The 144,179-nt window shown below is 41.4% G+C and overlaps 3 protein-coding genes and 1 non-coding gene across 7 annotated transcripts in view; 3 read left to right on the forward strand and 1 right to left on the reverse strand.

Moving 5' to 3' along the window:
* The window catches only part of TRAK2 (trafficking kinesin protein 2), a 65,795-nt gene extending 26,745 nt beyond the window's left edge, over window positions 1-39,050 (forward strand). Inside the window, exons 2-16 of one of the 3 annotated variants that reach the window (XM_043444815.1) lie at window positions 1,202-1,489; window positions 7,539-7,733; window positions 17,482-17,558; window positions 19,152-19,268; window positions 20,473-20,682; window positions 21,327-21,405; window positions 22,337-22,467; window positions 22,886-22,960; window positions 24,189-24,326; window positions 26,150-26,229; window positions 26,533-26,730; window positions 28,074-28,372; window positions 29,921-30,187; window positions 33,413-33,518; window positions 35,143-39,050. In XM_043444815.1, coding sequence (XP_043300750.1) covers window positions 1,399-1,489; window positions 7,539-7,733; window positions 17,482-17,558; window positions 19,152-19,268; window positions 20,473-20,682; window positions 21,327-21,405; window positions 22,337-22,467; window positions 22,886-22,960; window positions 24,189-24,326; window positions 26,150-26,229; window positions 26,533-26,730; window positions 28,074-28,372; window positions 29,921-30,187; window positions 33,413-33,518; window positions 35,143-35,821 — 2,742 coding nt within the window. In that variant the 5' untranslated portion in view covers window positions 1,202-1,398 and the 3' untranslated portion in view covers window positions 35,822-39,050. Of the gene's footprint in view, window positions 1-1,201; window positions 1,490-5,463; window positions 5,520-7,538; window positions 7,734-17,481; window positions 17,559-19,151; window positions 19,269-20,472; window positions 20,683-21,326; window positions 21,406-22,336; window positions 22,468-22,885; window positions 22,961-24,188; window positions 24,327-26,149; window positions 26,230-26,532; window positions 26,731-28,073; window positions 28,373-29,920; window positions 30,188-33,412; window positions 33,519-35,142 lie in introns of those variants that run through there. The other 2 variants (XM_043444816.1, XM_043444817.1) reach the window with 2 other exon arrangements.
* Window positions 39,051-58,113: 19,063 nt separating this feature from the next.
* On the forward strand, window positions 58,114-87,758 carry FLACC1 (flagellum associated containing coiled-coil domains 1). 2 transcript variants are annotated; one of them, XM_043445583.1, is made up of 15 exons: window positions 58,114-58,226; window positions 58,730-58,804; window positions 61,263-61,311; window positions 63,016-63,149; window positions 64,653-64,746; window positions 67,082-67,143; window positions 68,887-68,984; window positions 70,040-70,092; window positions 71,176-71,275; window positions 73,494-73,597; window positions 77,425-77,487; window positions 77,706-77,727; window positions 80,814-80,950; window positions 81,068-81,177; window positions 87,399-87,758. In XM_043445583.1, the coding sequence occupies exons 1-15, from the start codon at window positions 58,114-58,116 to the stop codon at window positions 87,520-87,522; spliced, it is 1,338 nt and encodes a 445-aa protein (XP_043301518.1). In that variant the 3' UTR covers window positions 87,523-87,758. The 2 variants fall into 2 exon arrangements, with proteins under 2 accessions (XP_043301518.1, XP_043301519.1); XM_043445584.1 differs by lacking the exon at window positions 77,706-77,727 and having other exon boundaries at window positions 80,861-80,950.
* Window positions 67,755-67,827, forward strand: TRNAG-GCC. Its single transcript has one exon. It is a non-coding gene; the product is annotated as a tRNA-Gly (tRNA).
* A 743-nt stretch (window positions 87,759-88,501) lies between the features above and the next one.
* On the reverse strand, window positions 88,502-110,954 carry CASP8 (caspase 8). Its single transcript, XM_043445582.1, has 12 exons — window positions 110,936-110,954; window positions 110,604-110,726; window positions 108,715-108,757; window positions 108,067-108,129; window positions 99,780-100,117; window positions 97,174-97,279; window positions 96,101-96,239; window positions 95,944-95,988; window positions 95,294-95,379; window positions 93,601-93,742; window positions 90,950-91,451; window positions 88,502-89,569 (listed from the first exon to the last, which is right to left on the reverse strand). Exons 5-12 carry the CDS (start codon window positions 100,082-100,084, stop codon window positions 89,434-89,436), a joined length of 1,461 nt encoding a protein of 486 aa, XP_043301517.1. The 5' UTR covers window positions 100,085-100,117; window positions 108,067-108,129; window positions 108,715-108,757; window positions 110,604-110,726; window positions 110,936-110,954; the 3' UTR covers window positions 88,502-89,433.
* Window positions 110,955-144,179: the final 33,225 nt, after the last annotated feature.

Here is a 144,179-nt window from a genome sequence, read left to right on the forward strand (position 1 = left end):
TTACATTTTAATTTATTTTAATTATAAGTAAGGTTGAGCATCTTTTATATCAGTAATTTTCAACTGGGAGCAATTTACCCCTGTGCCCAGGGGATATTTGATACTGTCTGGAATTGGGGGGGCTGTTAAAACTGGGAACAGGTCTGGGAAGAGGATTCTCCTGGCATGCAGCTAAACATCCTACAATGCACACTGCTAAACATCCTACAGTGCACGCAGTGAAGTATTATCCAGCCCTAAATAGCAGTAGCACCAAGGTTGAGAAACTCTGCTTAATATTATTCCATTTCTTCTTCTTTTTTGATTTGTTATCTGTAATTCTTGAGTTATTGTTTGCTTTAGAGTTTATAGTATACATTTTTGGAGTTAAACTTTGAGTAGTATTTTACTATTTCCTATATGGTATAAACACCTTGCTATAGTAAATTTCCATTTTTCTCTTCCTGGCCTTTGTGCTATTGTTTTAATACATTTTACTTCTATATATGTTATAGACCCCACCGTATATTATTATTATTTTACTTTAAATAGTAGATTACATTTTTTAAACAGCTTTCATGAATTTTGTATACATTCTATGTGTATGCGTGCTCAGTCAGGTCTGACTTTTGTGACCCCGTGGACTGTAACCCACCAGGCTCCTCTGTCCATGGCATTCTCCAGGCAAGAATACTGGAGTGGGTTGCCATTTCCTTTTCCAGGGGATCTTCCCAACCCAGGGATTGAACCCATGTCTCTGGTGTCTCCTGCATAGGCAGGCAGATTCTTTACCACTGGCGCCACCTGGGAAGCCCTATAATTTGCATTAGATTGCACATATTTCAAATATACAATTTGATAAGTTTTGACATGTATATACTTGTGAAACCATCACCATCAAAATATGAACGTATTTATCGTCCTCTAAACTTTTCTCCAGTCCCCTGGTAATCCCTCCCCCGCCCCAGGCAACCGGTGATCTGCTTTCTGTCACTGTAGGTAAGTTTACATTTTTTTTGATTTTATATAAATGGAATCACAAATTATGTACCTTTTTTGTCTGGTGCCTTTCATCCAGCATAATTATTTTGAGATTTATCCACGTGGTGTGTGTATCATTAGGAAAACATTCTTAAAGACATATATTCCAGGTAATTGGATTGCTGTTATTAACAAGCATGCTGAATTCTAAAGTCACTTGTTGATGTGTTCTTTGTTTTAGGTCATGACCATCCGAGGTGTGATAATCACATGAGAGCACTCTGCTCCTGATGTCATTTGTCTCATCAAACAAAAATTTATTTAAAAGTAAATATCCCTTTGACCAGAACCTTTCTTTATTCAATGGCTTGATGGATTTCCTTTACTCTGATTCAAACCAAAGCTATCCTTCTCAACCAAAACAAAAAAGGATTTTGCATGAGTCAATCCCAGGATGCCACTTTTACAGCACCGATGGGTGAAGAAAACCTCATGAATATCAATCACAGAGACTCAGAGAGCATCACTGGTGAGTCCAGTTTAATAAATGAAGTGCTCTTGCCTACAGGACAAAATGCATTTAAGACCCACCATGATGAAACTCAGCCTCTCTCTCCAGCCTCGTCTTCTGAGAGACCTCTGAATTAATCTCTCCGTCCTCAGGTCTCGTATCACAATGGTCCCCAGCCTTTTTGGTCCACAACTGGTTTCACGGAAGACAGTTTTTCCACGGATTGGGGCAGGTGTAGGGGGGTGGTTTCTGGATGATTCAAGCATGTTACATTTATTGTGCGCTTTATTTCTATGAATATTATATCAGCTCCTCCTCAGACCTTCAGGCATTAGATCCCAGAGGTTGGGGATCCCTCTTACTGCATTATCAAAATCTGCCTTGGGTGCTGATCCTTGTCTATGTCTGACTCCCTATATCTGTAAGCCCTGATCAGTAGAAACTGCGTCATACTCGTCTTCCTTGTCTTATCTTCCTATTCCCATCTTCCTATCTCCGAAAAGACAGAGTTGCTACCTATACCCTGCAGTCACTTAACAACAGTATCTGGCACATAAGGCTCTCAGGACATATAAGTTTGCAAAACAGGTACAACCCTGTAAGTCCTCATCTGCAAGACTAAATTTTAAAAATTCTGTATACCCAATTTTTTTCCTAAACTTTGTTTCTAAAACTCACTGGTCCACAAAACCTGACCTGTCCAGTTATTTCTAGATTTATCCCACTTTGTTTGAATGTTTGTTTGCTGAAAAATGTATTAATGTGTTTAAATATGGGATACTGCTACAAAACCAGTTGGAGGTGTTATATAACATACAGTAAATGCACAGGACAGCTTTTCTAAAACTCCATAAAATTCTGAAACGCATCTAAATCTGTAGGGTTTTTTTTTTCCTGTTATTTATTCACCAGTACTGAGATATGTGTATTAAGATGCACCCATTTTAAGTGTAGAGTTTGGTTTTGACAAATATGTACACTCATGTAACCACCAGTATAATCAAGTTGTAAGATATTTTTATTATCCCCCCAAAGTTCCCTCATATCCAGATCTCTCCAGCCCTCAACTGCTAACTCCAGTCAATGTGCTTTTTGTTACTATGGTAACAGAAAAAATTTGCTTGTTCTGGAAGGTCATATAAATTAATCTGTCTTTTGTGTCTGGATTTTTTATGCAGCAAAGTGCTTTTGAGATTTATCAACATTGTGGTATGTGTCAGCAGTTCATTTGTTTTTATTGCCAAGTTACAACTACTCAACTCTGCTGTTACAGCAGTAAAGATGTCATAGACGATCCATAAAGGAACATATATAATTGTTTCAATAAAACTTAATTTGTAAAGCCAAGCAGAGGCAGCAGGCTAGATAGAGTTGGCCTCTGGGCCATAGTTTCCTGACCTCTTCACAACAACATAACACTTGGTAACATCAGTGTTTTTGTTTTAGCCAGATACACGCCCACTAGAATGGTATCTCTGTGTGATTTCAGTTTCTTTTTCCCTGAAGACTAAAGATTTTCAGTCTCTTCTTGTGCTTATCGGCTCTTTCTAGATACTTGGAGTTTTCTATTTAAATCATTTGCTCATTTTTATATTTGTCCTACTATTGAATTATAAATGTTCTTTATATATTCTATGTAAATTCTTTGTTAGGTAAAGGGGTACAAATATTTTCTTCCAGACTGTGATTTGCCTTTTCATCTACTTAATGGTGTCCTTTGAAGAGCAAAAGTTTAAAATTTTGGTGGAGCCCAGTTTATCAAGTTTTGCTTTTATAGTTCATATTTTTTGTGTCATTTCTAAGAAATCTTTGCATAGTTCAGAATCACAAAGATATCTCTTCAGTTTACCTTTAAGAGTTTTACAGCTTTTGCTTTTACATTTAGGTCAACTGTCCATTTTATAATTAATTTTAAAGATATAATCAAGTTAGGGTCCAGATTTTTTCCCCAGTTAAATATTTAATTGTTCCTGCACCATTTGTTGAAAGCATTATCTTTTATGCTGTTGAATTACTTTGGTAATTTCATTGAAAAATCATTTATTTTTATATGTGTGGGTCTATTTGTGAACTCTCCATTCTGTTTCTTTAATCCCTAAGTCTATCTTTACATAAATACTACAATGTTTTGATTACTATAACTCTATAGTAAACCATTTTATTATTATTTTTAATTTGTTTCTTTTCTTTCTTTTTACTTAAACTTTTATACAAATGATCCAATGCTAATTGTTATTTTTTGGAATTTAAGAAGTTATTAACAACTGAAAAGACAACACAGTGTTAGTACAATCTGTATTTTAAAAGCATTAATTTGGATTGGTCCTGTACAGAAATCTATAGTAAATTTGGAAATCAGGTAGTATACATTCTCTAACTTTGCTCTTCTTTTTAAAAACTTATTTTGGCCATTCTTGACCTGTCACATTTCTATATAAATTTTAAAACCAGTTTGTCAGTTTCAGCCAAAAAAGAGTGATGGAATTTTGAATGGAATGATACACACTTGATAAAGAATTGACATCTTAAGACTGTTAAGTCATCTAATCCTCCATTTATTTAGGTCTTCTTTAATTTCTCTAAATAGTACTTGCAATTTTTGTTACACAGGTCTTGCACATACTTTATTAAATTTAATCCTACATTGTTGGTTTTTTCCTGCTACTATAAATAACATCATTTATTCAATTTTATTTTCCAGGTGTTATTACTAGTATGTAGAAATGAAATTTATATATTGACTTTGTATTCTGCAACTTTGCTTAACTTAGTTTTATTAACTTTGTCTACATAAGTCACTGGTGCTCTGGGTTTTTTCCCTAGTCTTTTTTCATTTGAGATAGTTACCATTGCTGTGCCTTCAAGTCTACTTTTCTTTGCTTCTGGAGCGTGTCTAATATGTTAATGTTATCCAGTGAATTTTTAATTTAGATATTGTACTCTAGTTCTGGGGGGCTTCCCTGGTGGCTCAGACTGTAAAGCATATGCCTACAATGCAGGACACCTGGGTTCAATCCCTGGGCTGGGAAAATCTCCTGGAGGAGGAAATGGCAACCTACTCCAGTATTCTTGCCTGGAAAATCCCATGGACGGAGGAACCTGGTAGGCTACATGGGGTGGCAGAGTCGGACACGACTGAGTGACTTCACTTTCTTTCACTCTAGTTCTATTTGAATTTTAGAAGTATAAGTATACCTTTTGTTTCTCTTTTCATCAAATTTAAGTTTTCCTCTTAAATCTTTGAGCATATTTATAATGGCTTTTTAAAAATTTCTCTTTACTAATTTTATCATTTTTGTCATTATTGGGCTTGTTTCTGTTGATTTATTTTCCAACTGGTAATGGGCTACAAATTGCTTATTCTTTGCATTTCTAGTAACTTGTTATCAAATATTTTGAATGTTACATTGATGTTTGAATTTTGTTGTCTTATTTGGAAAACTGTTATTTTGGCAGGTCCTTAAATTACTTGCTGATAAGGTCAGTTCTTTTGAGTCTTGTTTTTAATCTTTGCTATCTGAGTTTGTAGATCACAAGACCATATTCCATTATGCTTTATTCTAGCATTAATTTAATTCTACTAGTAGCAAGCACAACCCTTCTAGGATCTTTTGATTGTCTCAACTTTTCATTTTCTTGGGCTCCAGAATCACTGTGGACAGTGACTGCAGCCATGAAATTAAAAGATGCTTGCTCCTTGGAAGAAAAGCTATAGCAAACATAGGCAGCATATTTAAAAAGCAGAGAAATTACTTTGCTGACAAAGGTCTATCTAGTCAAAGCTATGGTTTTTCCAGTAGTCATGTATGGATGTGAGAGCTGGACCATAAAGAAGTCTGAGCACTGAAGAATTGATGCTTTTGGACTGTGGTGTTGGAGAAGACTCTGAAGAGTTCCTTGGACTGCAAGGAGATCAGACCAGTCCATCCTAAAGGAAATCATTCCTGAATATTCATTGGAAGACTGATGCTGAAGTGCCAATACTTTGGCCACCTGACGTGAAGAGCTGACTCATTGGAAAAGACGCTGATGCTTGGAAAGACTGAAGGTAGGGGGAGAAGGGGACGACAGAGGATGAGATGGTTGGATGGCATCATCAACTCAAAGGACATGACTTTGAGCAAACTCCGGGAGATGGTGAAGGACAAGGAAGCCTGGCATGCTGCAGTCCATGGGGTTGCAAAGAGTTGAACATGATTGAACGACTGAACAACAACACTGTTCATTAGGTTTTTACACTCTGGCTAGATGAAATTCAAGCCTTTCTTAGCTTTGCATAGGAGAGTAACATAAGAAAGATATGAAGATGTGGAGGAAAATATGAATGTAATGAGAACAGATCACTTTGAGGCCATATTCAAGAGAAACAAGAGGAGACCTTCCTTGAATCTAAATGAGGCAGTGTGGCTAGAGAGAAGTGAACACAAGAAAAGAACATTTGAAGGATAAAAATGTTAGGACTGGACAATTAGAAAATCACTAAATAGTACATTATCAGAAATACGGAAGCAAATAGGAGGTGCTAGTCTGAAGGATATTATTCGAATCTACTAAACCTTGAGTGTATACTCATTTTGGAAGTAGGTAACTGGTAATCGTGAATTTTCACAGAATTTCATTAATGCTTATTAAAAGAAAATTTGTAGGGAATAGTAGTTATTTTAATGGATATTAATTTTGCCCATCATTTGCATTATACCCTTGAGTGTCTCAGAGTTTGTTTTCAGCTCTGCATGTATTGATAGTCAACTTCTCTTCCTGCACATATTGTAACAATAATAATATGTATGTCATATATTCATGGCAGGAAAAATTTGAATAGTCACACAGAATTCATAGTAATATTATTTGGATGTATTTTTGGAGTTCTTACTTAAGCAATCTGCTAAGGGTTGACAGGAGCTTCTTCAGACCCACATTTAAGGTTTTAAATGTACCTCATATCTGTGATTATGTACCTCATGTTTTGGTTATGAAGCCACTGCTTGTCTTTCTATATGGAGAGGATTTTCTAATATGGTCAGCCCCCTCATATTTGATTAATGTCAGCCTCCTCATTTTTGAATTAAAGTTAAGTAGTTGAAATTTACTTTTTTAAGGTACATTTGCTTAAAATAAACCTTGTTGTTCTTTGCCAGAGTCAGAACATGTTTCTCGTGCCACCCACAAAGGAAATACCCGATGTCTTTAAAAAATGAGAGGGTTGAGATGACATCCTGTATTTTCTGTATTTTAAGCCCTAGTATTTTAAGCATATTAAAAAGGGTAACCTTTTTTTGTAAACTGCTAAATGTGGAAGGTGTTAAATGATGAGCAGCATTTGGAATGAGAAGCCAGGAGCAAACACATGAAGATAGAGAAGCCCAAGAGAAGTGTATGCAGGGACAGTTAGAGGTGTGCAGGTGAGAGTAGTGATGTAAAAGATATTCAAGACTTTAAATGTATCACATCTTTAAAGTAGAAGTGATTACGTACTTATTCTAGTACCAGTGTAGGACACTGTGCTGGAATGTTAACATTACTGCTTAACATTTAACCAGTAAACATTGATTTTTTTATATCTAGCTTCTGGGAGAATATAGTAAAATGTAACTTTTCCATATTTTGAAGAATCCTCCACAGAGGTCAAATTCTATTATTGAAGAACATATTGTTTTATTCCTTTTGAACTCACTATTTTCTGCTGGTTGTCTTGTTGCCTTTTTTCCCTCAAGCGTATGAGTTATTTGAGATCACATGTCTTTTGAGCGGCACTAAATAGATTGATAAGGAGGAAATAATAAAATCTAAACTTAAAGACGTAGTTATATTCCCTAAGCAATATACTTTAAATAGAGTATAATTAAAAGTCATGGTAATGTTTCTATTGTGGAAGTTCTTATATTAAAGAAACCTAGAGAAAGACCACCTGGAATTCTAGGATACAGCGATAAAAATCATTGGCGACATGATCTTGACTAATGTTTCTTGATTGTCTTACTTTCACAGAACTAATTTCACTGATTTTTCTCTGTAGCCTAGTAAATTGGAATATATTGGATTCATTTACATGGAATCTTCTCCTCAGATGTCTGCTCCAATGAAGATGTCCCTGAAGTTGAGCTTGTGAGCCTGCTAGAAGAACAACTACCCCAGTATAAGCTCAGGGTGGACTCTCTCTTTCTTTATGAAAATCAAGATTGGACTCAGTCCCCACACCAGCAGCAACATGCATCTGACACCCTCTCTCCAGTACTTGCTGAAGAGACTTTCCGTTATATGAGTGAGTATTTGAATTTATCCGCTGAACTAAAGATCATGAGTGTCTTGTTGACTTTTACAATTTTTGGCATCCCTAAATGTTGTTTAGTTTGTACCTACTTTTAACTCAAACTGCTTTAACAACGTGAAGAGATGACTCTAATTGTGTTGTGTCTGAACGCAGAAAGTTTAACGTTTTTAAGAATCTGAGTGTCCAGGGTTGTGAGCATACCCAGAGGTTTCCAATTCTCTCCTCTTTTCCTTCATACTTTCCTCAAACTGAGTAGAAAGGGAAACATTTTTTTAAAAAGTAGTGAACGTGTTTAAATTTTTAATATCCCTTTATATTTGTTATCTTAATATAATATTTAGTCCGTTAAACTGACATAGCCACAGGAACGTGTCAAGTCATTAAGAACCATAGTTCTTGGATACGTAAGTAGTTTTAATAATGCCAAGGAGAAATACATGCACACTATATAGTCATCTTCATTATTTACATAAGGATTCAGAGAGAATATTTCAGTGAGAAACTAAGTCAGACATGTCCTAAATATAGATATGTTTTATCCCACACCCTTAAAAAATGACAAAATTAAATAGAACTCTATATTTTAAAGTTTAAAGAGTGATCTTTTTTGTTGTTGTTTTTTACCTTATTCCAAAAATCTGCATTCAGGCTGAGCTTTCCTTTTTTTAGTGTGTTCACTATAAAGATGTTGTATGCATAATAGCTATTAGAATACATAGTAAGTCTCTGAGTTCAATATTGATATATTTATAAAACTATTTTCATTTGAATTAGATATGAGATTGCATCAGCTCTTAGATATTTGCCCAGTGAGTGTTTCCATGTTTTAAAGATTCTAGCTGGAGAATGATTGTTGTGAAATCTTCATTTTCATAGTAATCATTAACTTTTAATGGTACTTTCCTACAACCAGGTTACTTACTGCTCAGAAAAAGAATTGTAAAATTTGTTTAAACTTGAATTAGGAACTCAAAACAGAACTGTTTCTGTACAGTTTATTCTATTAAGTAGCTGAATATTAAATTAGGGCTCTTAAGGTTTTCTTAAGTTTTTAGTTTGAGAAATTACTTACTTGAGATTTCTGGAAAATGCTTTTTAAAAGGCACGTTTTTAGATTCCATTTTCCTTTGTTCCATGAGTTTTTAGATTTGTGAGAAAATTTCAAACTGAAATTTTGTCAGGATAAATTTAGTTTGTCATTATTTTCATAAAGTGGTACAGAAAGTGCACTTAGTTTACATGTTCTTTGTTCTGTACATCACTAGAGGGGGCAGGGAGGGGAGACTAGCTAGAAAGATGTTTTAGGTTATGATTTAATGGAGTTGCTGTTAGGATGAATTTTACATAAAAAGACTAGAAAATGTAAACAGATTCTAAAATACTTTGTTTATAGGTAAACAAGAGTGTAATTAAAACTAGAGGTTAATAGGATGTTACAAGATCCATACTTCCAGGATGTAGAAAACTGTCCTATTCCTTTCATCTAATGGTACTATTTTCACTTCAACAATTTGAACATTAAACTACATATGATTTACTAAGATCATGAAGAAAACAATTAGGATTATCATTGGTTCACTAATACTTTTTCTGTGTAACTACATGCTTAGTTGCTAAGTCATATCCGACTCTCTGCAATCCCGTGGGCTGTAGCCCACCAGGCTTCTCTGTCTGTGGGATTTACCAGAGTAGGTTGCCATTTTCTCCTTCAGGCGGTCTTCCCAACCCAGGAATTGAACCTGTGTTTCCTGCATCTCCTGCATTGGCAGGGAGATTCTTTTTAATCACTGATCCACCTGGAAAGCCCACTTTTTCTCTATATTGTACTTTAATTTCACTGTTATTTTAAAGTTATCAATTCTTTGGGTTAACAGTTCACACAAATATAAATAGACTTCATTATGAATTTGTATCTTATGAATGTAAAAGATAAGTAATTTACTTTATTTAGCACATTGACCAGGGTCTTAAAAAGCATGATACAAACCATTCTCTCACCTTTTTCCACTGTTTTCTGTCCCCCTGAAATGTCAAGATTTTTTGGTTTTGCATATTTACTATGGACACTGGCAAGCGATCCTAGGATTCAGCTCGCTGGTTCTATTTCAGTCCCTTCTTGTCCCTAGTTCCCTCACATGGCAGTAGACACGTGCTCACTAAAATGAATTATGACAACTAATAAAAGAGGTGCCAAGCAGAGGCACTTTCTTTCTTAGTTCACACAAAGAAGTTCAAAGTACCGTAAGAAGAAAATGATGAAATTTGGAAGGAAACGGGCAAAAGTTTTGGGATAGGAACCTGTCTCACATGAATAAAAGGATACTGGTTGTTCTCCAAAGCCCCTTCCAAACCAGAAAGAGATTGCTTTCATGTGTTTTAAAAGTAAACAATGGGTGGGTCCAGAAAAATAATTCCCTCCTAGTCCCTGCCATGGGCTTCCCTGGTGGCTGAGTGGTAAAGAATCCATGTGCAATGCAGGAAAAACAGGAGATGCAGGTTGGATCCTTTGGTTGGGAAGATCCCCTGGAGAAGGACATGGCAACTCACTCCAGTATTCATGCCTGAAGAACCCATGGACAGAGAAGCCTGGTGGGACATGATTGAAGCGATGGAGCACACAGGCAGTCCCTGCCATACACACACAGTTTAAGATACTCAAAGAGTGTTTTGCTTGCAGGGGTTTCTAATTTTATTAAGAGAGTCCCACAGTGACATGTGGGACAAGCAGTGCAATCAGTCACACCGTGACAGAAAGTACCATTTGTTCATGTGAAGGCTCAAAGTAGAAACCTGATCTGCTTTTCAGGGTATTTTTTATTTGGGAATAAAAGATCACCTTACCACTGCCTAATGCATAAGGAAAGAGGGGGTGGTTATATAAGTTTATTTAAGGCATCAACATCACTTGGTACTTGTTAAAAACACAGATCCTGTGTCCCCATCCCAGATCTACTGATTCAGAAATTCTGGGGGCGGGGCCTACTCTGTTTAAATTAAATAAGACCTCCTGCTGGTACTGATGCACTCAGATTTGAGAACCAGAGATCTGAAGCAGTGTCACCAAAACCGGCCACTTCACAGAGACGTTAATTGGAGAAGTTGAGAAACTAGGGAGGGTGCAGAATTTTGCAGAGAAGTACAGTTTTAGAGATTATTACTTCTGGTTGGTAGTTATACTTTTCCTCAAGCTCTGCCTTTGAAACCTTTACCTGCAGGAAGGAAATACAACAGGTAATTCTCAGGAAGCAATAACCATAAGTCTAGTTGTAGAGGTTAGTGGATTTATAATTCCTTTTGAGCAGTTCCATGGAAGAATTAAGTCATATGCTCTAAGACATCTATTGTAGAATGAGTTACCTTATCACTTATACATCATGTCCTATCTAGGTATTATTAGTGAGAAAATTCTCTCAAATCATTATCTATGGGGTTTAATTCTCTCCTGGAACCCCGTTGAGAAAGTCTGTCCTAGGTGATACGTATGATCAGCCTCCTTTTTTTTCCATCTCAGTTCTTTTGAAGGCAGTTTTTTGTATTGCAGAAATGTTCTCTGTATTATAGTAGCAAAAAAACACTGCTCTGGAGTTAAAACCTCAAAACCGGTCTGTAGTTATCAGAAGCTATTCCTGCTTTTACCCTGTCACGGAGGAAGTGTTTGTGTTTCGTTTTGTTTTTTGTTTTTGTTTTTTCATGTGGAAGAATTGGAGAGTGATGAAAGATCAGATATCTTTTAAAAATTAAATAACTGCGGTAAAAGCTCTACACCTTAAAAAAGGACATTTGAGAGAACTATTCAGGCACCATCTCATGTAAATAACAGGGATATCAAAATGGGTCAACATTGGCATTTTCCATCCTGAAAATGATTGGGGGGAGTTGATGTAAAATTATGTGTTATAAAGTAAGAATCAGTGAAGAAAAAGAATTAGTGAAGAAAAAGCATCTCCCCCGTGTTTGTTCAGGAACATTAGATTCTCCAAATATTAAACAAAAATACTGGACATTAATTAACAACCTTCATAAACCAAAGCTGTTCTGTAAAAATGTTTATTGTCTCTCTAATGAATAATTCTTTCTTAGAGTTAGAAGGTTCATGTCTGGAAACAAGCACAGAGCATTGGTAATTTCCGCACCATTTCGCATTTTTATTTTAACCTCTGAGAACTGAAGGGAAAGTAGAATTTGATAGGATTAATTATAATAAAGTCAGTCTGTTTGGCCCTGCATTCCTGGTTACAGAATTAAAGTGAGGAATTAGTCTATTGCTTTGAAAGCATTTAATCACCATGCCTAAATGCCAAGAGAACACTTAAGAGCCTTGCCCTGAGTGCTTTTGGAATCATTCCAAACAGCCTATCTTTATCAGGAGGATTGTGTTAAGGAAGAGAAGACAGAACTGATTAGGCTGCAAAGAAGAATCCTTTGTGTTCCTTTATCAATTGAGCAACTCTGTGCAGTTGAGGTAGCCCAGCCTTTGGGCTTGGTGGTCTACAGACTAAACAAACTGGAGAATTCTGGTTGCATTATCTAACTTCTTTCTCATAATAAATACTTAAGCATTTGAAAATTCATTTTTCCTTTTCGGAGCCTTTGAAGAAGAGCTGCTATTTTTTTATTGCAAAGATAACATTTGTTCTTCATTGAAAATTAGCAAAAAACTGACAAGAGAACAACAAATCAACTATAATCCATACTCAGAGATAATCACTATTAACATTTTGATGTACATTCTTTCAGCCTCTCTTGTGTATAGATATGCATAGATATGCTAAGTGAAGTTGCTCAGTCGTGTCCGACTCTTTGAGGCCCCATGGACTGTAGCCTATCAGGCTTCTCCGTCCATGGGATTTTCCAGGCAAGAATACTGGAGTGGGTTGCCATTTCCTTCTCCAGGAGATCTTCCCGACCCAGGGATTGAACCCGGGTCTCCCACATTGTAGGCAGGCGCTTTACCGTCTGAGCCACCAGGGAAGTGTATAGATATGAGTGCATGCTAAATCATTTCAATCATGTCCGACTCTGTGACCCCATGGACTGTAGCCCGCCAGGCTCCTCTGTCCATGGGATTCTCCAGGCAAGAATACTGGAGTGAGTTGTCATGCCTTCCTCCGAGAAATCTTCCCAGTCCAGGGATCGAACCCATCTCTCTTAGGTCTCCTGGATTGGCAGGCAAATTCTTTCCCACTAGCACCACCTGGGAAGTCCATGTATAGATATACTCACACCTTAAAAATAAAAGCAGGACCTATGTTGTTTTATAACTTGTGTTCACAGATGAGTACTCTAATATTTCATCAGATGAGAGCCTTTTGACCTTGGTGGTACTAAGGTAGAAATAGCAACATGGTGCAAAGACCCATCACTGAGAGTGAGCAGACCCAAGTTTTTTCTTAGGACCTTGTGAGGTGGAAGGTGTTATCACCTCCTTATTATATCTTGGCTTTGCCACTAATAGTTTGCTTTGCCATCTTGGACATGTCACATAATTCCTCTCAGTAAGGTTCCTCATGTAAGAAAATGAGATTAAACTAAATATCTTCTTAAGGTTCAGCTTGAAATTATTAGACTATGACAGATGGTTAGCATTTATAGCAAATATATTTTAGTTTCTCCTCACTAAAACATATTTTATTCCAGACATTTCTGTAATTACTGGGTCCTTCATTTTCAATTCCCGTTTTATCATGTGTGACTTGTATCTCACAGTGTTTTATTACAGCCTTAATTTACTGGTTTTACTTCAAATTAAATTTTCCACTTCATCTTCAACTCTTGTTAGTCAAATAATATAAGCCATGTCCTGCAGTTTTTAAATTAGTTGTATGAAAACTGTCTTTAACTGAGTTTCCAGGATTCCTGGTTCTTTCTTTGAGTGTTAATCCTGGCTCAGTGGTTTTCATCCCTAGCTTCACATCAGAATATCTGGTGTGTTTTCCTTGCTACTTGTGCCCTGGGGTCCCTCTAAATGAACTAAGTTAGAATCTGGAGTTGAGACTCACTGCACTGTGTTACATTTGTCTTTGCAAACATTGGCTAGTTTTTTGCAGTGTAGAGTGTGGTTATATTGACTTGATTTTCCCCCGTCTATTATTGACACAGGAGGTAGAAGAGACCACACACTGCATGTATCTGCCTCAGTTTTTCATCTTTGTTCCTGAGCTATGCCACCAAGTTAAACTGTGAAGATTCCTTAGGCCCAAAAGCCTATTTCTCTTATCCCTGTGTGGGCCATTTTAACTACTTGTAAATAAAAATTCTTTTGGAATAAAAATGTTTCTAGTTTTGTTTTTCTTGCTGCTGTTGTTAGTTTTCTTCTTTTCAGTTTAAAACTTTTCCAGCAATCTCTTAATACTGAAAACCCAGCATATTGTTTTACTTTTAACTAGAAGTAAGACTGTCATTAATAATTTGCTCTGGGTAATCCCTAGTTTCATTTTGAGCAGTGAAGCTGGGAAGAAAAATTAAAGGCTTAGATTAAAGTAAAACCTGTCTCTGGTATCTTTTGAGCAATCTTAAGTGCTAAGATGGGTCCAGGGAACTAAAGATAACTTAACTCATTGTTTCTGCTGCCAACTCAGTGCATTGTTTACAGAGAATTTTAAATCGGGGCTGTTTCATACATACCAGTTGTGTTTAAAGAGTATAGCTATGAATAGTTATGTAATACTTAGTTTATTAAATACTACTTAGTAAATTATCATATTTGAACCTCCTAATGACCTTGTGAGACTCTATCACCTCCATATTATAAATATGAATCTGAATCTCAGAAGGGGTAAGTGACTTGTTCAAGCTCACTCAAATACATGAATTCAGCTTCTCTGCTTCAAACCTCTGCTTTTTCACATTTCACGGCAAGCAAATTATAAAATCAGTCTAAATCAAACACAAGTTGGTTTCATTAATGCTCTCCAAAGTCAAAAGTTCCTCTCTTATTATGCATCATTGGCTTTAAAAGTGCTTGTGGAATCATTTGGGTCCTATCTGTTCTTCTCTTTGGAGCTAAATTCAGTTCAGCTCAGTCGCTTAGTCGTGTACGACTCTTTGCGACCCCATGAACCGCAGCACGCCAGGCCTCCCTGTCCATCACCAACTCCCAGAGTCCACCCAAACCCATGTCCATTGAATCGGTGATGCCATCCAACCATCTCATCTTCTGTCGTCCCCTTCTCTTCTTGCCCTCAATCTTTCCCAGCATCAGGGTCTTTTCCAGTGAGTCAACTCTTCACATCAGGTGGCCAAAGTATTGGAGTTTCAGCTTCAACATCAGTCCTACCAATGAACACCCAGGACGGATCTCCTTTAGGATGGACTGGTTGGATCTCCTTGCAGTCCAAGGGACTCTCAAGAGTCTTCTCCAACACCACAGTTCAAAAACATCAATTCTTCGGCACTCAGCTTTCTTTATAGTCCAACTCTCACATCCATACATGACCACTGGAAAAACCATAGCCTTGACTAGACGGACCTTTGTTGGCAAAGTAATGTCTCTGCTTTTTAATATGCTGTCTAGGTTGGTCATAACTTTCCTTCCAAAGAAAGGAGCAAGCGTCTTTTAATTTCATGGCTGCAATCACCATCTGCAGTGATTTTGGAGCTCAGAAAAATAAAGTCAGCCACTGTTTCCACTGTTTCGCCATCTATCTGCCATGAAGTGATGGGACCAGATGTCATGATCTTAGTTTTCTGAATGTTGAGCTTTAAGCCAACTTTTTCACTCTCCTCTTTCACTTTCATCAAGAGGCTCTTTAGTTCTTCTTCACTCTCTGCCATAAGGGTGGTGTCATCTGCATATCTGAGGTTATTGATATTTCTCCCAGCAATCTTGATTCCAGCTTGTGCTTCCTTCAGCCCAGTGTTTCTCATGATGTACTCTGCATATAAGTTAAATAAGCACAGTGACAATATACAGCCTTGACGTACTCCTTTTCCTATTTGGAACCAGTCTGTTGTTCCCTGTCCAGTTCTAACTGTTGCTTCCTGACCTGCATACAGGTTTCTCAAGAGGCAGATCAGGTGGTCTGGTATTCTTGTCTTTTTCAGAATTTTCCACAGTTTATTGTGATCCACACAGTCAAAGGCTTTGGCATAGTCAATAAAGCAGAAATAGATGTTTTTCTGGAACTCTCTTGCTTTTTCAATGATCCAGTGGATGTTGGCAATTTGATCTCTGGTTCCTCTGCCTTTTCTAAAACCAGCTTGAACATCTGGAAGTTCACGGCTCACGTATTGCTGAAGCCTGGCTTGGAGAATTTTAAGCATTACCTTACTAGCGTGTGAGATGAGTGCAATTGTGCAGTAGTTTGAGCATTCTTTGGTATTGCCTTTCTTTGGGATTGGAATGAAAACTGACCTTTTCCAGTTCTGTGGCCACTGCTAAATTAGTCAAGTGCAATTACTGAATTTATGGAGTGTCAGAAATAATGGGTTTCAGTAATGCAAGGAATATAACAGTATACAGTTCATTTTATAGCAAGGGCCTACCTATAATGAAGTTTATTATAAAGAAAAAGAATTTTAAAGCTAAAAGGGTTATGATTCACAATAAAACTACAAAAAGTCCTGCAAGTCCTATTCCTTAATTATTGATATTAGCTTACATGATAGCTGATCACAGATGTTCAAAATAGTCACAACAGAATTCTAATTAATTTCCTTTATACATTCAGTTCAGTTCAGTCACTCAGTTGTGTCCGATGTGACCCCATGGACTGCAGCACGCCAGGCTTCCCTGTCCATCACCAACTCCCAGAGTTTACTCAAACTCATGTTCATCGAGTCGGTGATACCATCCAACCATCTCATCCTCTGTCGTCCCCTCCTCCTCCCGCCTTCAATCTTTCCCAGAATCAGGGCCTTTTCCCATGAGTCAGTTCTTCACATCAGGTGGCCAAAGTATTGGAGTTTCAGCTTTAGCATCAGTCCTTCCAATGAATATTCAGGACTGATTTCCTTTAGGATTGACTGGTTTGATTTCCTTGCAGTCCAAGGGACTCTCAAGAGTCTTCTCCAACACCACAGTTCAAAAGCATCAATTCTTCAGTGCTCAGCTTTCTTTATGGTCCAACTCTTACATTCATACATGAGTACTGGAAAAACCATAACTTTTAACTCAACAGACCTTTGTCAGCAAAGTAATGTCTCTGCTTTTAAATATTCTGTCTAGGTTGGTCATAGCTTTTCTTCCAAGGAGCAAGTGTCTTTTAATTTCATGGCTGCCATCACCATATGCAGTGATTTTGGAGCCCAAGAAAATAAAGTCTATCACTGTTTCCATTGTTTCCCCATCTATTTGCTGAAGAGATGGGGCCAGATGCCATGATCTTAGTTTTTTGAATAACTCCTCACAAACTCACCCCTCAATAACTTTAGATTAGGGTGTAAAACAATTGGTAGTTTAGTTAATTCTCTGGCCTACATCTTCTGACATGAGTGAGACAAAATTCCAGTCTTACCACAGAAAGAGAAGATAGTCAGGAGGTGACTACCCTGTGACCAGTTGATACTTTCTCAATTCATTGTATGATATACGTTTTGTTTGTAGTACATTGGTCTGTCCTGACTGTCTAATGTGTGAAATATTTCTTTCCTTTTTCTTTTTTCACCTGTATTTTTATTCTAAATAACTTTTCGTAAAAGCCTGAGTTGTTTGTTTTGTTGTTATCTTTCAATTCTTATGAATATTTAAAACTTTGTGTTATTTCTATATCCTATAACCAAGTTGTTTTAACTATCTTAGTTCTAGGCACAGACAGGGTGGAACAGATGACCAGAACTTACAATGACATCGACATGGTTACACATCTCCTGGCAGAGGTAGGAATGTGTCCTTTTTCTCCAGTACAAAAAGTGAATGTTGAAGATCATTTAGGAGCTATTAAATTTGCACATCAATGAAGAACGATGATGTCTTTGCCCTAGGTTGTTCTGTATAAGGTTGTTACAGCTAGAACAACTGGCATACCAACTGGTATTCCAAAGTAGAATGGCTCCTGAATTTTATTTTTATAAAGTTGCACAGCACTTAATTTTTTATTGTTGTGTTATAATGATGCTGGCTGGCTTCACTGTCTTGGAAAAGCAATCTTTAAAAAAAATTCTGTTTTTTTAAATAAATCCTTGCTGTCACTTACCCTGAAACAGAGCTCCCATTCAAAAAGCAGCTCGTTTGCAAATAAACACCAACAGTTTGGAGCACCTTCCCTTTTCTACTTTCTTTCAGGCTATTATTTGAGCTCACTTTGTCCATGACATTTTCAGTATAGGTGGTGTATCTCTTCCGAGTGGTGGTATTAGAGATCTCTCCCTATGCTTCAAGTTCAGTTGATCTTATGGGAATTATCTTTCTTTTTGAAATACCCTTCTCCTCACATGTCCCCCTAACCCCTGGCAGCTCCCCAGAATGATTTTGTGTATGCCACTTAGCCTATATTGAAAATGAAATAAGTGGGCCTTGAAAATTTAGAGATAACCCATCTACCAGTTTTCATGTTACTATGGAACAAAAAGAAGCTTGATTTTATTTGCAGTGATTAATGTGAGCATAATCATATACCATAATGCACTTATAGATGTTTTAATATATTGATAGTTTTCCATCCTACAGAATACAAGCCTCACTCCCACCATATAGAGGGAATCCCAATGCCCTTGCTAAGTTATTACCATCTACCCAGATAGATGCCTTGGGCCTCCCTTCATCATTACCACCGATTCCTTCAGACTCCCTTCTTCTCTACACTCTGAGAAGAACCCTATAGCCTTGAAATGTCCAGTCTGTTATATCCCCTATTTTATTTCATATCATGATTCTTATACCAGTTGACAATAGGGTTCTTGATTATGCTTTCTTCTGAGCCTCTGGCTCTGAATGCATACAAACTTTGCCTTGGTTTTCTTTTTTTTTTTTTTAATACTGGAGTGCAGTTTATTACACCAGCGGGCCCAAGGCAGAGTCTCCTCTTAGCCAAGGGCCCCGACCAGCATGCCTTGGTTTTCAACATGCCTACTGTATCATTACCATGCTCAAAGACAGATGCATTCAACAAATATTTATTGGGCTTTTACTGTGTGTCAGGCCCTGTCCTCAATTTTAAAGACTATATTAGTTTTCTAAGTTTCCAAAGTCATAAGTTTAAAGATAGAGTTGCTGTATCCTAATTAATAGGGTGATCAATAAATCTCACTTAATATTAAGAAATACTCTCTTGCATTTATAACTATGGTGGTCATCCATTTGACCACCTATTTTAAACACTATTTGTGTGTCAGGCCCTGTATTTGTTTGTATATCTGGGCATTAAAATGGGCCTTGATGCTTTCTAGGACATTGCTTTTAATGACTACAGGATTTCTAAACTACTACTTAATTTTGTTTGTACTCAAGAGATGTATTTGGTGTTTTAACAGAGGGATCGTGATCTGGAGCTAGCTGCTCGAATTGGACAAGCTCTCTTAAAGAGGAATCATGCCTTGTCTGAGCAGAATGAAACCCTGGAGGAGCAACTGGGACAAGCCTTTGATCAAGTATGTCTTGGATCAAGTATTTGCAGCATGAAACAGTTAGATTTGGGAAGTGGAGAATTTATTTTCCTGGTGTCCCTGAAATGATGACAATAGGTAGACAGATAATACCAGCACATGTTAACTGTTGGTATCCATTGAACTAACCAGCAGAGAAATGAAATGTTAATGTACAGAGGAGTACTCATGTGACTCTACCTTAGTCAATATAAAGTCTATATTGAGTACCCACAGTACCTGTGGCATCCTGTTTAGATTCTAATGGCTTCCCTGATAGCTCAGTCGGTAAAGAATCTGCCTGCTATGCAGGACACCCTGGTTCAATTCCTGGGTCAGGAAGATCCACTGGACAAGGAATAGGCTACCCATTCCAGTATTTTTGGGCTTCCCTTGTGGCTCAACTGGTAAAGAATCCACCTGCAGTGCAAGAGGTCTGGGTTCGATCCCTGAGTTGGGAAGATCCCCTGTAGAAGGGAAAGGCTACCAACTCCAGTATTCTGCCCTGGAGAATTCCATGGACCGTATAAACCATTGGATTGCAAATTCTAACACTTTATCCTTACTCCTTCATGTAAACTCTTTGTATTTTCTTATCTTAATATTTTAAAATATACCCCAAAGTAATAGATACCAAAGAAAGTATCTTTGTTCAAAAACCCAAACAAGAAAAGGAAAAAAAATTTTAATTTGTTTCCTAGTTTCATTTATATTTTATATAAACACATAGTGTTTAGTAACAGTCAAGCTTTTGAGTTTAAAGTACTAATTCCCCAGAATTAAAGTTGGGAAGTCATATAGAGTTACACAGCTTAAAAATACAAACCTTTAGAATGAGAATTTGAAGTAAGGCTCTATTCTGATATTTTGAAGTTTCTTCTGTTTTGTTTTGAACTGTGAATATGTCACCTTATGTGAAATTTCCTCCTATATTCCTATTATATTGAATACAGAAATTGGCCTTTCTTTTCACCTACTATAGAAAAAACTGTATTCATTGAGTTAATGCTCTGAAATTATAGCTCAGGAAATATATGAGGTTTTTGACTCTTTTTTTAGCCCTTATTACTTTAATCAATAGAACCTAGAAGCTGATTTTATGATTTTGTTTTATGGTGAGAAACAATTGCCCCATGAATTAGAAGGTATATTACTTGTAAATGATGTAAAATAAAGACTATTTTGTAAATCAAGCCCTTTTGATGTGCAGGTTAATCAACTGCAGCATGAGCTGTCCAAGAAAGATGAGTTGCTTCGAATTGTCTCCATTGCTTCTGAAGAGAGTGAAACTGATTCCAGCTGCTCTACACCTCTTCGCTTCAATGAGTCCTTTAGCTTATCTCAAGGTTTGCTGCAGTTGGACATGCTGCAGGAAAAGCTCAAGGAACTGGAAGAAGAGAATATGCTTCTTCGATCCAAGGCACAGTCAACCTATTTCTCACTCTCCTTTACCTTAAAGGCTATAAGGTTTAGGTCTAGGTAGTATTGGGGTGAAATATGGCATAACTAAGGACCTGCTATTGACATTCCAATGGGGGTGGGGTGGGTGGCAGCTAAGGCACAGGTGATTGATTACCTTCCACTGTTACTTAGAGCCCACTGAAAAATGAATAGCAAGCTGACAGGTGAAAGAGGGGAAACCGCAGCATAGAATATATATGTTGTGGAGTTTGCACAAATAGCTAAATCATTACAACCAAAGTAAGAACTGTATTGGAAAATGTTTCATGAGCTTATATAATGGGGGAGGGTCAGAGAATGGATCAAAGCAGTGCTACTTAAACAAGTGACATTTTAGTTGAGGCTGAGGATTAGCCTATCAGAGATATATGATGGAGAGCAGGGGCTGGGGGTGGAGATGTGCAAAGGCCCTGCGAGGAGTAAGGGGGAGATGTTTGTCATGTCCTATTCCATAATCTTTATTTTGTGATAGATAAAGCTTTATGAGTTTTTGTTTTCCTTTGCAAGTGATGATTATCTTAAATGAGTACTAAAAGTTTTCTTTAGTTAATACTAGAAAATAATTAGAAGATATTATCACATACTGCTTTTTTTCCCTTGAAGGCTTGTCACATAAAGACAGAAACTATTACCTATGAAGAGAAAGAACAGCAGCTTGTCAGTGATTGTGTTAAAGAACTTCGTAAGTATTAATGCGTTCTGTTTTATAGCCTCTGGGTCATTCTTTGGTAGGGTATCACTAACTCAGAAATTAGATCAATGATTTCAATAAAAGCATGTCAAGAAACAATTTAAATAGTTACTGAAAATCTTGGTTTATAACATTGAGCCCACAACTCTAAATTAAGTTCCATTTGTATTTTTAAGAAATATCTTTGTCATCATTAAATAAAGACCTATATTTCTGCCTGTTACAGCACATTAAAATGAAAGGAACCAAAACTCTTATATTGTTGGTGCAGAAATAATCCTGTAGAGAATATGATTGCTAAAGTCAGGAAACTGATTAGTAGCAAAACTAGAGCTTAAATGATGGTGTAAAATATAACATTCAGTGAGTATTTGTTAAATGCAAACTGTGTTTCTATAAAGGAATATATTTTGCTTTCATGTATTATCACATAAAATTTTAAAAAATAAATCAGTTGGAAAACGATCAGCTTTACTAGAGAAAAAGTTTGAATCTCTCTATAAATGTATAGCCTTTGTTATATTTGTTAAGTTTGAGTCTCATTTCTTTTGGGATCTTATTTATATCCCTGAAGATTACTCAAAGACATAACATCTCTGCACTTGCTAACATGTATAATTCACCTATCTCTTTTCAGCCTTATCCTTCATAAAGAAAAAGACAGAGGCAAAATGTTTAGCTTGCTTGTCTTTATAAGTTCTCTCTTTTTGGCTTCAGTGCCTCTTATTAAATTCCCAGCATTCGTATATTTCAGAAGAACCTTCAGTTTTCTCTGTTGGGTTATTCGGCTTTATTACTTTATGTTAAAGAAAAATCAATTCATGATAGCTCAGTGCTTGTTACAAAACAGGATTTGGCCCACAGGCCATAGTTTAATGTCCTATATTTATATTAATTTTTAAATTCCTATTTTGTTTGCCAGGTGAGACCAATGCTCAGATGTCCAGAATGACTGAAGAATTGTCTGGGAAGAGTGATGAACTGATCCGATACCAAGAAGAGATTTCCTCTCTCCTGTCTCAGATTGTAGATCTTCAGCACAAACTGAAAGAAGTAGGTTCATTCACTCACCAGACGTTTGTTGAGCAGTGGCCCGGCCCTTCGGCACTCTGCTCAGTGACAGTCCCTGCCCTGCTGCAGTGCCGGAGTCTGTCTGACTGCTGTTTCAGTCTTCTGTCATGAAACATCATGAATAACTACTTCCAAATCATTATTTCTTTCCAGTAAATGAAATTATCTTTTCCTCAGAAAGTTGTGATATGAACTACTGACTCGTGTTCTTTGTCCTTTAAACACCTTGATGGATTTTGTATTCTGCCCATTTTATTGCTATTGTTTGGCTTTTGAAAGGTTAGCTTTTGCTATTCCTCTGGACTGTCCCCTGAAAAACATTCTCCAGATGTCTTAAAAAAGAGAGTAACCTCTATTTTACGTGGGAAGGCTTCACATGTCTCTTTTAATGTGTTGTTAGCACGTGATTGAGAAGGAAGAACTGAGACTTCACCTCCAAGCTTCCAAAGATGCCCAAAGACAATTGACAATGGAGGTAATGAGATCTGCCTTTATCTTGTATAATATGGGAGAGAGGAATGAATAGTTTCTTTCTTCTTTGTGAATAAGAATGATTAAAGATGATTACCAGGTTTGAAATAACCACAGAAGATTAAAATGAAATTATGAGATCCATGAAATAAAGCTTTTTTAAAATTCTGTCTCTAAAACTAATAACAACATGACAACATCCTTCTTAGCAGGGAAACCTTGAGTTTATAAGATTTTTTAGGAATGTGTGACCCCTTTACAGGCCTCTGTTAACTAACCCAATAGTTTTTAAAATAAGGCAATCTCCATTTTTAATAAGCACCTCTAGCCCTAGTGATGCCGATCATCTAGTCCACATAATATATACACTTGAAAAAATTTTTGAAGTTAAAATGTACTCTGAAAATTAGGTACTGTTTTAACATGCTTATGTAGTCTAACTATAAAAGAAAGTTTCTGAAACAAGGGAGAAGAAACTACTTGTTTTATGTCGATTGAGTACCCTGACATCTTTTTTTTTTTTTTTTTTAAGATTTTATTTATTTATTTATTTTGGCTGTGGTGAGTCTTCATTGCTGTTTACAGGCTTTTCTTTAGTTGCAGTGAGCAGGAGCTACTTTCAAATTGCTGTTGCATGCTTCTCATTGTGGTTGGCTTCTCTTGTTACGGAGCATGGGCTTCGGTAGTTGCAACTCATGGGCTCTAGAGCTCGGGCTCAGTAGTTGTGGCACATGGGCTTAGTTACTCCATGGCATGTGGGATCTTTTCAGACCAGGGACTGAACCCACTGTCCCCAGCATTGGCAGGTGAATTCTTAACTGCTGGACCGCCAGGGAAACCCCCACCCTGACATCTTATAGACTTGATAGACTTGATCTTGTCATTTGCAAATTTCAGAGAGATGTTTAACTTGACCATAGCTATTATACTTCCTCTATAAGTTTTTTTTTTTAATAAGAAGCATTAAATACTGAATTGACAGCTATGGTTGTCTCAGTTACTTTTCACATTTTTAGGAAACTGTGTTTGTTTTTGATTCTGGCCAAGACACCTCTAAATCTGGCAGCTGGAAATACATATACTGTCCTTGCTTAGGCTGTTTCAGAGTCTTTGTAGAAAATTTAAATTCATAAAGTTAGTCCTCTGGATAAAATTTAAACTTATCTCAATTTTTTTTCCTATTGTCACTTTGGAATATAATAAGGTACACTAATCACCCTCCAATCTTTCAGCTGCATGAGTTACAAGACAGGAATATGGAGTGTCTGGGAATGCTACATGAATCTCAAGAAGAAATAAAGGAACTTCGCAGTAGATCTAGCCCTGCAGCTCATCTCTACTTCTCTCAGCCATATGGAGTTTTCTCTGGGGTAAGGGACTGAGAAAAATATTATGTATTTAAGGAAACTTGCTTAAGATTTGATGGTCCTTGAGAGTAACAGGGTTGTAGGTAACTCTATTACCCCTTAATACTTCAATGAGTATATTATTTTTAAAAAAGGACCCTCTCAAGGACATTCTCCTACCTAACCACATACAACCATCAACTCCAGGATATTGACATTGATACAATACTATCACTGTCTCATGCATAGAGCCCATTTAAATTTCGCCAATTGTCCCAGCAATGTCCTTTGAAGGATACATTGCATTGGGTTGTTACAGTCTGGAACAGTTCTTCTGTCTTTGTTTCATCATTTATGACCTTTGTAGAATGTCTTCAGTTTTGGTTTGTCTGTTGTTTCCCCACAGTTAGATTTAGGTAATGCATTTTCAGCAGAAATAATTGCTTGTTCTCCTCAGTGCATCGCATTGAGAGGCACGCATTGTCTTTTTTTCCCATTACTGATGATGGGAATTACTGATGATGTTAATTAACTTTGATCCCTTGGTTAAGGTAATATCTGCCAGTTTTTTTCCACTGTAAAAATGTCCATTGTTAATTAATTACGAGTTAATTGAATTAACATTACTAATTAACTTTGCAGTGATGAAAATTGTCAATACTACCTTAACCAAGTGATCAAAATGACTATTTTGGGGTGATACTTTGATACTGTTTAAATATTATGTTCCCCATCAGTCTTTACCCACTAGTTTTAGCACCCATTAATGGGAATGTATCTGACTCAGTTATTACTATGGTAGTTGCCAAATGGTGACTTTTTAATTCCATCATTTTTTTTAGCTTTTTTAAATTGGCATTCTTTTGTAAGTTAGAACTTTTCTGTCTCATTTATTTATTCCTTTGTTCATTTAGGTTATGCAGTATAGACCCATGAATTCCTATTTTAATCAATGGATTATAAGCCATTATTACTCTTTTTTATTTTGATACTTATATTGTCCCAGATGTGGTCAGTAGGATCCCTTTCAGGCTCTTCTTGCCCTTTCCCTGGCCCAGCCCCTGAGATCAGCCATTCTCCAAGGAACTCTGGTTATTTTTAGTGAGGAATGATACTTAGAATCCAAAATCTGGGTGCTAGGTATGCCTTGCCACTACAGTTATCATTGCTTTCAGTCCCTCTCAACAGATAGAGCTAGGCAATATGTATGCACCCATATAAACACATGTATATCTATCTTTCTATTCATATCTTATGTTTACATGCATATTTAACATCATGAGTTCACACCAGTACCTCCAATTTTAGTCATTGTCAACTTAGCCCCATTGAGTCTATCATCCATGCTAATTGAATCTTCATCTTTGACCAGGGGAAGCAGAAGATTGCTGATTTTTATTTTAAACATTTTTTTGTTTAGTAAAAGCTTTTCATGTTCATTATAGAAAAGTTAGAAACTACAGAGGACCAAACAGAAATTGTTAAATACCGTCAATCCTGACCTCCACAGAATCACTGTTAACGTCTTGGTTTATAGCCTTTCAAACCTTTTATTTCTCTGTATCTGTATATGTAATACTTTTATGTATCATAATTGGCTTTTCCCATTGCTTCCTGTAAAAATATATGATGAAAAAGTAGTCGTTTCTTGTGTAAAAGCTACATTTCCAGAATGTCTCTTTGCTTCCCCTGCATTTTAGCCTATGATTATTTTCTTGTGTTTTCTTTTACTATAACACTGAAAGTATTGGATTCTGGGAATTCTATTAAATAATTGAAAGGTCGTTTATTTCTCCTAACAGGCTTCTTAGTTAGTCACTGTTAGTACCCTCAAACTCTTTTCTTAGGAATCTCTGGCAGCTGAGATTGAGGGGACCATGCGTAAGAAGTTGAGTTTGGATGAGGAATCTTCTCTCTTTAAACAAAAGTAAGTACAGATTGCTTGTGTTGTTACTAGACCATTGGGATGGAAATTGAAAAGAAGCTGCAATCCAAAGTGACCAGTATTATGAGATTCAGTAGTATATCTTCTTACCATTCAATTCTTTCCTGATGGTGCTCCCATCTGTAAGAGCATTCTCTTGTTCTGAAATTTATTTTCTAATGATCCTCCCAAACTTGAGAGGCTTTTCAGGGTGGCTTCGTTTTTAAAGAGCTGTGTTTACATGCCTCTTTTCTAGAGTGCTCCAGTGGTAGGCAGTGGCAATAATGAACACTTCTTTTTTGACAGAGCCCAACAGAAACGGGTGTTTGATACTGTCAAGGTTGCCAATGACGCCCGGGGTCGCTCTGTCCCATTCCCGATTCTACTGCCCATCCCAGGCTCCAATCGCTCAAGTGTCATCATGACAGCAAAACCATTTGAATCTGGCTTAGAACCAACAGAGGGCAAAACAACCCCGAAGAGTAACATGGAGGAGGACCCAGGGTAAGAAACATGGATTCACACACAAATTCCAGCATTGTTCTGTGCTGTCTGAAGACAACACTGAAAGGAACTATCAGTTCTCATTCAGTAATGATGCCTTGTATCATTATTTGTTAGATGGATCACTAGAGTGAAAAGGTTTAATTAATTATATTCAAAATGGAGTTTGCATTGAACTATAAAATTCTTTACTTATTTCTTCTCTGGTTTGGCAAAATTTGAGTCTATATCTTTGTGTTCAGAATCAAATTTGTTTGAATCTGTTTGGTCATTGGCAGTTATGCATAGCATTAGATGACAGTTTCTCATAACCCGTGCTCATGATTTCAGCTTCTTTGGTGCCTTTACAATAAACAATAATCTTGAATACCTATTAAGGAAAACTAGATTGTTCTTAATTTCCTGTTTGTTTAAATTGAGATTTCTGTTTCTGTTTTTTTTTATTAATTCAGTTCATTGAATTTTGTTTAACTAGAAATTAAAGAGAATTATTGGAAAGTCAACTGAAAGTTTTTGAAAATTAGATGTTTGGCACCTGAGAGAAGTCTTTCCTAATGCAGAAATCCATTACCCTGGTTTTTGATTGTATTGTCTGGTCTTAGGGGTAGATTCTGTACCCATGGTAGCCTTATCACTGTACACAGTTTCCTTAGGAAAAGATCTAACAAGAACGTCTATGTGAATTCACACGTGGAATGCCTAAAACTTGGCTTACTACTCTTACTTTTGGTATCAGTTGTAAGATATCTCTGATTTTTTTAATCTTCAGAAGTGAAAAACCATGTGTTGCAGAGCTATGAAAATGCGGTATTTATGAATCTTGTTTTATTTTAAATGTCTGCAGTATTCATAGAGGATTCTATGGCCTAAAGTAAATTTTTTCACATTTTACTATTTTTGAAATTGTTTGTCTTTTGCAGCTAATGACGTGTTGTAGTATAATGAGTAGCATTTTTAATTTCTTAGTAATACATAAAATAATGGTGCCTCTTGCCCTCAGTGGTTTACAGATTCAGTGAAATAAGACAATATTTAGTTTTTTGACTACCTAAACTGAATTTATAGATGGTCCTTATCTATAGCTTCATAAATTAAGTGGAACAGAAATTTTAATAAATACAATGTAATATAGCCTACCTGAAGTCATCTGAAATGATTTATAAAAATGTTACAAGGTAGTATTAGAGATTTGGGTTTGTTACTATTTCTGTATTCCAACTATCTAAGAAAAATATGTGGTTTTTAAGATCAGTCTCTTGAACATTCACCATTGTGGAAAGGAGAGCTCTTTGCTGTGCTTCTGACCCTCACAGATATAGTCAGTGAATGTGATCTTCCCGTAGGAACATCCAGAAGGCGGATCAACCAGGACTCTCTACAGAGAGCGATTTGGCAACAGCACTTCATCGCCTGAGTCTGCGGCGACAGAACTACCTAAGTGAGAAGCAGTTCTTTGCAGAAGAATGGCAGCGGAAGATCCAAGTTCTGGCTGACCAGAAAGAAGAGGGCAGTGGCCGTGGCACGCCCACAGAGAGCCTGGCCTCCCTCTGCACTGACCAGTCGGAGGTCACAGACCTCAGCAGCGCCAGCTGCCTTCGAGGTTTTATGCCTGAAAAATTACAAATTGTCAAGCCCCTTGAAGGTAATAAGTGAGGGCCATTTCTAAGCCATGTTGCTGATGGCTTTGCCTTCCCCTGGAAATGAAATGTCTCTTGTAATTATAAAAACTCTATGTGCAGGAGCTATCTTTATTATCCCTAAATCTTCATTGTTCATGTGACCATGCACTGCAGAACTTTGTGGAAAAGTAATGAAGAGATTTGCATTCTCCACGCCATCAGCTGTCAGCTCTCTTCTACAGATGTTTTTATACAAATTTGGGGGAGGAGAAGTAATCTTTTCTTGTCCTTTGCTGAGGAATATCCTTGATAGTAGGGCATTCCAGGTAGCGCTAGTAGAAAAGAACCCATCTGCCAGTGCAGGAGATGTAAGAGATGTGGGGTCAATCCCTGGGTTGGGAAGGTCCGCTGAAGGAGGGCACAGCAACCCTTTCCAGTATTCTTGCCTGGAGAATCCCATGAACAGAGGAGCCTAGCAGGCTACAGTGTTTAGAATTGCACAGAGTTGGGCATGACTGAAGTGACTTAGCATGCATGCACACATCCTTGATAGCAGTTTTCATGATAAGATAAATGAGATATGACAGATGAATAAAAATAATCTAGACGGAATACTTCATCTCTACCTTCCATTTCAAGAAAGAGGTCTTTACCCAAAGAATGTCTTTTACTTAGAGGTGTGTGCGCCTGTATTTTTCTTTTGTTCAGTTAGAAAATGTTAATTTCAGGTCAGTTTCTATTCTCTCTTAAAATGGGACTTGAATTTAAAATAGATTTCTTTGTTTTATGGAATATTGACAATCTTCAAATGATCCTCTGCTGCTACCATAAAAGAGTCTGCATTAGACAGAATTTTGAGTTGATAACCTAGAAGGCCCTCTCAAACTCAAAGGTGTTATGTTGGTTTTCTTTATTAATGGTCAGTGCAGGTGTTTGCAGCTATTTTTAGGGTTAAATGACTCTCAGTGACAAGTAGCAACTGCATCTGGTGCAGGCATTTGGGATGATCATTAACCTGCATTTGCAGACAGAAGCGGTGGGGATATGTCCTCCTTTTATCATTTCTTTCGCTTTCCTACTCTCCCTGAGATCCTAGTGAAAGGACATGAACACAGTGGAGAAGTATTCAAAAAATCACTGTAATTCAAGATGCCTTCCAACCTAGGAGCCTAGCTTTTGAGTTCAAAGTTCGTAAGCATAGTTCCAAAACAAAAGAATATTGACTTTTGTCACCTAGAAGAACACAACCCCACATTGTACATATCTTTCTTCTCATCACTGCCTCAGCATCCTAGTTCCTATTAAGCATGTTGAGTTGGTTTTTTCACCCCTGCTTTAGATGTCCTTTTTAAAGTTAACTTTTGAAATAAAAAGATGATTATTCTTACCTTTAGTATCTTGTTAGTTTTCCACAGAGAACTTCAATGTACAAATTTTACCAAAATAGTAAGACTGAAAAAGCAGTTTTATTATTATCATTACTTTTTTACACACGTAATTTTAGCTTCTTTCAAGATTTAATATTTGTGGGAAATTCAAAATATGTTCCTTTTTTTTGTTTGCATACTCAGGATCACAAACTTTGCATCAATGGCAGCAGCTTGCTCAACCAAATTTAGGAACCATTCTTGACCCACGACCAGGTGTCATCACTAAAGGCTTTACCCAGTTGCCCAAGGATGCCATCTATCACCTCTCAGATTTAGAAGAAGATGAAGAGGAAGGTATCACTTTTCAGGTTCAGCAACCTCTTCAAGTGGAACAGAAAACATCAATATCCCAACCAGTAACAGGAATCTTCCTGCCACCCATGACTTCAGCTGGTGGTCCAGTTACAGGTGAGAAGAGTATAGCTTGTAGCCAGTAGTACTTTGCTTTCTGCATCACTGTATGGTCAGCTGACTGCCTCTACTTAAGTCTTACTGGAGTGTACTCATCTTGAAAATAGGGTAGTAGATATGCCCTATTCTAAAGGCATAAGTGCCCCTTCTGATTCTCTCCATGTCTTAGCCAACCTGCATAAGTAGATCAGGCAGAGCGGAGAGAGCACTTCAGTCAATGGTTCACAAACCTTTAGGACTCAGCATCTCTTTACACTCTTCTTTTTTTTTAATTGAAGGATAATTGCTTTATAGTATTGTGTTGGTTTCTACCAAAAATCAACGTGTATCAGACATAGGTTAACCCATGTCTCCTCTCACTTGAACATACCCCCTATCTCCCTCCCCATCCCATCTTTACATTCTGAAAAATCATGAAGAATTCCAGAGAGCATGTCTGTGTGGGTTGTATCTACTCATAATTTACCATATTAGAAATAAAAACTGAGAAATTATAAAAATATTTATTAACTCATTATTTTAAAGTAGTTACATATTAACACAAATAATATATTTTATGAAAAATAGCTGTATTTTTTCAAGTAGTGAGAAAAATGGTTTAGTTTTATAATTTTGCAAGTCCCTAATTTACAGATTAATGGAAGATAGCAGGATTCTTGTGTCAGCATCTACATTCAGTCTATTACAATATGTTGTTTTGATTGAGAGTATGAAGAAAATACAGGCTTCCCAGTTGGCTCCAGGGGTGAAGAATCCACCTGCAATGCAGGAGACACAGGAGATGTGGGCTTGATCCATGAGTTGGAAAGATCCTCTAGAGGGGGGCAGTATTCTTGCCTGAAGAATCTCATGGACAGATGAGCCTGGTGGGCTGCAGTCCATAGAATCTCAGAGAGTTGGACATGACTGAAGTGACTGAGCATCCACACTTGAAGAAAATACAACATTGCCATCATCAAAAAATCTGCAAATAATAAATGCTGGAGAGGGTGTAGAGAAAAAGGAACCCTACACTGTTGGGAATATAAATTGGTACAGCCACTATGGACAGCAGTATGAAAGTTCCTTGAAAAACTAAAAATAAAGCTACCATATGATCCTGCAATCCCATTCCTGGGTATATATTTAGAGAAAACGTTAATTTGAAAAGCTACATTCACCCCAGTATCCACTGCAGCACTGTTTACAGTAACCAAGACATGGAAGCAACCTAAATGTCCATCAACAGATGAATGGATAAAGAAGATGTGATACATATATATTACATAATACAACAGAATTATTCAGCCATAAAAAGAATGAAATAATGGTGTTTGCAGCAATATGGATGGACCTAGATATTATCATACTAAGGGAAGTATGCAAGACAGAGAAAGACAAATATTACATGATATTGCTTATATGTGGAATTTTTAAAAAATTAATATAAATGAACTTATATACAAAACAGAAATAGATCCACAGATGTAGGAAACAAATTTGTGTTTACCAAAAAAGAAAGGAGGGAGGGAGGAATAAATTCGAAGTTTGGAATTAACAGATACACACTACTACTATTTTATAAAATTAATAACCAACGAGGACCTAAGGACCAAGTTTACAGCACATGGCACTATACTCAATATTTTGTAATAATCTATAAGGGAAAAGAGTATAAAATAATGTATGTTTATATATGTAACTGAATCATTTTGCTATATACCTGAAACTAACCCAACATTGTAAATCAACTATACCTCAATAAAATAAAAAAAAACTTAAAGTTTTAAAAAAGAAAGTACAGCCTCACACAGATATCTGGTTGGAAAAGGAAAGTGTGTTTTAACAGACTCTTCAGATATTTGTGAATATTACACCAAAACTTGATAAGTGGTAGTTTCTTTAAGGTTTATAACAATGTAAATTTAAAACTTTTCATACTTTGTAACATTAAAATCTACTAGTCTGTTCTATACTCTGAATATATCTTTTATCCATGCATGCTTTGTAACATCATGCACTGGTCATTTGGAAAATATTGGTTCACTAAGTTATGTAGATCTTCCAAATGTTGACACATTCCATTATATAATACAATAAAATCATGTAATATTACCCATCTATCTCATTGGGTAAGTCTTTTAGTACTAGGAAGCTTTCAAGCTCTCAGTGGTGGGTTCAAGTCTACCAAAACGGTCATTTTCACTTCAAAGCTCAAATTTTGTCACCGGCAGCAAATCCTTTCAGCTATTTTCTTGAAGACACAGGCTCACTACATTCTTTTTCAAGAAAATGTTGCCATATTGTATAACACAGGGAATTCTGCTCAGTGTTACATGGTCTGAATGAGAGGGGCGTTTGGGGGAGAATGGACACATGTATATGTTTGGCTGAGTCCCTTTGCTTTCCACCTGAAACTCGCACTTTATTAGTCGGGTATTCCTCAATATAAAAAAAAATGTTGCCACATATTCAAATCTGAATAAATGTGGTTTTTGTATTAATTGTTCTTTCAAGTTAAAATGGTGTTCTGTCAAAAAATATAAAACTTAATTGCACTTGTGCTTTTCCTTCATGTAAGCATTGTATCTCTGTATACTGCAAAGAAGTACTTCCCATTTCATCACACAGAATATTAAAAAGATTCAAGGGCCAAGATTTACTAATTTATACTGCTTCATCAAGGGCATTTTTGTGTGAATTTGGCCTTTTTTTGCCACTGTAATTGGACAGCAATGGGAGATGCTTGTAGCACTTGGTGCTTTTGCCCTGCTTTGCGCTCAGGAGCCGATAGCTTCACCCACTGTCACCTTTGCGTCAGCAGTGCAAGTGCCGGCCCAGTAGGACAGACAGACAGCACCTTCGTGTTGCCGTGACAGTAGTTCTGACCTGCGGACCCCATAACATGGTGCAGATCACACGTTGAGAACCACTGGAGTAGTTTGGCTAGAAAGATTGGATGACTAGTTCTTGGTTTGATTTTAATTTTTTTTTTCAGAATGTGTTTTCCTCTTGTTTCTAAGCTGTTTTAAATCCGTTTGAATTACAATTTCAAATTATTGAAGGATTCAGCTATGTACTGATCAGTGGATACTATTACAGTGTGTACATTTCATTTCTAGATTGTGGAATTTTAGTATAAAAGAACAGTTGATAAATGTTGTACTATTAATAATGAACTTTCTACATTATTAACCTAGTCTTTCAATTTTGTGTTTGATTCCCTAAAATTCTCCACTTCAGTTGCAACCTCAAACCCAGGCAAGTGTCTGTCCTGCACAAACTCGACATTTACCTTCACCAACTGTAGGATATTACATCCCTCTGATATCACCCAGGTTACCCCCAGGTAAGAGGGGCTGGGCAGTTGGAGTCCTTACTTCTTTCTTCAAATATGTTTTACTAAATTTCTTTTTTTAATTACTGTCGTTTTAATTCCTAGAATTTTAATGTTCTGTGATAATTTGCCTTTAGAATATTTTCACATTGTATTTTCTCATTTGATGATTATAACTCTTTGAAGTAGACAAAGAGTGAATATGTAGTGTCTAAATGAAGAAAGTGAGGCGAAGAACGTTTGGGTGACTGGTTCAAGGATAGAGAGGCAGTAAATGACCCAACTGAGCCCATACAGAGAATTAGCCAAACGGAACAGCTGGAGGACCTAGTTCTCCGTACAAGACTGCCCTCGGTTCTGATGCCACCTGCAAGTTCAGGAGATTCCCGAAACCCTGCTCTTGTTTGACTGATATTCTAGAAGGACTCACAGAACTCTCTCAGAGCTCTCATGCACATGGTTACTATTTATTACAGGGAAAGGTTACAGGATAAAATTAGCTGAAGGAAGAGACTCTGACAGGTCAGAGTCTGGGAAGACTATACACATGAAGCTTCTTTAGGATTCATTACTTTCCTGGAATTGATGTTTGACAGTGCACACAGAGTACTGCCAACCAGGGAAGCTCAACTAAGCTTCAGGGTCCAGATTTTTATTGAGGTTTCACCGTGTAAGGCGTGATTGACTACCCATGTAGTTATACCTCACTGTAATTATAATAACTCACCTCCAGGTCCACTGACCCAAAGCTTCGACCCTGAATCACAGGGTTAGTTTTCCTGGCATGGCCAGTCCCCATCCTCCAACTACAGGCTATGGCCAAGTCCACCCCAAGATCTAGCTAGTGTGGCCAGCCTCCTTCCTGAACAAACATACTTCTAGCAAACATGGCATAGATTACCTCCCAGAAGCTGAGGGCAAAGGCAGAAACCTCTGGGCAGTCCAAATCACGTACTACACAGGCTAGAACAATAAGCAGTATTGCTGCAGTTTCTATCCTACCAATTCCCGGAAGAATTGATGGTAGTTTCCAGAGATACCTAGAACATTGCAGGAATAATGTTAACTAGAAGTATAGAAGAATAATTATTAAAATAATTTAAAAATATTTAATTATTTAGAATAATTAAAATATTATGAAGAATTAAGTTTCTCCTTCAATGAGCATCTTAGATTTAATTTTGAAAAATTGTATTTTCTAAAGGGTTGAAGAATTGTTTAACTGTGGATTATCATCTTTTGGTGTATTTTGCTTTACAGAATGAATATATTAGTAAAAATTTCTAAAGTTTATTTTCTTCAGTATTTAAATTTCTTTGATTTTTTAATTGTAAATTTTAGTTATATTTCCACAGGTAACATATTTTAGAGTTAAAATTTAAGAATAAGTTTATCTAAGAGTATAGTAAACTTTTTCATATTCTGTGACAATAAATATGTTTCAGTAAGTTAATGACTAAATTGCAAATAACTAATCTTTGAAGTAACACATCAGAATTTTCATTCCTCAGATACTGATGTGTTACTTGTTCCTCTGCATTTGCTGTGGATAACTGTAATTACCTTAAATGCTCACTTTGGATTACTTTTTATTCTTAAGCACTCCCTCCTGGTTTTTTTTTTTTTCTTTGTAAAGCTCTGGCTTCCCTTCCTTATCCTGTGGAAGCAGTGGTACCTGCTCATCAAGCACGGCGGTGAGTTCTCCTGCCATGTCCTACAGGCTCAGCATTGGCGAATCTGTCACCAACCGGCGCGATTCCACCATAACCTTCAGCAGCACCACTAGCTTGGCCAAACTTCTACAGGAGCGAGGCATCTCCGCTAAAGTGTACCACAGCCCAATTTCAGAGAACCCCCTCCTCCAGCCTCTCCCTCGGGGCCTGTCTACCCCTTCCACACCACCAAATTCACCATCTCATTCCCCTTGCCCTTCTCCTTTGCCCGTGGAGCCTCGAGTGCATCTCTCTGAAAATTTTTTGGCCTCCCGACCAGCAGAAACATTCCTCCAAGAGATGTATGGGCTGAGGCCATCCCGAAACCCCCCTGATGTTGGCCAGTTGAAGATGAACTTAGTGGACAGGCTGAAGAGACTGGGGATAGCCAGAGTGATCAAGAACCCCAAGGCCCAGGCAGATGGAAGAAGCCAGGAGGCAGGAAATAGTCTTCAAAGACCAAACTCTGCTGTCTATTTAAATTCAGGGAGCAACTTACTGAGTGGACTTAGAAGGAATCAGAGTCTTCCAGTCATGATGGGTAGCTTCAGCACCCCAGTTTGCACATCATCCCCCAAAATGGATATCCTGAAGGAGCATTGAGGTTCAGGAGTTGACTGACCTCTTATCAAGTTAGCACATGAAGGAACAATTTGCACTGATTATATGTAGTCTTGTCTGAGAGAAAAGGAATGTCGCAGAAGGGTTGTGAATGTAGAAAGGGGAGGGTGGAAGAATGGAAACAGGGTTAGCATGAGGTCTGTCTGATAACTTGGAAGTATAGATGAATGGGCCATGAGTATTTGGAGGCAAGGGAAAGAAGAAAGGTTGAATGTAGCCCTTCAGTTGGTTTTTCTTGTCTTGAAAATAAAAAGTGACTAGAAAATAAATCCAGTAATATTGACACAGCAGAAATACTGAACTTCCTAGTACACTTACTTCTGGTGAGCGTAAGCAGGAAGGACCTAGGTTAGGAGATGGGATAGAAGAAGGAGCAGCTTGGACCACTGCCTTTAGAAAGCTATTCCAGAAGGTTGCTGGGGTAAACTCGGTCTGTTACTGAGACGACAGTGATATGGCTTGTATGTTGGCCCCTGTTAACGTCTGGTTAAATTACACATCCATCAGAAAGTAAGCTCACTGCATTATCAAACAAGGAATTTCACCTTTTTCATAAGATCAGAGTAGTGGAGACTCCCTTTTTGCTTTCTGTTTTCAGGCCTTTGAACCCCTGGGAGCCCAAATGTCATCCACATTCCTTTTGCATTTGTGATTAATAAGTGTTCAGTTTTTTAATTTGTATTTTTATACAGTATCCCCCTCAAACAGTGTAAGTTAGGGATGGGGGTAGGGAGGATTTATTTTTAAGAAGGGAAGTGTGGGTGCATTGGAACCAAGGAATCTTGTTTTCAGAGTATTTCTTCTGAATAAAAGCAATGACCAAGGCGTATGAACATAGTTACATGTCTTTCAAATTTCCTTGGAGGCTGGAAGGGTTAAACCAGAAGTGCAATCAATAGGAATTTGAGAATGTTGTGTATTTATGTCTGTAAGGTTTTTTGTAAGGAAGGTTGATTGCAAGTAAACTTTTTCCAAAATATGCTATGCATGTTTTAAATGAAGGATGACATGTATTTGCACAAAAATTCTCAGGCACAGTCTATTATTATAAACTGAAGTAAAACCCAGGTGCTTGCTTTGAGATTGTTTTTTAATATAAAATAAAATTAAGACACATTTGCCTTTTTCTTGATATCTGTAGAATTAGAGAATGAACTTTTTAATGGGAAAGTCAAAGCTTTTGTTTTTTCTCTGGGATTCTGTTTTTGTTTTTAACTATGTGACCTGGCAAAGTGAAACTCTGGATTAGGTTTCAGCTTCCAGCAGTGTGATGCAAGGCTGTGAATTAGGAAGAAACAGACCTGTTTTTTGAGTATTGCTGACCAACGTCTTTATTTCGGCAGTGCAGTTCAGAAAGAAATGCCATCACACAAAAGGCATAATGGAGAGAAGCTAGAAGGGGGCTAGTTATTTTTGAAAAGGGGAGGCATATTACTTGATCTTTTCAGTGTTTCATGAGCAGATGTTTTGCCCCTTTGTTCTGACTTAAAGTGAAAGGCCATTTTCTGAAGAATTCTTGATGGGAGTGTTGCTCCTGGGGCTCCCATCCGCACACCTGTTACAGACCGGAGGAGGGCCTTCTCTCTTCTCAAGCTGCTTCATGTGCTCAAAACACACGTGCAGTAGTCAAATGTGTGAGTTTTCTGTGCTTTTTAAAGATCTTTTAAATTGACTTTTCTAAGTAAATTTCTCAAAAACAAAAAGTGAGAGTGTCCTCTCCCTATTCTCTCCCCCTTGCTCAGTCCTTCTGAAGTCAGAAGACTGTATATGTAGATGTTCAGAAAGGATTCCAGCTGGTATCTAAGTGAATGTCAGTGTCCCGAATGTGAACCAAAAGAATTCCTGATGTTTCAGTTTCTAAAATATTCCCATTTTAAATGATAATATTTGAGTTTCTGCTTCATAAAGTGACTCTGGGGTGCTTATTTTAGACAATTCTTTAAGCTTTTTATTTATTCTCTAAGAAAGTAATCTTTCTGTTGCCAGTTGCCGAGAAACATCAGAATCTAGGAAAATGTAGGGCCAGAGAGTAGTACAAAGTGTTAAATTATCAGAGTTTATGTATATTATATAAACAGCTATAAATTAAGCAAGATTTGGGCATGTTGTGTATAATTAGTATACTTGTAAAATAACTGATGCTAAAATGATCACTTTAGAGGCAGGGCAAGAGTGTATTCACAGCCAAATAAGCCCGTCTGATTAAAGAAAAGCAGACTTTGGTTTTTGAAAATTAAACTGATGTTGCTGTTCCACCAGAAACACGAGGATTAAAAACTGATGCTTGCTTGTCTCTAGAAATGAATCCCGTTTTGAAATTGGGTTTTGTTATTTTTGAAATTTCCATCTAAAATCATTTTTGAATACTGCCTGAGACTCTCTATTATAATGAAATAGTGTGTAAAGGACAGTAAGAACTGGAGCCTTGTAGCAAGTTCTTTCTTAATTTATTTGTTATGCTTTAGCACTGTTCACATTTTAATTTTCCTGTATCCACTGTGTAGGTACTTTAATTCCAGTTTGGAAAACGCCAGTCTTTTTTTTTCTTCTGAAGGTTCTCAATGATTATACCTCAGGTATTTCTGAGTATCCTGTTGCCTACTAGGAGGGATACCTTCCCTGTAAACTCAGAATTAAAAGTTCTCCAGAATTATCATGATCCCAAATCTTATGTAAATAGCTTTACCCATGGGTCTTGGAAAAAAAGTTAATGACCATTGTTAAAGTAGTTTTTTTAAAAAATTTTGTACTCTATGTCCTTGATTTGACCTGAATAAACAGACTTTGACAAAGGGAGGCATGTTATCGGCAGCTCACAAGAGCCTGTTCTCTAGAAAAGGTGTATTTTTATACAGTATTCAAAGCCTGTTATTTTTTTCTGGTACTTAATTAGTACTTGTTGTTCAAACATTGACTGTTGACATCTGGAACCAGGGCTCTTGGTGTTCAGTGGCCCACTCCCCGGATGCCGGATGCCTGCATCCTGTATAGGCCTGAGCCTGGATCCCGAGCGTATCACAGCAGGGTCGGCGCTGAGTGGCTGCTTTGCCTTCACGGCTCTCCGGGAGTGAGTGGCGTGGGGCCCGCGGTGGCTGCCAGCGAGATACTGTAGTGTGGTATCTGGGGCTTGACTTGGTCAAACAGCTCTTTGTGCACCTACCTTTGCTTTGTCGAATGTAAATCAGATAATAAACATGAGTATCTTCTTCAATTTTCCTTTGTCTTTCTGTGGTTTTGTCCCAGTTCTTTTCACAGATAATCCTGCATGAAGTCTTTCCTTTCTGTTATGTTGTTTTGGGTACAGAGAACAAGCTCTATTTGCCAAACCAATGATAGTCATGAGTAGTAAACAGATATTACTGTATTTTCTTAGATTTTTTTAAATAGAGTAACCATATTGTTTCCTCAGCAAAGCATCAGCAACAGAAAAATAAAACCTAAAGTTGTTGATATGCAGATCCTTAATTTGAAAAGAGTCAGGAAGTATGAAGCAATTCATTTCTGATGGTCCACAACTGACTACTGATACTTAACTATTTAGAAAGTGTTTCCAAGAAATTAAATTTGCAAACTGTTGGATTTTAATAGAAAAGATTCTTTGATGTTCTTTTTTTCTCTGTCACATTTTAACTGCTATATTTTTTTAAAGCTCATATGAGCATTTTGTGAGAAATGAGTCTCCACTTCTTTGATAGATAATTTAGTGATGTTCCAAGCATCTTTGATTGTGTTTTCTTTCACAAATGATTATCAGTGGATGTGTTTGAAGTTCAAAAACCTGATGAACTAAGGGTAAAGATTTGAGGCTTTCAGCATTCTTTTGCCTTTTGTTTCTGTTTTTATTATATGTTTGAGTTATGCTAGTATTGGTTTTTCTTTTTTCTTTTTTTCATTAGTTTTTATGAAGTAAGGCTAAAATGCCAAAAAAAAAATTTTTTTTTTTAATGAAAAAATGTTGGGCAGGTTTGCCAAAGATGCCAAAATACAACTGTCAGGCATGAAGTGCTTTATTCTTCAGCATAAGGAAGTGTAAGTGAAGCACATCAAAGGTAATGTGAGGAGTTAGAGAAAAAAGTTTAAATGTCAAATATGTTTAAAAGTTTAATTCTGTTAAATTTAATTTTTTTTACCTTCTCAGCAAAATTGTTTAAAAGCAAGAATTTCACATCATATTCAAGCAGTACAACGGGCCAGAAAATTACAAAGTATTTTGATTTCATTTAATTCACTACCACTTTTGCAGCTATCTCACCATCTCTCAAAGCAACCACAAAATTCATACAATAATGTGAACAATTCGCACCATGATTCATTTGCATTCCATTTAGACCTTCATACATAAATATATTTACAGATAATCGGGACCCATACTGCAAAATGCTCTTCAGCCACAATATGTAGTTCTTGCCAAGTACCACTCCAATATACGAGCACCTGTGGAATTACAAGTGAAAACATGAAGCAAAAATGAATGCTCAGCGTCACTGGGAAACAGCATCTCGTTGTGGGTGAATCCAAGCATTCAAACTTTCTAAGAGTTTTTTAACAAGTTCCCTTTCCTCTCACCTCACTGCTCTTGCCCCAGTCCTTTCTGCATTCCAAAGCAGGGTCTCTGACCTTAGCAGCAGAACAACCCAGAAATATTTATAACATGTGGTCACAGGCATCTTTTGTTCTGAAGATAAAGGGCAAGAGGTGGCTAGAAGCGTTCCCCTGGGTCCTGACGATGTTTATGATGAGAGTGGATGTTTAGGGTTGCAGGTCCCGCTATCCTGAACCTGAGTTCAAGATCAAGTGCCCATGTGCCCTTTAACAAAGTTAGGTGTTTGTCTTGCCTGGGATACACAGAGCCCTCTGAAGTCCAGGGCTCAGGACAGCGGCCTGCCTGTCTAGGTGTGAGGGTGGCTCTGCAGGCTTGTGCCTGATTCCTGTGGCTCCCTGCCTAGGGGCCATTCGGAAACTATTGAATGAGTCTCTGGGATTTAGCTTGGCCCCCTTCATCTTGAAAGACAAGGAATGATCAAAGAGAAATGAAAATAATGACAAGTTCCTTAAGAGTAACACTGACTTTTCCACACTGGGAATATTCTCTTACAGCCACCAAACAGAGCTACATGAATGGGAAGGAAGCTTGTAAACGATCACCAGCTGATCACATTTGCCGCTTCATGAGGTCTGCAGTGTTACAGAAGATGGTGCCCATTTCCCCAACCAGTGTGCAAACTAATTTTGATGATGTGTGAATTGTTAAGTCACTGTTTCTCTCATTCATTTATTCAGCTTATACTTGGTTATACTGTTGGTATTCTGGCCTCATTCACCTCCATTCCAAATACTGAGACAGATTGCTTTGGGGAAAGTTACTGGGAACTTTAGTAGCCTCAATCCCCTTATGGGGTCTTTCGGAAAGAGCCTTTTATGCAATGCCAAAGTTACCCTAAATTCACCCAAAAAAGAGAGCAGTTGACTCTTAGCTCCTAGAAGTTCTAGTTAACACTTAGTCCTAGAAGCTTTCATTTCTGTCCCTTCTGATGTTTTAGAACTGTTAAAGTTGTCCTCATGTCTAAAAAGAGGAAAGGAGGGAAAAAAACACAAAATTATCAGTGCCGAACCTCAAACAAATGGCTGGGGTTTTCCTCACCCACTTCATCTGTGCCTTTGCTTTTAGCCACTCTCCACACAAGACCCAAATCCTGTATTTAAAGGCAGAAGACAGCCTTTAAATATAAACTTTCACCCAATAAACAGACTCAAAGTAAATCTCCAATCTCCTAAATCCAATCCCCTTTTTCTCTTGGTAATTTTTCTCCCTCCCTTTTAGCTTTTGAAGTCATCCCCACCCAATCTTGGGACTTCCTTGGTGGCTCAGATGGTAAAGAATCTACATGCAATGCGGGAGTTCCAGGTTTGATCCCTGGGTTGGGATTATCCCCTGGAGAGGAAAATGGCAACCCACTCCAGTATTCTTGCCTGGAGAATCCCCATGGACTGAGGAGCCTGATGGTCTACAGTCCATAGGGTCACAAAGAATCAGACACAAATGAGTGTCTAACACACATACACATACCACCCAGTCTGCTCGTGGTACTTGGAGTCATGGCAGCTATCATGCAACCATGAGGCTCCCCTCTGTCAACACACTGAGGGTGGCAGGACAGAAAAATGGAAAGAACCCAGTTCTAAAATGATGCTTCCGAGTCTGCACCAACTCTGGTAGCATGACCAGCAGAATTTGTATGTCATGAAATTAATGAACATCTTTGCTTTAAGCCACAATCATTCACATGATAGTTGTACATACTTTAACTAGTACATGGCCCACACTTGAGAAACACTGTCATCACCATTGTTTCTCAGGAGTCTGTTCTAGACCCTCCCCTCTTCATACACACACCCTTTCCCTGTGTGATCTCATCCACCACCTTGGCTTAAAATATGATCTTCTTTGAAGACTCCTAGTGTTTCTGGGCCAGACTCTTCTTTTGAACACCCCAAATATGTAACAGACTCTGTAACAGACCTCACCACTTGGATGTCTTCCTGGCACCTCAGACTCAACAAGTCCAAGAAATCATGATCTTTTTCCCTGAACTTGTTTGCTCCCCAGACTTTCCCATCTTGATAAATGACCCCACCATCTACTCAACTGCTTGAGCTAGAGACCCAGGAATCATCACTGCCGCCTCCTTTCCCTTCAATCTCCAAGTCCTATGGTGTCCTCTTTCTCTCCATCCCCACTGCTTCTCCCTCAGGTGAGGCCACTGCCACAGACTCCTCACTGCTTTTCCTCCCAGGGCCCCTCCAGTTGTTTCTCTACACTGCAGTCAAACTTATCTCCCTAATAAGAAAAGCTAGTTAAATTCTTTCTCTAGTTAAAACTATTGCCTGACTCATTAAATTAGAAGGAATCTTTTCTATCCACTCCCAGTACATGGGGTAAGGCCCTCAATAAAAGCTTTGTTGTACTTTTATTGAATTTATTAATTGTCTGTTTCCCTACTAGTCTCTAAGCTCTTTGGATCAGGGGAACTGAAGGATCTCCCACACCTCACAACAGTGCCTGGCACACAATAGATAATAAGTACAAGATGGCAGAGTAGAAGGACATGCTCTCATCTTCTCCTACGAGAGCTCCAAAACTACAAGGTGCTGCTGAACAACCATCGACAGGAAAATGTTGGATCCCACCAAAAAAAAGATATCCCACATCCAAGGGCAAAGGAGAAGCCTCAGCAAGAAGGTAGGAGGGGCGAAATTGCATTTAGAATCAAACCCCACGCCCTCCAGAGACACTCAGAGGGCTTAAACAAACCTTGTGTGCACCAGGAGACCCCATGGAGACTGAGCCAGACCTGCCTTTGAGTGTTTGAGTGTCTCCTGCAGAGGTATGGGTCAGCAGAGGCTGGCCACAACGGCAGGGGCTCTGGGTGCAACAGACCTGGGAATGGAATAAGTCCTCTTGGAGGATGTCACCGTTAATTCCACCATAGACCTGATAGAACTTACGCAGGACTGGAGAAATAGACTCTTAAAGGGCACAAACAAAACCTTGTGCACACCAGGACCCAGGAGAAAGGAACAGTGACCCCACAAGAGAGTGACCCAGACTTGTCCATGAGGGTCCAGGAGTCTCCGGCAGAGGTGTGGGTCGGCGGTGGCCTGCTGCAGGGTTGGGGGCAGTGAGTGCAGCAGTGACTGCATGGGCCCTTTAGAAGGAGGTCGCCATTAGGTTCATTACCTCCACCATGGTTTGGCCTCAGGTCAAACAACAGGGAGGGAACACAGCACCGCCCATCAACAGAAAATTGGATTAAAGATTTACAGAGCATGTCCTCACCCATCAGTTCAGTTCAGTTCAGTTCAGTCACTCAGTTCAGTTCAGTTCAGTCGCTCAGTAGCGTCCGACTCTTTGCAACCCCATGAATCGCAGCACGCCAGGCCTCCCTGTCCATCACCAACTCCTGGAGTTTCCTCAAACTCATGTCCATCGATTCGGTGATGCCATCTAGCCATCTCATCCTCTGTCGTCCCCTTCTCTTCCTGCCCCCAATCCCTCCCAGCATCAGGGTCTTTTCCAATGAGTCAACTCTTCACATGAGGCGGCCAAAGTACTGGAGTTTCAGCTTTAGCATCAGTCCTTCCAATGAACACCCAGGACTGATCTCCTTTAGGATGGACTGGTTGGATCTCCTTGCAGTCCAAGGGACTCTCAAGAGTCTTCTCCAACACCACAGTTCAAAAGCATCAATTTTTGGGCACTCAGCTTTCTTCACAGTCCAACTCTCACATCCATACATGACCACTGGAAAAACCATAGCCTTGACTAGATGGACCTTTGTTGGCAAAGTAATGTCTCTGCTTTTTAATATGCTATTAAATAAATAAATTTATTTAATTGGTCATAAATTTCCTTCCAAGGAGTAAGCGTCTTTTAATTTCATGGCTGCAATCACCATCTGCAGTGATTTTGGAGCCCAAAAAAATAAAATCTGACACTGCTTCCACTGTTTCCCCATCTATTTCCCATGAGGTGATGGGACCAGATGCCATGATCTTAGTTTTCTGAATGTTGAGCTTTAAGCCAACTTTTTCACTCTCCTCTTTCACTTTCATCAAGAGGCTCTTTAATTCTTCTTCACTTTCTGCCATAAGGGTGGTGTCATCTGCATATCTGAAGTTATTGATGTTTCTCCCGGCAATCTTGATTCCAGCTTGTGCTTCTTCCAGCCCAGTGTTTCTCATGATGTACTCTGCACACAAATTAAATAAGCAGGGTGACAATATACAGCCTTGACGTACTCCTTTTCCTATTTGGAACCAGTCTGTTGTTCCATGTCCAGTTTTAACTGTTGCTTCCTGACCTGCATACAGGTTTCTCAGAGGCAGATCAGGTGGTCTGGTATTCCCATCTCTTACAGAATTTTTCAGTTTATTGTGATCCACACAGTCAAGGCTTTGGCATAGTCAGTAAAGCAGAAATAGATGTTTTTCTGGAACTCTCTTGCTGTTTTGATGATCCAGCAGGTGTTGGCAATTTGATCTCTGGTTCCTCTGCTTTTTCTGAAACCAGCTTGAACATCTGGAAGTTCACAGTTCACGTATTGTTGAAGCCTGGCTTGAAGAATTTTGCGTATTACTTTGCTAGCCTGTGAGATGAGTGCAGTTGTGCAGTAGTTTGAGCATTCTTTGGGACTGGAATGAAAACTGACCTTTTCCAGTCCTGTGGCCACTGCTGAGTTTTCCAAATTTGTTGGCATATTGAGTGCAGCACTTTCACAGCATCATCTTTTACGATTTGAAATAGCTCAGCTGGAATTCCATCACCTCCACTAACTTTTGTTCTGCCCATCAGAACAAGACCCAGTTTCCCCCTCAGTCAGTTTCTCCCATCAGGAAGCTTCCATAAGCCTCTTATCCTTATCCATCAGAGGCTGGACAGAATAAAAACCACAATCACAGAAAACTAATCAAACTGCTCACACGGACCACAGCCTTGTTAAACCCACCAAAACCATGATCCATGTCATGTAGGGGCACCCAAAACAGACAGGTCATGATGGAGAGTTCTGACAAGATGTGATCCACTGGAGGAGGAAATGGCAAGCTACTTCAGTATTCTTGCCTTGAGAACTCCATGAATAGTACAAAAAGGCAAAAAGATAGTACACTGAAAGATGAACTCTCCTGGTGGATAGGTGCCCAATATGCTACTGGAGAAGAGTGGAGAAATAACTCAAGAAAGAACAAAGAGATGGAGCCAAAGCAAAAAGAGCGCCCAATTGTGGATCTACTGGTGATGGAAGCAAACTCTGATGTTGTAAAGAAAAATATTGCATTGGAACCTGGAATGTTAGGCCCATGAAACAAGGTAAATAGGAAGTGGTCAAAGGAGAGGGCAAGAGTGAACATCGACATTTTAGGAATCAGTGAACTAAAATGGACTGGAATGGGTGAATTGAACTCAGATGACCATTATATCTACTACTGTTGGCAAGAATCCCTTAGAAGAAATGGAGTAACCCTCATAGTCCACAAAAGTGTCTGAAATGCAGTATTTGAATGCAATCTCAAAAATGACAGAATGAACTGTGTTTGTTTCCAAGGCAAACCATTCAATATCACAGTAATCCCAGTCTATGTCCCAACCAGTAATGCTGAAGAAGCTGAAGTTGAACAGTTCTAGGAAGACATACAAGACCTTTTAAAACTAATACCCAAAAGAGATGTCCTTTTCATTATAGGGGCCTGGAATGCAAAAGTAGGAATTCAGGAGATACCTGGAGTAACAGGCAAATTAATCTTGGAGTACTAAAAAGCAGGGCAAAAGCTAATAGAGTTTTGCCAACATAACACACTGGTCAGAGCAAACACCCTCTTCTAACAACACAAGAGAAGACTCCACACATGCACAGCACCAGATGGTCAATACCGAAATCAGATTGATTATATTCTTTGCAGCCAAAGATGGAGAAGTTCTATAAAGTCAGCAAAAACAAGACCAGGAGCTGACTGTGGCTCAGATCATGAATTCCTTATTGCCAAATTCAGACTTAAATTGAAGAAAGTAGGGAAAACCACTAGACCATGCAGGTATGATCTAAATCAAATCCCTTACAATTTATACAGTAAAAGTGAGAAATAGATCCAAGGGATTAGATTTGACAGACAGAGTGTCTGAAGAACTATGGACGGAAGTTCATGACATTGTACAGGAGACAGGGATCAAGACCATCCCCAAGAAAAAGAAAAGCAAAAAAGCAAAATGGTTGTCTGAGGAGGCCTTACAAATAGCTGAGAAAAGAAAAGAAGCTAAATGCAGAGGAGAGAAGGAAAGATATACCCATTTGAAATTAGAGTTCCAAAGAATAGCAAGGAGAGATAAGAAAGCCTTCCTCAGTGATCAATGCAAAGAAATAGAGGAAAACAATAGAATGGGAAAGACTAGAGATCTCTTCAAGAAAATGAGAGATACCAAGGGAACATTTCATGCAAAAATGGGCACAATAAAGGACAGAAATGGTATTGGCCTAACAGAAGCAGAAGATATTAAGAAGAGGTGGCAAGAATACACAGAAGAACTATACAAAAAAGATCTTCACAACCCAGATAATCACAATGGTGTGATCACTCACCTAGAGCCAGACATCCTGGAATGCAAAGTCAAGTGAGCCTTAGGAAGCATCACTACAAACAAAGCTAGTGGAGGTGATGGAATTCCAGTTGAGCTATTTCAAATCCTAAAGACAATGCTGTGAATGTACTGCACTCAATATGCCAGCAAATTTGAAAAACTCATCTGTGGCCACAGGACTGGAAAAAGTCAGTTTTCATTCCAATCCCAAAGAAAGGCAATGCCAAGGTATGTTCAAACTACTGCACAATTACACTCATCTCACAGGCTAGCAAAGTAATGTTCAAAATTCTCCAAGCCAGGCTTCAACAGTATGTGAACCATGAACTTCCAGATGTTCAAGCTGGATTTAGAAAAGGCAGAGGAACCGGAGATCAAATTGCCAACACCTGCTGGATCATCAAAACAGCAAGAGAGTTCCAGAAAAGTATCTACTTCTGCTTTATTGACTACGCCAAAGCCTATGACTATGTGGATCACAACAAACTGTGAAATTCTTCAAGAGATGGGAATAGCAGATCACCTGACCTGCCTCTTGAGAAACTTGTATGCAGCTCAAGAAGCAACAGTTAGAACTAGACGTGGAACAGCAGACTGGTTCCAAATGTGGAAGCAGTACGTGAAGGCTGTATGTCGTCACCCTGCTTATTTAACTTATATGCAGAGTACATCATGAGACACGCCGGGCTGGGTGAAGCACAAGCTGGAATCAAGATTGCCAGGAGAAATATCAATAACCTCATATATGCAGATGACACCACCATTATGGCAGAAAGTGAAGAAGAACCAAACAGCCTCTTGATGAAAGTGAAAGAGGAGAGTGAAAATGTTGGCTTAAAGCTCAACATTCAGAAAACTAAGATCATGGCATCTGGTCCCATCACCGCATGGCAAATAGATGGGGAAACAATGGAAACAGTGAAAGACTTTATTTTCTGGTGCTTCAAAATCTCTGTAGATGGTGAGTGCAGCTGTGAAATTAAAAAATGCTTGCTCCTTGAAAGAAAAGCTATGACCAACCTAGACAGCATTTTAAAAACCAGATACATTACTTTGCCAACAAAGTTCCTTCTAGTCAAAGCTATGGTTTTTCCAGTAGTCATGTATGGATGTGAGAGTTGGACTATAAAAAAAGCTGAGCACGAAGAATTGATACTTTTGAACTGTGGTGTTGGAGAATACTCTTGAGAGTCCCTTGGACTGCAAAGAGATCCAACCAGTCTATCCTAAAGGAGATCAGTCCTGAATATTCATTGGAAGGACTGATGTTTAAGCTGAAATTCCAATACTTTGGCTACCTGATGCGAAGAACTGACTCATTGGAAAAGGCCCTGATGCTGGGAAAGCTTGAAGGCAGGAGGAGAAGGGGACCACAGAGGATGAGATGGTTGGATGGCATCACCAACTCGATGGACATGAATTTGAGCAAGCTCCGGGAGTTGGTGATGGACAGGGAAGCCTGGTGTGCTGCAGTCCATGGGGTCGCAAAGAGTCGGACACAACTGAGTGACTGAACTGAACTGAACTGATGGAGTAGAATGAATGGATGAACTTATAGCAATGTTTTAAAAGCTTCGGCTTGTGGCTCTTCAGCGAATCGTGAAATCAATAAGATGGATTTATAATCAGCTTTCATTTTAACTAGAAGCATTGTTAAAAATAGTTAAAAGAAGGAATAGATCAGGAGTTTGTTCTTAACATGTACACACTACTGCATTTAAAATAGATAATCAACAAGGACCTACTGTATAGCGCAGGGAACTCTGCTCAATATTCTGTAATAACATAAATAGGAAAAGAATTTAAAAAAGAATAGACATATGTATAATTGAACTACTTTGCTGCATACCTGAAACTAACACAACATTGTTAATCAACTCTGCTCCAACATAAAATAAATTTTTAAAATAATTTTTAAACATAAGTAAAAATTTTAAATTATTTAAAAAAGAAAGATAAAATAGTATGTAATAAGGGTATTATTTCATGCAATTTTTTTTATAAAATGTGTAAAATACAGTGAGGTGCAGTAGATTAAAAGTAAAAGCTACTGGTCTTTGATAAACAAGCTTCTTTTTTTCTGTAATAAGTAAAAGCAGTTTTCTTTACGGCAAAAAATCTGAGCTCCTTGGTAACTGAAAAGGACTCCTGCCCTGGTGGACTGGTACTTTAACAGATTTCAAAGCCTGAAATTCAAGGAAGAAAGTGTCTACTTTAGAGTTTTAGGTTTCTGTGAGCCAATGACAGAGGAATTTAAAACCCATCTCAGATCCTGCCTGGAAAAGACTGCCACAGCCTACTAAGCCTAGGAGTGCTACTTAATTCTGTTTCCTCTGGTAGTATGTCTTAAACAGATCTTGTCTCTTGTCTCATGTCTTATTATGTCTTAAACATATCTTGGAGAATTTCTCAATGGCTGCTTCTCTAGCCTTCTCTCTTAAGAGCTGAGGGCCTGAGCCAATGAGATGCTGCCATTCTGTTTCCATAGCAATAAAAGAAACAAACCTTTCCTCACCATCTGCTAGGGAAAATCTCACAACTCCAGCTCTCACAAGAGAGTCTGAATGAAGGGGTGACTTTCTCCTCTAGTTTGACTTACACTGCAATACTGAAAGACTCAAACTGGATCGTCTTCAGAAGGGAAATACACGCTCATGCCAGGTCAGCCTTTGTGAAAGACTTCGATTGGATTCCCTGGAATACTGTGGATTTTCTGCTCTGGCATTTCAATCACTTGGAACCACCACTAAAGTCTCACATCCTGGAACCCTCCGGATTTGACCTAAAATTAATTCTGATTTTGCATTGATGAAAAAGAATTTGTCTATAACCTTACAGTGACTTTAAGACTCCTGACTTGAAGAGAAACTACATGGGGAAAACAAATCTTTGGGCAGTCCAAGGTAAGCTCTTTGGAAAGATGTTTCATAAAAATTGTTCTTTTCTGATTACTAATGCTAACCAGTGACCTTTCTGGAGGCTCAGCAGCTCACTGGTTACTACAGGGTCACCAATCGGCACATTTGGTCCACTAAGTCTCAGATAAAACCATCAGAAAGAGAGATAGGAAAGGAAAAGAATGACGAGCAAGATTCTAAAACACACACACACACATCTATAGTCTTAGAGCCATAAAATGCACATCTAGCCACTGTGTATGCATTAGATCTATCCATGCTGATATGGAAATATCTATTAGATATCCTGTTGTCGTTTAGTTGCCAAGTCATGTCCAACTGTTTTGTGACCCCTTGGATTTGTAGCTCGCCAAACTCGTCTGTCCATGGGATTGCCCAGGCAAGAATATTAGAGTGGGTTGCCATTTCCTTCTCCAGGGGATCTTCCTAACTCAGGGATCAGACTTGAGTTTCCTGCCTGGCAGGCAGATACTTTACCACTGAGCCACCAGGCAAGTCCAGATATACACACACCAAAAAAAGCAAGGCATGGTGTAGTGTATTAGGTGTGTCCTTGTTTACGTAAAAAAATTTTAAATATTATATAATATTTCTGGAAAGATACCCAAAAAGCTGTTAACTGTGATTCCATCTTGGGGGAGTATGAAGGCAGAGGGCTGACATTTAGCTTGTATGCACAGTTATTGAAATATAAAAATACTGCCATACTGGCTGTGTGTATACATTGTTCAAGCCCCTCAAATGTCATGCCTGCCTCCTTGGTTACCTCCACAATTCTCCTGGCACCCCCATACCTCCTCAGGATTCAACTAGTGGTTGATACCCGGTGTGGGGATGAGAGTGGGGTCCTCCATCACCGTGTTCCACCCCATAACCCTCAACTATTCTACTTGTTCCATAGCCTTGTCTTACTGTTGTTAATAATTTTGAGTATCATTCCCATGGGTATTTGGAGGCCTTTACTTTTTAAGAGCAAAAGAATATGCACCAAGGCATTGCTCATAATCAGAAAAAAAGGAAACAAGCAAATGTTTATCAATACAAAACTAGCTAAAAATATAAGTGGGTACATTCATAAAAGAGAAATTTACAAAGTCATGATAATATAGAAACAAATTTCAGGCTTTTTAAATTTATTTCTCTATTTGTTTATTTTTGGTTCTCTTGGGTCTTTGATGCTGCACGTGGGCTTTCTCTAGTTGCAGTGAGCGGGCACTACTCTCTTGTTGCGGAGCATGGGTTCCAGGATGTGAGGGCTCAGTAGTTCTGGCACGTGGGCTCAGTTGCCCTGCAGCACATGGAATCTTCCTGGACCAGGGATGAAACCTATGTCCCCTGCTTTGCAGGCAGATTCTTAACCATTGGACGACCACGGAAGTCCTCAGTCTTGTTTAAAAGGCTTGTTTTAAATAATTAAAGTTATAGATTTGCTTTAAATTTGCTTTAAAATAATCTAGTGTTAGAAAAGTGGGCTAACTCAGTTCAGTGCTCTGTGATGCCCTAGAGGGGTGGGGTGGCGGAGGGGCAGGGGGTCTCAGGAGGGAGGGTAGATATGTGTCCGTACAGTTGATTCACACTGTGGGACAGCAGAAGCCAGCACAACATTCCAAAGCAATTATTCTCCAATTTTTAAAAAGGTGAGCTAAGACGAATGAGACTAGCCATAAATTGCTAATGATTGTAGCTAGGTGACAATATGTGTGAGTTCACTGTACTCTTTTCTCTACTTCTGTACATTTTAAAAATTTCTCCACAGTAAACTTAAGTTTAAAAATAATTCTATGATTGTATATGGATATAGTTACTGACTATATGTTTAAAAAGGCATATCTAGGATGTAAGTAGAATTTGTTTCCATTTATGGAAAATTATGCATCTGTTTCTTTAGACTAGAGAGAATTCTAGAGGGCACTCACCAAAATATTTTCAGTGGTCATCTCTAGATGCTAGTATTTTGGATTATTTTTACTTCATTAGGCTTTTCGGTGTTATTTTCTTATGAACATAATTCAATTTAACACGTATTTTTAAAAAAGCTTATTCTCCCAAAAATTTAGAAATAAAAGCTTCTGTAAACAAAATACCTTTTTCATAATGTTCCTAAACTCATTTGTCAGTTTTTGAAACCCTAATGTATGCAAGGCAGTGTGCTGGGAACTTTCCTGACATGGTCTCATTTCATGTGCCGGAGAACCCAGTAAGGAGGCATGAATTTTCCCCTCATTTTGCAGATGAGGAAGCTGAGACTTGTAAAAATGAAAGTACATTTATTGGAGCCCCACAGATGATAAGCAGATTTTCTGTGCAAAATCAGACCCAATGATTTCAAAACCCAAGGGAAATTTTAGTAAAGAATGTTGTGAAGAGGGAAATAATGGAATATTACTAAGTCACAAAAAAGAATGAAATCTTGCCATTGCAATAATATGAATGGACCTAGAGACTATTATGCCAAGTGAAATAAGTCAGAGAAAGACAAACAGTATGGTTTCACTTATATGTGGAATCTAAAAAGCAAAGCACCCTTTTCATTTTTGCAAACATTCCAGTATATTCTAGTATATCTTTAGTATAAAATTTCTAATTTTAATATAACATTTTAAAATATTTTAGTTATTTACACTCTCTTAAAACTCAGTTTCCTTTCAACTTTTCCATATGACTTTTTAACCAGCCAATCAACTCTGATTTACACTATTCTGATAACACACCATATTGGCCTTTCTTTTTGAACATGAGTTATTTTCAACAAAAACTTAATAATGACTTCAAAAAAAAAAAAAAGGCAAATGAACAAACAGGACAAAACAGAAACAGACTCATAGATACAGAAAACAAAGTGGTTGCCAGAAAAAGGAGGGGTTAAAAACTTGGGCAAAATAGGTGAAGAGGAACAAGAGGTACAAATTTCCAGTTATAAAATAACTATCATAGAGATATAATATATAGCATAGGGAATATTGTCAATAACATTGTAATAACTTTGCATGTGACAAATGGATACTAGACTTTTATTAGCTTATAATGTATATAAATGTCAAATCACTGTGTTGTATACTGGAAACTAACATATTGTACCCCTTAGAAGAAATGGAGTAGCCATCACAGTCAACAAAAGAGTCCAAAATGCAGTACTTGGATGCAATCTCAAAAATGAGAGAACGACTGGAGAAGGAAATGGCAAGCCACTCCAGTATTCTTGCCTGGGAAATCCCATAGACAGTGAAGCCTTGCAGGCTACAGTCTATGGGGTCACAAAAGAGTTGGACATGACTTAGCAACTGAACAACAACACAGCCTTTTTAGTAAGTTTATAATAATTTAAGGCAACAGCTTTCTTACTTTAGAATCTTAAATTGCTATTCACAAAGAAAGCCACCATTGACAACAGATGTTAAGACTTGTTCTTCTAGAAAATATTGGCTGAGCACTTTATGCTGTAAGGACACACTAGCTGACCCTTAAAATTAGCTCAGAGTGAGACTAAATTGTTCAGATTTCTCTTTTTTTGATGACTTACACAATATCAGACCTACCCTAAAGTCAAAATCTTGTCATCTTTGTAAAGATTATTTTAAGTGTACCATAAACCATAGTGTCAGGGTTCAAAGTAGAGTATCAAAGATAGCTTGAATGATGGTGGCATTGTTAAAAGAAGGTAACTCCTTCGAAGTTTACAGTGTTCATTCAGTATGTAAATTCCAGCGCATTTGTTTCAAAAACATATCCCATGGAACTTGCCTGGTGGTTCAGTGGTTAAGACTCCATGCTTCCACCACGAAGGCACAAATTCAGTCTCTGGTCAGGGAACTAAGATCCCACATGCTACATGGCCAAAAACTAAAAAATAAATAAAAGTCTTTTAAAAATTTAAAAAATACAAATGAATCCCATGGAATCACATTGGATAAGGCACTGGTCATTATTAGGCCCTTTACAAAAGTAAAGAGATTGTTGGTATATTGGACACTACCTTGGAGTCTGAAGACTGCAGAGGCTCAAGTTCACCCTCACTCTGCTGGCAGGATTAGAGTTCTGTCTGCCCCTACATCCAGGCAGGCTGGTGACTGAAGCCTGCCACCACCCAGTGACCACAGATGCCTGGACTTGCAGCAGAGCATCCCTGAGTCCTCAGGAGAGCACTTTCCCAGTGGTGATTCAGGAGAGAAAAGGACATCTTGCAAATAGCATTATCTTCTACGCCACCTCCACTTCCTTTGAAAGGCCACACCACGTTGGAACAAACCTGCTTTTCTTGGGATGTCTGGCACCCTGAAGGTGGCCTGAGAACTAGGACTTTTTGTCCCGACTTTCTTTCAAATTGTTATGAACTGAGTTCACTTTTTAAACATGTGGCTTTAAAGCATAGAGTAAAATCATATTATTACATAAAGTATCATAAGTCATTTATAACTCTACCAGGATGTGCCAAGCCTGAACTTGACAACTATAAAGATGTATGTTGTATTTGGAAGGTTTCAGCATCAAAAATGCCCTGTTCATACTAACGACTATGAAGCATTAAGATAAAATTATCTGTGTATTCTCTGATTAAACCGATTTCATGACATCTTATTTAAAAAAAAAAAAAAATGAGAGAATGATCTCTGTTCATTTCCAAGGCAAACCATTCAATATCACATTAATCCACGTCTATGCCCCAACCAGTAATGCTGAAGAAGCTGAAGTTGAACAGTTCTATGAAGACCTACAAAACCTTCTAGAACTAATACCCAAAAGAGCTGTCCTCAGATTATAAGGGACAGGAATGCAAAAGTAGGAAGTCAAGAAATACTTGGAGTAACAGGCAAATTTGGCCTTGGAGTACGGAATGAAGCAGGGCAAAGGCTAATAGAGTTTTGCCAAGAGAATGCACTGGTCAGAGCAACAACACAAGAGAAGACTCTATACATGGACATCACCAGATGGTCAACACCGAAATCAGATTGATTATATTCTTTTCAGCCAAAGATGGAGAAGCTCTATACAGTCAGCAAAAACAAGACCAGGAGCTGACTGTGGCTCAGATCATGAACTTATTGCCAAATTCAGACTTAAATTGAAGAAAGTAGGGGAAAGCTACTAGACCATGCAGGTATGACCTAAATCAAATCCCTTACAATTATACAGTGGAAGTGAGAAATAGATTCAAGGGATTAGACTTGACAGACAGATTGCCTGATAAACTATGGACAGAGGTTCATGACGTTGTACAGGAGACAGGGATCAAGACCATCCCCAAGAAAAAGAAATGCAAAAAAGCAAAATAGTTGTCTGAAGAGGCTTTACAAATATCTGAGAAAAGAACAGAAGCTAAATGTAAAGGAGAAAAGGAAAGCTATAAACATCTGAATACAGAGTTCCAAAGAATATCAAGGAGCGATAAGAAAGCCTTCCTCAGTGATCAATGCAAAGAAATAGAGGAGAACAATAGAATGGGAAAGACTAGAGATCGCTTCAAGAAAATGAGAGATACCAAAGGAACATTTCATGCAAAGATGGGCACAATAAAGGACAGAAATGGTATTGGCCTAACAGAAGCAGAAGATGTTAAGAAGAGGTGGCAAGAATACACAGAAGAACTATACAAAAAAGATCTTCACAACCCAGATAATCACGATGGTGTGATCACTCACCTAGAGCCAGACATACTGGAATGCGAAGTCAAGTAAGCCTTAGGAAGCATAGCTGTGGACAAAGCTAGTGGAGGTAATGAAATTCCAGTTGAGCTATTTCAAATCCTGAAAGGTGATGCTGTGAAAATGCTGCACTCAATATGCCAGCAAATTTGGAAAACTCAGCAGTGGCCACAGGACTAGAAAAGGTCAGTTTTTATTCCAGTCCCAGAAAAAGGCAATGCCAAAGAATGTTCAAACTACTGCACAGTTGTACTCATCTCACAGGTTAGCAAAGTAATGCTCAAAATTCTCCAAGCTAGGCTTCAACAGTATGTGAACCATGAACTTCCAGATGTTCAAGCTGGATTTAGAAAAGACAGAGGAATCAGAGATCAAATTGCCAACACCTGCTGGATCATTGAAAAAGCAAGAGAGTTCCAGAAAAACATCTATTTCTGCTTTATTGACTACGCCAAAGCCTTGACTGTGTGGATCACAGCAAACTGTGGAAAATTCTGAAAGAGATAGGACTACCAGACCACCTGACCTGGCTCTTGAGAATTCTGTATGGAGTTCAGGAGGCAACAGTTAGAACTGGACATGGAACAACAGACTGGTTCCAAATAGGAAAAGGAGTACGTCAAAGCTATATATTGTCACCCTGCTTGTTTAACTTATATGCAGAGTACATCATGAGACACGCCGGGTTGGGTGAACCAAAAGCTGGAATCAAGATTGCCAGGAGAAATATCAATAACCTCAGATATGCAGATGACACCACCCTTACGGCAGAAATTAAGGAAGAACTAAAGAGCCTCTTGATGAAAGTGAAAGAGGAGAGTGAAAAAGTTGGCTTAAAACTCAACATTCAGAAAACTAAGATCATGGCATCTGGTCCCATCACTTCATGGCAAATAGACAGTGGAAACAGTGACTTTATTTTTTTGGACTCCAAAATCTCTGCAGATGGTGACTGCAGCCATGAAATTAAAAGACGCTTGCTCCTTGGAAGAAAAGTTATGACCAATCTAGATAGCATGTTAAAAAACAGAGACATATCTTTGCCAACAAAAGTCCGTCTAGTCAAAGCTATGGTTTTTCTAGTAGTCATGTATAGAAGTGAGAGTTGGATTATAAAGAAAGCTGAGTGCTAAAGAATCGATGCTTTTGAACTGTGGTGTTGGAGAAGACTTGGACTCCCTTGGACTTGGATGTGCTGCAGTTCATGGGGTCACAAAGAGTCAGACATGCCTGAGCAACTGAACTGAACTAAATATATTGTATGTCAAATATACTTTAATAAAAAATAAAAACTAGAAGAAAAAAAACTGGTTGAGGTAAATCCTTAATCACAGCTACAAAGCACCTTCTGGCATGTAAGGTAACATATTTCCTTAGAACACGGGACAGGGGAGTAAGGGGAAGGAACACTATTTGACCTCCCATGTGCTCCAACAGATGTCAAATACCCATCCCAAACATCAGATAATCCAGTTCCAACCCTGCATCGTGGGGGGCTTTCTCCTGGAAACTGGCTTCTGCTGGTTTGTACATCCTTTGCAGGCTCATAAGCTGTAGTTTCCTGTGGTGTACTAAGTGAGGAGTCACAGTGCCAAACCCATGTGGACATCACTTCTGCGATGCTGTCTCCTCTCTCCTCCTCTCTGTTCTTGTGGAATTAAATATCTCTTAATCCGTACTCCCATTTTAGTGGAGTTCTGGAAAAGAAAGAAGATAAACAAGTGTGGTCAAGCCTCCAGTTGTTTTTCATGCAAACCTTTGTTACAGAGTTGTTTGTTTTTATGAAGCCCAGAAGGAAGAGTTTTAGCTGTGCAGTTCAGGCCGGTGACCAGGAAAGAGAACCTGGAAGATTCCCTTGCACTGTAATCTGAGTCACAGAGCTGCTTTTCTGGGAAGGTCTATGCATGACCTACCTGTTACAGGCATTTCTCTGCCCTTCGGAGATAGCTCGTGTGACCTGATGGAAAAGCAAGTGCTCAGGAGTCAGATAGACTTGTGTTTGTTTCCAACTTTGTGACTTGCTACCTCTGTTAGCTTTCTGAGCCTCACTGTCCTCATCTGTAAAGCTGGCACAACAATAACTGATGACTTATTGTGGATCTGGCCCATAGTAAGCCCTCCGCGACTCCTTCCCAGGTGGCTAAGTGGTAAAGAACCCGCCTGCCAATGCAGGAGATGCGGGTTTGCTCCTGGGTCAGGAAGATCACCTGGAGAAGAAAATGACAACCCACTCCAGAATTCTTGTCTGGGAAATCCCGTGGACAGAGGAGCCTGGTAGGCTGCAGTTCATGGGGTTGCAAGAGTTGGACATGACTGAGCGACTAAATAACAACGACATCAAATGTTAAATGGCTTTCAAGTCAGATCTCCTGGGTGGCCAGAGGTGAGGTGTTGTGCTATATTCAAGACCCTGTACCACACTGACAGCTTCCAGAATCTGTCATCTGTGCTTTGGGCTTTCTCTGGGCTCTTCCCAATTCGTCTCTAAGCGTTGTTGCTCTGACTCTCAACAGTGTGACTGTGCTGCTGTTTTCCCGCTTCGGTGAGGCCTCCTGACCCAGCAGCCAAGACAGCCCCTGACCTGCCATGTACCCCAACCCCCTCGTCTACTGCACCTGCTGGGATCCCTGGAACCTGGGGCCACGAAAGCTAATCAAGACCCCTCAGCCACCAAGGAAGACCTCCTCGATGAAGCCCAAGTAAGGATTATCCAGGATGGAGTGTGGCCTGAGGGCTTGGGTTCCGTGGAGTGGGGCAGCCCTCTTTCTCTCACAAGATTTCCAAAACAGTCAGCTTGGCAGCAAAATCCTAAAGCGGCCAGAAAGCCCGGCTTTACTCACCTGTTGGCTGCAGAGCCCTCTGGACCGGCCAGCTGGGGCGGAGTGTGGTTTCAGTGAGGAATCTGCAGAGTAAGCCCAGGAGGGACAGGGCCATGGCAGGGGCCCCCCATGTGACTTGCTACATGGGGACAAAGAGCTTCTGGAACCAGAGGACCTCAGTCCAGGAGCCCCTGGTCAGCAAACAAGTGCCAGGGCCATCAGCCTGCGGTTCCCCAGACCATCCTGATTATAAAGATTCCCCTTGGCACACCGTGCCTTCCAATTTGGGGTCACTGTGGGGGGTCTCCCTTCCCTGAGAGTGCTAAAGCAGGTTTCTGAATTTCCAATTTTCTCTTTCTCACGATTTCCTTTTTCACTCTCAGGCTCTCTCCTCTTCCTCCAGCTGGAAGAAAACAAAATTATGCCCAACGGATAACAAAATCTGTTGTCACCCCAAAGTAAGTGTTTTCACGTCCATGGAACAGGGATGATTTGAGGTATGTGAATAAAATAATCTCCCTTCTAGGCCTTTACAACCTGCCCTGACTTGAGGTAACTGCTCCCAAGTGTTGTCAGAGAAATGCCAAAACGCACTGGGATTTCCTCCAAACCTTAGCTCCTACAGGTGGATTCTGTGGCCCTTTGCCCTCACTGCTTTCAAATTCACTTCCAAGGAGTTCTAAGCAGGGTGCCCCAGAGAGCCCCTCCCTGCCCTAAAAGCCTTGAATGCCCACGCACGTCCTTGACCCAAAGCCTCCCACAGACTTATGGCGTGCACTCATCCTTTTCTTGATGACTTTACTATGTCTAAGGATTTCTGTAGACTGCAGCTCTGTTTTTACTCATCAATTAAAATTTTCATTCACATTTATAAGCTTATCTGGTGTAATTTAGGTTTAGGCCTTTGCATGAAACTTTGTATTCTATTTACTTATTTATTTGGAAACCATTGAGCACCTACTATTTGCTAGACTTTGAGTCAGGTGCAGGGAGACAGCAATGAACACGGCAAAGTCTCTGCTCTCCTGGACTTGCATTCTAGTGGGGAGGGCTGGGGAGATGGCCATGAACGTGTAAATCCATCCGAAGTCTGCAAGCACTTTGTGAAAAAACAGCGCAGGCATCGGGAGGAGGGGATGGTGAGGGTGGGGTTGTAATTTTGCAGAGAGAGGTCAGGGCAATCCCTGAGTAAGAGGTCAGCAGGAACAACGCTGACCACTGGGGTCCAGCACTCCTGGCAAAGGGAACAGTGAATATGGAGGCCCTGGGTGGGAACTTGCTTGGCACATCTGATGTTTTCCTGGAAAGCAAAGTGGCCCATGTGCGGCCAGTGGAGGAAGGGAGGAGAGAGTGTGGGGACATGAGCTCAAAGAAGCTGCAGAGATGCTGAATGCAGTCCACAGAGTAACAATCACCTGCCTACCTCCCCACAGAAGTGCACGTCCTAATCCCTGGAAACCGTCACTTTGTTCTGTTACTTGCTGAGGGGAAAGGAAGGTGACGGATGGAATTAGGTTGCTCAGCAGCTGATAGATCGTGCTGGATTATCCAGGATGTAATGTAAAGGTGGACTTAATGTAAAAGTAAAAGGCCTTGCCTGTGAAAGAGGAAGTCAGCATGTCAGAGAAGGAGACGCGACAACAGAAGCACAGGTTGGAGTGATGACCTTTGGGCTTTGAGGACAGAGGACAAGGCTACTAGGAGTAGGGGAAGCTTCTATGAGCTGGAAAAGGCAAAGAAATAGATTCCCCCCAGAGCCTCCAGGAGGAAGACAACCGGACCAACACCTCGATTTTAACCCAGGAAGACCCGTTTTAGACTTTGACTTTAGAACTAAACATAACAAGGTATTGTTCTAAGCCACTAAATTCATAGTAATTTAGTAATAACAGTAGGAAACTCACAGGGAAGTGTGCTGGCCACCGTAAGAACTTCGATTTTCACTCCAAACAGGATGGTGTGTTCACTGCTGGGGCCACCATAACAAAAGCCACAGACTAAGAGGCTTAAGCAGCAGAAATTTATTGTCCCATAGTTCTGGAAGCTGGGAGTCCAGGATCAAGATGCTGGCAGGGTTGACCTCTGGTGAGGACTCTCTCCTTGGCTTGCAGATGGCTGCCCGCCTGCCACCCCTCACCGGGTCTCTGCTTTGTGCGTGCACATCCAGGGTTCTCTCTGTGCGTGCTAAGCTCTCTTGCAAGAACACCAGGAAAACGGTATTAGTGCCCACCTTCATGACCTCATTTTAACTCAGTCACTTCTTTAAAGTTCGTAAATCCAAATACAGTCACATTCTGGGATGGCAGGTGTTAGGATTTCAATATGGTGAATTATGGGGGGGACACAATTTAGTCCATAACACGTAGGAAGCCATCTGAGGATTCTGAGAAGACCGACACAGTCCGATTTGCGCTGCTTGCCACCATAGCAGAATAGTCACTCTTATTCGCCTCTTCCAACATCCCAGGTAAGCGCCCCTGTAAATACTCTTATGACATTTGAGTACCTGACCCTATGCTCATGTTTCCATATCTGGAAAAAAATTATTAATTATAATCAGGGTTAACACCAGCTCTCAGAACAGTAACACTTTGCTTTCCCTGAATTTATTTAACCCTGGGCACGTTCAGGTTCCCAGAACACCAATTTCCAGTGCAGACAGGAAGAAAGGCAGTCGTGCAGACACAGCAAGGATGTCACTGAAAAGCATGTGCATCGAAGCTTAGGCACCGGCTCATAGGAGAGTGCTTGGATCTTCATATGAAGTTTCTAGGCCCTTGTTTTAGGAATGGTTCTACTATTAGGCTAGTGATGGATTGATTTCCTACTTTTTTACTACTTATCATTTCATTGCAATCTGTGTACCAACCTTCATTTTTTCCCCGACTGCTTTCTGAGCACGCCTTTCTCTTACAGAATGAAAGTCCATTTAGGAAAACAAGAGGACAGCAATAAATTACCTAATGTGAGTAAAACTGGGAAGAGGGCAGTGGGGCTAACATTTATTGAGACCCACTATGTGAAGACAGATCTTTTACACACACTCACCTCCTCGAATCCGTGCAATGATCCCCTGAGGAGCATCTATCAAGATCACATTTAATGTGTTGCTGGTGAGGGGTAGAACCGGAACTTGAACTCAGCTCAGCTGGATCCTAAAGAAAGCATTAATTACCACTTTCTGCTGCCTTATAGGGTATAAGGTGAGGCGAGTCTCCCACAGAAACCGGATGGCGGCAATCAGTCCGGGCCAGGGAACAGCTTAAGCCCAGATGCAGGAAACCCTCTGCTGCACTTGGGAACCCACAAAGACAAGAGGACAGACCACCAGGGCATCTGGGAGGAGCCGGGATGGGAGGATGAGAGGAAAGGAGCAGGGACAGGAGGGTGCTGGAGAAAGAGATGGGACCGTACCCAGAAGGACGTGACACCTGCCTCCAGTTTAGACCTAGTTCTCTTGGTGCCTGGGAGCCTTTAGGGGTCTGACACAGGTCAGGTTTACATTTTTAGAAAACGCCCTCCAGTGGGGTATTATTGGCCCTTTTTACACTCTCTGCTTATATCTATTTTCCTTGCCTCTCTTCCCCTGCTCCGCCTCTCTTGTATGAAGATCACACAGTCTCTTAATGGTCAGGAAAAAAGATAAACAAAAATACAATAGCCCTCTAGGTGGAGAGGATGATGAACTTTAGGGGAGCCAGGCTAAAGGCAGCGAGGCCAACTGAGAAGAGAGCACCAGAGCCAAGGAGCAAGATGACAGCGGCCTTGGACCACATGAGGGGCAGGGGTGTGGTGAAGAGAGGATGAGGCTGAGGCAGAGTTAGGAGATAAGAGATGCCACAGGGCATCCTGCACAGCTCACGACAGCACATCTGGGACTAGCCCGGCGGTCCAGTGCTTGAGAATTCGCCTCGCAATGCAGGGGCGCGGGTTCGACCCCTGGTCAGAGAGCTAAGATCCCACATGCCTTGGGGCCAAAACACCAAAAACGTTAAACAGAAGCAATATTGTAACACATTCAATAAAGACTTTTTTTAATTAAAAAAAAAAAATAAAGACCACATCAAAAAATCTTTTTAAAAGAAGACCGTGCATCTTCTCCTGGTCCACGCTGGTTGGTAGCCCTGCCCAGATGGATGATTGGGTGGAACCGACCAAAATTTTGAGTTTTGTTTTGTTCACAATTGTGCTAGGTATTTTTTCATGTGTTATTTTGTTTATTTGTCAAAGAAGCCCTTTGATGAAGAGTTATTATCTTCATTTTCTGATAAGCAAACTGAAGCTCAGAGATGCTGAATAACTGGCTAGGCAGAGTCAGGATTTAAACTCAGGCCCATCTAATTCCAAAACCTAAGCAGCGTCCACAACGCCCAGTAGCCGCCTGGCATCTGGAAGGAGAATGCTGAAGAGGAGCAGGGCTCAAAGGCAGAGTGGGGAGCAGGGGTCAGCGTTTGGGTTTTGCACATGTTGGGTTTGAGAAGCCTATGGGGACACCCAGGGACCAGCTGAGTCTTGCAATTTGGTTTCAGGAGAGAGGAAACTGGGGGAGGCGACAGGGGAACACCCCACCTCGTGGGTCTAAGATGTGAGTAAGGCCCTAGAGGAATACTGGAGCAATCCCAACATTCCAAGTCTGTAATATGACCTCGCCTTCCACCTTGATGCCCAGGAAGTGATAGATGTGTCACCTGGCTACCGCCTCGTTCGGAACAGGGAGCAGATTTCTGTCACCTTGGGAGATGAGATGTTTGATAGGAAAAAACATTCAGAATTGGAGAACATGGACAAAGCCAAAATTTCCAGGTAATGTCCTTGAACTCCCTCCAGCTCCCCAGACTTCTCCCCTCCTGTCCCAAGGACAAACCCTCTCTTGAAGCCCAGTCCACAGGGTTCCTTCGCTCAGCCCTGTGTTGGCGCCTCTCTGTACCCACCTCCCTGCTCAGAGCCCACTGGAGTCAGGGGGATGGATGGACGATTCAGGCAGCTGATCTGGAAAATGACTGGGTTGGTGTCACTCATCCTAAAGGAGAGTAGTTGTTCCTGAAGGTAATGAGTAGATGAGATACTCATACAATGGTCTGAATTAGAAGAATGAGAACTGAGAGTAAAGTCAGGACTTCCGGGAGGCCCGAGTCTGCATCTTTTTCCTTATGTCCAAAGATAACACTCACTAATGCCTCTGAGAGATGCGGTGTGTAAGACTCTGGCCTGATTCCATTCCAGTTGAGCCTATGCCACCCCCTCTGTCATTCAAGGCTCACCGACTCCCCATCCTCCAGGACCATATAAAGTCAGTCCCCACATCCTTTTCATTCTACCTCTTGAATCTCTAACTCATATCTCCTTTTCCCCCATCTCCTCCTACATCCTCTCTTCTTTTCTCGACGTATTGAATCAAGGACCTCATCTCTGCTGTACTGCCTGCCACCCCGTTTACTTCAGCTCAACCAGAGAGCTGAGTAATCTTACAGATTTCATGGAGGCCCAAGAGTCACAAGCATCCACAATCTATTCTGAAAGCCACACTCTAAAATCCCTTCTTTGTCCTGTTTCCAGCCCATTCCTTGTCTATGAAGACCATTCAGGTCTTCCCTGGTGGCTTAGTCAGTAAAGAGTCTGCCAGCAATGCAAGAGACCTGGGTTCAATCCCCGAGTCAGGAAGATCCCCTGGAGGAGGAAATGGCAACCCACTCCAGTATTCTTGCCTGGAGAATTCTGTGGACAGAGGAGCCTGGTGGGCTACAATCCTTGGGGTCACAGAGAGTTGGACAAAACTGAGTGACTAGCACTTTCACTTTTACTTTCTTCCAGAAACAGAACAAAGAAGGGATTTAAGAGCGTGGCTTTCAGAATAGATTATGGATTTTTTCTTAAATCCCTTCTTTGTTCTGTTTCCAGCCCGTTCCTTGTCTATGAGTCACTGTCACCGTCAATTCTATTCCCCCCAACTCATTTCCTAATCCTCTGAACATCTCCCTCCTCCATTTCAACTATCTTTACTGAGTCAAGGTCAAAGCCTAATAGATTTCTGACATCCTCCTCTTTCTCTTCTAATCTAGTGAGTCACCAAACTACCCCTACTCGCTTTTGGCCAGTCTGCCCAAAAGGGCTGTCTGTGTCTGAGCTCAACAACCCTACTGCCAAATTTCCTTCTCCCAGCCCACCCTCTGCCCCTGCACCCCCACCCCATGATGATGGAGGAAGTGCAGAACACAGCCTGGCTCTCACCGGGCCAGAGCCGGCCATGCTCAGGGAGGGCCCTGGAAGCATGGAAGCTCTGTGGGTGATGGGCTACTTGTCCCGCAGGACTGATATCATTGCTGACCTCAAAGAACAGATCTCAGAGCTGACAGTGATCATAGAGCAAATGAACAGAGACCATCGTTCTGCCCAAAAATTGGTGAGTGGTCCTTGAGTGAGCTATGGGAAGGGGAAAGACTGATAGTTTCAGATGACCTGCTATGTTCCAGACAAGAGGCCAAGTCCCTGACTCATGGGAGCCAGGTTGCCCAAGCAACAGCTCTGCAGATAAGACTGTGGTCACCCCATCATATTTCCCTGACTCCATCCTCATCCATAATTGCCAAGAACTCAAGTCCTTCCTCTAATTGCTGTTCAGTCGTTCAGTCATGTCCGACTCTTTGCGAACCCATTTATCTGCAGCATGCCAGGTTTCCCTGTCCATCACTATCTTCTGGAACTTGCTTAAACTCATGTCCATTGAGTTGATGATGCCACCCAACCACCTCATCCTCTGTCGTCCCCTTCTCATCCTACTATCAATCTTTCCCAGCATCAGGGTCTTTTTCAATGAGTTGGCTCTTCGCATCAGGTGGCCAAATTATTGGAGCTTCAGCTTCAGCGTCAGTCCTTACAATATTCAGGGTTGATTTCCTTTTGAGACTGACTGGTTTGATCTTCAGGCCTAAGTCAATTTCCAGGAGCTCCCTGGGCATCTCTGGCATGCTGTAAATGCCGCTATCTTTTCCACTAGGAAACAAGGAAAGTGAAGTCGCTCAGTCGTGTCCAACTCTTTGAGACCCCGTGGACTGTAGCCTACCATGCTCCTGCACCCATGGGATTTTCCAGCCAAGAGTACTGGAGTGGGTTGCTCCACTAGGGGGCACCAGCAATTTCCACCAGAGCCCGCTATGCCCTGTGTGGTGAGCTTCATTTCAGACCTTGCTGAAACTCTTGCTAATGGCACCAGCTTGATCAGTACTTCAATTTTGCTCAAAAAGTGCCCAGAAGCCTCCAGTCCCACTTCCTGTTGCTGTTGAAACTGCTGAAGCCCACTCTCCCGAATCTGCTGATTTCAGTTTGCACTCTTTGTGTCTCCTGGGGACTGTGGTGACACTCCCTTTAGATCTTGGTGCTGCCAAGTCGCTTCAGTCGTGTCCGACTCTGTGCGACCCCACAGATGGCAGCCCACCAGGCTCCCTGTCCCTGGGATTCTCCAGGCAAGAATACTGGAGTGGGTTGCCATTTCCTTCTCCAATGTGTGAAAGTGAAAAGCGAAAGTGAAGTTGCTCAATCGTGTCCGACTCTTAGCGACCCCATTGTTCACAGCCTACCAGGCTCCTCCATCCATGGGATTTTCCAGGCAAGAGTACTGGAGTGGGGTGCCATTGCCTTCTCCACCCTTTAGATCTTACCATCCGCTTTATCACGGATTCTTCTTCCCCACCCCAAGCAGAGGTGCCTGGTGTCCTGAGCTGGAGTGACAAACCAGAGCGACACTTACATCTCTTCCCCATCCGCTCATTACTCCCTCCACCCCCAACCTGCACCATGCTTGCTGTTACTGGAAGCCACGTGTGAAGGGTGACTTCCCAGCAGGCAGCCCCTCACCTTCTGACACACCCCAGATGTGTCTGAATCCTATAGTGACCCAGCCTAGGACTCAGGCTGAGAACTTCCCTTCTGGTGATTCATCCCTGTATTTCTCTGAAAACCCTGTTTTTGTGGTCACCTTCTACAGAGAGGAAACTGAGACTCAGGAAGTTAAATAATTTGCATGAGATCACTCAACTCATCCTTGGTGTGTTCTTGGGCAAAACACACGCTTTCAAAACACCGGCCCTACTGAAGACATATTTAGAGATTATTTTGATGGAGGGATTTCACATTGTGATTCTTGCATTCCTCCCGTCACACCCCACATTGTTGTGTGACTGCACAGTGGGGAGAAGTGCTGGCCCCCCAAAGCTTGTCCCAGCTGGCAGAGTCCACTCCTCCTGAGACACTAGCCAGAGGCCCCAGTGTGTTAGAACAGAGGGTCACCAGCGTCTGAGCACTCCCTGCCTCTGGAAACACAGTCATTCTGCCAAGGATTTATTAACATGATCTTTAAGTTCATCGAAGACAGGGCCTGAGTCTTAGGCCTGTTTGACTTTTCCTGGTCAAGACTTTTGCACAATAAATGATTGCTAGATTGAGTTACATATCCCCAAATCCAAAGGCCATGACCTTATAAAGCTTACATCCAGCCAAAGAGAAAAAACCTGCCCAAAAATCAGTGAAAGGAATGGTTTCCACACACCAACATCATGAACTGATTTCATACCAAACAACACAGAGGCAAGAATTGTTTCATTCCTTCAGTAACTATGTGGGAGAGGTGAGGGCAGTTGGGGGTACCCCATGAATGGGAAGGTTTTTCAGAAGTTGCAAGTTGAAGTGGGAGTGGGGTCCTCATTCCTGTCTTGTTAACACTGGCCTGGCCTCATTTCCAGCTCTCTAATGAAATGGATTTCCGCTGTGCCGAGATGCAGAAGAACTTTGAAAGCAAGACGAGGTATGCTTTCTGGCACAAGTTCCTGTGTACTGCAGGCCCTAAGGATTTCAGTTCACTGGGATTTCAGACAGTGGGGTGGCAAGGGGTGGGGGAGATGAGAGACGTGTCTTTGGAGAGCAGGATGGTTTGATCTGAGGCCACTGAAACAGCACAGAGGTTATTCCTGACTTTGCACTTTATAATCCAGTTATTTCAATTATAATCTCCCTCTCAGTTGATTGCTAAGAAGAAACAATTTTCAGTTCTCTATGAGATTTCCATGGTAAACTACTATTGTTTTCAGCCCAGTCTCTCCCTGCCCCCCTCCTCTCCCTCCCCTCTCCTCTACCATCTTGGCTGCGAGCTCAAGGCTGGGCAAAATGGGAAGAAAGTACCGGAGGGCAGGAGCCAGAGCCGAGAGATAAACCAAGGGGAAGAAAAAGGAGATGTGCTGTCTGTGTGAATGAGAAGACCCACAAAGTCCCTTTCTTAGTCCTGCTGGAGAGAAGTCCTCATAGGTGTTGCAAACTTGCTTTTAATTTTTTTAAATTAATTATTTAGCTTATTTATTTTATTAATAGACTATTTTTCAGATTCACAGTAAAACATAAAGTATAGAGAATTTCGGGACTTCCCTGGTGGTCCAGTGGCTAAGACTCTGTGCTGCCAATGGAGAGGGCACAGGTTCGATCCCTGGTCAGGGAACTAGATCCCACATGCTGCAACTAAGACCCGGTGCAGCCAAATAAATAGTTAAAAAAAAAAAAAAATAGAGAGAATTTCCATATACCCCCTGGCCCCACACCTGCACAACTTTTGTCATCATTGACATCCTGCCCCACCACCATGGGGCATTCGTTACAATCAATGAGCCTACTCCCAAAGTCTTAGTTTATGTTAGAGTTCATTCCTTTTTTTCCTTTTGGCTGCGCTGGGTTTTCATTGCTGCATGCGGGCTTTCTCTAGTTGCAGTGAAAGAGCCTCTCTAGTTGTGGTACTCGACCTTGGTTTCCCCAAAACATGGGAGATCTTAGTTCCCTGACCAGGGATTGAACCCGTGTCCCCTGCTTTGGAGGCATATTCCCAACCATCGGATCATCAGGGAAGTCACTCTTGATACTGCAGATTCTATGGGTTTTGATAAATGCTTAGTGTCATGTATCCACCATTACAGTATCATACAGAATAATTTCATTGCCCTAAAAATCCTCTGGGCTCTGCCTGTTCACTGCTATCTCCCCACTAACCTCCAGAAACCACTGATCTTTTGACCACTTCTGTAGATATGACTTTTCCAGAATTTCATATAGTTGGAATCATACAGCCTGTAGGCTTTTCAGACTGACTTCTTGTACTTACCAGTATGCATTTAAGGTTCCTCCAGGTCTTTTCTTGGCATGACAGCTCCTACAGCCTTGTATTTTAATGCCCTTCTTGAATACTACCAGCATCTGCCTCCTGGAATGGAGCCTGGCAAGAACCTAGGCTCTAAAATTATCCTGGGTGTTAATCAGCTCACAGTTCCTTTGCTGTAAGCAAAGACCCTGTTGTTGGGGGTAGTCTATGGCCCCCCCCAATGACTCCATTCAAAATAGTGGATGGTGAAAACAGAGGTCTCCTCAACCGTTTCTGGATGGATGCCAGAAGAATGTGTCAGCAAGTGAGGGCCCCGCTGTCGGCCCACCAGCTGCCTGCGTGAGGAGGGGAGCTGAGATCAGGTGGACCCCCCACAAGTGACTCTGGCCTTCTCCTGGGGCCCCACAGGGAGCTCAAGGAAGCTCACGCAGCACAGCTCAGTGAGTTGGAGAAAAACTACAAAGAAGCCTTGAAGGCAGAAAAGTTGGCTGCCCAGGACAAACTAGGTAAGGCTTTGGGAGATGACTCTGGTAAGGGGGCAGAGGCTACGATGCAGGTCAAGGGCAAAGGAATTCCTGTGGCCATGGGTGCACTCTGGCTAGACTTTCAAAGTTTCCTTCCAAAGCCCAGGAAGAGGGAGTGACTGAGAATGAAACTGAAAAAGGGAAACCATGTCAACAAACAACCTCTCTACCCTGAGAACTTAGAAGGCTCTGCAGCCAAGTTTTGGGGTTTGAACAAGTCCCTTCATCTCCTTGAGTCTCAGTTTCCCCACCTGGGAATTGAGGACAATAATACCTGCCTTTATCACAGTGGTAAGAATATGAAAGCACTTTAAAAAATATATTTAAAAGTTCTACAAATGTAATACTATTCCAATTCAGCAAGTTTCCTCACTGATAAAATGATGGTGCTTCATCAAATGCTAACAGGCACACTATGATTTGTATGACCTTCTAACCTAGAAGGGTTGTGAGGGCCACTTATCCCATTGTTTATGCTGCCCTTGGGAAGGGCAAAGTGTGTATCATTCAGGATTCTGAGTTTATAGAGTAATCTCTACAGGGAGAAGGAGAAATTCTTCCCTTTTTATTATATATTTTTAAAAGATGATATTAGTATTAATACCTTGCCAGTTTTCTAATTTTCTAAAGAAAAGATTTTTGTTTTAAATAAAAGATCATTGTTTTCAAAACCAGGATACACTAGGAGTGTTATTTAAAAAAGACAGAAGGTTTTGCTTCTCTTTTGCCCTCAGTTGTAGGTTTGCCCCCAGGGATTAGTTCTCAGATTTGGGGGTGCCTCAGAATCACCTGACATCATATTATCAACAGATACTGAGTCTTGCCTCTGAGACCTTGACTCAGTGGGTTCAGGGTGGGGTCCAGGCATCTGATTTCTGATGAGCTTCCAGTATGACTGCTGAGGCAGCACCAGTTTCACCGCTGATGGGATGAGTTTAAGGTATGGATGATGTGCAGGAGGGCTCTCACGTGAATTTGAGATCATGAATTTCAGAGGAATAATGATGACTCTACTCTTGTTTTCCTTTTGTTCTCAGAGGAGATGGGAAAAGAATATAAATATTTGAAGAATATGTTTCATATATATCAGGTGAGATTCAGAGCTCCTTGGTGGATTATGAGAGAAAAGCAAGGCTCATTCTTGGCTGATGATGTTGAGATGAATCTAGAGCGCTTGCCCGGAAAATAATTTCCTGAAATCCCCAGTCTCCTTGAACCTAAGTGGCCCTCACTGCACCCAGGGAGAAAAGTGAACCTGTGGGCTTTTATGGCTTCCTCGCAGGACAATTTGGCCTCTGGACCCTAAAAGAGTCCATTGATGAATATGTTTGTCATGACCAAAGTAATACCTGCTCGTTGTTGGTTCTTTTTTTTTAAAGAAATTCAAAAATCAACAACAGCAACAGCAAAAAGAACTATCGCCACTCTAAAGAAAACCATTCTTTAAGATCTGTACTTTGTAATATCTTTAATTTTAGCAGAACACTGGGTCAAAAGGAATAAATATTTGAAAGGTCTTTGACGCATTTGACCAAATTGCCATTCAAAAAGGCTGTATCACTCTGCACTAACTTCAGCAAGTGGAGCAGGGGGCACCCTAGAACATAGCCCTTCCATTTCATCAGCTAATTTGACGGAAGGCCAGGAAACCAGAATTAGGACACAGTTTCATTCTAGGGGGATGAGAGAGTAGGAAATAGGAAGTGGACAGGGGAAGGGCTGGGGCAGCAAGCCCCTACTATGGGTCCTGGGTGGCCAGGGACTTCCCAATTTTCAGCCTTGATAGTCTAGAGTCCCAGGAAACACCTCAGTCCCAGGCAAACAAGGACAGTTGATTAAAGCAACTAACATCTTGACATTTCCCTTGTTTCCTACTGTGCTATTGATGAGTAATTCATGATTCAGAGGGAGCTGACATGAACACATGCGGTGTGCTCAACTGCCTGTCTTCAAAGGAAGCCCCATTCCAATAGGGCAAACGCCATGCAGAGTCTGCTTTGATCTTTAGGGTCTTGGGTCCCAGGGCTGGAATCGTCGCCCACCAGTTAACATATGGAGGCCCACAGCCAGGGGCTGTGGTGAGGGAAGCTGCAGAGAGCTCAGTACTGAGCCTCAGGCTGGGGTGAGGCCTTTCAGGATGCTTTTCTTCATGGTACCTTTGTCCCCCCAACAGGACAGCATTTATGATGAAATGGAGGACAAGTGGTCAAAGAAGAAGGCAGAGTGGGAGAAGGATGAGAAGGTGGAGCGGGAGAGGATACTGTTGCAGCAAAGTGAGTTCAGAAACCTTGGACTTTTTAACGCCAGGAAACTGGCGTTACTGTTGACCTCTGCTCGAGGAAGGGGGCCTTGGGGTCATGAAAGATGATGTGCTGCAGGGCTGGACTTCAAGAGACTTCCAGAAAGTGCAACAAGGATGGAGTCTTTTAGGGCGTTTATCTACCTGAGGGACTAAACCGTACCATCCAGAACTCTCTGGTTGCAAGTTTGGCAATTACGAGCTGGACTGAGCTTGGGGACATCTGTAGGATTGCAGACTTGTCTGAAGTTCCAGAAAAAAAAGGCTCTTGAATTAGTTTCAAATACTCACTTTTTGGGAGAGGGGCTATACAATCCATTACATGGAGAGTCTCTATACTCCCATGTCCCCTCCAAAGGAAGCCATGTTTGATGTATTTTTCAATTGAGGTATTTTTTGAGATAAAGTGTACAGCATGTTGATTTGATATATTCATATATTGCTATGCATTCTTAACATTTCCAACACTTGGCACAGAGCCTGGATCACACTAAGTGCCCTATAGGAGACTCTCCTACCTGCACTGAGCTTTTTCATAAATGGAAAAAGGAGAGGGAAATCTCTGAAGATTCTGCTTCCTGACCTAGAGGACTAGTTGAGGCAGAAGTGGGGCCTCTATAAACTTATTCCACATCCTGCTGCTGCTGCTAAGTCGCTTCAGTCGTGTCCGACTCTGTGCGACCCCATAGATGGCAGCCCACCAGGCTCCCCCGTCCCTGGGATTCTCCAGGCAAGAACACTGGAGTGGGTTGCCATTTCCTTCTCCATTCCACATCCTAGCCCAACCCAATTCAGATCTGATTTAGCTGACTTTAACAAACTGCTCATTAAATGCAGATACTCCCTGGGAAAGGTCATCCTCAAGTCCCTTCCCTCCCTGGATTACCAGGAGATAGTATGAAGACCCTGGAGTCAAGGCTGGGGAATGGGGCATGGGGGCTGCTCCTGCTTGAGACTTCCCTGGAATCTTGGTGTAGCATAGCCCAGGTCTTTGGAGAAGGCAATGGCACCCCACTCCAGTACTCTTGCCTGGAGAATCCCATGGACGGAGGAGCCTGGTAGGCTGCAGTCCACGGGGTCGCAAAGAGTCAGACACAACTGAATGATTTCACTCTCGCTTTTCCCTTTCATGCATTGGAGAAGGAAATGGCAACCCACTCCAGTGTTCTTGCCTGGAGAATCCCAGGGCCGGGGGAGCCTGGTGGGCTGCTGTCCATGGGGTCGCACAGAGTCGGACACGACTGATGCGACTCAGCAGCAGCAGCAGCAGCCCAGGTCGTTGCCCAGACTCCCAGCTACTCATACTACAATGATGCCATGTTGTCAAAGTCTATGCTAAGATGCTACAACTGGTTTTGGAAGACCAGACTTTAGCCACTCACAGTGTACCTCAGTCCAGACTTATCTTGTGATCCCCGGATTTGCCTCCCTACCCAAACCCAGCACCACGATGCTGAAGAAGAGATTTGCGTGAGACCTTCACCTGTCCATCATCCTGTTTAGTATTACAGTTCTATTGGCAGCTCTCCCAGCCCCTCATAATGATTTAAGCCTAGCTCTGCCTCAGGGCTAAGTGCAGAATACATTTTATTGCTGGAAAAGTCATGTTAACCAAAAGCTGCATTTTAGGATTCAAGTATCCAAGAAAACATAGCGATTATTTCAGCAGAGGCAACGGACAAAATAATAAGTAACAGATCCAAAATAAACTACACAAAAAGAACCAGAGGTATTAAAAATAAGGGGCTTCCCAGGTGGTGCTAGTGGTAAAGACCCACCTGCTAATGGAAGAGACATGAGACACAGGTTTGATCCCTGGATGGGGAAGATCCCCTAGAGGAGGGCATGGCAACACACTCCAGTATTCTATTCTTGCCTGGAGAATCCCATGGACAGAGGAACTGGGCAGACTACAGTCCATAGAGTCACACAGAGTCAGACATAACTGAAGCAACTTAGCAAACTTGCATGCACTAGAAGTAAATCCCATATCGCTGATGTGATGGAGAACCATTGCCACATTCACCTCATTCTCAGGCATCTCCAGGTGAGCGTCAGAGGTTAAACACCAGGCTGAAAGGAACTTGCATTTGACCCAGTCTGGAATTTCTACTATCTTCAGATATTCTGGTTTTCTTTGTGGTCTATTTTTCCCACATTTACCCATATATGTGATTTCCTCATCTCCACAGAACATAGGATAACCAGAAAGTTTGAGTTAGAATCAGAAGAAGAAAGGAAGAAAATAAATGAGTCCTACACAGCTATCTTTGAGAACTTCAATCAGGAGAAGGAGGTAACTCAGTGCAAACATATCAGTGGTTGAATGTGCAGTCTGGGTGGGATGTCCAGTTCGCAGGGGTGCCTCTGTAATGAGGCAAATTCTTTGTTTCTGGGGGTATGGTCCTCCTTTTCCAGCTTCCCTGGAAAGTTCTGCAAGCAGACTGTCATTTTGTGGTTCTTTATCTAGACAGTCTTACCACAGGATTATTGGAATGAAAATTGTAATTTATAGGAAATAACAGAATGTTAAAACATATACAAAGCCCACAATTCCCTATTTGCCAAAATATCAGTCTGAATGATCTTCTCACCCTTGACTGTAACTGAAGAGAAATGGCAGTGTTGCAAACTAAACTGAGCAAGTCTGGACACATACAACTCATGTTTGATGAGTTTTGACAAACATGTTCATCCATGTAGTGAAGTCAAGTATTGCTCAGTCATGTTCAACTCTTCGCGACCCCATGAACTATATAGTCCACCAGACTCCTCTGACCATGGAATTCTCCAGGCAAGACTACTGGAGGGGGTAACTACTCCCTTCTCCAGGGGATCTTCCCAACCCAGGGATGGAATCCAGGTCTCCCGCATTGCAGGCAGCCTCTTTACCATCTGAGCCACCAGGAAAGCCCCTTGTAACCAACATCCAAATCAAGACCTAGAACATTTCATCAACCCAGAAAGCATGCCTGTGCCCCTTTGCAGCTAACCCCTATCTACCTCAAAACCTGCCCCAAGACAACCACTCTTTTTATTCATATAGCTATAGATTTAGTTCAGTCTAGTTCAATCACTCAGTCATGTCCAGCCCTTTGCAACCCCGTGAACTACAGTACGCATACTTCCCTGTCCATCACCAACTCCTGGAGCTTTCTCAAACTCAAGTGGTGTTGCCATCTAACCATCTCATCCTCTGTCATCCCCTTCTCCTCCCACCTTCAATCTTTCCCAGCATCAAGGTCTTTTCTAAGGAGTCAGTTTTTTTGCATCAGGCAGCCAAAGTATTGGAGTTTCAGCTTCAGCATCAGCCATTCCAATGAATATTCAGGACTGATTTCCTTTACGATTGACTGGTTTGGCTCCTTGCAGTACAACAGACTCTCAAGAGTCTTCTTCAACACCACAATTCAAAAGCATCAATTCTTCAGCGCTCAGCTTTCTTTCTTTTTTTTTTTTTTTCATTTTTACTAAACTTTTTTTTCCATTTATTTTTATTAGTTGGAGGCTAATTACTTTACAATATTGTAGTGGTTTTTGCCATACATTGACATGAATCAGCCATGGATTTACATGTGTTCCCCATCCCGATCCCCCCTCCTGCCTCCCTCCCCATCCCATCCCTCTGGGTCTTCCCAGTGCACCAGCCCTGAGCACTTGTCTCATGCATCCAACCTGGGCTGGTGATCTGTTTCACCCTTGATAGTATACTTGTTTCAATGCTGTTCTCTCAGAACATCCCACCCTCGCCTTCTCCCACAGAGTCTAAAAGTCTGTTCTGTACATCTGTGTCTCTTTCTGTTTTGCATATAGGGTTATTGTTACCATCTTTTTAAATTCCATATATATGCGTTAGTATACTGTATTGGTCTTTATCTTTCTGGCTTACTTCACTCTGTATAATGGGCTCCAGTTTCATCCATCTCATTAGAACTGATTCAAATGTGTTCTTTTACTTAGTTGAGTAATATTCCATGGTGTATATGTACCACAGCTTCTTTATCCATTCGTCTGCTGATGAGCATCTAGGTTGCTTCCATGCACTCAACTTTCTTTATGGTCCAACTCTCACATCCATACATGACCGCTCGAAAAACCACAGCTTTGAATAGACGGGCCTTTGTCAGCAAAGTATCGTCTCTGCTTTTTAATATGCTATCTAGGTTAGTCATAGCTTTTCTTCCAAGGAGCAAGTGAACAGGTGAAACAACGATAGATTAGTTTCACCTGTTTTTAAACTTCATTTAAATCGAATCATATACTATATGTGCTTTGTTGTGTAGCTTCTTTCCCCTCAATTATTTCTGTGAAATTTATCCATTCATTGTTCTTATCAGTAATTTCTTCCTTTTATTGCACAGTAGTATTTCTTTGTAGGAATATAACACAATGTGCTCACCATTTTTCTGTTTTTGGAGATTTTGGTTATTTCTATTTTTTTCTTTTTACAAACAAAGCTTGGATAAATAACTTGTGTAACTATTCTTGTAGACTTATGCTCTCCTTTCTCATGGGTATATACCTAGATGTGTTGTTACTGAACTCTAAGGCAGGGATAGGTTTAACTTTATAACAAAGTACTAAGATATTTTCCACAGAAGTTGTGCCATTTTTCTCTTGCATCTCAACTATATGAGAATCCCAGTTGCTCTATATCATCAACAATTAATATTACTAATCTTTTCCTTAAGAAGCTTTTTTTTTAATTTTGTTTTTTGGTTGCACCATGCATTTTTGTTCCCTGACCAAGGATTGAACCCAGGCCCTCAGGGCCTCAATGAGTGTGGAGTCCTAACCACTGGACTGCCAGGGAATTTCTGAGTATTGCCGATCTTTTCATTTTGGCTATTTCAATGGGTATGACCCTGGAGGAGGGCACAGAAACCCACTCCAGTATTCTTGCCTGGAGAATCCCACGGCCAGAGGAACCTGGCAGGCTACAGTTCATCGGATTATAAAGAGTTGGACATGACAGAAGCCTCTGAGCGTAGCACAGCTCAGCAATAAATATAAAGTGCTATTTCATTATTATTTTAGTTTCCCTGACGACTAATTATGTCAGGCAAATTTTCATATACTTATTGGACCATTTATATGTCTTCTTTTGTGAAGTTTGGTTCAAGTTTTTGCCAGGTAAAAAAAATTGTGTTATTTGCCTTTTTATAATTGGTATGTAGGAGTACTTTTTATACTATGAATACAGTTTTTTGTCAGATATACATGCTGTGAATTCTGTGGTTTGCCTTTTCATTTTGCTCACATTGTCTCTCCACATGCGAAAGTTTTACTTTCGATGAAAAGTTGGTTATCGACTTTTTCCTCATCTGGTAATAGCTTTTTGTGTCCCCTGTGAAACTGTTGCCTATCCCAAGAACATGAAGATATTCTAGTTTTTAAAAAGTTTCATAACTTTAGCATTTATGATTCTGTGATCTATTTTGAATAATTTTTTTTGGTATGGAACAAGTTAAAGATCTTAGGTCATCTTTTCCATATTGATATTCATTGTTTCAGAATGATTTGTTGAAAAAAATGTCCCTTTCTCCATTAAGCTACCTTGATGTCTTTGTTGTATTTGAGGGGGTAGGGGGCAAACTCTCCATTCTGCTCCATTCAACTATCTGTCTATATTTAGGCCAAGAAAACAATGTCTTAATTTCTGTAGCTTAAAATCAGGGAGAAAAAAAATCTTCCAACTTTGGTCTTGCTTTTCAAGGTTATTTTGGTTCTTCTGCAGCCTTTGAATTTCTATATAAATTTTATAATTGTCTTGTCAAGAAAGCCTAGTGGTATTTTAAGTGGGATTGCAATGAATGTGAAGCTCGGTCTGTGGAAAATTGGATATTTAACAGTATTAAATCTGTACCCTAACAAAAGAAAACTCTTTAATGAAAATATGATTGCTTTTAATATTTCTTGATACACTAAGGTTGAGTCTGAGTAAGATTTTCATCATTTAACTTCAACATGTCACGTCACTACTTTATAATGCATGCTTTATTAAAGCAACATCTGAGCTTTGGTGAATATTGCATTCCTGAATCCTATTCTGGCTTTCTTAATTTTCTGAAAGAAGTGCCAGAACCCTAGTTGCTGACCTTTTCTAAATAAAATTCTTTTTAGGAGCTCTTAAAACAACATGAAAGGGATACCTTGCAATTAGAGGAGCTTAGAAAGACAAAAGAGGTAAGCTTTTTCATTTTTCCTGTGGAATTAGCCTCTTACAAATATATTGCTAAAATGATACACTCTCAATAAAATGGAATCTATGATAATTTCCCCCAAACCATTGAAAAACAAAAGAGCTAAAGCTGAGTTAGGGCTTCCCCAGGGCTCAGCGGTAAAGAATCTGCCTATAGTTCGGGAGCCACAGAAGAAACGGGTTCAATCCCTGAGTCAGGAAGATCCCCTGGAGGAGGAAATGGGAACCCACTCCAGTATTCTTGCCTGGAGAATCCCATGGACAGAGGAGCCTGGCCAGCTACAGTCCTTGGGGTCACTAAGAGTCAGACACGACTAAAGTGACTTAGCACACATACACACAAAGCTGAGTTTGCTGGATTCACTGTCAAAAAGGATTTTAGAACTATCTGAAAAAAGAAAGCCATTGCTGTATTTTTAGAGCGAGATCCGAACAAATATATGAACAATATACTGTGAGATCTTCAGTGTTAAATGCCTTCTACTTCTCACAAGGCTTTAACAACAAGTGAGCCTTAAACAGTAAAATGCCAGATTCTTCCATCAGACTCTGAAAAGTACAATACTGCCTCTTGGGAACTCTGACTTCAAGCCTTTCCTTAAAACTCTGAGTGTATTTACCTCACCCCCACAGCCTCTCTAGGACCTTTTTTTCTGGAACAAATTATAGCACTTCCATAAAGGAGATATCAGAAGGGAAATTGTTCAAACCCACAAACTGCCTTGTGGTTCTTCTTCCACGGTGAATTTAATTTGAATCCAGAATGGACCCATTTGGGAAAAGATTAGCCATTCTGAAAGCATGGGATGACATCGTAGAGCCCAGGCGGGACTTCGGCTTTGTTGGGCAAACAGTCATAATGTCCTTCAAGGTAAAGGAGTGGACTCTGGTATGAGGTAGACTCAGTGTGCTGTGAGAATGGCTTTAATGAGCTTGACTACTAATCCTATCACTGTGTCATTTCTGGGTCTATTTCAATTAATTTATTTTGCTCCTCATGTATGGTCATATTTTCTTGCTTAATTTTTTTATTGGATGCCAGCCATTGTGACCTTTACCTTACTAGGTGCTGAATATTTTTGTACTCCTTTAAATACCATTAACCTTTGTTCTGGGATTCAGTTAAGTTACTTGGAAATGGGCTTCCCTGGTGGCTCAGTGGTAAAGCATCTGCCTGCCAGTGCAGAAGGCAGGAGATCAATCCCTTACCCAGGAAGATCCCACATGCCAAGGGACAGCTAAGCCCATGCACCACAACTACTGCGCTTGTGCCCTAAGCTCAGGAGCCAACAACTACTGAGCCCACACATCACAACTGCTGAAGCCCATGAGCCCCAGAACCCGTGCTCTGAAACAAGAGATGCCCTGGCAAGGAGAAGTCCACGCACAGCATCCAGAGAGTAGCCCCCTCTCACTGCAGCTCGAGAAAGCCTCCTTGCAGCAACAAAGACCCAGTACAGCCGAATAAATCATAAAAACTAAAACACATACACACACACACACACACACACACACACACACAGAGCCATTTCTTTAAAAAAAGAAAGTTACTTGGAAACAGTTTGATTTTTCAAGCCTTGGTTTTAAGCTTTGTTAGGCAAAATTAAAGCAGTCTTGATCTAGGGCTAGTTTTTTTTTTTCCCACTGCTGAGTAATCTCTGTGTATTAAAAGGGTTTTTATATTCTGGCTGGAGCGTGGCAGGCTACAGTTATGGGGTCGCAAAGAGTTGGACAGAACTGAAGCGACTAACACACTTGCATGGTGGAAACATGAATTTGCCCAGTCCTGTTTTGGTCTGGGGGTTCTGTCTGCTGCGGGTTCTTTCCCCTTGCCTCGTCTCAATCGTTCCTTCTCACCATCATGTAGCTCCAGTGGCACTGGACTGCTTACTGTTTCTGAACAGGCCCGATTTCTCCCACCTCAGAGTCTTTGCACTCGATCTTTTCCCTTCTTGGAAAGCTCTTTACCAGATATCCACACAGCTCACTTCCTCACCTCCTCCCTGTCTTTATCCAAATGCCAGCTTCTCAGAGGCTGCTCTCCTTAAAGGCTCAACAACCTGCCTGACGCTTCCTTTTTTCTGTTTTGTTTTTCCACACTGACTTACAACCATTCAACCTGATAAACTCGGGGAAGGCAGGGATTTTTGTCTGCTGCTTTCCTTGCCACTAATCCTCAGTTCCTAGAATGGTGCCTGCCGTATCACAGACAACCAGTAAACTGAAAATTTTTAAATGAATAAATAAATTAATTGTATTCATTTTGAAATAAATACTTCAATGAAAGAATGCCAAATGACCTGGTACAGTGCTTTGCCCAATGCCCTTGCAATAAAAGTGATGGTGCATGCATTCTCAGTCATGTCTGACTCCTTTGGGACCCCATGGACAGTAGCCCTGTCTATGGGATTTCCAAGGCAAGAATACTGGAGTGGGTTGTCTTTTCCTTTTCCAGGGGCTCTTCCTGACCCAGGGGTAGAACCCACGTCTCCTGCATTGGCAGGCAGATTCTTTACAACTGAGCCACTCGGAAGCCCCCTGATGAATCCATATCAATACATTATTATTAACTAAAATCCAATTTACCTTAGATTCCTTCTTTGTATTGTACGGTAAGTCCCTACATATGAATAAGTTCCATTCTGAGAGTACATTCAAAAGTCCAACAAAGTTAGCTTAAGTACCCAACTAACACGATCGACTATATAGTACTGTACTCGAATAGGTTTGTAATACCTTTCATGCAAATAATATGTACATAAAAAACAAGCAAACACAAAAAATAAAGAAAACATTTTTAATCTTACAGTACAGTACCTCGAGAAGCACGTAGTACAGTGCAGCAGCTGGTATACGGGGGCTGGCACGCCTGTTTGCATCCTATAGGTTTTGTCACATGCATCATGTCCCGCAGTCTCCACTGCAGCATCATACAGAATGGTGTCTCTGCCCTAAAAATCCTCCACCCTCCTATTCATTCCTTGCTTCCCTTCCTAACTCCTGGCAACCACTGGTCTTTTTACTGTCTCTATGGTTCTGCATTTTCTAGACAGTCATGTAGTTGGAATTCATACTAGATATTTAATAAATACTTGTTTAATGAATGGATAATGGTAGCTATTTTGACAACCCATGTGAGCTCTGGTGAGGGCTGGCTCTGGGGCAGTACCAGTGAGGCTGTTGAGAGGGGTATAGACTAGTGAGACATAGAGGAGTAGAATGAACAGGGCATAGTAACAGAGCAGGAGAAGGAGTGGCTAAAGTCGATGCCTTCACATTCTAATCCAAATGTCCTGAACAAGAGGATAAATGGGTAGACATCAGTGCAATGTCCTGAAACAATTTCTTCTCACCCAGGTCATAGAGGAAGAGTTGTATGCTCAAGCTCTTATCCTAGAATCACTTAACACAACCCTCTACCAAACCCAGATGGAACTCCAGAGAGAGGTGAATCTTGGCTGGAGTGGGGATGGGAGCTGGAGGGAGGAACCCTCTGCCATGTAGCTCTGCCGTGGGTGACTCTAATTTAGGAGAGATGGCTATTAAAATGTACCTGTCTTTCAGAAAGCTGCGGTAGCAACTCTGGAGAAAACACTCCAGATCAAGCTTACTGAAGCTGAGGACAAGTTTAAGTACACCATACACCACTTGACAGAAGAAAACATTCATCTAAGGTATGAACGATGCTGCTCAAAAAGACGTGGCTGAATTGTCTTCAGAAAGTGAACGTAGGAATTTCCTGGCCGCCCAGTGGTTACGACTCTATGCTTCCACTGCAGGGGGCCTGGGATCAATCCCTGATCAGGGAACTATGGTTCCATGTTGTGTGGTGATGGGTGAGGGATGGGTGGAAATGAACCTAGGTATTCCTTCATGAAGTCAAGGCAGGGGGATATTCGCTGGCCACAGAAGTTACCTTCTGAGGTCAGCACTTTTAAAATGATGTTGGGAGACCCCTCTCCCTTTCCTGTATTAGTTTTTAATGCAAAACAACATATGAGGTTTATCTGACACTCTCTGGGTTTATTCAGTTTTGCGACTGAGAATTATTTTTAAATCCATGGCCTTGAGCCTTGTGATTTTCTGTTAAGGGTTTTATGCCTTGAAGGCCTTCTTTACTTATGGGGTATTAATTAATGCTAGGAAGAGGTTCTGAGGGATCTATTTGAATATCTTGATGGCAAGTACACTGTGAATTTTGCCAATATCAGTTGGAGATTTTGCCCATAAGGAAGATAGTAGTTGATTCAGGAAGGACAGATGATCAATGTTTCCAGAATAAGCTTTAGGTCCATGAGAGATGGAGCAAATAAAAGATGTCACAGGGTCTTTTAACTCACCTAGTTGGCTGCTTTGATGATTGTAGTCAAATTCTAGAGTTATTTTATATGAGGAGAAAGAAATTCCAGCAAGAAACTTCTCTAAGAAGTCTCAGCTTAATAAATGGGTAGAGTTGGGGGAACTAAGGAGAAAGGGACGTTGTGTCTCAAAGGACCTAAAAAAGGAAGTAAATGCAGAGACAGGACCCTCTTGGGGCTCATTAGAGATTCCCCACTCTCTGAAGTGTTTTAGAACTCTGAGGCAGGGGCCGCTTTATTGTAGAGGGGCTGAGCATTGAGAGTGTGGCTCTGATGTCTTTTAGGACTGAAAGAGATACATCCCCAACTTGGAGAAAAGTTTCTTCAAGCCAATTGGGAGGGAGGATTGGGAAGAGCCCCTGGAGTTCCTTGGAGCCCCATCACTGAGAATTGAAAGGATGTTGGAAAGGCTGGTTAAGAGGGCTGAAGCAACCTGAAGTGCTAGACTCTGTAAAATCTCTTTTCCAATGTCCTGGCTCTTTGCAATAACAGGAGAAACTAGGAGGATTCTGGTCTGGCTTAGGAAATTTGATTTTGTGAAATTGAAGATAAGAATTTTGGTGGTCTTCTTTATGGGTGACTCATCCATGAGTGTCAGAGAGCTGGTTTGCCAAATGAACTAAATCTGGAGTGGACGTAAATTTACCATTCTATCTGGTCCTTTTAGCAGGGAAAGATTTTAGTTCAACCCATTAATAAGTAGAGTTAAAAGCTTCCTGGGTAGAATCAAACTCTTTAGGAGGACCAGAATTTTCTTTAAAGACAATCTGAAGTCAATTATAATTTGTCATGAACAGGTTTGTTACATTTTTATGTGCAAGCCTGAATTTTCTTCTAATCAACAGGCTTTGGAAAAGCCCTAGGAATCATGTGATGAAGTCACCTAGTGGTTACTCAAGCCATATAAGTTAGTAGGTCTCCTGGTTGTAATTTTTGAGATCTGTTAGGATTTTCTTAATTAGCAGGTTTCATCCAATACTGAGACTGGCCTTTCCCAACAAGCATATATATGAACTTTATAAGTTAGAGAAACCAGGTCAGTAAGTTTGAATGACTATAGTAAACTCCTAAGCAAATCTGTGAGGCTCTTTGGTTACTCTGAATCTTTGACCATGGCTCACAGTTCAGCTTTAGTCCAAGGAGCATGAGAAATTAATGATCTGGATTCTCAGACTGCTTAATTTTAAAGGGACAGGTTCTGACAAGTTCAGAGGAAGAGGGAGTGGGGAGAATTTCAGAAAGAAGGGAAAGTTCAGTAAGGGAATTACTATAGCGGAGCAAAGGATATGAAGGAAGTGTAAGCAGCATAGAAGGGAAGGAGGGGATGGTGCCAGAGGCAGAGTCTGGTCACGAAGAGCCAAAGAAGAGACTCAGGATAGAAACAGAGATGGAGCCTGAGACAAAGAGGCCGAAGAAGACGATCCAGAAGCTTCAGCAACCATTTTATCTTTCTTTAACTATTTGTTTGCCTCAGTTAACCTTAAAAATCTTATTTTTGCAGAGAGGCAGTTTTAGACTTGTGATGACATTTACTAGGCTCAAAATAAGCATTCCACTCAGTTCTGGAAATTTTTGAATTATTGTTGTCTAATTTGGTTTTATGAAAATTAAGTTTGGAGATTTCAAAAGCTCCCCATAATGGCTATTGAGATCCTAACCTGCCTTTGATTTGGACTAGTCCATTCAGCTAGAAATGCACATGAGGAAGGACCACAGTTTTCTGTTTTGTTTTGAGGACCACAGTTTCTAAACATTAAACTGGTTGGAATCCCTGGGATTGGGATTTCAAAATACCTAGGTAACAGGGGTCCCCTTTCTCAGAGGTTTCTCTCTGGAATAAAAGAATAATTTTCAAATAACTGACAGCTCGAACAGTTCAATTCAAACAGCTTTCAGCTCAAACGGCCTACCGGCTAATACCAGCCAGTTCTAATGAAACAGCTTGATCCCAAAGTAGCCAGTCCAGAGGGTTTTCAGCCAGTTTCCAGGAAACAGCCCGTGTTCCAAAGGAAGGGGCCAACAGCTTCAGCTTCAGTGAAGTAGCTCCCGTTCCCAAAGGAAAGGGCTGACAGCTTCTCAGCCAGCTTTCGTTGAAACAGTCCAATCACAAAATCAGACCCAAGTGCCAAATGAGTACTCACAAATAGAACAAGGCCTTAACCAGAAACACAAAACCTTAAAACAGATTCCAAATAAAGTCAGAGAGCAAAGAGGGCACGGGTTCAGATCCAGACGAAAGATATACCTTCAAACTCCAGGGTCATTGAGAAAAACAGTGAACTCAGTGGGTTCAATTGTGAGCACTGCAACTGTTTGCTCACCAGTCCCAGAGCCATTGAGGATCATCTCTGGCCCCTGTATTGGCCACCAAATGTTGACATCAAACAAATAGATGGCCAGTTATTTCTCCAGCAATGATGGGGTTTTTTGGAATCACCAAAGAATTTCAATTTGGGGTCTACGAACATGGTCTACACATGGATATCAACAGATGGTCAATACCAAGATCAGACTGATTATATTCTTTGTAGCCAAAGATGGAGAAGCTCTGTATAGTCAGCAAAAACAAGACCAGGAGCTGACTGTGGCTCAGATCATGAATTCCTTATTGCCTAATTCAGACTTAAATGGAAGAAAATAGGGAAAACTACTAGACCATTCAGGTATGAACTAAATCAAATCCCTTATGATTATACAGTGGAAGTGAGAAATAGATTCTAGGGATTAGATCTGATAGACAGAGTGCCTGAAGAACTATGAACAGAGATTTGTGATATTATACAGGAAGCAGTAATCAAGACCATCCCCAAGAAAAAGAAATGCAAAAAGGCAAAATGTTTGTCTGAGGAGACCTTACAAATAGTTGAGAAAAGAAGAGAAGTGAAAGGCAAAGGAGAAAAGGAAAGATATAAACATCTGAATGCAGAGTTCCAAAGAATAGCAAGGAGAGATAAGAAAGCCTTCCTCAGTGATCAATGCAAAGAAATAGAGGAAAACAATAGAATGGGAAAGACTAGAGATCTCTTCAAGAAAATGAGAGATACCAAGGGAACATTTCATGCAACGATGGCCTCAATAAAGGACAGAAATGGTATGGACCTAACAGAAGCAGAAGATATTAAGAAGAGGTGGCAAGAATATACAGAAGAACTGTACAAAAAAGATCTTCATGACCCAGATAGCCACAATGGTGTGATCACTCACCTAGAGCCAGACATCCTTGAATGTGAAGTCAAGTGGGCCTTAGGAAGCATTACTACGAACAAAGCTAGTGGAGGTGATGGAATTCCAGTTGAGCTACTTCAAATCCTGAAAGATGATGCTGTGAAAGTGCTGCACTCAATATGCCATCAAATTTGGAAAACTCAGCAGTGGCCACAGAACGGGAAAAGGTCAGTTTTCATTCCAATCCCAAAGAAAGGAAATGCCAAGCAATGTTCAAACTGCCGAACAATTGCCCTCATCTCACATGCTAGCAAAGTAAGGCTCAAAATTCTCCAAGCTAGGCTTCAACAGTACATGAACTGTGAATTTCCAGATGTTCAAGACAGAGGAACCAGAGATCAAATTGCCAACATCCGTTGAATCATCGAAAAAGCAAGAGAGTTCCAGAAAAAACCTCTACTTCTGCTTTATTGACTATGCCAAAGCCTTTGACTGTGTGGATCACAATAAGCTGGAAAATTCTCCAAGAGTTGGGAATACCAGACCACCTGACCTGCCTCCTGAGAAATCTGTATGCAGGTCAAGAAGCAACAGTTAGAACTGGACATGGAAAAACAGACTGGTTACAAATTGGGAAAGGAATATGTCAAGGCTGTATATTGTCCCCCTGCTTACTTAACTTACATGTAGAGTACATCATGTGAAATACTGGGCTGTATGAAACACAAGCTGGAATCAAGATTGTTGGGAGGAATATCAATAACCTCAGATACGCAGACGACACCACCCTTATGGCAGAAAGTGAAGAACTAAAGGGCCTCTTGATGAAAGTCAAAGAGGAGAGTGAAAAAGCTGGCTTAAAACTCAACATTCAGAAAACAAAGATCATGGCATCCGGTCCCATCACTTCATGGCAAATAGATGGGGAAACAATGGAAACAGTGAGAGACTATTTGGAGGGGGCTCCAAAATCACTGTGGTTGGCGACAGCAGCCATGAAATTACAAGATGCTTGTTCCTTGGAAGAAAAGCTATGACCAACCTAGACAGCATATTAAAAAGACATTTTAATTGCCAACAAAGACATTACTTTGCCAACAAAGGTCTGTCTAGTCAAAGCTATGGTTTTTCCAGTAGTCATGTATGGATGTGAGAGTTGGACTATAGAGAAAGCTGAGCCAAAGAGTTGATGCTTTTGAACTGTGGTGTTGGAGAAGACTCTTAAGCATCCCTTGGACTGCAAGGAGATCCAACCAGTCAGTCCTAAAGGAAATCAGTCCTGAATATTCATTGGAAGGACTGATGCTGAAGCTGAAACTCCAATAATTTGGCCACCTGATGTGAAGAACTGACTCACTGGAAAAGGCCCTGATGCTGGGAAAGATTGAAGGCGGGAGGAGGAGGGGACGACAGAGGATGAGATGGTTGGATAGCATCACCAACTTGATGGACATGAATTTGAGTAAGTCCTGGGAGTTGGTGATGGACAGGGAAGCCTGGCATGCTGCAGTCCATGGGGTCACAAAGAGTCAGACATGAATGAGCAACTGAACTGAACTGAACTGAAATATGGCAAGCCATGTGCAAGGTCCCACATAGCAAGGGGAAAAGAATGCTTTTATAGAGGGGAAAAAGTAATAGGGGAGGGCTATAGTAAACAGAGTCCATGACTTTTCTCTGCCTGAGTTATTGCTAGAAAACAAGAGGAGTGTTTCTTCCTTTTGGGCTCTGCTACCATCTCAGGGCATGAGAGCTCCCCCTTCTGGCCTCCCTACTCTATTTAATGAAGAATAATAGTTGCTCCATCTTGTCTGACTCTTTGTGACCCCATGGACTCTACAGTCCATGGAATTCTTCAGGCTAGAATACTGGAGTGGGTAGCCTTTCCTTTCTCCAGGGGATCTTCCCAACCCAGGGATTGAACCCGGATCTCCCGCATTTCAGGAGGATTCTTTACCAATTGAGCTATCAGGGAAGCCCCATTAAAGAGTCTTTTGTTGGTATCTTTTTTTCACATGGGACTTAGGTGTCAATAGTTTACCTTTAGATGCAGCTGCATTTGGTTCCTATGAAAATCAACCTCAGGTCAGAAATTATACTGTTGCCTGAAGATGCATCTTAGATCATTGAAGTAACTTTTGGTCAATACTTTAGCAAAGGGAAGTTGTTCACTGTGTTAATTTTGTCATAAATTCTTCATATGAGAATGTGGTAATCCAAATTTCATGTCTCCCTAAATTCAAAATCACTGCAAATATTGAAAGAGACCACTCCCAGCCAGTGAAGGAATAAAACCACATTTCTCTGCCTCCCAGATGTCTTATATCCCTTTCTACCCTTCACCTCTATAGTGATAAATCTTCTCTTTATAGGCAAAAGATAATTGCCAAAAATGAAGAAATTTATGATGAACTATCTGGGAGATCTACCTCTGTTATTTATGAGCATAATTCTGACACTTTAGAAGATGGTGGCAACGAAGCACAAGAATCATGAGAAGAAGAGTTGGTCTCTATGACCAAAGATGTTAGGAACCATCTTTGGTAGGCTTAAGAACTCCTGTGAGCTTTTCTTGAGAAATGCATATGGTGAGTTTAGCTTTTGGCCTTGCCTTGATTCTAGTTGTGACTTTTCACAATTTGTTTTCTTCTGAGTGACTGAGAATGTGTGAATTCTCATCTCAATTACATAGACATTCATGCCTCTTCATTGAAAAGTGATTGTCTCTATACCTAGAGCTGAGGGTCTCTAGGCTTTGTACTATTTTCTCTTCCACCTTTACATATTTCATTACAAAAGACACTTATCTGAAGACACTCACACTTCTTTCTATTAAATGTTGACAATATTTTGGGGTGTGCCTTTTGTCCCCCAGACATTTCTCTAGCAAGAATGATAATTTGCTGAATTGATCCCCCAAACCTTTTCTCTCTTATATGTGTCTCCACTCCCCTACTTCTCAATATGTTCCCTACCCTGTGATTTGGGAAGAATTTCTGATGATTCCTGCCATCATCTCTAAACTATTCCCAGAATTCAAATGTCCAGAAGGCAGGCAACATAAATAAGGGAAGTGGGCTTGACATAAGAAAAAAATAACCATATAAGCACAGTGACAAATGGTAACTGGCAGCAATCTGAATGAGGGAATCGGGCAGGATGGTGTGGGGATTGGGGGTATGGGGTAAGGGTTGTGGAAATTTGGTGAACCCATTTCATTGTTGCCAAACAGAAGCATGGTGTAAATGTGGTCAGATACTCTGATCTTCAAAAGAAAGTATTCTGGGTTTTATGTGACAGCTTCCAACTTTTAAATATGGAGAAGTGGGGTTTTTTTAGACCAGAAATGTTTAAAAAATACAACTATGTGAACCAATATTGGAAGCCTCAAGGAAAACATATCTAGGATCCAAACATTTTCTACCTGTAAGACTAGAGTCCATTGGCAAAAAAAACAAAAACAATCTCCAAAGAATAGTATGATAAAATTACATTTTATTCTGCTAAAAATATTTATTACATTACTAATTATTAATTACTAAAGATTTAAACTGATTTGAACATATAAAGAAAGAGCAAACGTGTAAAAGGCATACTGCATTGATAGCATAAAAGCAAATCATGTTCAGCACTACAGAAGCATGTATATAAAAGCTGAAAAGCATGTATATAAAAGGGAGTTTGGAAAGATTCTAAAAAAAACAAAATTATTTGGTATTTTAAAAATCTTTAATATACGAATTTTTAAATTTTTTATTTAAAAGAATCGTGCAAATTAGTATAAAAGATAGCTTGGGAAAAGACCTACTGGAAGTACAAAACAAGTTAATATTGTTTCTTAAAAGTAGGTTGGATGTTGCATTTATGAATACTTTTTTTTTAAAAAGAGAATAATCTCTAAGCTTTTGAAACTGAAGTCTAAAGAGTAGTGGTTTTCACTGCTGAAAAGTAAGGTCTGCTCATGGCTAAGGAGAGGAGGGTCACATGTTTCCAGGATAGCTTATCAAACTCACCAGCAGTAATCAGACTGGATGTGGGAACTTTATACCTTGAACCTCAATAGTCGAGGGGGATTTTTAGTAGGTCAGATCGCCAAAGTCTCCCTCCATGATCTTTGACATTTCTTTTAAACGTACTGTGTTTTCTGTATCTATTTTAGTTCATTTTTAAACCTTTTCATCAAATTAAAAACACAATGGAAATCAAGCCCACAGCTATGACTGTCTAGTTACTGTCTACAAGCCAGAAATTTAGGCTTGAATTAGCATAAAAATTATATTGTCCTGACTCCCATGCTGTCCCAGCTATTTGAAAATAAAAAGAAGAAGAAATAGAATAAAGTAGCAGCAGCGTTTTCACTTTTTCAGTTGCATAACTATTGTCTAGTTATACAACTAGACAACAGCATCAATTAAGAGGAAAGAAGAGTTTTTTTCGCAGTGTGAAAGTAGGTTGTGGCATCTGTTTGCCCATATTTCTCTTGTCATCCTTATTGCTTACTTCGAAGTTCACCTTGGTTAGGATGGTGAGAATGTCTTCACCCCTGAAAAATGTAACAGAACATTGTGACCATCTATGGGAGGAAATCACCATCATCTACTGTAGTTAGTGATAATTGTTTCCCTCAAAACATCAGGCATTTGAATTCATAAGGTGTTAAACCAAAGCCTACCACAGCTTTCTAGGTAAAGAAGTTCTCAGAGCTTCATAACTTACGTTTGGTTTACTCGGGATCAGAAACCTCAGTGTCAACACTGGATTTGGTTTCTCTCCCTCCTGACCTTTGCACCTCACTCTACTCCAAGTACTATGTCACTTACCCACTAATCTCCTCAAGGCCCCTCAACATCTTCTGCCTCAAACTGGCATTGCCTCTGTGGATTCATTGATGGCTCCATCAAACTTGAAGCAAGTGGAAATAGAATGTCTCCTGCAGCAACTCCACCCCTTTCTCACCAGCATCTCTTATCACTTTGGTTGGGCAACCTGTTTATTCACCTCTGTAGCTAGCCCTCTGGAACCTTGCAGGTCCATTCACTATCTAAGTTACAAAATGAAAATGTAGCCTGGATGTTATGGTTCTCTCTCAGTCCTTTCTCTGCCATGGACAATTCTTGCTTTTCACACAGTTAAAACATAATGAGACACAAAACTAGAAGCAACTTGCAGAGGAGTTCTTGCTATTTATTTGCTGGTTGTATGTACATTAAGTGAACTAAGCCATACAAAACTATCACTTAACTAATGGAAACATAAGATAATAAATGAGGAAAAGATATTTTCCCACATTTTGTGAGCTTCAAAGCAGTCAAATTATTGGGAATACAAAAGGTTTCTACACTTTGGCTCTTAACTCCCACAAGAGGGTTTGAGGTTGGTGAGCTATTACAGAAGGCTTCCCTAGTGGCTCAGATGGTTTAAAAAAAAAAAAAAATCCACCTGCAATGCAGGAGACCTGGGTTCGCTCCCAAGTTGGGAAGATACCCTGGAGAAGGATATGGCAACCCACTCCAGTATTCTTGCCTGGGAAACTGCATGGACAGAGGAGCCTGGTGGGCTACAGTCTATGGGGTCATAAAGAGTCAGACACAACTGAGCGACTAACACTTTCACTTTTGACAGAGTAAGAGAATGTTAAACATTGAAATTCCAAACTTGTTGAGTGGGTTCAGTCAGGTTTCTGCCTAAAAACAGAGCTGTACTATATGATTTTGCCATCTCTCCAGCTCTATGATATACTGATTGTCTTTTGAAGCGCTAAATAAAAGAAAATCCTCAGTAAGCATCTCAGATTTTTCCATCTGTGAACTAAAGATCTTAACACTTGCTGCCTCTTTCACTCTGCAACTGACCTGAGAATCAGCTATGTGATCCACAACTAGACATTTGGAGATGAATGTAGGATTGAATAAGCAAAAATTACCTAGGACATCTTTTTCTCAGGTTCTGGCAAAGCGATTGGATATACCAGGTCCCCTCCCTGATGCTTCGGTAGGAGACACAGTTGTTGACAGTGGCCATCCCCAGCAGAAAGTCAGCCTCATCTGGGATATATCTCCTCCGAGGTGCTGAATCCATTTCTAAACAGACTTCCATCTGTTCTGAGTCGGTCTCAACAGCTATACCTCTCTGGTAGTCATCCCCTTGACAAGCCTGAATAAAAAAGATTTTGGGTTTGCCAACAAGGGAAGGGCATTTTAAGCCAGTGAAGTAAGAGGTCAGCTCATAGATGGGGGCTTCTTGCCCATCGGTGCCATAGATGATGCCCCGGTTTCCATGGGAGAGGATGCAGCAGATGAAGCAGTCTCTGTTTCTGTGGTCCTTCTTCTGGTAGAATTCCAGAGCCTTATGGATTTCCTCTGCTGTTTGGTCTCTGTAGTGCACTATCTCAAAATGAAGTTCCCTAAAGGTCTTGTCCAAAGCCTCTGGAAAGTGAAACAAGAAAAATCATATTGGACCTCCCTAGTGGTCCAGTGGTTAAGAATCTGCCTGCCACTGCAGGGGGTATGGGTTAGATCCTGGTCCAGGGAGGTTCCACATTCCTTGGAGCAACTGAGCCCAGGGCATGGCAACAACTGAAGCCTGCATACTTTAGTGCCCTTGCTCTGCAAGAAGAGGAGCCGCCACAACGAGAAGCCTACACACCACAGAGAGAGTAGCCCCCACTCGCTGCAGCTAGAGAAAGTCCACACACAGAAATGAAGACCCAATGCAGCCAAAAATAAATAAATTCATTGAAAACAAAAGAAAGAAAAGTCAATAGTACACTGCAGTAATTCCTAGACCACAAGCTAGAACTAGAGAGAACATTGATCAGACAAGAATTTGAACCAGAATTTAAGAACAAGACCCATTATATTAGTGGCTGGATTCCATAGGCTTCTAATATTTACTGCCACTAGCTCCAAACATTTCCCAGTTCTGAGGCAAATGAGAAAGGGGAGACTGCCATTGTCTTTTCTCAACTAGTCTACAAGATTGGTAAGCTATTTTTAAGGTTTACTACTGAACCAGTCTAAAAACTAACTGTACTACTGACATGACCAGAAAGAAAGCAAAACAAATTTTTAATACAAAATCCATGCTTATTTTATCCTGTATCCTCTCAGAGCTATTTATCAAAATACAAGATATGAATGTTTAAAAAGTCAAGTAGAACTAAAAGACTTATTACAAAAAAGTTACCCCTTCTCTACTCTTTCCTACTACCCAGTTATATTCTGTCCAGCCACTTCTGTGAAGGCAACCACTTTCAACTTTTAACTATTTTTGGGGGGTGGGGTGGGGGTGGTGTTAGCCTCCATTTTGTAATGAATTTGGGTACATTTCTATTTATTTATTTATAAATTTTAGACTTTTGTATTGAGTTTCTATTGTGGATGATGAGTACTTGGTGTTCTTAAACATTGATAACATTTAGTTGAAGCAGTAGAAATCTATATATTACCAGTACTATGTAAATATAATATTCTTTAATATGCTTCCTTTCTTATTAAAATAAACCAAGATATATGATGATAAATGATGTAGCCAGTGAACTTAAGCTCTATGGCTGTTTAAAAACCTTAGAATAGACTTGCTTGAATAAACAAATGTTAACAGAAAACATTCACAGAGTCCTGATGACTAAAATCAACCTATCTTAATTTTCTAAGCACTACTCTACTTAAAAAAAATAAGTCATTACCTGATGTTATGACTCATAAACACCATTTTCAAAAATTCTTTCATCAAGTTGAAATTCTTAATATCACTATGGATTGGGCTGGATTATTTCTCTTATTGCTTTTAGTTGTCGTCATATCTACATTCACATGATGCAAATTACTTTTCATTCAACCTGTGAGATCTCAATCTTAGCCGGAAAAGACTGAGCCAAAGAATTTCTGGTTAGTTTAACATTTGAAAATGCTATTTATGTTAAGAACTCAATTTCTGCTGCGCTCAGAGCCCAACTTCCGTAAATGGTCCATACCAAAGCAATGTTTTCACCCAACACCTAAGACACTCTCCAGAAGCTCTATGCATTTAGTTGAATTATAAATGAAGTTTAGGGACTTCCCTGGTGGTCCAGTGGATAAGAGTCCACCTGCCAATGCAGGGGACCCAGGTTTGTTCCCTAGTCCGGGAACTAGGAACCCACATGCCACTGGGCAACTAACCTCATGAGCCACAACTACTGAGCCCGTGCTCTAGAGTCCTCAAGCCACAACAAGAGAAGCCACCACAACAAGAAGCCCACTAGCTACAAGTGGAGCAAGCCTGCATGCAGCAATGAAGACCTAGTGTAGCCAAAAATAAACAAAAACAAAGCTTATTGTTGCTGACAGCCTTCTCGTAAGATTTAATATTTTATCTGTATAAATATATTGCTTTGATTTTAAAAATTAATTAAAAAAAACCAAAAGCAGAAAACTAGCAAATATATAAGAATGTTCTTCATATCCACAGGGAAATATGGTTATATCCACCTTTTTGAAACATGTGGCCCTGTTGATACAGTTTTTGTTCTCCCTTTTCAACAAAAACATAGGTATTAGAAATATTTCATTTGTTTTTTCTGTTCTACTGTACCTGCATCGAAGTGTGTTCCACTCCTATCCTTTAGTTTCTGAAGTTCGGGCACCTTCCTCCGTGCTATGCTAAAATCGTAATTGTTAATGATCAAACAGTATCCCCGAGGTTTGCTTGTCATTCGGTAAACTGTGTCGGATGTCTGGAAAACAAAAATCCAACCCAGGAGCTGACTCTCTGGGTCAGCTCTGGTTAGGCGTCACCCAAGCCCACCTGGGATGCAAATGCACTTTCCATGGCCCCACCCCAACTTGGCACTGCTCCGCTAAGGATCTAGTCTCCATTCATTCCCCGGACAAAGGGTCCCCAGACTTCTTCCACACAGTTTTGCGTGTAAAGTCAGTGTCCCAATATTTGGGCCTCCTGAGCATTGGTACTTAGATTAATAGTGTTGTTGTCATATTGTACTAGTATTATTTATTCTCATCTCTGCCCAAGGCACAGAGCATCTGTGGCAGGGACTAGCATTTATTATTCATTTGAGAGAGCTCAGTCAGGAGTTGCTGGACTGAGGACTACTGCCGTGCTGTCTTTAGGCGGCCCTTTGTGGCCTTGTGATTCCCTTGGCTCTCTGATCATCTCATCCATGCTCTGGGCCAACAGCTGAGGACCTATCCGTCACACGATGCAGCATGGTCCCAGGATTTTTAAAGCTGATGGCTTAACTTGGCTCTGAGGACCACAGCGACTGGAGGAGACAGATGGGTTATGCTGTGGGTTACAATATCCAGGTTCTAGTATTTGACAGTGACTCTGTGACCTCCTGATTTCCCCAGGGCTGTTTTAGTGCTGAGATATTTAGCATTTATTGGGAAATCCATGCAGCTCCTCAAGGTAGAAGAGAGAGCCCCAGACTAGGGGGCCAAATTCCTGGCTCAATAACCTCAAGACTTGGGACAAGTTATTGAACCTCTCTTGCCCCTGGTGTCATTAGCTGATGGGTGGGGACGACGTCAGCAGAGTGCTTTACTGTTTACAAAGTGCCACATGACTTTGGCTAATCCTTGATGCTCATACCAAGAGAGGTCTGGTAATTTGCCCAGGAGCCCACTAATGAATGGTCTCTCCTAAGCTTAATTTCAAGTTTTTCTCACTAGGCTTTTGGCTTGTAGCAATTCCTCTGCTTCCCTGGGAAGAGTGAATGGGCTGATGAGTAAGAAGGTGGTAAAGTGTTGAAGGTTACAGAAACAGAAGTGATACCAGGAAAGGCAATTCTTGGGCCTGCTCAATGGGAGGAGAACATAGAGATGACTGGATCGTGAACATCTGCTGCTTACGCCCAGTCACAAAGGAGAAACAGTTTTGAAATGCAAAGCTAAACGAAGGCTTTGCTTTTTCCAGTCCTGCTCATCTCTCCCCCCAACCCCACAAAGCCCCCTCCCATTTAGACTGAGGCAGCTGCTACAGGGATCAAGTTAGAGGCTCCCTACTCCTCTGTCCTCCAACCCTTCCAACATCTTTGGTTTTAAAATAGACATGTAACACATGGGAAACCAAAGAGATCACCTTTACCAAATTCCAAAGTCACATTTTAAACTTGTGCTTTTGTGGAATTTTTCTATAGTTCTCAACACTTTTCATTAAGTTTCTGTCCCTTATTAGTTTATTCCGGTGGGGGCGGGGGGGGAGCTCAGGAACACAATAACTAGAATCTGCAGCACAAAAGCGGAAAGGAATGGGAATTTCCTGGTACCTGCACCTCACTGTCCTGTTCTCCTGGAGAGTCTGACACGGCCAGCATCTCAGAGGAGCCCTCCTCTGGAAGCGGTTGTGATGTATCTGGAATGAAATGTGGCACGGAAGATATTGGTTAGGAAAGAGGTGACAACATAAGGTCCCTTTTAAAATGTAAATTCACTGACTGCCTTGAACATAATATACTTGCAGTCCACAGAATAAGGGAAAATCTTACTACTGACTCACTCTGCCTGTATTTCAAACTTGCCAGCCTGAGGCTACAGGGTCTCTGCCTTTTGACAACTCCTTTTATATCTTCCATGTGCAGAGAAGGTGACTAATGGTCACTGCTATTAGGAGAGCAGGTCCATTAAGATGCAGATGTGGTAAAGGTTGCAGAGAGGACACAGTGAGGCTTGTAGTTTAGTCACTGTCCGACTCTTTACGACCCCATGGACTGTAGCCCACCAGTCTTCAGTCTATGGGATTTTCCAGGTAAGAATACTGGAGTGGGTTGCCATTTCCTTCTCCACGGGATCTTCCCAACCCAGACACTGAACCCACATCTCTTGCATCTCCTGCATTGGCAGGCAGCTTATTTACCACTAGAGCCACTGGGAAGTAAATTAACTAAATAGACCTTGAAAACATATCTGCAAGTATTACCATTTGAAAATTCATCTGGATCTCTTTCAAGGCTCATTCTTCTCTCTGAATTTTAAAAGAAACATACACATATTTGATTAGAAACAGTTGTGACATAGAAGCATCTGTCAATTTAAGACCACATTTTGCTGCTTCACAGCTCTCAGGTTACCTATACCTTTTCTTAATTCTTCATAATCAATGATTTTCTTCAGCAGGCTCTTGTTGACCTGCTCACAGATTCTTTTCAGGGTGTCCAAGTTTTCTTCCCCTAGGATGGTCCTCTTCTCCATCTCCACGAAAATATCAAGCAAAGTCTAGAGGGGGGAGAAGTCAAGTTAGAAAACAGGATGGAGTTTTACTGACTTTTAGATTATTATTTTTTTTATTTCCACTTTCTCCAAACTAGACACCCACCTAGCTTCCCAAGCTGATCCTCCTAAGAGGACATCCTGGTCTTATAAAGCCAATCAATAAACTATCAGGGAGGGAATTCATGTTTTCTGGCCCAAAAAGACAGAAATAAGACAGAGAAGAAGTCACCTCAGATGTCACCCAGTCCCCAGGCCCAACCATCTATGAACACTTCTCTGTGAAGACAGTGAAGAAGCCCCGGTACATGGCTGAGATGCGGCAGCCCAGTCCCCATGGCAACAGCCTTGGGAACTGCCTCACACCCTACATTACCTCTGGCACCCAATCACCTCCAGGCTGAGGGTCCTCAACAACACACACACACAGACAGACACATACACATACAGCATTACATCGCAGCACAGACACACATATGTAGAGACACACCATACCCCCCCACACACAAATACACACACATATAGCATTACATCACAGCACAGACACACATACATATAGACACACCATACCACACACACACACACACACACACACACACACACACAAGTTCCAGGTCCCAGGTTTTTCAGAGACTGCAGAAGTAGGGAAATGGTCTCAGGCCCACCACTGGCTCTCCTGGCTCTGCAGGCCCCCACGACTGACCTGGGCTCCCACAACCAGCCTTCTCTCTTTGTTCCTCACTCTGTCTAGTCCCTGATAATTAATGTGAGCAGCACCTTATATTATACAAAGGCATCATATCTACAGCACTCATTCCAGACAGCATTCTTCTCCCTTGGTTAAAGAGTGAGGATTCAGGTTGCTTTTACTGACAAGAGCTCCCTTTAGTCTCAGAAATCACCGCCAGGGCTACACCTCAGGTGAGACAGCAGGTCTTACCATGTCATCATCCAGCTTACATTTGGCAATCTCCTGGCTCAAAAAAAACTTAAACTCCTTCAATTCCACTTTGTTCACATCTTCTGAAATCTGGAAAAGCAGGATCCTATAGTGGGAAACAGAAACACTTTAACTTTCTTAAATTATTTCCCATCTGATATATGGAGTCACGTGGACTTGATCCTCTGGCCTCCCTTTAAAATAAAACCAGCTAATGACATGATTTATGAGTTGAGTCCTTGGAAAGAGGCTGGTGTAGGGACACTGAAGACTCATGGCTCATGCTCAACTATCCCACTCTTAACGGAATTTAAATCCCCCAGGGGCTTCCCTGGTGGTTTAGTGGTTAAGAATCCACCTGCTCATGCAAAGGACACAGGTTCAATCTCTGGTCCAGGAATGGACCAGGTGCGGTCCCACATGCTGCAGGGTAACTAAGTCCGTGTGCCACAATTACTGAGCCCATAATGCTCTAGGGCCCAAGAGTTGCAACTACTAAAGCCCACAAGCCCCAGATCCAGCGTACCATGATGAAGAGTAGCCTCCGCTCTCTGCAACGAGAGAAAGCCTGCATGCAGCAATGAAGACCCAGCAGCGCAAAAATAACTAAATAAATAATTTTTTAAATTTAATTAAAATTTTTAAAAGTTCCCCAATTTTAACTTTCAGTTAACATCAGTTGAGTGAGTTGTGTTTTTCCCTTGTCCTTCACTATAAGATCAAGATCTTGCTGCACAGAAAAAAAAAGAAAAAAGACTTTGATTTTGGATATTATTCTTTTCAAAAACAGATCAGTTTAGTCAATGTTCTCCTAGCCACTCCCTTCAATAGGAAGGCCAAACACCTCCTCCTGGAACACAGGCTTTTGTGAACTGAGCCTAATCTGCCTCTTCATCTCTGGCCACGCCTTACCACCATCTCCCCATTCCTCTCCGAACATACCCAGTTGCCCTGCCCCTCACCCTTTGATGCTGGGCCCCTCACACCCCCATTATCTTGTCCATCTGTAGACTGGATTAAGGTGGTCCTAACCCGATGGCTGGTGTCTTTAAAAGAAGAGGGAACTTTAGACACAGACTGAAAGGAGAGAATACAAGGTGAAGAGAGGCAGAGATTGGAGTGAGGCGTCTGAAAGAAGGACACCAAGGAGTGCCTGCAACTCCCTGAAGCCAGGAGAGGAGCATTAAATAGATTCTCCCTTAGAGCCTCCAAAAGGGAACCCGTCATGTTAACACCTCAATTTCAGGCCCATAGGCTCCAGAACAATTAGAAAAATAATTTCTCCACTGTGTTAAGCCTTTGGCAGGACAGACAGCCCAAGCCACTGCCGTTCTTCTGACAGCATCTGGAGTCATGGGGATTAAGCAGTCATTGGGTGTTGCAGACTGGCTCATGAAGTGAAATTGTGGAAGCTGTTTAACCTTGAGGATGATTGGTTATTACAGTGGGGGTTTCCACTGTATGGCCAGGGATAGATTAGAAATGATTATCTTAAGACTCCTCTAGTGGTACGGTGGGTAAGAACCCACCTGCCAATGCAGGGGACGTGAGTTCTGTCCCTGGTTGGGGAAGATTCCACATGCTGTGGAGCAACTACGCATGCGCACTGAAGCAACCAGCGCCGAGTCCCGCAACAACTGAAGCCCGCGCGCCTAGAGCCTGCGCTCCGCAACGAGAGAAGCGGCCGCAATGAGAAGTCAGCGCGCTGCAACAAAGAGTAACCCCTACTCGCCACAACTAGAGAAAGCCCAGGTGCAGAACTGAAGACCCAGCACAACCATAAGTAAGTAAATAAATGAATCATTTTTTAAAAAATTATTATCTTATGCCATTAAAAAAAAAAAAAACCAATCATTGTGGGGGTCCAGCCTGGCCACAACAGAATGACTGGCAGCACACACCTCACTGAAGAACTTGGTAACGCAAGCCTTTAAGTGTGTAATAAAAGCCTAAAACCCTGTGGAGAATTTCATAGACATCCACCAGTAGATGGGACTGGTTCTCGAGTGGGAAGCTGCAGTGCTTCATTTAATAATAAGCAAGGTTAAGTGCACGGTATGAACATCAGCAAAGCAGACGTCAAGATAACAGGCATGCAACAGAGAGGAGAGTTAGAATACTTAAAGCATGGCTATTTGAATTTCAGTGGCTTCCCAGGTGGTGCTAGTGGTAAATGACCCGCCTGCCAATGCAGGAAACATAAGAGACACAGGTTCCATCCTTGCGTTGGGCAGATGCCCTGGAGGAGGAAATGACAACCCACTCCAGTATTCTTGCCTGGAGAATCCCCATGGACAGAGGAGCCTGGAGGGCTACAGTCCATAGGGTCACAAAGAGTCGGACACAACTGAAGCAGTTAGCACATGTACCTACTGGTAATGTTTCACTCTGTAAAGAAAATTTTACTTTATTAGTTTTAGTATTTTTTTTCTCTGAATTCTACATAAAGTCTCTACATTTCTTAACCTGGCCATGGTGAAACTTCTTGCCAGAGCCTCCAAAGTCACTCCACACAGACAACCTACATGCAACATCAGCCCTGCCCATAAAGATGTGTCCATTCAAACCCACCGCTCCCAGGTCCACACCGTGGAGGTTCTCCCCACCTGTAGGCAGAGATCTGGGCCCTGCCGGGTATGTGAAGCTCCCTCTTCATCTCCTCCTCGCTGGTGTCCAAGTAGTAACGCAGCAGATCCAGTCTATTCACTCGGAAAAGCAGCTCCTTCAAGAAGGACAGATTGCTTTCCTCCAAGATTCTCCTTTCTTGGAGCCTCTGGAATAGCATCCAGGCATCGTTGATGGGTTCCTGCTTCCTATATGGGATGTGGTCCCGGCTTAGGAACTTGAGGGCAGCCAGGTCGTCACTGCCCAGCTCTTCCCCAATTTTATAGAGACATCGAGTGAGATCCATGCTTTTCAAGTGTTAGGAGAATGTAGTTGTTACCTAGGTTAAAATACAATGTTATTTTCAGATGAGGAAGAAAACTACCACTTACTGGTTTGTTCCTTCATCAGTTCCTTCATCACATTGGCAGGTGGATTTGTTACCACTGAAACACCAGGGAAGCCCTATTTCCATGTACTTACTTGTTTGAGTGGGCGTCCCTGGTGGATCAGATGGTAAAGAGTCCACCTGCCATGCAGGAGACCTGGGTTTGACCCCTGGGTCAGGAAGATCCCCTGGAGAAGGGAACAGCTACCCACTCCAGTATTCTGGCCTGGAGAATTCCATGGACAGAGGAGCCTCGCAGGCTACAGTCCATGGGGTCTCCTAGAGTCAGACACAACCGAGTGACTAACACACACATTTGAGCAGGTAAGAAAACGAGAGGGCAGTGTTTCAGGAGAGCACAGACAGCCTTCACACAGTAGCCCCGAATCTGGAGTTCTCCGCCTTGAGCCCCTTGAGTCACCGTGGATTTCTCCTTCACCTTCCCTGCTCTGATAGGCCTATATTCTAGGCACCAGGAGCCCTTGGAGCAGGGCTGGTGTCAGACACAGCACAGGAACAAGACTGGGACATAACTCCTCGAGGCGGGCCACATGGTCACTGTCAAAGCCAGGAATCTCACCAGCAGCTGAGTGTCTAGGCAGTGGGGCTGTGGGGTCGGACAGAACTTAGACCAGAACCCAGGGTGGGCCTGGCCCAGGCCTGCACAGTTCAGAGCCTCTTAGGGTGAGATTGTCCTCTGTAAACTGAGATCAAAAGAACAACCTCTCCTGCAGTGTTGTGAGTGTGAGAGAAAGGGAAAGTGAGAGTCGCTGAGACACGGCTGTCTCTTTGTCACCCCATGGACTGGAGCCCTCCAGGCTCCTCTGTCCAGGGGATTTCCCAGGCAAGAATACTGGAGCGGGTAGCCATTCCCTTCTCCAGGGGATCTTCCCAAACAAGGGATCAAACCCAAGTCCCCTGTACTGCAGGCAGCTTCTTTACCTTCTGAGCCACCAGGGAAGCCCCTTTGTGAGCATGTAACACCCTTAATGTTTGCAGAGTAAGGAGCAACAGCTCATGAATGAAGGCATGTTCACCTAAAAGGAAGGAAGCACCTTGGCTGCGGGGCGGACACCACTGGCCCCGCAGCAGGTGGTTACAAGTGTGCGTGGAATCTGAACACGTCTCTTCCCCTGCGAATCTTCCTGCTTCCTCCCTGGAAACTTCAGTTGGAAGCAGCAGTTTTCAACCTCTTCATAGCTGAAGAACTTTTCCTCGAAGGCCTACTCAAATGCTCCCTGACCTCAGGGCTACTGTCTGCGAACCTTGAACTAGAAAACCTTTAACCTCAGCTCCAGCACTTGCTTGTTCCCGCAGGCTCTGTGCCCCTGGGCATTTTGCTTGACATCAGATAATCTTAACCTGTTTGGATCTCTTTCCTCCCTGAAACAAGGCTCCTGAATTTTTAAGCATTCACTGACATCCTTGGATGAAACCACGAATCCTGACTATCATTTGAGGGGTGATAGAGTCAACCAGGACCTGTGTATTTTGTACATCAGATGTTAAAATAGAAACATTAAGGTCAATTTTAGTATTTTTTTAAAGTGGCCCACAAAAAAATAACTTCTTTTAAAGTAGCCCAAAAGATTTTGAGGCTTTTTAGCTTTTCTTTTTAAAAACACCTCCAACCTCCCAATGCTGATTATAGAACAATGGGGTTTTTTGAGGGGGAAGGGTAAAAATTGAAAATACAATAAATTATAACATGGTCACAGTTGTCATTATCATACATCACATACACATAAAGATACATTTATAGAAAAAACAAACATGTACACCTGGGTTTTTTTTTTTACCCACTTAATAATTAGAATGAACATTTACCCTTACAATAAACATTCTTCTTTGGCATATTTTTAATATTTCTTGAATTCCAGCATGTGAAAATAAAATTGATTTTAAGCAATTTTCTGTTTCTTTACTGTTAAAATAATATTGCATTGAGGGACTTTTTCCCTCAATATCCTGGGCATATCTCTGATTATTTCCTTTTTTAGAATTGGAATCATGGCAAAACTTTTTTTCACCCTTTTGGTCTAAAGCTGGCATTACTGTTTAGACAAAGTGTTTTCTTGATTAGGGAACTGTAGGGATAGTGTCTTGGGAAGATGCATTTTGTTTTGTATTGGATTCACAAAGACTGCAGAGCCTAGATCATTCACTGCAAAAGCAATCAATTATCATAAAAATATTTTGATATCTTAAATATTTGGCCAGCACCTAAAAAGCATATGTTCAAAGTTCAACAAACAAAACTACTGGACATTCCAGGGAACAGACTAGTGAGTTCATTCCTTAAATCACACTCTGTAGGAACACACATGTGCTGTCCAGAGTTTGTACATATCACAACAGCATGATATGTAAGCTTGAACAACTAGAAACATCCCCAAAGTCCTCCAATAAAAGAGTGGCTAAATCAACTACATATTGTCATACACAGAAAGCTGTGCGGCACTTGAGAAGATGTCCTCCACCTTCTGAAAGTAAAATGCATAGACATTCAAGATGTGTTATGTCAGTGAAGATAGTAAGTTGCAACATAACCAAGAGCCATAGAGCTACTTTTCAGAAACAAACAATACAATTAGATTTTCAATGATTATAGACATACTTATAAAAGCAGAAAAAAAAAAAAAGATACAGAAATTCTGGAAGGTGACATACCAAACTCATAAAGTGCCTAGTTTTTGTCTTCACGGATCTTTGAAGAGAATACGTTGGTTGTCTGAGAGGAGAGGAACTAGAGGTCTGGGGGTGGCGGAGGCCCGGGGGGCAGACAGGAAGAGACTTGCTTTACATTCTACATCCTTTGCACGGTGTGAATCTTTACCATTTGCGTGTACTACTTATGCTAAATGTACATGAACTTAAATTAAAAGCTCTATATAAAGTCCTATTTTTATTTCAGTATATGAATCTGGAAAGGATCTGAACTGGGTCAGCTCTGCTAAGTACCATTAAGCCCAGTGTCCTTAGATCTTTTAACCAGTTCTAACCATTGCTAAAGTATCATTTTACAGAATAAAATCAACCAAAGAATCAAATGAAGGCAGAATCTCCTTTTTTTTCCCTCTGCAGTTATTTTCTGATATTATAACAATTATTTTCTGATATGATTTTCTAACTGTGATAACAATGCTTTTTGTATTCACTTTAGAAAATACAGGAAAGATAAAAAGAGAATAGAAATCACCTATAATTCTATCATCCAAAGTTAAAAGCCCTAATCAAACATTCCAGACATAAACTGTACCAATGTTTTCAGTCCCCCAAGGCAATAGAAATAAAAACAAAGATTAACAAATGGGACCTAATCAAGCTTACAAACTTTTGTACAGCAAAGGAAGCCCAAACAAAATGAAAAGACAATCTACAGAATAGGAGAAAATATTTACCAATGATATAACTGACAAGGGCTTAATTTCCAAAATATACAAACAGTTCATACAGCTCAACAACAACAACAAAAAAAACCCAATTATAAAATGGGCAGAAGACCCAGAGAGACATTTCTCCAAAGGAGAAATATAAATGGCCAATAGGCACATGAAAAGATGCTCAACATCGTTAATTATTAGAGAAAATGCAAATCAAAACCACAATGAGGTACCCCTTTCACCAGCCAGAACAGCCATCACTAAAAACTCTATAAACAACAAATGCTGGAGAGGATGTAGAGAAAAGAGAACCTTCCTACACTGTTGGTGAGAATGTAAGTTGCTGCTGCTGCTAAGTTGTTTCAGTCGTGACCGACTGTGCGCGACCCCATAGACGGCAGCCCACCAGGCTCTGCCATCCATAGGATTCTCCAGGCAAGAACACTGGAGTGGGTTGCCATTTCCTTCTCCAATGCGTGAAAGTGAAAAGTGAAAGTGAAGTCACTCAGTCGTGTCTGATTCTTTGCAGCCCCGTGGACTGCAGCCTACCAGGCTCTTCCATCCATGGGATTTTCCAGTCAAGAGTACTGGAGTGGGTGCCATTGCCTTCTCCGAATTTAAGTTGGTACAGCCACTATGGAAAATAGTACGGAAGTTCCTCAGGAAACTAATAGAATTACCATATAATCTAGCAATCCCACTCCTGGGCATATATCCAGACAAAAACCTCTAATCCGAAAGGATACATTCACTCCTACCAGCACTAATCACAATAGCCAACACATGGAAGCAACCTAAGTGTCCATCAACAGATGAATGAACAAAGAAGACCTGGTATATATATACACAATGAAATATCACTCAGCCATAAAAAATAATAAAATAATATAATTTGCAACAATCAGACATTGTCATACTAAGTGAAGTAAATCAGAAAGAGAATGATGAATACGATATGATATCACTTATCTATGGACTCTAAAATAGGACAAATGAAACCTATCTATGAAATAGACTTGTGGTTGCCGAGGGAGAGGGGGTGGGGCAGGGATGACGTGGGAGGGTGCGGTTAATAGATACAAGCTCCTATAAATGCAATGGATAAACAAGGTCCGGCTAACAGCACTGAGAACTATATTCAGTATCCTGTGATAAACCATAATGGAAAAGAATACTGAAAACAATAATGTACATGTACATGTGTGTGTGGCCGGGGGCGGGGGCACATGCACATGTGCGTGTGACTGACTCATTTGGCTGTGCAGCAGAAATTCACACAATATTGAAAATCAACTATTTCAATTTAAAAAAAAAAATTAAAAAACAAAAGATAGGACTTCCCTGGCACTTCAGTAGATAAGAATCTGGCTGCCAATGCAGAGGACACAGGTTCCATCCCTGGTCCAGGAAGACTCCACATGCCGCAAAGCAACTGAACCTGGGCACCACCACTACTAGCCCGCATACCTAGAGCCCATGCCCTGCAACAGCAGTGAGAAGCCAGGGCGCGGCAACTAGAGAGCGGCCCCCACCCACCACAACTAGAGGAAGCCCAAGGCAGCAGTGAAGACCCAGCAGACCAAACGTAAACAAATAAACAAATAATTTAAAAAAAACAAAGATAACTACCTAATAATATTTTACTGTCTTTCCTACCAAATATTTTATATCCTGTTTATATATTTTCCCTCCTATTTGAACACACTGTATTTCTGAGGTGTAAGTGTATTTTTCCATGGATAATATTATAAGTACGACTTGATGTCTTTTTTTTCTACAACATGGATTTGAAAATTTGTAAGTTATCTAATCATACAAATGGGCAATAATTTATCTAACCAGTCTCTGATGACATTTTTTGTTGTTGTTCAGTTGCTTAGTCGTGTCCGGCTCTTTGCGACCCCATGGACTGCAGCATGCCAGGCTTCCCTGTCCTTCACATCTCCTGGAACTTGCTCAAACTCATGTCCATTGAGTCAGTGATGACATTTAGGATGATCTTACAATGCAAATCTTCAATGCAACTCTGATTATTTTATTAGAATAATTTCTTAGAAATAGCATTAATGAGATGAAAGACATAAAGCTTTTTAAGGCTTTTGTTACATGTTCAATAGCATTTTCTGACACATAAAAAAATTCCAATCCAAAGCCAGAATGACATGAGTTTGAATATAACATGATTGGCTCCTGTCCTCTATAACCAGGTCATTTCACTTTCTTTCCAATAGCCTGGCAGTGCTTTCTAAGTGATTTTTACATCACATTAAAATGGGCACTTAGTAGGGAGAGTACTGGCGAGGCTTCTTTCCTGACCCAGGTTTTCCAATATTATACCCAGGTATAACATTGTCTTTGCTTAGGTCACCCATCTCTCTGCTTGTAGTACCTGGGAAGCACTGTTACCTGCTCTAGATTTTATACTGTTAACCACGGGCCACCTCTAGACTCTGGCTCTATAGGAAGAGGAACTAAAAGGCACTTCTTTTTTTCTGGGACCTGGATTTACTGCATGAGCTCATAAGCCAGAAACTTTATTAGAGTAATATTTTAAAAAGAATATTCATTGCTCTATTTTTCTCATCCTAAAGTAGTAAAAGTAACACTTGTTCCTTAGAGAACTTTTAGAAGAAAAAAACCACTTGGAAAAATTTAGAAGTAATTTTGGGGTCACATTTGTGAGTTTTTTTCCAATTTTATTCACATATATGCATATATAATGTATTAGATGCATATACATATGTAGAATATATCAATTTGAGTATATTGATTTATATTGCATGCAAGATGGAGGAGAGGGGTGGGAATGGAAAGGCCTTCAGAAGTTTTCTTTTGCTTTCAATTATACAATATCAAAGTAATAAGCCCATATACATGTATTTGTATTATATGATATGTAACTATATCTATTATTTTTATAATGTGTGCCCCAAAGTATTTTTATATAGCCAAACATTTGTATAATGATATATAAATGTTTATAACTTATAACCATATAAACATAAAAATATTTTTCTTGTCTCATTTACTGTAATCCTCTCTAGAAATTGCTATTATCATCTTCACTTTATTACCATGAAAAATCAGTTTAGAAATAAACTAGTAAGAGGTATCAGGCCCAGATTTCAGGATATCAAGAGACTCAGTGACAGACCCTGCAAAGATTTAGATTTTATTCTAATTGCAGTTGGAAGCCAGTGAAGAAATTTAATAAAGACACATAATCAAAATATTTTTAAAGATTTCAAATTACTTAAAATTTTAAAAGACTGAGTGAAAGTCATGCAGTCATGTCCAACTCTTTGGACTATACAGTCTTTGGAATTCTTAAAGAAACCCCCAAAAGAAACAACAAACAAAATTCTTAACAAATCCACTAAAGCAGAGAGGTCAGAACCTTACAACCAAGCTGGTATGTGCTGGAGCCTGGATTTAAACCTCAGCACCTCATCCCAGAGTCCCAAATTAGCACTGCCTGTTCCACCACAATTAATTGCAAATAAATCTCATCTAATCACAAACAATCCTTCTAATGACCTGCTAGCAGTATCTTAGCTCTCTCACAGTCTTATGGAAAACTACCTCAAAGCTGGAGAAAATAAACCCAAAATTTGCATTCCTCTTCTGAGACAAAAATCTGTGTCTCATTCAAAGCTCAAGAGTACTGGAAAGTTAATCTCAGGCCTGAAAGCCCTAGGTAATAGGATGGCCATTCCCTCCAGTCCGAGAGGATCACTCCAAATTGGGGTTCCCATTCCGAATTGGGGTTCCCCCAGAACCCACCAGAGATCCACACAAGCACTGTTCACTGCAGGGCCCCAGCGAGTGCTATCACACAGCCAAGGAAAGATATCCACATTCCAACCAAATTTAGAACCTACCAAACTGAACAAATGTATAACTTCACCTGTAAATGCTTAATCTCACATTTCCAAACCAATGTTGGAATGAAATTCATAATTCCACCTATGAATGCTTAACTCCACAAGTACAGATTATCAATCTGTTGCCATTATATTATTCCCTGTTCTTTACCCTTTTAATCCCCACACCCCCACCCCACAAAGATAAATAAATAAATAATTGAGTACTTAGCCCGGTGTGTGTGTTTCTGTGTGTGTCTGTCTAGGTGTGTGTGTGTTTGTGGTGGTGGTCTGTGGGTCGGCAGGCCGGTAGCTACAGCAGCAAAGTCAGTTGAGATTTGAATTTTGGTTTCTGTTCTTTGATAAGTCTGGCTGGCATAAGGGTGAGGCTTCTATAAAGATGAGTATACCTGAAGTATTCCCCCTCTAAAACCCAGGAATGCATCATCTACCGAAGCTGGAGGGGCACGGACATCTGGGATCTCTGAACCCTCACCATGGCCTTCAGAGGCACGGCTAACTCTCGAAGTTTCTCCATCTACACTCAAATACAAGGATTACCCTATGGGTCCTGAGCCTGCCAGATCCCATTCTCAGTAGCCTAGAGAGTTCTAGAATCAAAGGCCTTCCTCTCCAAAGTCCCATCAGATCTTACCAGAGGCGGATCCTGGAACCTTCACAGCAGCAGCCACTTCACGGGCCTCTTCTCCCAGTACATCTAAGACAGGAATTAGAGTCAAATGAAGAACCAACAGCGTAGCTCGCTTATTTCCTGTTTTCAAAACTCCTGAGTCACTCATAGGCTGAGTGAGGCAGGCCAGCCTCCGGGCGGCAACCCCATCTCCATCTCCAAGAAGGAGCCCGGGGAATAAATAGGAGGTAGGTGCTGGGTGGGGACCCTGGACATCTGAGACTTTCCTCTGGCCATGTGACTTTGGGCGGGTCATTTTCTCTACCACATTCCAAACGGAAAAAATTTGAACTTAATGATAGCTAAGAACCCTTTCTTTTCCTTTTCGGAAATATACAGATTTTTATGGGTTCATTAAGACTTCAGGGGTTTCCTACGGTAATACTCATTGAGCACTCCTGTGCGGTCTTGAGCTCTGGAAACTATGGGGCCCTCACTATGGTTCAGAGGGTCTACTGACCCCCACAGAAACTCTCATGGTTTCCCCCATCTACATTCACATACAAGATCACCTCCATGACCCCAAGACCACCAGATCTCACCCTCAGCAGTCTAGGTCTAGAAAACTCTAGAATCATAGTGTTTCCTCCCAAAAGGCCCAGCCAAACTCACCAAAGGAAAATAAAATCCCAGGGCCTTCACCATGGACTGGGACCTGGAGATAAAACAGAGAACAAAACTCACTTTAGCCCTGCCTTTTGACTCTCATCAGTTGTTTTCTGATGATTAAATTAGAGAAAGAAAACAAAAACAAAAACAAAAACAAAAAACCTCTCTTCTTTGAAACTACCTGTTCTCTTTCCCCAAATGGAGTATTAGCTTTCAGAGGGCAATGTTCACAGCCAAGACGATTAAAGAGATAGCTGAAAATGCCCCTCCACTTGCAGAGAGCTAGGTAAGGGTGCTGTGTTCCTTTCGTGCCCTTAACTTCCCTTGACTCTGCCCTGAGAACTCCGAGTGAGAAGGCAGCCACAGAATGAAAACCTGTTAGTGGCTAAATCCTAGCCCAGGAAGTGCCCCCTTGCTCTTTTCTTGTGGCCTCCTGAATATCCACCCAATATCTGTCCTGCTGTTTTATGGGGGGTTCCTGTCCTAGGCTGTGACCTTCACAAAGGCAGGGACCACATCTTTCCTGTCCATGTTCCCAGGTTGTGCCACAGGAGTAGAAATACCTCGAATATACAAAGGTCTCCTGCAAATCAACAAGGTAAAGAAACCCTGAAGAAAGACAGCGGATCTGATTACAGAATTCCTTGACAGAGATACTCAGATGGCCAAAGTGTGCAAATGATACTCAAACTCATGACTAAGCTGGGAAATACAAAGTAGGTATGAGCTACCTACTTTGTACCTATGAGAATGGCAAAGGTATGCAAGCTGGATCCAGCTAAGTTCTTGGTGGGCCAGTTCTTCTATAGTCCTTATATAAGTTGTAGAGACTGTCAGTCATGGAATATTAAGCAGTGGTTACAAAGCGGGACCAGACAAAACACACAGAACTTAGAGTACAGAGTGCTTACTTGCAAAAAATAAAATAAAAAGTCAAAAACAGAACAAGTAAAATACAATATGGATAATACTAATATGTAACATGTAATAATAATTGCTAACACTTACTGGGTACAGAGCAACACCAGTCACTAAGTGGCTAAAGCTGTTATTATCAAGTAAATCCTCACAGCGACCTGTTGAGGGAGTGTTAATCCCACTAATGATGAGGAAACAGAGGTACAGAGAAATTACTTTCTTGCTCTGGTCACACAGTTTAAGACATAGTGTACACACACGAAGCAATGGTACATTTCACAAAGATACAGAACAATTAAGGATATGTATCATAAGATGTGGAGGGTTGTCTTTGGGAGCCGGGCTTCCCAGGTGGCTTAGTGGGAAAGAATCCAAATGTCAACGCAGGAGACGCAGGTTCGATCCCTGGATTGGGAAGATCCCCTGGAGGTGGGAGTGGCAACCCATTCCAATATGCTTGCCTGGAAAATCCCATGGACAGAGGAGCCCGGTGGGTACAGTTTCTAGGGTTGCAAAGAGTTGGACATGACTGATCGACTAACAAACACGCATAGTTTGGGAGCCAGCGAGGAGGGTAGGAGACAGGTTGGGAGTGGGGAGATCCAAGAAAATGGGTAAAGCAAGGCAGGGTGGCGGGGGGTGGTGCCCGTGGGTCCCCAAGACCAACGGCTTATAGGGAATCGGGACCTGATTGAGTGATCAGCTCAACCCTCTGCCCCAGGACAAGTGATAAAGAAAATAAACAGAAGAAGGTAAATAAAGTCTTGTGGAAATCTAAAGTAAACCAGCAGGAGACAGGCAGCGGAGGAACTGGAGAGTCCTCAGATTAAAGAGAAGCAAAGCCAGGGGCTGTGGTTCAGAAAGGAACCCACTCAGAACCTGGCACCCTGGCAGGACTCGGAGGTAATATCCCCCGGGAAGTCCTCGAGTGAGAAAGGCGGCATCCAGAAGCCAGCTGGGCACCAGGAACTCACCTACTCCGCACGGTCCTGGCAGCATCCCAGCCACCAAACTCCCAACGACAAGACCCCACACTGCCTAGCTTCACACGTTGGGTTACTGAGGCCGGTTCTTATAACCCCGCTGGAGAAAAAGCCCTGGAAATGAGGCAAGTGGGAGGGGGAGACAGGAGGTGGGGTTGGAAACGCCTCCAGGAAGAAGTTTACTTTTACTTTCGATGCCTCCCCTAGGCTTGTCTGCCTGTCCCTTGAAGACTCACTTCCTGGTTCTCTCCTCTCTGCGTTCAGAATTTGCTACCAAATTCTGCAGGGCTTTAAAAAAAATCTTGAGATAAAAGAAAGAGAACCTGTGAAACCATTGCCTTCCGGCAGAAGGGCAAACTCTGGTCTTCAGGAAGAGAGAAAGAAAATTCCTGAACAGAGAGAACTAGAAAATAAACTTGATTTCGAAAGCTGGAAAACCGAGGTGGCTCACTTGAACAGAAAATATTTCCTATTTAAAGGAACCGATGCCCAATTTCCCTACATTCAGAGGTGACCACAGACAATGTGTCAACATGCAAAGTAAAAACCAGGAACCTGGACCTGTTTTATTAAAAAGCATTTTTACTCACTACATTTAGTGTTTATCAGCTCTCTAACTTTTAAAGACAGACTTGAGACTGCCTGTGGCCAGTAAAACGTCATTCTCCCTTGAAAGGGGTCTGCGGAGAAAAATGCTTCCTCTGTTCTGTGGCCTGAATCGTAGCACTGCACCCGTGGACAAGCTCCCCAGATCATCTGGCAAGAGCTCTTCCTGGGTCCAAACAGATTTCTAGCTGAGTTGTGGGGAAATTCAGCACCAAAAGGGGGTGGGGTCCTGCCCAGCCCTAAGCGGGGGTAAGTATCGTTGTCCAGTGCTGAGCCCCCGGAGGGGTAGGGGGTGTTGGGGGGAGGGGACAGTGATGTGAAGACCTCTCTTCTGGCAGTCTGAACCTCCCCAGCTTTTCTTCATCCTCCACCCTCTCCCCACCCTCTGCCTCTGTGTCCTGTTTGAATTTTTTAAAGAGTTTTCTGCCTTTTTGTCTTCACATCTTGTAGATTTTAAAACTGCAACACCAACAATAATGCAATACCTGTACGTTGTACCTTTCCATCAATTATCTCTCATTCTCCCAACAATATAGAGGATCCCCCACGTCATGGAGGAGGAAACAGAAGCTCAAATGAATATACAAATTCGAACTCAGTCCAGCTGGATCCAAAACAAGGATTTTTTCCACCATACCACACTGTTCCCTTCCCCAAAGCTTAGGATTTGAAATGAACCGTGTGAATGGAAGAATGCTAAATTTAAATTAACATGATGACCTATCGCAGAGGTCAGAAGGTCACCTGAGGAAAAGGAGTCAGCCTACAGGCACCAGCTAACATTATAAAGGTTTTGCGTGTGCCTCTTGTATAACCACACGAACTGGTTCATTTCACCTTCTGAGTATTCGCAGAAGTGGATGCTATTTCTGCTCTCATTTGAGCAAGGAAGCTGAGGTTTGGAGAGGTGAAAGACTTAGACAAGTATCTTCGGCTAGTGAGTGGCAGGATGAGGTTTGTGTGTCTCTAAAACCCTGAGAGGTTAATCAGTGTCTGAACATTAGTACACACCCATGGTTCTCAACTTGATTGATCTGACGGTTAACTGAGTAGGTTTCTAAATTGCCAGTCTTCAGGCCCCAGCTCTGAAATTCCTATCTGAGCAGAATTACAGGAGGTAAAACAGATTGAGCACTTAAAGGAATGCCTGGACCTCCCGCAGTTTTCAGTAAATAATCAGTACCGCTGTTACATAAGCTCACATCTGTACAATGGATACGAATTACCAGACATATAGTGCAGTTGAGGAAACAAAGTTCAGTGTCAATCAACTGACAAACTTCAAGGCCAGCACATGATCCAAAGATTGTCGCACTTGGGCATTTACACCCATCCCCCAATCCCTTGGAAAAAGTGGATGAGCCACTGCAGGCATCTACGGAGCCATACTGAAGATGAGTTGGGGAGGTTCAGGGCTTCAGCCTGTCATTTGTAAGGCACTGATCCTATGCTCTCTTAGTCTTAAATCTGTTTTTAAAAGGAAAACCTATAAGGACCTCCCTGGCAGTCCCGTGGATGACTTCCTGCTTCGAATGTAGGAGGCACAGGTTTGATCCATGTCAGAGAACTGAGATCTCACATGCCTTGGAACATGGTCAGAAAAACTAAAATAAAATATTTTTTTAATAAATCAAAGAAGACAAATAATTAACAAGTAAATTGTAACCCTCAAGTTGGTTAAATTCCTTTTGTGATCTTCTAGGATCAGTATTAATTTACTTGATCTAACCAGGTTCTTAAAACTCAACATTCAGAAAACTAAGATCATAGTGGCTGTACTAGTTTGCATTCCCACCAGCAGTGTAAGAGGGTTCCCTTTTCTCCACACCCTCTCCAGCATTTATTGTTTGTAGACTTTTTGATAGCAGCCATTCTGACTGGCGTGTAATGGTACCTCATTGTGGTTTTGATTTGCATTTCTCTGATAACAAGTGATGTTGAGCATCTTTTCATGTGTTTGTTAGCCATCTGTATGTCTTCTTTGGAGAAATGTCTGTTTAGTTCTTTGGCCCATTTTTTGATTGGGTCATTTATTTTTCTGGAATTGAGCTGCAGGAGTTGCTTGTATATTTTTGCGATTAATCCTTTGTTTCTTCATTGCTATTATTTTCTCCCATTCTGAAAGCTGTCTTTTCACCTTGCTTATAGTTTCCTTTGTTATGCAAAAGCTTTTTAAGTTTCATTAGGTCCCATTTATTTATTTTTGCTTTTATTTCCAATATTCTGGGAGGTGGGTCATAGAGGATCTTGCTGTGATTTATGCAGAGAGTGTTTTGCCTATGTTCTCCTCTAGGAGTTTTATAGTTTCTGGTCTTACACTTAGATCTTTAATCCATTTTGAGTTTATTTTTGTGTATGGTGTTAGAAAGTGTTCTAGTTTCATTCTTTTACAAGTGGTTGACCAGTTTTCCCAGCACCACTTGTTGAAGAGGTTGGAGATTCCTTAAAAAACTGGAAATAGAGCTGCCATATGACCCAGCAATCCCACTCCTGGGCATACACACCAAGGAAACCAGAACTGAAAGAGACACGTGTACCCCAATGTTCATCGCAGCACTGTTTATAATAGCTAGGATATGGAAGCAACCTAGATGCCCATCAGCAGACGAATGGATGAGAAAGCTGTGGTACATATATACCATGGAATATTACTCAGCCATTAAAAAGAATACATTTGAATCAGTTCTAATGAGATGGATGAAACTGGAGCCCACTATACAGAGTGAAGTAAACCAGAAAGATAAACACCAATACAGTATACTAACGCATATATATATGGAATTTAGAAAGATGTAAGACAGAAAAAGAGACACAGATGTATAGAACAGACTTTTGGACTCTATGGAAGAAGGCGAGGGTGGGATGATCTGAGAGAACAGCATCGAAACATGTATATTATCGAGTGTGAAACAGATCGCCAATCCAGGTTGGATGCATGAGACAAGTGCTCGGGGCTGGTGCACTGGGATGACCCAGAGGGATGGGATGGGGAGGGAGGTGGGAGAGGGGGGTTCAGGATGGGGAACATATGTAAATCCATGGCTGATTAATGTTAATGTATGGCAAAAACCACTACAATATTGTAAAGTAATTAGCCTCCAACTAATAAAAATAAATGAAAAAAATAATAATAATAAATAAATTAAAAAAAAAAAAAAGAAAACAAAGATCATGGCATCCGGTCCCATCACTTCATGGGAAATTGATGGGGAAACAGTGAGGGACTTTATTTTGGGGGGCTCCAAAATCACTGCAGATGGTGACTGAAGCCATGAAATTGAAAGACACTTACTCCTTGAAAGAAAAGGTATGACCAACCTAGACAGCATATTAAAAACCAGAGACATTACTTTGCCAACAAAGGTCCTTCTAGTCAAAGCTATGGTTTTTCCAGTGGTCATGTACGGATGTGAGAGCTGGACTGTAGAGAAACCTGAGTGATGAAGAATTGATGCTTTTGAACTGTGGTGTTGGAGAAGACTCTTGAGAATCCCTTGGACTGCAAGGAGATCCAACCAGTCCATCCTAAAGGAAATCAGTCCTGGGTGTTCACTGGAAGGACTGATGCTGAAGCCGAAACTCCAATACTTTGGCCACCTGATGTGAAGAACTGACTCAATGGAAAAGACCCTGATGCTAGGAAAGATTGAAGGCAGGAGAAGGGGACAACAGAGGATGAGATGGTTGGATGGCATCATCGACTTGATGGACATGAGTTTGAGTAAGCTCCAAGAGTTGGTGATGGACAGGGAAGCCTGGTGTGCTGCAGCCCATGGGGTCACAAAGAGTCGGACACGACTGAGGGACTGAGGGACTAAACTGAACTGAACCAGTTTTCTTGTCTCCACGTTGAGCTATGTGTCTGCGTGATTTTTACACCAAAATAAGCAGTGTACTTGGTTGCTATTCCTGGGGAAGCTGGAAAGCCTGGATGTGTTGTGGTTCGGCATGACATGGGGGAGCTGGTCCCTGACCAGTATGGGCAGAGGACAGCCTCGTTAAACGCCGAGAGGTTTCCACTTTCCTCAGTCACAGCTCGCATTGACCGCCTGCTCCAGAGACTCCTGGCTACTAACCAGCAAAAAACAGATTTGAATCTGAAAGTTTCTGTAAGAAAGCTGGGAATGACTAACCCTCCTGTCCATAACTGCAGTACACTGATCTGGGCTAACCTCAGGACATTAGTCAAGGAAAAATACTGACAGTGAAACAAAAATCCCCTGAACAAGCATGTTCTGTGGTCGGTTACTTCTCTATTGAGTTATGTACAACTGATCCACAGGCCAGGTAATCTGCTGTGTGGATTCGACAGGGCCCCTCCTGCCCCTTCCTCAACTTGGCCTTGGCTCTGGCTCTAGACTCTTGAAGAGAGTGGTGGGGGAAGAAAAGATTGCATTCCAATCCATCTGTTTCATCTCCTCCAGGCCGTGCAGGGAGAGAATCAGCCAATTCTCTAATAAAAGTTTTTAATGGCTGGGGTTTTATTAATAAGTTTTCGATTTTTGTTTTGGTACTGAGATGACTAGACAGTCATGAGCAGGTAGAAGAGTTTACATCAACTCACCCTGAAGTGTCTATTGAAATTTACTGGGTGATGGTACTTGCCCCCTCTACTTCCACAAAAGTAACCACTGCAAACCGGAACCCATCCCACTGATCTAGAAAGGCAGAAATTGAAGTAATTATTGGGCTGCAATGCCAATATTCATGTCGCCAACCTAGCTTTTTAAATATTTTCTTGAAGATATGAGCACAATCAAGGTGAAAGTCCTTCAAGTTCCTGCTTCACTCTATGCCCATACCCAGGAACCATTTCTTTGGAACCATTCTTTTGGTATCTCTTGTTATTGTCCAGTCGCTCAATCATGTCCGACTCTTTGTGACCCCATGGACTGCAGCACGCCAGGCTTCCCTGTCCTTCACCTTCTCCCAGAGTTTGCTCAGTCTCTTGTCCATTGAGTCGGTGATGCTATCCAACCATCTCATCCTTTGTTGTCCCCTTCTCCTCCTGCCTTCAATCTTTCCTGGCATCAGGGTCTTTTCCAGTGAGTTGGCTCTTCCCATCAGATGGTCAAAGTATTGGAACTTCAGCTTTAGTCCTTCCAATGAATATTCAGGACTGATTTCCTTTAGGTTTGACTGGTTTGGTCTTTTTGCTGTCCAAGGGACTCTTAAGAGTCTTCTCCAGCACCACAGTTCGAAAGCATCGATTTTTCAGCATGCAGCCTTCTTTATGGTCCAACTCTCACACCTGTACATGGCTACTAGAAAAGCCATAGCTTTGACTATATGAACCTTTGTCAGCAATGTGATGTCTCTACTTTTTAATATACTGTCTAGGTCTGTCATCGCTTTTCTTCCAAGGAGCAAGGGTCTTTTAAATTCATAGCTGCAGGGTGTCTCATACCCTAAGAACAAATGTCAAGAGCCATTAAAATTTTTTTATTAAGATAAGAGAGACATAACATAAAATTTACCATTCCAACCATATTCAACTGTACAGTTTAGTGGCATTAAGTACTTTCAAATGGTTGTGCTACCATCCTTCCTATCTGAGAGCCACTGTTTTTTAAATTAAAGTATAATTGGCTTACAGTGCTGTGTCAGTTTCTGGTGTATAGCAAAGTAACTCATATATATGTGTGTATATATATCTCTCTCCTTTCATGTTCTTTTCCATTATGCTTTGTCACAGGATATTGAATATATTTCCCTGTGCTATACAGTAGGGCCTTGTTGTTTATCTATTTTATATATAGTAGTTTGTAGCATGAGGCAGTTTTAAAGTGTTCGCCCTACTTTATCTCATTTATCTCACTGGCAAACACATTTTTTAGTCTAAGGCAGGCACAGCAGGTGTTATGAAGACATTTAGGACAGCAAAGTTAAGAAAGGTGAAGTGACTGAGCTAGGACTACCCAGCTACTGTATCTGAATGCAGCACTAGTAACTCCTTCTTTTAAAAAACATCAAAAGATGGGAGGATTACTGTTTCCTCCCATCAGATAATCTTTCCCTTTTAAAAGAAGTCACTCCTCACTTTCTGCAAGGGAAATTCTTTTTTTTTCCCCCTCAGTGCAAAAAAGATTTCAAGAATGTCCATGGTAGTAACAGTTACACACTTTCATTTTAAAAATTTGGCAATGACTTTTTTCCTCAAAGCTATTTGCAAAAATAATTACAATATACCCATTCTCAGTAGGACAGCCAGTGTGCAGACACAGATAAGCCCAGGTGAGACAGCCACGCGGGCGAAGTGTGTATTTGGTGTCTTCCCTGGATAGGATATTGTCTCTTCCTCAAGAAGTGTCCTCAAAGGCTCACTTGGATTCCTACATTATCCAGTTCTCAACAGACCTTGAAACAAGATGATATATTAGGAGGGTTAACACAGTTTCTTCTTTACCTTTCTCGTGACATTCTATACAAAAGGAAAAGCAAACATGTATTTGCACTGACTTTAATTTTTGCACAAATGATTTGTATCTTTGTATACACATTTGTGTGTGTGTGTCCTATAATTTTTCGTCTAACTTTATCATACAGCTATTTCTGCATCAGTAACTTATGAACTGCCTCTGTCGTCTATTGTTACTCAGGGCCTCTAAGCTAGAGTTTAACACTGCCTGGGGCACAGTGCATTTTACCCAGTGTTTCTGCAAACACGCCGGGATTTCTCAGGAGAAGAATTTGAAGAGAAAAATGGCATGTTGAACCTGAGCTTGACCCCAAGAGCCAGATTATTTGATTCACCCAACAGGCAGGGACACTTAGCTAGTGAGAAAAAGGCCAGATTTTAGGAATGGGTCTCCTGCCACGGGGGTTAAGCATGTTATAAACTCTCCAAATCAGACTTTATTTTTTTTCTACTTCCTCTCTAAAAATATTCAAAAGGAGATTAAGTCAAAGAGCCCAGACAATATTCATTCCAACAAACACCTTGAAGTGAAGTGAAAGTCACTGACTTTCGTGTCCGACTCTTTGTGACCCCATGGACTATACAGTCCATGGAATTCTCCAGGCCATAATATTGGAGCGGGTAGCTATTCCCTTCTCCAGGGGATCTTCCCAACTGAGGGGTTGGACCCAGGTCTCCAGCATTGCAGGCAGATTCTTCACCTGCTGAGCCACCAGAGAAGTCCAAGAATACTGGAGTGGGTAGCCTATCCCTTCCCCAGGGGATCTTCCCAATCCAGCAATCAATCCGGGGTTTCCTGCATTGCAGATGTATTCTTTACCAACTGAGCCGCCAGAGAAGCCCTTAGAGGTGTTGATAAAATCTATATTCATTCACATTAAACATTAATAAACTGCCCAGTGATTATGTTGCACAGAACAAAAAGAGAGGGTTATGAGGAGACAGCAAAGCTGGGTTATCTAATTAACTTTTTGGTGGTTTACATTATGATACAAACTTTCAGTTTCTGAGAGAATGAGTCACCCTTCGTCTGACACAGCATGTTGTTGGGGCTCTGGATATGCCAACTTAAAATATCCCACTTTGTCCTACGGATTGTTTTGAGTTGGGTGCAGATGAGGATTAGCAGATACAAAAAGAATCCTTTCGTGGTGTCCCCTACCTGACTTAAAGTAGAAACTTCTGAGAAATGAAGATTGCCATGAATCCCTCTCCTGGGGAAGTCTATGACCATGAAGAAGACAGAAAGTCTGCACCAACATGGACCTGCATGAACAAATTAGAGATGGGAAAGACTAGAGATCTCTTCAAGAAAATGAGAGATACCAAGGGAACATTTCATGCAAAGATGGGTTCAATAAAAGACAGAAACAGTATGGACCTAACAGAAGCAGAAGATATTCAGAAGAGGTGGCAAGAATACACAGAAGAACTATACAAAAAAATCTTAATGATGCAGATAACTACAATGGTGTGATCACTCACCTAGAGCCAGACATCCTGGACTCTGAGGTCAAGTGGGCCTTAGGAAGAAGCATCACGAATGAAGCTAGTGGAGGTGATGGAATTCCAGCTGAGCTATTTCAAATCATAAAAGATGATGCTGTGAAAGTGCTGCACTCAATATGCCAGCAAATCCGGAAAACTCAGCAGTGGCCACAGGACTGGAAAAAGTCAATTTTCGCTCCAATCCCAAAGAAAGGCAATGCCAAACAATGTTCAAACTACCACACAATTGCACTCATCTCACAGGCTAGCAAAGTAATGCCCCAAATTCTCCAAACCAGGCTTTGACAGTATGTGAACCAAGAACTTCCAGATGTACAAGCTGGATTTAGAAAAGACAGAAGAACCAGAGATCAAACTGCCAACATTCGTTGAATCATGGAAAAAGCAGGAGAGTTCTGGAAAAACATCTAATTCGGCTTCATTGACTATGCTAAAGCCTTTGACTGTGTGGATCACAGCAAACTGTGGAAAATTCTTCAAGAGATGGGAATACAAGACCACCTGACCTGCCTCTTGAGAAATCTATGGGCAGGTCAAGAAGCAACAGCTGGAACTGGACATCGAATAACAGACTGGTTCCAAATAGGGAAAGGAGTATGTCAAGGTTGTATATTGTCACTTTGCTTATTTAACTTATATGCAGAGTACATCATGCAAAATATCAAACTGGATGAAGCACAAGCTGGAATCAAGATTCCTAGGAGAAATATCAGTAACCTGATATGCAGATGACACCACCCTTATGGCAGAAAGTGAAGAAAAACTAAAGAGCCTCTTGTTGAAAGTGAAAGAGGAGAGTGAAAACGCTGGCTTAAAACTCAACATTCAGAAAACTAAGATCATGGCATCTGGTCCCATCACTTCATGGCAAATAGATGGGGAAGCAATAGAAACAGTGTCAGACTTTATTTTTCTGGGCTCCACAATCACTGCAGATGGTGATTGCAGCCATGAAATTAAAAGATGCTTGCTCCTTGGAAGAAAAGCTATGACCAACCTAGACAGCATATTAAATAGCAGAGACATTACTTTACCAACAAAGGTCCATCTAGTCAAGGCTATTGTTTTTCCAGTAGTCATGTATGGATGTGAGAGCTGGATCATAAAGAAAGCTGAGAGCTGAAGAATTGACGCTTTTGAACTGTGGTATTGGAGAAGACTCTTGAGAGTCCCTTGGACTGCAAGGAGATCCAACCAGTCCATCCTAAAGGAAATCAGTCCTGAATATTCACTGGAAGGACCGATGCTGAAGCTGAAACTCCAATAATTTGGCCATCTGATGCGAAGAACTGACTCATTTGAAAAGACCCTGATACTGGGAAAGACTGAAGGCAGGAGGAGAAGGAGACAACAGAGGCTGAGATTGTTAGATGGCATCACCGACCCGACGGACATGAGCTTGAGCAAGCTCCAGAAGTTGGTGATGAACACGGAAGCCTGGCGTCCTGCAGTCCATGGGGTCACAAAGAGTCAGACATGACTAAGTGATTGAACTGAACTGAAAGCTTATCACACCTGGAAACCTAAAGCCCTTTAGGGTTGTAACTTCTGTGCATATTTTTTGTTCTTTGATAAGATACTATACAAACTCAAATTCTAACCACCCTTTCAGTGCCCCATCCTGAGAGTTCTCGCACCTGATGTGCTTTGCATGCATAATAAACTTTTTCTCTTGTACATCTGTCTTTTGTCAGTCTAATTTTCAGCGTCTCAGGCAAAGAGCTTAATGGGATAGAGAGGAAAAGGTTTTCTTCCTCTTCAGAGTCAAGGGTCATCCCAGCGACAGAGCAGAGGAGGGGCAAATTATTGCCAGGCCCATGGTCTCTTCTCATTTCTCACTCTCTTTTGTGCAAGGGTGATGAATGAAATTTTCCTGGTGGCTCAGAAATTCGGCTAAATCTCCACAGTTGAGGACAACTGTATCCCCATACACTAAAGAGGAAAGTCTAGCCACATTCTGGTGGGAGTAATAAAAGACAGTGTATTAATCATAGCTTTTATTTTGTATTTTTCGATGCTTTGACGTCTTGAGGCCTTGGTCATCCTGAGAGACTGCCCTCTCCAGGGGTTTCATTCCTAGAAGGAGCAAACACAGTGCTTGCTAGCGAACCTTTCATATGCAGATCAACCCATCCAGAGTCCCTACTCCCAACTGCCTTCTTCATCAAGACTTGATGCATTGGCCCACTATACCCCTGCTCCAATCAGTCTAGAGACAGGTACCAGACAACTAGGGGCACCCCCTACATCCCAGAGCCCACTGAAATGTTGCAGGCTAACTCAGCTTAAGCCTGATTACTGTGCCTGGTCGATTCCTTACCACAGAAACCATAATGATAGCTCTTGCCCACATTTCCCCTTCACATCATCTGCCTCCTAATCAAAGAAATGGTTTTTCCTTTGTGGTCCTGCTTCATGTGCCCCTCGTCCTGGATCTGTGAGTATAAAGTTCCTCAAGATGGTCATTTCCATGTCTGTATGTATCACTAACCAGTGAATTTGCTTGGTCATGTCCAACTCTTTGTGATCCTGTGGACTGTAGCCTACCAGGCTCCTCCATCCATGGAATTCTCCAGGCACGAATACTGGAGTGGGTTGTCATTTCCTTCTCCAGGGGATCTTCCCTACCCAGGGATCGAACCCAGGTCTCCTGCAGACACTTTTACCATCTGAGCCACCAGGAAAGCCCTATGTATCACTATACCTGCCTAAAGCAAATCCCAGGAACCCTGACAATAGAGAGCCACGCCTGTTTTGTTTTTTTTTTTACGCTTTCAACACCATTCTGCATAGCCTACAAGAACAGAAGATGGAGTTCCTTGAGAGAATCAGGGCAGAAGGAGAATGAAATTTAAGTGAGACCGGGTCTGGTGGCAGAGGAAGCATAGGCCTGCTTATCTACAGTGTCCTAGTGAGGAGGGAAAAGAGAAAACACACCTATTGCAAAGTTTTGAGACTAAACACTTAACCTGTGGGATCTGATGCAATCTCCAGGTAGGTGGTGTCAGAAGTGAATTAAATGGTAGGACACCTGGTCAGTGTTCGTGGAGAACTAAGTTAATTACTAATTGGTGCTGTGAGAATAAAATACACAACAGAGTTAGAGAACAGTCTGCAAACCACCATCACTTCTGACATCAACTACAAGTTCAAGAAGTTGCCCAAACACCCTGAGATTTGATAATTGAAGGCTGTTACACTCATAATTGGGAACTTCCCAGGTGGCCCTAGTGGTAAAGAACTCACCTGCCAATACACGAGATGGAAGAGACACAGGTTCAATCCCTGGGTTGGGAAGAACCCCTGGAGGAGGGCATGGAAACTCACTCCAGTGTTCTTGCCTGAAGACTCCCATGGACAGAGGAGTTTGGTGGGCTTCAGTCTGTGTGTTGGCAAAAAGTCACCACTGAAGCAACTTAGCAGGCACACACACACACTCATAGTTATTATAGGGGAAAGATACAGATTAAAGATGTTACAGGGAAGAGATACATATTAAATAAGCCAAGGGAAGAGACAAGTTGGGCAGAGTTCAGGAAGGTTGCCGAGCTGAGCTTCCAGTTGTCCTCTCCCCATGGAGCCGTGGAGGGCAATTTTCCATCCCAGCCAGGAGGTGATGATACACACTAAGTCCTGCTAGTGAGGAAGTCTCACGGGAGCCTTGGTGTCTGGTCTTTACTGGGATTCTGTGCCAGCTGCCTGCATGCTGACCTCAGCTTCTAGCCCCTGTGGAGGTTGAGCTGTTACCCTGTGTCCTAAATCCCCCAACATAAATCACATGTTAAAGCTTTCTGGGGAGGGACTTCCCTGGTGGTCCAATGGCTAACATTCTAAGCTTCCAATGCAAGGGGCCTGGGGTTCAATCCCTGGTCAGGGAACTAGATCCCATATGCTGCAACTGAGAGCTCGCATGCTCCAACTAAAGATCTCACAAACTGAGGGTTCACACACCACAATGAAGATGGATGATCCCAAGTGCCTCAAATAAGACCAGGTACAGCCAAATAAGTAAATATATATATATATATATATATATATATATTTATACACTAGAGATATATATATAAATATATATATAAATATATAAAATATATATTTTATAAATTTATATATATATAAATTTATATATATATATATAAATGTATATAAATATATATATATATATATACACACTAGATTATATGAGAAAACAATACACTTCTGAAGGGAGAAATCAAAGTTTTAAATAAATGGAGAAACATCCCATGTTCATGAATAAGAAGACTCAGTATTGTTAAGATGTCAGTTCTTCTTAAACTGATCTATAGATTCAACACAATCCTAATCAAAATCCTAGCAGGATTTTGTGTGGGGAGAGAAAGGATGGGGGAGAAGCATATGGGAACTCTGTACTTCCTGCTCAGTTTTCCTGTAAACCTAAAGCTAGTCTAAAAAATAGCCTATTATTTTTTAAAAAAGTCTCACACATGTAAGACCACCTGATTAATAAAGGTGACACTGCAGTGAAGTGAGGAGAGAATGGTCTTTACATGAACAATGACAGGTCAGTTGGACAGCCATTTACAAATGAATCTATCTCCTACCTATAGCGAATTCAAATCTAGAGGATCATAAATCTAAATACGAAAAGCAAAGCAATCAAGCTATAATAAGAAACCCTAAGAGAATGTCTTCATGAGGTTGGACTCTTATCTAGGACACAAAAACTGCTAATCCTAAGTGGGGGACAGGTCAACTGGACTGTTAGAATTGGGGGTTTCTGTTCAAAAGAGAAGGACATGGCAACCCACTCCAGTATTCTCGCCTGGAGAACCCCAGGGATGGAGGAGCCTGGTGGGCTGCCGTCTATGGGGTTGCACAGAGTCGGACACGACTGAAGCGGCTTAGCAGCAGCAGTTCAAAACAGAAAGCCATTAAGAGAGTAAAAAGGCAATCCAGAGAACAGGAGAAGAAGTTGTGATCTGAAGCAATCTCTAAAATGTGCTAGTAAGTGTTGTCGATCAGCATGACTAGGATGATAAACAGATGCACCAGGGCCACCACGAGACATCACGATGGCACCTCCTCGGCATTTCAGCCTCCTCAGTATCACAGATCAACACCTCACAAGTGAAAGTCCTTCAAATCATTTTCTGAAGGAAAATTTTCGCCTTGTTTTGAAATGAGTACTAACTGAAAGACTTACTAAGACTGAGTACTAACTCAGCCCAAAAGCCTAAATCCGTGATGTGGCCACTCGCGATCATCCACTCAGGCTGGTTCAGTCAGCTGTGTCCCCACCAGACCCAGTTGGACATTCATGAAGTGCACAAGCCGGCTATGTACACACCAGGATTCCTTAAGCACACCTTCATTGTTGTTCAGTCGCTAAGTCGTGTCTGACTCTTTGCGAGCCTATGGACTGCCGCACCAGGCCTCTCTGTCCTTCACTATCTCCTGGGGTTTGCTCAAGTTCATGTCCATTGAATCAGTGATGCTATCCAACTATCTCATCCTCTGCCACCCCCTTCTCCTTCTGCCTTCAATCTTTTCCAGCCATCAGAGTCTTTTCCAATGAGCCCGCTGTTCACATCAGGTGGCCAAGTACTAGAGCTTCAGCTTCAGCTTCATGAATCACTGCCTTGTCATGGCAAAGGGGCTTGCATAACCTAATGAAGCTATGAGCCATGCCATGCAGGGCTACCCCAAACGGTCAGGTAATAGCGGAGAGTTCTGATAAAATGTGGTCTACTGGAGAAGGAAATGAAAAAAACACTCCAGTATTTTTGACTGGAGAACCCCATGAACAGTATTAAAAAAGACCTTCATAACAACTTGGCAATTCCTAACTACCCCTGCATTTGGTCAGCCCATGGAGTAAGGTTCCTCATGATTTTCCTACATCTCCCATTATGTTGTTCTGGAATATTTTTCTTTGTCTTGTTAATTATCTAAGCAGTGGGGAAAGAGAGAATTAGTCACCATGACTAAGGAAGTCTGGTTTTTTGGATCTCAAAAACTGAAGATGTTGTTCATTAACAGATTGTGACAAGGAAAATTCTAAGAAATCCAGCAACATCTGGTACAAAGCAGAGCTGAGGGGAAAGGACAGAGCCAGGAAAAAAGGATGTCCAACCTGAAAGCTACAAGATGGGCTCTGGGTTGATTTCAGAAGAAAGTTGTCATTTTATATATATTTGATTAGGGGAAAGTAGCACCTGGACGTGCCTGGGGCCACCAGCCTGGACAACTCCAGAGACAAATCAGTTCCTTCCTATTAATAAAATTCCAGATAAATATTACCAGAAGGCCAATAAGATGCTTCTTTGGGGGATGTGTTCTTGCCAAGAGACACCCCCAAAATATAACGAAAGTCAAATAAGGAACACATTGCTAGTGTTCCTGTGAACACAACATCTGGAATTTCCACAGGCAGTGCAGACTCAGCAAATCAGCGTGAGAATGTGGGGATGTCAGCAGCAAATGAGACACACCCTCCTCCATGTCTTGGCATGATTGCTCATGTTGCAGATAGGAAAGAGAACTTGCTGGGAAGTGAGGCCAGACTGGCTGATTAAACCCTCAGTCCAGTTTCTACATTCCAAAAGAAGGGAGTTAGGCTGGACAATCTCTCAGAATACTTTCAGTTCAAGCACTTACTGAGTACATTTAATATGTTCTTGTCTTCGTACAAGTTCTCGACTAGTTTTCTTCTAGGATTCTAGTTAATTAGAACATTCATTAATTTAAATATATAGAGAGAGTATATATATGTGTGTGTGTGTGTATACACACACACACACACACATATATATATAGAGAGAGAGACAGAGAGAGACTCTAATTTGAGCCATATACTGTTCTGGCTTAAAGCGGTAAAAGAAACAGAAAAAGTTCTTGCCCTTGTGATGTGATTCAGTTTGAATTTTTTCTTATATTAAAACGAGGGGGAGCAATGGCAACAGGCACATGAAAAGATGTTCAACATCGCTAATTGGGACTTCCTTGGTAGCCCAGTGGTTAAGAATCCACATGCCAGTGCAGGGGATATGGGTGTGATCCCTGGTCCAAGAAGATTCCACATGCCTCACAGCAACTACTGAGCCTGGATGCAGCAGCTATTGAAGTCTGCAAGTCCTAGAGTCCTTGCTCTGCGACACGAGAAGCCACCACAAAGAGAAGCCTGTACCCTGCAACTAGAGGGTAATCCCGGCTTGCCACAGCTAGAGAAAGCCTGCATGCAGTGATGAAGACCCAGTGCAACCAAAAATAAACAAATGAAAAAAGATTTTTAATCCTTTAAAAAAATCACTAATTATTAGAGAAATGCACGTGAAATATACAATGAAGTACTGTCTCACACCAGTAGGTGCAACCACCATCAAAACGTCTACAAACAACTAGTGCTGGAGAGGGTGTGGAGGGAGGTGAACTCCTGCAATGTTGGTGGGAAAGTAAGTTGGCAAAACCATTATGGAGAACAGTATGGAGGTTCCTCAGGAGACTAAAATGGAGTGACCATTTGATCCAGCAATCCAATCCTGGGCATATATCTGGAGAAAACCATGGTTTGAAATAATGCATGCACCACAATGTTCATCGCGGCACTGGTTACAATAGCCAAGACATGGAAACAACCTAAATGTCCATCAACAGATGAATGGATAAAGAAGATGGGGTACATATATACAATGAAATATTACTCAGCCATTAAAAAGAATGAAATAATGCCATTTGCCATAACACTGATGGACCTGGAGATTATTATACTAAGTTGAAGTAAATCAGGCATGGAAAGACAAATATATATTTTCGATAATAGGTGGAACCTGAAAAAACAGTGCAAATGAACTTATTTACAAAACAGGAACAGACTCACAGACTTAGAGAACAGATTTATGGTTACCAGGGGGAAAGAGCGAGAGGGAGGGACAGACTGGCAATTTGAGACTGACATGTACAGACAGGGAGGCCTGGTGTGCTGCGGTTCATGGGGTCGCAAACAGTCGGACACGACTGAGCAACCAAACTGAACTGAACTGTACAGACTACTATATTTAAAATAGATAAGCCACAAAGAGGGCGTCCCTGGTGGCTCAGTGGTAAAGAATCCGCCTGCCAGTGTAGGAGACATGGCTTCAATCCCTGAGTCAGGAAGGTGCCCCTGGAGAAGGAAATGGCAACACACGCCGGTACTCTTGCCTGGGAAATCTCATGGACAGAGGAGTCTTGCAAGCTACAGTCCATGGGGTTGCAAAAGAATCGGACATGACTTAACAACTAAACAATAGCAACAACAGGCAAGAAGGACCTACTATATAACACAGGGAACTCTGCTGTAATAACCTAAATGAGGAAAGAATTTGAAGAAAAAATAGATGTATGTATGTGTGTATGTGCTAAGGTGCTTCAGTCATATTCAACGCTTTGCAACCTTATGGACTGTAGCCCACCAGGCTCCTCTGTCCATGGGGCTTCTCCAGGCAAGAATACTGGAGTGGGTTGCCATTTTCTCCTCCAGAGAATCTTCCTGACACAGGGATGGAACCCACATCTCCTGCATTGGGAGGTGGGTTCTTTACAACTAGCGCCACCTGGGAGGTGATGGACTGTAGACCGCAACTAAATATCCTGAAAATAATTCTACAATCACATAAAGCCTCAGGGACTCTCAGGGGTGCCAAGAAGTAGGCAGACTGGGGAGGGATCTGGAGATTTGAGAAAGGACACTGTTTTGTCCCCTAGGCTTTCTTTCTATCTCCCATGCCAGGCTGAGAACTAGAAAGGCCTACAGCACAGAGCTGCCAAAAGGCATAGATTGAAAAGAACAGCAACAAGAAAAGAAAAGTCTGCTCTCTCTCTCTAGCAGAAGGACTGGGCAGAGAGTGGCCAAGCAGAAAGCCAGCAGGGAAGCTGCCCTTGATTCTCAAGCAATGCAGTGACAGCAAGGAATTCCCCGCCTGAGACCTGGGGCCACTGATGGAACAGCGGGGCCAGCCGGAGACCCATACTTCTCTTCAAACTTGAGGCAGGAGCAGGCTACCCTGGTGGTCCCTTGGGTCTACACTGAGGAAATATGAACAGTAGATGATGAGATTGTTAACCACATTCAGAATTCCGGGATTGTTTGTACCCTTCCTGCTGGTTATTGAATGCAAGTAAATTTCCGGAGGTCCAGGGGATTTTTTTGTGTTTTGTTTTAGAAATTGGATCTTTTTTTTTTTTTTAACTATGCTGTGTCTTAATTTTTCTAGTTTTGGAGAGCAGAGGCTACTGTCTAGCTGTGGTGTCCTGGCTTCTCACTGCAGTGGCTTCACGTTGTGGAGTGCAGGTTCTAGGGCACCAGGCTTCAGGAGTTGCAGCGATGAGCTCAGTATTTGTGCCTCAAGGACTTAGCTGCTCCACAGCATGTGTGATCTTCCCAGACCAAAAATGGAACGGGTGTCCCTTTCATTGCAAGGTGGAGTCTTAACCGCTGGACAACCAGAGAAGCCCTAGGTCTGGTTTTTAACTAACAAATCCCCAGGCATGGGAAAAGCGGCTACCACCAAGTAGCACAACAGAAAGATCAACAGAAAGTCATAAGGCAAAAATGGTCTCCTGGATGATCAAGCAAGGGCTTTCCCTCTAGAGATCTCTGAGTCCAGTTACTCAATGAGTAGGTCTCAGAAGAAGAAATCAATGAGCTATCCACCAAGGAACTCATGGCCATGGAAGGCTTGACCAGCATCCTGCTGGATCTACACAATCTATGACTAATGTTTCTGAAAGATGACTGGCCTATGACTAATGCATCTGCTATTCTCTTCATCTCTCCTGATGAACTACAGATGAATCAGAACCTTGGAGACTTTTACCCAGACCTCTCAACTTTCAAACATAAACAAGACTAGGGGTTGGGCTGAGATCTCTCTGTCCCCAGTGGGGACTAGAAGCCAGATGCTGAGGTTAGAGTTCAATGGTGGAGGAAGAACTGCACTTCTTGGGCCTTTTTAGATATTGATGCATCTGTGAGTGTGGTCTTCCAACCCCAGGCACCAAGATGAGCAACAAATGTACAATATGCTCTGTTTGGGGGTTGAGGCCACCTCCCCAGGATCTTTGCCCGAACTTGACTGTGGATAGATCCCTCCAAGTCCCTGTAAACCTCTCTTGTTATGGCCCCCACCATAACAAGGGAGGTTTATGGTGTTGATGATTTGTCTAAGTGCAGCCCTAATCACCTTCACCCTCTACCTAGGAGCTGCTGTAGTCAGGGTCATCTTACTGGGGCACATGGAAGACCATGTACCTGTCTGATAACAGGTGCTTCATGCTATTGGATCCCCAAACAGTACTGGCAGCTTGGAGAAGAAAAAGAAATGACTGCCCTCACTGCTGAGCCCCAGGAAGTCAAAGTGCTGTGTGAGACTCTATTCAGCAGTCCTGTCTGCCTGTGCACACAACTTCCGGTACCTGGAAACTTCGGGTTGATTAGACAGGGCTCAACGCAGTAACACTTCCCTTGTGCCAGCTGAACTTGACACTGTGACTGTCACAGACACTATTGCCCAAGCCACAGGAACTTGGTATGTGATGGCTGACATTGCAAATGCTTTTTTCAGCATCCTTCTCACCTGATCATAAGGATGTTTCCCTCCATGTGAAATGGGTTACAATGCAGCTTCAGCATTCTTCCACAGGGCTACCTAAGTTCCCTGGGCTATCCACCATCAGGTGGATCCTTACTGAGGAAAAGCTCTGCTCCTAGAAGCTTTTATTTATTTATTTATTATTAGTGGGAGGCTAATTACTTCACAACATTTCAGTGGGTTTTGTCATACATTGATATGAATCAGCCATAGATTTACACGTATTCCCCATCCCGATCCCCCCTCCCACCTCCCTCTCCACCCGATTCCTCTGGGTCTTCCCAGTGCACCAGGCCCGAGCACTTGTCTCATGCATCCCACCTGGGCTGGTGATCTGTTTCACCATAGATAGTATACATGCTGTTCTTTTGAAACATCCCACCCTCACATTCTCCCACAGAGCTTTTAATGTCTCCTCCTGGTAAGCTCAGACCAAGGCCCACCCAGCAAGGACTGGACCTCGCTGTTGGCCCACATGCAGCTACACAACTAGGCTATTAATACAGACTCATCAAAGAGTCCTAGTACTCAACTGAAATCCCTGGATATAACCTTGGTAGGGGCATGGCTTCTCATTCCAGAGGAGACAATGGCCAAACTTTTGGTCCTCTCTGCCTCCAACAAATAGAAAGAAGGCCCGGTGACTGGTGGGCCTCCTCAGCTACTCGCTTGTTCACATTCACCATGTGGGATCTTGATGGCATATATCCATCATTTTAAAAGAAAGACTACTACATTTGAGTGAGACTTCCAATCAACGGAATACTCTGGAAACCCTCCAAAGGGTCACTTTGGCAATCCTTCCATATCTGCCATTTGAGTCACAGGTTTCAGCAATCTCCCTGTTTGTAAATTGGAGCCTCTGGCAGAAGTTTAGAGCCCCACGTCATAGGTCCCTGATGGGTTTTTTTGACATATAAACTCCTGATGTCAGCTGGAAAATACCCACCGTTTGAGGAATACCTGGTGGCCTATTATTGGGCATTGGTATGTACTAAGTGCATGCTTCATGGATGTGAAGGGAAAACTTGGTCATGTTGTGGGTTGAGCAGAGGCCTCAGACTCCTGGGTAAGAGTGGCTCAGGATCATCCATGGGAAAATCGAGATACAGAAGTGGGCAGACCCTGCCCACCTGGGCTCTCACAACTCCATGAAAAGGTCTCAGGAATACCCCTGTGCCTACCAGGCATCTTGCTGAAGAAGATACCACCTCCACCAGCCCAGGACGGGTATAGATATGAAGACTCCTTGGACCACCCAGTGGCGTGGTTCACGATGGTTCCTCCTCCTTAACTTCTACTTGGCTGGCATCTGATACACCTGCCATCCAAATGCTCACCAAACTTTGGAGAATAATGGATGAACACAGTGAGAACTTCAAAGAGATAAGATGTGTAAGAAAGTACCAGACAGAAATTATAACTGAACTGAAAAATACACTAGAGGGATTCAACAAGAAACTGGATGAGGTAGGAGAAAGAATCAGTGAGCTAATGGAACTCAGAGCAGCAAAACAGAAAAAGGAATCTTATAAAATGAGGATACTTTAGGGAACTCCCTAGCGGTCCAGTGGTTAGTACCCCATGCTTTCTTTGCTGAGGGCACAGGTTCAATCCCTGTTTGGGGAACTGAATCCCACAAGCAGTACAGTGTGACCAAAAAACAAATGAATGAAACAGAGCAAAAAAAATGTTTAAAGACTTTTGGGACAACGTTAAGCAGAATAACATTCTCATTTTAGGGGTCCCAGAAAGAGAAGACAGAAAGAAAAGGCCAGAATCAAACTAAAGATTCTGTATAGCAAAGGAAACCATCATCAAACTGAAAAGACAACCTACTGAGTAGGAGATGCCTGCAGACTTTATGACCAATAGGAAGGTAATATCAAAACTACATAAAGAACTCATACAGGGACGTCCCTCATGACCCAGTGGTTAAGACTCCTTGCTTTCGTGGCAGGAGGCATGGGTTTGATCCCTGGTCAGGGAGCTAAGATCCCACAAGCCATGTAGTGTGGCCAAAACAAAATTCATACAAGTCAACAACAACAACAAAACAACCCTATTAAAGAATGGACAGAGGCTCTAGATAGACATTTTTCCAAAGAAGACATACAGATGGCAAACAGACACATGAAAAGATGTTCACCACCACTAATTATCAGGGAAAGGCAAATCAAAATCACAATGAGATAGTTCTCACAACTATCAGAATGGCTAAGACCCTAAAGACAAGAAATAGCAAATGCTGAAGAGGATGTGAATAAAAGGGAATCTCTACACACTATTAGTGGGACAGTAAATTGGTGTAGCCACTATAGAAAAGAGTATGGAGATGCCTCAAAAAGTTAAGACTAGAACTACTATATGACCCAGCTATTCCACTTCTTGACATTTATCCAAAGAACACAAAAGCATTAGTTGACATATATACTCTGCTATGTATAAAATAAATGAATAATGAGAACCTACTTATAGCACAGGAAACTCGACTCAGTGCTCTGTGGTGACAGAAATGGGAAGGAAGTTCAGAAAAGGGGGGATACATGTGTATGCAGAGTTTATTTACTTTTCTGTACAGCAAAAGCTATCACAACATTGTAAAGTAACTGTCCTCCAGTGAAATTTACACCCGTATGTTCATTGTAACTTTATTGATAATACTCAAGGTACAGAATCAGCCTATCATCAATGGATGAATGGATAAAGAGAATGAAACACTACTCAGCCGTGTTAAAAAAAAAAAATGAAATCCTGCCTTTTGTAACAACATGCATAGACCTTGAAGGTATTATGTTAAGTGAAATAAGTCATGCAGAGAAAGACAAATACCATGTGATTTCACTCATTTGTGGAATCTAAAAAAAAAAAAAGAACAAATAAAACAAAAACAAACTCATAGATAAGGTGAATAGCTTAGTGGTTACCAGAAGGGAGGGGAGTCAAGGGGTGGGGGAAAAAAGGGGTCAACTGTAGGGGAATGGATGGTAATTAGATTTGTGGTGGTGGTCACTTTGTAATATATGTGATATGCCATGAGTTCAGTCTCTCAGCAAACTAAAATGGACTGGAATGGTGAATTTAACTCAGATGACCATTATATCTGCTACTGTGGGCAAGAATCCCTTAGAAGAAATGGAGTAGCCATCTAGTCAAGAAAGAGTCTGAAATGCAGTACTTGGATGCAGTCTCAAAAATGACAGAATGATCTCTGTTCATTTCCAAGGCAAACCATTCAATATCACAGTAGCCCAAGTCTATGCACCAACCAGTAGTCGAATGGTTCTATGAAGACCTACAAGACCTTCTAGAACTAACACCCCAAAAAGATGTCCTTTTCTTTACAGGGGACTGGAACGCAAAAGTAGGAAGTCAAGAAATACCTGGAGTAACAGGCAAATTTGGCCTTGGAGTACAAAATGAAGCAGGGCAAAGGCTAATAGAGTTTTGCCAAGAGAACGCACTGGTCATAGCAAACACCCTCTTTCAACAACACAAGAGAAAACTCTACACATGGACATCACCAGATGGTCAACACTGAAGTCAGATTGATTGTATTCTTTGCAGCCAAAGATGGAGAAGCTCTATACAGTCAGCAAAAACAAGACTGGGAGCTGACTGTGGCTCAGATCATGAACTCTTTATTGCCAAACACAGACTTAAATTGAAGAAAGTAGGGAAAACCACTAGACCATTCAGGTATGACCTAAATCAAATCCCTTATGACTATACAGTGGAAGTGAGAAATAGATTCAAGGGATTAGATCTGATAGACAGAGTGCCTGAAGAACTATGTGGAAGGTTGTTGCTGAACCATGAAAAGACACCGGAATTCTTGGCCTCCAGAGGAGAAGAATTCAATCCAGGGCCAGAGACAAGGCTGATCACTCAGAGCTTTTGTGTAATAAAGTTTTATTAAAGTATAAAGGAGATAGAGAAAGCTTCTGACATAGACACCAGAAGGGGACAGAAACAGTGGCCCCCTGCTAGTCTTCAGCTGGATTTTTTTTTTTTCCAGCTGGATGTCATATAGTCACTCAGTTCAGTTCAGTTCATTCAGTCACTCAGTCGTGTCCGAATCTTTGTGACCCCATGAATCGCAGCACGCCAGGCCTCCCTGTTCATCACCAACTCCTGGAGTTTACTCAAACTCATGTCCATCGAGTCGGTGATGCCATCCAGCCATCTCATCCTCTGTTGTCCCCTTCTCCTCCTGCCCCCAATCCCTTCCAGCGTCAGGGTATTTTCCAATGAGTCAATATAGTCACTAGCAGTCTGTTAATGAAAGGAAGGAATGTCTTAAAACTCAGAATGGCACCAGGCCCCTCATCCATAAGATGTATTTTGGGATAATCTGCACCAGATGAGTCATCCCGGGCCATAAAACGATTGACTTGAATCTTGTAGAAGGGCAGATTATCATACAAATAGTTTCCTTTACATAGATTAGGGGAACAATGACTGACTATAACATAATGGTTTGTCAAGTAGGTTCTGAGCCATTAGGCATAACTGACTTGAAGACAGAGTCTGGGGTAAATGCATAGTATATTAACATAGCTTAAGACAAACATTTCCATAAGAAAAAAGCATTGGTTAACTCAAGGTTTGAGAATAGTTAACTTCAGGTGAAACCAGGTGTCATTATGGCAACACAGTATTTTAAGAGAAACTTCCTTTTAAATTTGCATAGAGAAGGGAAAAAAAAATCACTAGTTTGTTTCCTCCTGCCGCTTAAAAGAGATAAAAATGTCTGACACTTGCAGCCTATTTCCTCCATTTGGAGACCCCTGGCCTTCCTGCCTGTTACCCTCTCATTTCCCCCTTTTCTTTTAGGAGAATTATGTTGCCTAGGGAAAAGGGGCGTTGTTCTCATTCCATAACTGCTTCCAAGCTGACAAGGGCGTTGTCCCTCAATTGGTGAGGCAACATATTCTCCTAACCCTCACACTGAGGATTTCTGATCCAGGGGCCCCAAGTAGTAGTTGGAAGAGGCTCCAGCAGTAGCAGGAGTTTGAACAACCATTTGTAACTTAAAAGCTTTCATGAGACTAGAAACAAATCCAGTTACATAGTTACAGATGCGGGGAGCAAACAGCAAAAACAAAACAATCAGAATTATTATAATTAAGATAGTTTTCCACCATGGGGAACTAGTTAACGTCTCCCAAAGTGAGGCAATTGAGGCTTCAGGAGTATCCATAGCCCCAATCATCTTGTTCATGTGTTTAGTAAAATGAGTGACATTAGTGCTCATATCAGGTATATATGTGCAGCATTGAGTATGAATGATGGCACAGGTTCCTCCTTGTGCAGCGGTCAGAATATCTAAAGCCAATCTGTTTTGTAAAACCACCTTTCTAATTTGTGCTTGTTCAACATTAAGAGCTGAAATAGCTTTTTGAGAATCTTGTAATGCCTGTTGAATATAATTAGTCAAAGCATCCACTCGTAGCATAACATCTGTAGTTCCCAAAGAGGGGACAAATACTGCAGCCAAATAATCATGCCAGTGAAATACAGACCTTGCCCACTGAGTTTTAAGATGGGGTAAATTAGCAGGCTTTTCTGGAAGCTCTGAAAATATAAAGCCGTGAGTAAAGGCTAGACCTAGGGTGCATCTCCCTATCCAACCAGGGGGAAGCCATGCCCATAGGTAAGAGCCACATATCCAGTAAGTCCCATTTGAAGCAAGCCAGCGTGACTGAGATATTCAGTCCCAATCAGTGCCTGGCCAGACAAAGGGAGATCCTGAACTGGGGTTGGAAAACATGGGAATGATTACGTTGCATATTTCCTGAGGCAAAAATCCCAATTGTTTCCAATCTTTGTAATTAAGTTGTTGGCTAACTTTTGGGGATGGCTCTCTTTGTTCACAGCACATAAGGGCAATAGATATTAGACATCCTTTTTCAGGAGTTAGTCATATAACCTCATCCCATATTTGATAAACATCAGGTAAAAAACCATTAGATCTAGACCCATTTGCCTTATGTATAGCAAAATAGTCATTGAAGCGAGACAATGTATATAATCAAAATTAAAAGTCACGTTATGTCCGTAGTTGAAGTACAAAGTGTTGCACCCGTCCATTTTAGGGTTGTTAGATGTCATCAGATGAAGAAGAGGCATCACATGTGATTGTTGTTGGAGGTATTTGCAGACTTGGAGAAAGTCTTTTTTTGAAGTAGAGATGTCCACTACGGGAAGCCTTCCACTGGTGAAGAGCGGAGCGCTCCACAGACCTGGAAGATAGATTGATTGTGAAACGCTGTGTAGGCATGAGCCCAGGACAAGAAGGCATTGTCTTGAGGACCAAACGGCAGACTCAGGACTTTTGGAGTCAGCAGAAGTAGGCTCACATAGATTATCAGGCCCATCTGAAAAGTAGAAAGTCAGAGCATAGAAAGTAAAGACATAAAATGAAGTCACTTAGTTCTGGTCAGGGTGCCACGTCTTAACTCGAGTGTGATGTACCCACAAATCAATTCCTGGTGCTTTGACAGCTGTGGGAGAAGAAAGAATAACCTGGTAAGGGCCTTCCCAGAGGGGCTCAAGGGATGGGCCCCCAGACCCCAATGTTTTTATGGGGACCTTGGTTCCTGGCTCAAATAGAGGCTTGCTTGACTCAGAGCCTGGATCAGGAGTCATCTCCCAGAGTTCTGTTAATGCCTGTTGAAAAACTGAGAGCTGAGTTACATAACTAGTTAATTCCAAGACTTCAGGGTCTATAACAATGTCTGTGCATAAGAAAGGCCATCCATAAATACATTTAAAGGGGGACAGTCCCTCTTTTTGGGGGGCAGTTCGAGCCCTCATTAAAGCTGTGGATAGGACTTTAATACAATTGTTCTGCATGTCTTAAGTTAATTTGCACAGATGTCTTTTGATATGTCATTTGCTTTTTCAACCTTTCCTGAGGATTGGAGTCTCCAGGAACAGTGTAAGTGATACTCTATTCCTAGAGCTTTAGACACCCCCTGAGTTACAGCAGCTTTTTAAAGGCAGAGCCATTGTCACTCTGAAGGCTCTGTGGCAGCCCAAACCTGGGGATAATTTCATGGATTAAAACTTTTATGACCTCCTAAGCCTGTTCACTATGACAGGGAAAAGCCTCAATCTGTTAGGGGAAGCACACTGATTGAAACCGCCCACCCTGGCCAGGCACCATAGTAACCATCTGCATGAGTTGTTTTATGACAGGAGGTCCTGGTAAGGAACAGGGAACTAATAAGCCTCCACCAACCAGAAGAGTTCAGAAAAGGTCAAAAGGAGACACCACCTGTCCTATCACCTCCCAGAATCCTTCTCTCTGGTATCCATCTTGGCTGAACAATGCGTGCACCACCAGGAAGGACTCTGAGTCAGAATGATTGGCTAAGGACAACCCGGAAACTAATCCCATCACCGTAAAACCCGAGACTGCAAGCCATGTGACAGAGCTGTTCTCCTGGGTTCCCTTACCCTCCTGCTGCCCGGGTGCCCTTTCCCAATAAAATCTCTTGCTTTGTCAGCACATGTGTCTCCTCGGACAATTCATTTCCGAGTGTTAGACAAGAGCCCAGTTTTGGGCCCTGGAAGGGGTCCCCCTTCCTGCAACAAATCCATCCAGTAAAAGTATCCATCCAAACTTGTAAGCAAGAATATCCATTAGCTTTTGGCATATGAGTAAAATCAATTTCCCAGTCCTCTCCAGGATACTTTCCACTTCGATGTAATCCAGATTTTGCTAGCTTTTCAGTCTTTGGGTTATTTTTCTGACAAACCTCACACCTTTTGATAATGTTCTTTAAAGTTTTCATTACATTTTTTACCTTCAAACAAACAAGAAGCCATCTGGTAAGTACTCTCTACACCCAAATGAAAACTCTGGTGTAAACTCTTAAGAATTTTCCGCTGAGCATTTTCAGGAATTATTAATCGTCCACCCTCAGACTGTAACCATCCTTTATCAGTAATCTTTGCTCCTCTTCTCTCACATCTTATTAATTCTTCCTCAGTACATTGTGGTTTTTCCTGTTCCACAGGACCTGTCCAGATCAAAGGCATCTGCAGTGAAGGGGGTTCGTAAAGTGTGGCTCTTCTGGCTTGACAGTCAGCCAACTGATTACCTTCGGCTACTTTACTCCCATCCCAGCTGTGCCCTTTGCAATGCATAACAGCTACTTCTTTAGGACAATATATAGCAGTTAAAAGTCTCTCGATCTCTCTGAAATGCTTAATAGGTTCTCCCATTGCTGTTTTAAACTGTCTTTCTTTCCATATTGCAGCATGAGCAGGTAAAGTCAAATAAGCATACTTAGAATCACTGTAGATATTTACCCGCTGCCCTTTGCTTAACTCTAGAGCTCGGGTCAGAGCCACAAGCTCCGCTAACTGAGCACTGGTTCCCTGGGGGGAAGATTTTGCTTCTAAAACCTGTTCAGCAGTCACCACAGCATAACCTGCTTTCCGCTTTCCATCCCGAACAAAACAACTGCCATCTGTAAATATTTCCATGTCAGGACTGTCTAATGGGGTATCCATTAGATCTTCCCGAGCTGCATAGTTTAAAGTTAGAAATTCGGAACAATCGTGATCAGGTGTTTCATTTTCCTTCTCAGGAAGGAAAAGTGGCAGGATTTAAATTTCCACAAACTTTGAGCTTAGTTACTGGTCCTTCTAACAACAGTGACTGATATTTAAGAAGCCTACTATCTGTCATCCAAATATTAACCTTAGAATTTAAGATTCCACTCACATCATGAGAAGTCAGTACAGTAAGGTTTCATCCATTAATTCTTTTTAAAGCTTCAGGTGCTAATAAAGCTGCTGCCCCAATTACTTTTAGGCAGTAGGGCCACACACGTGAAATTACATTTAATTCTCAGCTTAGATAAGCAATAGGTTGCTGGTGAGGCCCTCGGGGTTGTGTCAAAACTCCCATACCTTTTCTTTCAGTGACAAACAAATTAAATTCTGACCCTGTGGGCAAGCTCAAAGCGGGAGCTTGCAGGAGAGCAGTCTGAAGAACCTTAAAAGCCTCTTGAGTATCTGGAGACCAAACCACTTTGTCGGTTTGGGCCTGCTGAATTTCAGCTATAAGTTTATATAAAGGCCGGGCAAGTTTCTCATAACCTGGAATCCAAATAGACAGTAGCCTGTGATTCCCAAAAATCCTCTCAATTGTCTTAAAGTCATAGGTAGGGGATGATTTAGTATAGGTTTAATTCTCTCAGGGCCTATGGCCCTAGTCCCTTCTGATATGATTAGGCCCAGATATCTAACAGATTGTTGACAAAGCTGAGCTTTTTCTCTTGATGCCTTGTAACCACAGCCTGCCAGAAAGTTTAAGAAGTCTTCTGAGGCTCGTGAACAAGCTTCCTCCGTCTCAGCACAGAGCAGAATATCATCTATGTATTATAACACCACTGCTTCAGAGCTATTAAAGTTTTGTAGATCCCGTGACAAACTTTGTCCAAATAAGTGAGGACTGTCACGGAATCCCTGGGGCAAAACTCTCCAGGTTAACTGAGAAGCTGGCTGTGTAGGGTCTTCAAAGGCAAATAGAAATTGACTTTCCTCCACCAAAGGCACTGAATAGAAGGCATCTTTTAAATCAATTACTGAAAAATATTTGGCTCGTTCAGGAATTTCAGACAATAGAGTATAAGGATTAGGCACCACGGGGTGTAAAGGAACCACAGCCTCATTTATTATTCATAAATCTTTAACTAGTCTCCATTTACCATTTGATTCCTTTATACCCAAAATAGGAGTGTTGCATGGACTGTTACAGGGAACTAATAGTCCCTGCTCCTTTAAATTTTCGATGATGGGTTTTAACCCTTCCCTAACCTCAGGTTTCAGTGGATACTGCTTCTTATGTGGAAATAAGTGCGGGTCTTTGAGCTTGACAACTACAGGAATAGCATTTTGTGTTCGACCCACAGATTTTCCATCAGCCCATACTCTAGGATTTACATTTTGTTCCATTAAAGGGAGAGAAAGGGAGGGCTCCATATTCATGAAAACAGAGGCATGGACCTTGCTCAGTATATCCCTCCCCAAAAGGGGTGAGGGAGACTATGGCACGATCAGAAACTCGTGTGAAAATAGCACAGAATCCCAGTTACAACTTAAAGAATAACTGAAATAATACCTTTTGGCTCATCCAGACAGTCCCATTATGGAAGCAGATAGGGAAGAAAGTGGGCCAGAGACTTCAGTAAGCACAGAGTAAGTTGCCCAAGTATCTAAAAGGAAATTGATGGATTGGCCCCCCACGGTTATTAATACCCAGGGTTCCTCAGGTGTAATTAGGATGGGAGCTTGTGTGGGGACCCCCGGGCACCTTCATTCCTGGTTGTCTTGAGAGTCCGACCCCTGAAACCTACACCTCGGGGGGCAGTCTCTCTTCCAGTGTGGTCCTTTGCAGACCAGACATGGAGCCGGGGGCGGCTTGGATTCTTAGGGCAATCCCGCTTGAGGTGCCCATCCTTTCCACAGTAGTAGCAAGCCCATCCCTTTTCACCTGGGCCCCTCTGGGCATTTTTCTCAGGCTGTTTAAGAGCGATTCTCATAGCCATTGCGAAGGCTTCTGCTTGTTCCTTTGTCTTTTTCTGCCTTTCTTTCTTGTCCTCATATTCCCCACCATAATAGACTGTCTGAGCCAGTTGTAACAGATTATCTGAAGGCTGATTTGGTCCATACGCCTGTTTTAATAGCTTATGGCAGATATCTGAAGCCGAGTGAGTGAGAAATCTATCCCTTAAGATCACTTTTCCCTCTTCACTTTTGGGATCAATCTCAACGAATGTGCGCGAAGGGCTTCTCTCAGTCTATCTAGGAATTTATCAGGAGCTTCCTTCTCCTCCTGTTCTAAGTTTGCCAGTTTGCCATAGTTTAAAGGATTAGAACATGTCTGCCTGAGTCCTTCAAGAATACATCTGACAAAATGACTCTGATCCCATCTTCCTTTAGCTGTGCTGTAGTCCTAATCTGGTTCTGTAATTAGGACAGCCTGATTCCCAGTGGGGAGGGCGGTTATCTCGTCCTCCCTCTTCCCTACTGACTCATTACCAAGCCATTCATCTCCATAAGCAACCGCTTTCCCCAAAACTCAACTTTTTGAGTCGGGAGTCAGCGTTTGTCCCAAGATATATATCACATCCTTCCAAGTAAGGTCATAAAGCAGAGTAACACCTTTAAAAGCTCTAATATATTTTTCTGGGTCCTGTAAATAGTCTCCCAGATCCTCCTTGATTCTTTGTATTTCTTGATAAGAAAAAAGCTTATTAACTCTCATAGACTGATTATTTCTCCCCGGTGGGTGCTTCATGAAGAGGCAACAGCTTGTGTGGCTGTTCCTCAGCCTCTCTGGCTACTCTGCATATGTGATCCCAGGGGTAGATTGGACAAGCCTGCTTTTCTTGATCTCTTTGACTCCTGTCCTCCATCTCATCTCTTACTTTGATGGTCTGAGTCTCTATTGAAACCAGAGTGTCTGAGGTTGTACTGAGACAGGAGTTGTTCAGACCTCTACGTGGGCAGTTTGAATCTCAGTTTGGGTTTCCACTGAGACCAAGGCAATCCTTCTTGGGGGGGGGGGGTTCTCTGGCTTTCAGTTTGCTCAGTTTGGAGCCCAGGGTACAGGGGCAAAGTAAGAGGACAGGAGGGAGCTGAAGGTGTCACATCCAAATCTATACCCTTAGGACACAAATCTGGCATATTTCGCAGAGAGAAAAAGGGCAACAAATGTGCTACTTCCACCCATTTCCCTTGTTTTCTACAGAACAGGTCTAATTGTAAAACAGTATTATACTTAAGAGACCCTCCAACTGGCCACCATTCGCTGTCCTCCAGTTGGTACTGCGGCCATGCAGCATCACATAGGAAGACCAGGTGTGTCTTCTTTAAGCCCTGGGGATCAACTCTACCCCAGTTTTTCAGGATACAGTTCAAAGGAGTGAGGCTGGAATTGTTAGCTCCCATCTGTAACAGAGAAAAAAAAGCGACCAGCGGCATCTTTCTACCAGAGGCGTCCCTCCCTGCTCTAGATGGGGGTGTAGACAGACTTCACACCAAAAGCTTTTCTTTCCTGGTCGGACTTAGTCTGCCCCTTACTGACGCAGGCTTCATACTCGCCCCTCCCAGTTCTACCACCGAGACGGGGTGGGGATGCATCACGGGTAGACCTGGTGGCATCCCTGACTGACGTCCAGCTCCTCACCATTAAAACCTCGCTTGTCTCTGATGCCACCTGGGGTGCAATCAGAGTAACCTTCCGTAATGCCTCCCAAACTAAGACCGCTGGGGGAAACATTCATCACCTGAGTGCCTGTGCACGACCCTGAGTGTATTCCTGACCACAATAAGACTGATATGAACATAAAACTGAGATGTTCCTTCCAAGCGTCACCACACCAGTATAAGAGCCTCCTCTGGTCCACTAAGAGCCAGCGTTACCAAAGGAAAAAACCCATTGTAGTTCCAGTCTGAGTAACCTTTATCCTCAGAGATGCTCTTGGAGCTAGAGCTCCATCAGACTTCCGAACTTTCGATTCCTAGCAAAGCTAGGTGCTTCCTGACTACCAATCCAAGTTTGGGAGCTAGGTAACAGTACACATTAACAGCATAGATCACAAGTCCCTCAAAAGTCTATGATCTGACAGATTAGGTTAGTACTTCTAATTCCCAAGGAGTTATGAAATGGTCAAGGAGACCGAAAAGTTTGACCGAGAAAGGAGAGTTCGGTCCACACACTTTGCCCATTTATGGTCGGTCCCCGAAGGAGATGTTGGGTGCCTCCTGGCATTGCAGGTCAGTATAAACCCCCGACAGGTTTCTGCCACAAGCCGTATAAGATCACTGTGGAACCGCAGAGCAGGGCTTCTCACTTGCTTCAAGCAGGGTGTTTCATTTATTCACACAAGCACACTGTAGAGTTAGTAAAGTACAGCAGAAAACGTGTTCGCTAGGAGAACAAAGAACTAGAGCTCCAAGCATCCTTACCTTGTCCTGAAGGATCCCGGACAAGCCCGCAAGATGAAAGGCTGTTGCTGAACCACGAAAAGACGCCGGGATTCTTAGCTTCCGGAGGAGGAGAATTCAATCCGGGGCTAGAGACAAGGCTTGATCACTCAGAGCTTTTGGGTAATAAGTTTTATTAAAGTTTGAAGGAGATAGAGAAAGCTTCTGACATAGGCATCAAGGGGGCAGAAAGAGTACCCCCCTGCTAGTCCTCAGCTGGATGTTATACAGTCACTAGCAGTCTGTTAATGAAAGAAAGAAATGTCTTAAAACTCAGAATGGCACCAGGCCCCTCATCCATAAGATGTATTTTTGGGGTAATCTTGGCACAGACGAGTCATCCCGGGCCATAAAACGATTGACTTGAATCTTGTAGAAGGGCAGATTACCATACAAATAGTTTCCTTTACATAGATTAGGGGAACAATGTCTGAGTATAACATAATGGTTTGTCAAGTAGGTTCTGAGTCATTAGGCGGAACCGACTTGAGGACAGAGTCTGGGGTAAATGCACGGTATATTAACATAGCTTAAGACAAACATTTCCATAAGAAAAATGCATTGGTTAACTCAAGGTTTGAGAATAGTTAACTTCAGGTGAAAGCAGGTGTCATTATGGCAACACAGTATTTTAAGAGAAACCTGCTTTTAAATTTGTATAGAGAAGGGAAAAAAATATCACTAGTTTGTTTCCTCCTGCCACTTAAAAGAGACAAAAATATCTGACACTTGCAGCCTATTTCCTCCATTTGGAGACCCCTGGCTTTCCTGCCTGTTACCCTTTCATATGGACAGAGGTTCGTGACATTGTACAGGAGACAGGGATCAAGACCATCCCCAAGAAAAAGAAAGGCAAAAAAGCAAAATAGTTGTCTGAGGAGGCCTTACAAATAGCTGAGAAAAGAAGAGAAGTGAAAAGCAAAGGAGATAAGGAGAGATATACACATTTGATCAGAGTTCCAAAGAATGGCAAGGAGAGATAAGAAAGTCTTCCTCAGTGATCAGTGCAAAGAAATAGAGGGAAACAATAGAATGGGAAAGACTAAAGATCTCTTTAAGAAAATTAGAGAAAATTAAGAAAATGGTATGGACCTAACAGAGGCAGAAGATATTAAGAAGAGATGGCAAGAATACACAGAAGAACTATACAAAAAAGTTCATGACCCAGATAACCACAATGGTGTGATCACTCACCTAGAGCCAGACATCCTGGAATTCAAAGTCAAGTGGGCCTTAGGAAGCATCACTATGAACAAAGCTAGTGGAAGTGATGGAATTCCAGTTGAGCTATTTCAAATCCTAAAAGATGATGCTGTGAAAGTGCTGCACTCAATATGCCAGCAAATCTGGAAAACTCAGCAGTGACCACAGGACTGGAAAAGGTCAGTTTTCATTCCAATCCCAAAGAAAGGC

The sequence above is a fragment of the Cervus canadensis genome, chromosome 24 (genome assembly GCF_019320065.1).
Source record: "Cervus canadensis isolate Bull #8, Minnesota chromosome 24, ASM1932006v1, whole genome shotgun sequence".
Taxonomy (NCBI): domain Eukaryota; kingdom Metazoa; phylum Chordata; class Mammalia; order Artiodactyla; family Cervidae; genus Cervus; species Cervus canadensis.

Bases quoted from the DNA above. Each gene is read 5' to 3' on its own strand.
- FLACC1 (XM_043445583.1), top strand. From the start codon at position 58,114: ATGTACCCCAACCCCCTCGTCTACTGCACCTGCTGGGATCCCTGGAAC. The intron at 70,093-71,175 runs GTGAGATTCAGA...TCCCCCCAACAG, and splicing joins ATATGTTTCATATATATCAG to GACAGCATTTATGATGAAAT. The intron at 81,178-87,398 runs GTATGAACGATG...TTCTCTTTATAG, and splicing joins GAAGAAAACATTCATCTAAG to GCAAAAGATAATTGCCAAAA.
- CASP8 (XM_043445582.1), bottom strand. From the start codon at position 100,084: ATGGATCTCACTCGATGTCTCTATAAAATTGGGGAAGAGCTGGGCAGT. The intron at 93,743-95,293 runs GTACCAGGAAAT...TTTGTTTTCCAG, and splicing joins AACAGGACAGTGAGGTGCAG to ACATCCGACACAGTTTACCG. The intron at 89,570-90,949 runs GTAATTTTTGCT...TACATTTTTCAG, and splicing joins CTGAGAAAAAGATGTCCTAG to GGGTGAAGACATTCTCACCA.